At 41.3% G+C, this 131,567-nt stretch overlaps 1 protein-coding gene and 1 pseudogene across 2 annotated transcripts; both read right to left on the bottom strand.

Annotated features, from left to right (window-relative positions):
• Window positions 1–10,443: 10,443 nt before the first annotated feature.
• PDK3 (pyruvate dehydrogenase kinase 3) lies at window positions 10,444–96,670 on the bottom strand. Of its 2 annotated transcripts, XR_008497176.2 has the most exons (14): window positions 95,788–96,559; window positions 65,942–66,083; window positions 61,956–62,027; window positions 57,361–57,545; window positions 55,573–55,662; window positions 41,832–41,909; window positions 34,574–34,650; window positions 33,163–33,264; window positions 32,652–32,762; window positions 29,085–29,198; window positions 26,783–26,922; window positions 20,530–21,716; window positions 14,675–14,893; window positions 10,444–14,567 (listed from the first exon to the last, which is right to left on the bottom strand). XR_008497176.2 is itself a non-coding variant. In XM_054472668.1 (12 exons), the coding sequence occupies exons 1-12, from the start codon at window positions 95,891–95,893 to the stop codon at window positions 21,686–21,688; spliced, it is 1,248 nt and encodes a 415-aa protein (XP_054328643.1). In that variant the 5' UTR covers window positions 95,894–96,670; the 3' UTR covers window positions 10,444–21,685. The 2 variants fall into 2 exon arrangements, 1 of the variants encoding a protein (XP_054328643.1); XM_054472668.1 differs by having other exon boundaries at window positions 10,444–21,716; window positions 95,788–96,670.
• On the bottom strand, window positions 47,137–47,421 carry LOC129025393 (small nuclear ribonucleoprotein E-like; annotated as a pseudogene).
• Window positions 96,671–131,567: the final 34,897 nt, after the last annotated feature.

Genomic DNA, 131,567 nt, shown 5'->3' with positions numbered 1-131,567 from the left:
CATTATCTCTGGCCCTAGGTTTGCCAAGTAGGATGAAGACTCTAAGTGTTCCTGCTGAGTTGTCCAAAGTTCCTGCTCCTTAGTCACCTGTGTGAAATGAGCAGGGAGAGTTAAGGCATAGAACCAAACTCTTTGGGTTATTGTATGGGTATGCCAGTAAAGTCAGACACAGAGCTGGGGTCTGACAGAATAGAGGCCCAAACCAGCAAGTTGTAGGCAGAGCCCAGAATCTCTTGTGATAGAAATACCCCTTTTCAGAGGCCTTGGGAACCAGCCTTCTAGGTGACAAGGGGACAACCAATGAAGGAAGGCGGCATGTCTTTCCCCTTCGTGTTGGGGTTGAACTACCTCCCTATCCACCTGGAGATGAGTGCTGTCTGCTGGGAAGCAAAACTATGAGGCTGAGCTGGCTTGGAACCTCTTTGTTCTTGGCACTTTCCTTCTCCAGGACTCTAGGAAGCACTCATATGGGACAGAGGGCTGGCAGGAACATGGCATGTGAAGAAGAAAACTTCTTTTTGCAGTCAAGGGCCACCCAGAATATTGCTCTTCAGAGAGGGACAAGGGCCTCATTCTTCCATTTGGTCTCTGTCTTCCATCACACACTCAGGTCAAACCATGCAAGTCTGCCTACCATTTGAGTTAGTTGGCACTTGTAGCAGTGAAGGATGAGGCCAGCCAGGCAAGGGAAGGTGGTGGGAACAAGGGAAGAGAAAAGGAGGATAAAGAAAATCTGCTCTCATAAAACCATTTCAGGACCTCACTTTATAGGTGAGACTCTCTTGGGAAGGCTTTTGTGCCCCTACTCCACGGCCCAGGGCAGATAGATTCACTTTTACCTGAATCCTACACTCTGGAGCAAATAGTGTATCAGGCTGACTATACATTTGCAGGCCTTACACGCCATACTAACAGGTGCCACTTACGTGACTCATCTGATAATGTCACCATTGCTGCCAATTATGGGAAATAACCAATGCCTATTCCAGGGATGAGCCCAAACCACACATAAATGGGTTCTAAATCTCACCCTCCTAACCTGCAGTGAGCCCCTCCATTCCACCCTCTCGAGGCTGCAAATCTACTGAGAAGGAATGGGAAGGATTCTGCAACCCAACTTTTGATACTTTTTGGCTATCTCTCAGTCTCTCCTAGCCCCTACCCCCACACCACCTCCCTGCTCCCAGGCGGAGACCAGGTTGCACTTTGTTAGGGCCAGCTGGTCAACTGTAATGACCAAGAGTGAGTTAAGGCTGGAATGAGAAATATGCCCCAAGCTTGGAGGGGTAAGCAGGAATGACACAAAGCAAGGAAAGAGATTCTTTTTTCCCTAGTGAGGAAAGGAAGCTTCAGACTGAGGGCTAGAGGATAGCAACTTAGGACTGCAGAAGGGGGCAGCTTATGAAGATGGGAGAAAGTGGGACTGAAGTTGTAGGGGAGGGGGAGGGTAATGATTTTCCGCTTTTCTTTCTTTCTTTTCTTTCTTTCTTTTTCTTTCTTTCTTCTTTCTTTCTCTTTTTCTTTCTTTCCTCTTTCTTTCTTTTTCTTTCTTTCTACTTTCTTTCTCTTTTCTTTCTTTTCTTTTTCTTTCTTTCTCTTTCCTCTTTCTTTCGTCTTTCTTTTTTTTTTTTTTGAGACGGAGTTTTGCTCTTGTTGCTCAGGCTGGAGTGCAATGGTGCAATCTCGACTCACTGCAGCCTCCACCTCCCAGGTTCAACGGGTTCTTCTGCCTCAGCCTCCCAAGTAGCTGGGATTACAGGCGCCTGCCACGACGCCCAGCTAATTTTTGTATGTTTAGTAGAGACGGGGTTTCACCATGTTGGCCAGGCTGGTCTCAAATTCCTGACCTCAGGTGATTCACCCGCTTCGGCCTCCCAAAGTGCTGGGATTATGGGCATGAGCCACTGCGTCCAGCCGATTTTCCACTCCCTTTCAAGTGTTGACTCACCCCCTGACAGGTGAAGAGGGAAGGGTTCCTTTTACGCACAACCAAGGTTAGCAAATGCCCATGCAGGATGTGGGGTCCCTGCCTCTCTGGTTGCTTCGTTTCAGCACTTCTACATCAGCTGCTTATGGGGACGCTAAAATGAACTGGTCACCCCTCCACCAGCTAAGAAACAAGGGTGAGATTGCTGTGCCATAGGTCACACTGAATGACTTGCTTCTGGCAAGCATGCTCCTGTGTGTCAGGACCTTACCAAGGCAAAGAAACGCCAGGCTCAAGAGGGGCAGGACACGAGACATTGGCCTGGCTTCTAACCTGGTCTGAGTGGAAGACACACAGCTTAGGGATTTCAGTTTTGCTCTTAGGCTACTAGATACTGTTATTTCACCCCCTGAGGGAAGGACAGGAAGAGCACGGATTTATTTTCTCTCCGTCTTCAGTACTTATTTTAGCATCTAGTCATACCCCAGGGAGAGATGTGAGACGGTGTCATTGGCTCAGCTGAAGCAGATGAGCCCATCTCTAGCAGAGATGTGCCTGTTTCTTAGGCATCCGTTCAGCACTAGTCTTGGCCATCAGATTTTTAAAAAAGAAATAGCTCATGAGGCATTAGCAACTTCTCCTCTCTAGACTTCTTTCTAGTTTTCTTCTGTTGTGTCACTGCGATGTATCCAGGGACAAAGCCATAAGTAGAGCATACATACTTAAGACTATGCTGTACATATAAGACAAGACCTGTCTGGGTTAAAGCACGACCTTATGCCCAAGCATTTGCTCTGGTGCTGAATAACGCGAACTACTGGAATCAGCCTCCCCCAACTCCGCGCACCCCCTGCCCCCCTGCTCCTATCCCATTCTTGCTCTCAAATGGACCACACCATTCTCAACTCGTTTATAAATAAAGGGATGCAGAATTGCACTTTTGTGTGTCATTGTCATGTTTCTTAAAAGTGTGCTGCTGTGTGTTCCTATTTATGAACTCTAGCTCAATGGGGAAAAATACAGGCATTGTAGCAGCTGTCCTGGCCCACTGGCTGGCTCTGCCCAGCTGTGGCCCCAGCACTTCAGAAGGATGTGACTCTGCACCGTGCAGAGCAGGGCAAAGCCTTGGAGTTGCCAAAGGCCCCACATTTGTCTTGAAAGCTAGTTAGGAACAGCACCACGTGGAGGGAAGCTCACATGGTGAACCCAGTCAGGACCCTGCATTGTAGGCTCCACTACTAACTGACTTTGTGACCTTGGCCTAACCTTTTCACTTCTTTGGCCTCAAGGAAATTATTTCTAAGGTCTCCTTTGCCTGTAAAGGTCTCTGAATGTATGAGGCAGCCTGCATTGCCCCAAGCTTCTACCAGCTGTGATGCTGTCCCTGAACGACCATGAGAAAGTACTGAACTCTCACCGGAGAGGTGGTCTTCCAGTCCCCTGGGGCCTCCACAGCTGCATTGGTGACTGGTTTCATGCCTTCACCCTCCACACTTCTAGCATCAAGATAAAAGGCTCTAGAGTTCCATCCACTTTTCTTATCTTGTCACTTGACGGAATGCTTCCCAAGTGTACCTAAACTTTGGGAAGTGGCCATTTCAACCACTTTTCCATCTTTGGGGAAAAAAAGCTCCTTTGATCAGCTAGACACAGATAGATGGGGGTGGAAGCACTAAATCTGGATCCCAAATGTCAACAGCTAAGGCAGATGTCAATATTCTGAGAACTGTGCTGGTGCCCTCCACTCGCCAAATTAAGGAGATTCCATTAACTCCATCGGGAGAGGTTGAGCTTTTTGAAATGACCACAGTTCTGATATTAGCCTCGGGTCCAGAATAAATAAAGCCAGGCTGGTAGTCAGCAAGCGAATGAATTTAAAAATGGAATACCTATTATTCATACACCATACTATTTGGTTTCGCCACATAGATCAAACTGCATTCTTGACAGGTTGTATTTCAAGCAACAGTTACAAGTTTCTTCTTGACTTCCATGACGCCTCAGACATATTCTCAAAGGGAAAACAATCAGTTACAAGATGTAATAAAACCCATATTTAAGAACCTTGATATTTGCCCCCAAGAGAATTAGCCTTTGTCAATGAACATAATTCCTGGGGGAAAAGTTACACTATCAAAAATGTTCCCACACATATCACACACACAGTCCTCTTGTCTTGGAGTCTTCATTGGTAACTGGAGTTGAATGTTTAGGCGACTTCTCCAGGTATTCAGCAGAAACTATTAGATTAAAAGGACTCCCATAGAGATGCTTTTGAGACAGAGTGTGACAGTTCATAAGCATCAAAGTATACTTGGTGATCAACTTCTTTAAGAAACCATCAAGTAAAAACCAATCAACAGTAAAATCTGAAGATCTCATTAAGATCCCAAATATCTGTAGTTGATAGAAGCCTTATGTTAGTCTTCGACACTACTATAATTGTATTCTAGAAAAGGCACCATATTGACTAAATTTCAGCTGCAGTTGACCAAAATGTGAGAAACTTGGAGAAATGTTCAGAGCAGGGTTGACTTGTACTGTTCCTAGAAACAATTTTTTTTATTTTTTGACACAGTCTCGCTCTGTCACCCAGGCTGGAGTGCAGTGGTGGGATCTTGACTCACTGCAACCTCCGCCTCCCGGGTTCAAGTGATTCTCCTGCCTCAGCCTCCCGAGTAGCTAGGATTACAGGCACATGCCACCATGCCTGGCTAATTTTTTTTTTTTTTTTTTTTGTATCTTTAGTAGAGACGGGGTTTTATCATGTTGGCCAGGTCAGTCTCGAACTTTTGACCTCAAGTGATCTGCCTGTCTCGGCCTCCCAAAGTGCTGGGATTTACAGGTGTGAACCACCGCACCCGGCTTCACCTATAAACAATTTCTATTCTCCTTAACTTTATAATCTTTCTTGAGTGGAGGTGAAATAATTAAGCTACAAGCTTCCTGTACTCTATTCATAAAGAGTTCTGATGGAGGGATTAGCTACAAGTAAAATATTTGATCTGTAACCTTCGATTTAAAAAGAATTGATGATTCTCTACTTGAAAGAGTTGGAGTACTTTACCCTTTCCACAGGGACCTTTTCAATGGACTATACTTGCAAATATCCCTGTCACTCTAAATGTCCAAGTCCAAAGAAAACTTGTCATCATCTGCCATGTGCGTAGCAGGACATGACCCATTACATAGCTTGAGAAGATAACCAGTCTTTTTAATCTGTTTGGTAGTCATGTTCCACTGGGAATATGTTGACAAAATGCCATTTACCAGCCTGATCACAGATCCACCTTAACACCACTGAGTCACTGATTCTTTTTCTATTTGTTTCTATATCTGGTACCCAGGGATTAATGATAGATGAAAGAAGTGGAAGAGGTGTGTATTCGTTTCCTACTGCTGTAACAAATTACAACAAACACAGAGGCTTAAGACAACACAAATTTATTAAATTACAGTCCTGAAGGTCAGAAGTCCAAAATGAGTCTTACTGGGCTAAAATTAAGGTGTTGGCAGGTGGCAGCTGTTCCTGTCTGGAGGCTCTAGGGGAGAATCTATTTTCTTGCCCTTTCCAGCTTCTAGAGGTTACCTGCATTTCTTGGCTCATGGCCCCCTAACATCTTCAAAGCCAGCAGTAGCCAGTCCAGTCTTCCTCATGTCACATCACTCTGACACTGACTCTTCTTCTGCCTCCTCCTTAGAGCCCTTGTAATCACATTGGGCCTATCCAGATAACCCCAGGAGCATTTCCCTATTTTCAGGTCATCAGCAACTTTAATTCCTTCTTCGTATGTAATACAACGTATTCCTAGGTTCTGAGGATTAGGATATAGACGATTAGGATATAGACATTTTTGGGGAACCATTATTTTCTCTAACCCAAGGTGACTGAGGACAGTGGTCACAGATCCTTGAATCTTTTCCCAAGTCCTGACAGAGTTGAGGAGCAGTAACTCTCATACAGATAGAGATCATTTCTTCTTTTTACCATTCCTATTTAACAGCTACCAGTGATGACCTTGCTAAAATGTTTGAGTTTTGATGTCCACAAGAGAAGCATGGGCCGGGCATGGTGGCTTACGGCTGTAATCCCAGCACTTTGAGAGGCTGAGGTGGGCGGATCAGGTTAGGAGTTCGAGACCAGCCTGGCCAACATGGGGAAACCCCATCTCTACTAAAAATACAAAAATTAGTCAGGTGTGGTGGCACGCACCTGTAGTCCCAGCTACTCGGGAGGCTGAGGCAGGAGAATCGCTTGAACCTGGGAGGTGGAGGTTGCAGTGAGCCGAGATCGTGCCACTGTACTGCAGTCTGAGAGACAGAATGAGATTCTGTCTAAAACATATGCACACACACACACACACGAGAAGCATGGAATAGATATAATGGGTATATCTGACCCAAAGGAACATGCTCCCTGGTCCATGAGGAGAAGAAGTGTTGAAACCTCAACTCATAAACATGGAGCCATGGCCAATAGGGAAGGAAGTTAAAGGACCCCACCCCCCATTTCCTTGTACATATCCTCCGATCCATACTTGGCTATAACAAGAAGTGAAAATGGTAACTAACCAAAGTCTTTGACCATTGGACATGTTCCCACTGAAACAAACCCAGGGGTACAGATTCTGGCTATCAGGCACAATCTGTTTCCTGCCTATTCGCCCTCTGTTCTTTTGTTTTTGTTTTTGTTTTTGTTTTCTGGTTCTTTGTATGCTGATCACAGCCAGTTTAAGCTAGGAATCACTTTCAGCCACAACACACTTTCAAGCTACTCCATGCTCCTTTCTAGAGTAACTTATTTTCCTTTGAAAGTCATGGCCTTTGATCCACATTTTAACTTAAGGTCTGGCATACATTTCCATCCGAAGTACTCAACAAACATTTGAGTGGGCCACTAGGTGCTGCGGACACAAAGACTAGAGGGGACACAACCCCTGCCCCTTTGCCCCCAATTTCAGTTTACTAGTCTGCCTCTCAGTCTCCTGACTGGCCCTATCTTTGACTTTACTGAGCTCTTAAGGAAAACTCCATGTTTCTGGCCACTGAAACTTCTGATTCTACCAATAGAATCTTACAATTATTTTACTTACTAATTTTACTCATCTCTTTGGGGGTGATGTGCTCTAACTGTCCCTGAGTACAAAGATTACCAACTCTGAGAGTGAGGGAAAATAGGAAAACCAGATTTTTAAAAGATTTTCTATTCATTTGAAACTATTCTCTGAGTATGCTGAAAAGAGGAGACTGACAATGATATCCCTTAGCTAGGCCCATGAAATGGCAGTAAGGTTCTGTTTTGTGAGGGCCTTGCATGAAATAGTTTAAATGATCCTAATTGGACAGGGCTGCTTGATGGATAAGATGGTAATTCTCAGTCTCCCCTACATTCTTTGATTGCAGAGTGCCTGACGGGCCGCCCTCACCTGAATAATGGGGCATTTATTTGCCCTTATAAACTGTTACTTCATGACCAGTTGAAGCCCTAGGAGAAGAGCAGTTTTCATATAGGAAGCTTCATTCCAATTATTGTGCTAAGGTGACAATAATTATCTCTAACTTTAGAAATAATTACACTATTATATTAAGCTGTCACTAAGGAACTGTTGAAAGCTTCTGCATCCATCACTGTTGTTGAAATCATTAACATGTTTATTTTGTTTGAGAACTTGCAAATACTGTTTGGACAAGAATGCCAGAGAATGTAAGAGTAGCATTAGCCTAACTTAGAGTTTCTTGCAGAGAAGGAAACGGCAAGACTGCTTAGTTGGCCCAAATCCAAACTGACAAGCCTTTTCTCCTTTTTAAGTATTTCCCAATTGCCATTAGACAGATTATCAAGAAAGTCGCAAAGCTCGTAGGCCTGCTCTGTGCCAGGCAGACATGATTTGGTGCAGCCAGCATTCTAGCTTTTCCCAGTGACTCGTCTATAGTTCGAACTTTATCAGTGGTTTTCAACCCCGTTGCATGTTAGAATCTCCCAGGGAACTCATAAAAAAGACTCCCCAGCACCCCTCTAATGGATCTGAAGTGGAGCCAGATTGAGACCCTCTGGGCTATGGTAATACATCAGTTCAGAGAACAAAATAAGCCCGAAAGTAAATGGATTCAAAGAGGTAGATGGTCAATGGCTTGTGTAGCAAAGACGAGAACTGGTCTGCCATGTGGCCACACTGGGAAATGGTCTAAATATCATTTTATCTTTTTCAACCAAGGAGAGAGAGAGATGATTAGGTTGATGAAAGTGTCATCAGTGGGCAGAGGACAAAGGATTCATTGACAAAGGATTCATTTTAACACCAACGTTTAAAAATGACACAATTGCTGTAAAGCACTCAGCCTCGTGACTGGTGAAAACGGGTGCTCAATGCTAATTTTAAATAATTCAACAGATGAAATGGCCGTCCAATATGGTTGCCACTAGCCACATGTGGCTATTTAAATTCAGAAAATTAAATAAAATGTAAAATTCAGTTCCTCAGCTGCACTAGCCACATTTTAACTGTTGAGTTGGCTAGTGGTGGCCATATTGGACAGCACAAGATGTAGCACATTTCCAGCACTGCAGAGTCCTAGTGGTGGATGGTGGTGTACAGAAACCCTTCCCAGAGACAACCCCTTCTACACGATGCCTTATGATTTATTCATGTGATCAAAGTGTAAGTATGTTATTATGAAGCAAATATCTGAAAATATCAGCAGATAATCACTTGTAAGCAAGCATTATTAAGTCATTTGGAAAGGATTTTGAAATGAAGGACAAAGAAGTAAAAATGTACACTAAAGTGTGATGCTCTGTGGCAGCTACATGGAATTGTGCAATCTTGAGTTAAAAAGTCTCTTTGTGAGCCTAAACTGCACATACTTTATGGGTTTCAAACCAGGGCAGGAGTGGCTGCTACGAAAATACGATTCCCAAGTCATCAATGATGTCTTAACACAGCAGCTGACCTTTGGTAAAATACAGATGGATAATACTAAAATTCTGAGTAAAACCACTGTCAATTTCAAGAGTCACTGCTTTTGTATTCAATATACATAGATATATAAAAACAACATGAAAGTAGATTAGTAATTGCTTCCCATTTTAGGTTTTTAAAGAGTGCCACAAAACATCAAACCTGGAGTCTGGAATCCACGTAGTCCAATTCCCTAATTTTATTCATTCATTCATTCATTTTTGAGACAGGGTCTCACTCTGTCACCCAGGCTGGAGTGCAGTGATGTGATCATGGCTCACTGTAGCCTTGACCTCCCAGGCTCAAGCAATCCTCCCGCATCAGCTTCCTCAGTAGCTGGGCCTACAGGTGTGCATCACCACACCTGGCTAATTTTCGTATTTTTTTCTAGAAATGGGGGTTTCACTATGTTGCCCAGGCTGTTCTCAAACTCCTGGGCTCAAGTGATCTTCTCGCCTTGACCTCCCAAAATGTTGGGATTACAGGCATGAGCCACTCTGCCCAGAAACTCCCTAATTTTATAGATGAGGAAACTAAGGTACAGTTAACAGAGATAATTGGTAGCTGAACAAAGCCAAATGTGATTTCCTGATATGAACACTCCCCAAGGACCATTCAAACCCAAGGCATTTGCCTCAAATTTTTGAGAACTTTTGTTTTTTAGCGTTAAACATGAAAGATAGCAGTTATGTGGCTCTCCAATTAAAAAATGAAAAGGCACCTCTTCACCATGAAATGTTTAGTAAAAGAATTACACACTGCTAAAGAGCATGAGGACTACATCTGTTAATTATTCATGAAGCACTTAACTGTAGCCAAATATCTTTGGAGGCACTGGGTTCTGGTGTCGGTGCTGCCCAGCTCATTATAAAAGACCATGGAACCAATAGCGCTTTCATTAAAAAACTCAAGTTGTTTGTCTTCTGAAGATGCCATGTGGCAGCAGTTTGCAAAGTTAGTTTTTAAAACAATTCCTCTGGAGCATTTGTCAATATAGATTCCTGGGCCTCCCACTACCCCCTAGAGAATCAATCAGTAGAAGAGCTGAGGTAGGGCCCAGGAATCTGCATAAGCCAGCATTTCAGGTCGTTCTGGTGTGGGTGGGCCATGGCCAGGCCATCTCAGTTTGCCCAGGACAGTGCCAGTGTACACCTGCTTACACGGTTTACAGAAACAATTGTTAATAGTGCTCTTTTTCATTCTCAAAAGTGTCCTGACTTAGACAGTACAGTGTATGGCCCTCTTTCTTCTATCCATGGACCATATTTTGAAAAATACCAACTCTAACAGTTTACTATTATACAGCTACTATATTTCACCCATAGGATGCTCCCCAAAAAAGGTGAGCTCCATGCTCCCTGCTAGGGACTCCAAATAACCTATTTTCCTTCGCTCAATCATAAGACTTTAAGCAAGCATCCTTGTCTATTCCCAGCAATTTGCAAAGGTGCTTGGTGCCGTTAATGTACTGAATTTCAGAAACCAAGAGAGAGAAGTTTATAGGTGGGAGTGATGAGAAATAGACCAGGGCTCACAAAACACCACAGTGACGCACAGTGAATCACAACTACCATTTTATTGTTCTGATTATTGGGGTACAGAATTGTCCATGTGCTCCAGGACTAGTTGGGCTATGACAGACACCACAGATTGCTCTGCAACTTTTGGGGAACGTTATCTGAGTCACACACTTCTCTGGTCATGTTTTTCCATCCATCAAAATGAAACACTTTTCTCCATGGAATGTGGAGTGACAAATTATCTCAAACCAAAGTCATCCTTCATCACGACGGCGTGTACCAACCAGGCCACAGAACAGCACAGAACTGAGGGGACCAAGCTTCTTTCTATAAACAAAACTCCTTGGGAACACTGGACTTGTGTGTACATTTATCACTGTAAGTAGGCTGACAGAGGCACAAAGCGAACCAGGTCAGATTTTGACTTATGAGTACAAATATTGTAATGAATTTTTATTTCATGTATAATACTTTTACCCTATTAGCAGCTGTTCCCAGTTTAGACACCATTTTTATGAGTCAAGCAGTTATGATGAAAAATCAGCAAAGTAAGGAACTTTACATTTCATTGCAGCATCAGATATGTTCACAATGGTATATTTTATTCCACAGTGCTGTTTCTTATTTGGTTCAAGCATTTCTTAGGTAGTCACAAGTTGTTCTGGATCTGGGAAATATTTAAATTTCAAGCACTTGCATACTTTTGAGAGGATGTGAACTTAGAGCAGCAGATGGTGTGTATATAAACCATAAGCAGCAATTATGACCTCAAATGATTTTAACACCAAGGAACTCTGCAGAAATTAGGGTCAGCCAGAATGCCAAAGTGGTATGTTCCGTTCTTCTTAAAAATGGGTCCTGTTTTCCAGGACTGTCTCAAGCACAACTCCAGTTTCTAATCAGAGTGTAGCACTCAGTTCTACACGAGAACTGAGCATCACAATGAGAACAGAGCATCACAATAGTAACAATGAACATAATGGAAATGAGGGAGGCAATAGAATTCAATTCCTCCAACAGTGAATAAAGTCAATTTGAATTTTTTAAAACACTCCATACTTTGTATTTCCTAAGTAAACTTTGCCTTGACTGTCCACTCAAGAGTCAAGATACACTTGGTAATTTTTAAATAGATGCACAATTCATTGGTCAAAATCACACACCTTGCTTGAAAAGCATGATACCAAAGGACTTAATATGATGCTTTCCCCAGGAGTTACCCAGGCACCTAGGAGAAAAGGAGCAGATCTAGGATCTCATCAAGCCCCTTATATTTTTTTAACGCTGGTTACAAGGCTGAGAAGATTCTGCCTGGTCCCTCTTCAGTGGCAGGCAGTCTCAAGTTTTGTCAAATCCCTAAAGTGACAGACTTTAGCTGTAAATATTCTAAAACATGCTCATTAAACATTTGGGATATTAACCTCAACTTTTTTTCAATGAAGGCATAAGTCGGTTTTTCCTGTAAGTACATAGTGCTTTTAAAAATATGGACTGAGGTTTCCCATGGTTGTAACAGTTCAGATGACAAAAAGCAAATGGAATTTATAAGAAAGCGGTGCCACGATAGAAACAACAGTATAACATTTTCTACTCATCCTGTTTTCACAAACTCCTTTTGTGACACGACATTTAGCACGGCTCAATGGCGGACACCAATGACTTCCAATCGGATTTCACTTTTGTAACTGCCTTTTTCATGTCTAGCATATGTGAAAATCCAAAACAACCAGAATTGGATGTTAAGATTCTTTTTTTTTTTCTCTAAAAAAGAATCTCAAGGTATGAATATTTTAAAACATTAAGTGGTTCTGTTATTAATATGCATTCCATTCTAAGCTTGCCATTTTCAACCAATTTGGAAGGCAAAGATGAACTAAAGAGTAGTTAAAACCAGTGCTATGTGCCAGAGTTAGACGTTTCTTGACTTTGCTAACTGGAGGGCAAATATTACTCAGTACATACGTGATTGTTGACACTTGTGCTGTTTTGACCCATTTGCAAAAGTTATCCAGATTATTCAAATTAAGAAGCCACTTTTAGGTTCATTCAAGTTAGAACTATCTAATAGAATGTTCTTTTAAGTGAAAGCTTATTATCCCCAAAGGAGTCAGTTCCAATGGAAAATAGAGTCCTCACTGAAAAGCCAAAAAGCAAAATTATCAAACAAAATCAAATTGCAGGGTTTTTCTGTGAAAATCTCAGAGAAGCGTGATAAAAGGGATCTATGCTTATCTCCTAGACAAAGGAAATTTGGATGTCATTTACCATGAAAAGAGCAAGGTTCAGGCTTCTTGGATAATCTTATGTTCCTGAGATTACAATACTCTAGTTTTGAAGCTCTAGCTCTGAAATTTACATATGAACTAACAAATCTGAACACACTGTAATAGAGTTCCAGAGATTTCCATGGGATTCTTATCAAAGGCTATTCCCTGAGACAGGCGGGGGTAGTGAAAATGTAATTCTCTGAGTACAAAAAAAAAAATACATATAAAATCATTTTGATCTCTTTACTTTTCCCTTTAAAGAAATTACTAAAATAAAAAGATTTATCACTATAGTCTAAACTCTTATGTTTTACCTTTGTAAATGTCTTTCTTTTAAATGAACACTTATTGCAAGGCCAGGCGTGGGCACGATGCTTTCATATACATTCTCTCTCCTGATACTTCTCTTAAAATCATCATTTGTAAAGAAATAAAAATATGGTCTTACAATATACACAAAGTTAGTGAAACATTAAAATAATTAGCTAGAATACAATTGTAATTCTTTGCTTTTGGAAATTATAACATGAAAAAAGTTAAGCAAACTTAATGGAATCCTAAAATGAGTAGAACTTTTCAAGAATGCAATTGCAATCCTGTACTAGAAAATATAATGTGAAAAACAAATCCAAAATACCTCTCTATGTAAATTAAAGCTCAAGCCATGGTATTCAAAATTAAAATGATTTACATAATCTACTATACTTTGTGATGTTTTTTAGTAATTAACCTTCCTGAGGTTGATTTTGTTCTCCTTAGTGTTTGCTTAACTAAAGTGCTTAATAAAATTTCTACATAATATATTACCCTCTCCATAGATGAATATTATTTTGAACTACAATCTGACAAAAATCTAACTACATTTAATTATGCTTGATTAATCCAAATGTCACTGAGAGATTTATAGAACAGAGAAATACTTTTCAGGTTAAGTTCATACTCTTCACTGTAAGCTTCCTGGATCCGGTATTACCACAAATTTACTATCTCACGTCTCTAATATTGTTTTTAACATCCCATAAAAAATATTCCCAATAGTCCAAACTGGACCATGGGACTCCAGAGATCAACCTCTGCTTCTTTTCATTTTCAAGAGACAGGCAAACCTCTATCAAAGAGGAAGCCAACACTTCCAATGGGAGGCACCAACACTTAAGGGGAAAGGATGGAGAGAACTGAAGTCAATTCTCCACCTTTCGGTGTTTTATGCCAAAAAATGCACATACAGGATGCATTATGAACTTATTAAAACACTGTAAGGATATTAAGGCAAGATAACGGGGCTGCTTTCTTTTAATACAGGCACATAACTGTATCAGACATTTGCTTAGACACTTTCGGTAATGATGCCCTAAGGTGCTTTAGTTTATATGCAAATAAGTTTATTTAAAGGGTGACAAATTGGCCCTACCTCTGGGGATAATTAAACACATCCCATCTTCTTCTCTAGTCGTTAAATCTCCCACTGCTGGGTCACTCAGCTCTACCCCCAGGGATGACCAGACAGACAACATGTTCTAAGGCATGGAGGAACTGTCATGAGGAGCCACCTGTGTCACACACAAAGTAACAGTGTCCTGGCCGCCCTAACCCTATCACCCAGATCATGGGGAACTGATGTCCCTATCTTAGAGACAGAAAGGTAGAAACAGAGGTTTCTCAGGAATTCTGTGACCAAAATATTGTTGTCATTTTATTTTCCTTTTGGGGGATGAACACAGCTGATACCAACCTGTGGACTTGAGAGGGAGGCCTTCCCAGATTATCCTTTCCTCCACCTCTGAAACAAGTTTAGAAGTATTAAATAGGGTCTCTTCTGACAAGCAGCTGTTTTAGCTACAGCATCATCATCCAGATGCTTTAAACTTCTATTCAAATAATGAGTTCTGAAGTCCTAAAAAGACACATCCGGAAACTGCCATCATTATGGGGTTTTGTTACAAGGAAACAGCAGCCCACACTATTCAATGAAGTCTGATTGTAAAAGCTGCCTCCTCTCACCTGACCACAGTTCCCCGTTGGTCAGCAAGACAATGAACTGAAATGGGCTCCCGTCTGCTCTGTCTACCTGAAGCCACAGTGTGGGGACCTCGACAGGGTCCCCTGCAGAGTTGAGTGCAGAGCCAGGCACAGAAAACAAACTCTCCAAATTCAGATCAATCGACGTGAAGGTGAGAAAAACTCAGGAATCACTAACACTTCGTCTTCTAAGGAACGCACCTGTCCATGATGAAAACAACATTGAGAAGATCTGGTGCTATCTCCTGCATCTCCCTTTCTGGCTGGATTTTTCTCCATAGCACTCATCTCTCAATCGTACTATTCCATGTCCTTTTTGTGTTTCTAGTCTGTCTCCCCTAATAGAAAGTGGGTTCATGAGGCAGGGATTTCTGTCTGCTTTGACACCTGCCATGTGCCCAGCATTCAGCACAGTTTCTAGCACACTGAAGACACTGGACAGTATTGCAATGGAGGACTAAAGGTAGCTTTCCTTCACATGACTCCTCTCTCTGCCACCCTCCCTTCGTTAACCTCTCTTACATGTGGGTACCGGTCTTCAAGTCTCCATTTCACACCAGGACAGACATTAGGGAAAGGCACTGCCCAGGGTGGAGCTTGCTGCATACAGCAAGGCTGTCACTAGTGCTCCTTGATCGTTATGCCAGAGCTCTGAAGGTGACAAAAGCTTGCTGCTGGATGCCTGGTGGGATGTGCTGACCACTGAGGCAAGGAGGCTTCAATTCTACAAACAAGCCAAGTAAAACCCCACCCCCAGGATCTATCTACAAATGCACTTTCAAAACATTAACTCAGTGTGCTTTGGTGGTGGGCTCCAGGTCTCCAAACCATGTGAATATGTATGCATGAGAAACCAAAAGGAATCCTGATGAAGACTTAACACCTTTCTCTTTCTTGATGAACCAAATTTTAAAATGGGTTGATTGAAAAGACAGGTAAGAAAACCTGTGGCACAGTTAAGGTGTCAGAGATGTTAACCCCCCTCAGTGGCACAGCTCCACCAACAACCTGTTCATAAAGAAGAGCTTAGGCGTCTCTTGGTAACTCTGGTGATGTGCTAATTTGGAGTATTCTATCATATTTAATCAGCTAACTAATAATTGTCAATGGCTGATAACTTAAGTTCATTAAAATGTCATATGTCCTCTATTTTCAAACCAGAAGGTACTGATATCTCTAATCAATGAGACAGGAACTTGACTTAAAAGTTATCTTTCCACACAGAACAGTAAACAAAAATCCTGTATTGATTAAGTTGTTAATCGTCCTTTCTTGCTGGCAATATTGCTTCCTTCTGTTTGCTCAAATGTAGATTATGAAGGACATTAGCTTCAAAGTCAATGTTTAAGCATCTGGACTGCTGAAAAGATGGCAGAATAAATGCATGTTTATATAAGTGCTCCTGCCCTCTGACCCACACATCCAAAAGTTGAACAACAAGCTGTCTATAATGAAACTAGTAAAAGCCACAACTCCATACCACGGACTCCAGGGCAATGTCTGACAGATACAACCAAGTTGGGGATGAATCAAAGAAGAGTTCTTGCATTTGCCAGGCATTTCTCCCAGTCTCCAGCAGCCACAATTGCTGGGCAGTTAATGAGAAGATTCCCAAGACTCTACTGATCATTTGTTAACCTGGCAAAACAGGACTGGCAACAGTCGGGAGAAGCTGGGCACACTCTGCGCGTGCATGTTTCCAGAAAAACGAGGAGGGGAGGTTCAGATCTCAGATGAACCATGTGTGTTCATCCCCTCCGGTATCCAAAAGAGGAAGAGCAGCGAGAAGCAGGACCAGAGGAGAGAAACCAACTCTGGAGCTGATCTCACAAATGTGTGCTACATGGAATCCAGGAGGGCAGAAGTACAAACCCACCATGTTCCTGCTAGGATGACAAGTAGTGGGAATGGAGAAATGCAAAGAGGATCTGTCTCCCAGTGGGACCCGGCCACCCCCAGGGCAGAGGATTCAACAGTGTCTATGGAAGGCACTCACAGACAACATGTTCCAAAGAGGCTTCGTGTCACTCCTTATTCCCCCAAATCCAAACAGAATGAAAACCAAAAACACCCTCCACCACTACAACCCATTAAGAGCTAGCCTTAGGGTTCAAGTGCTAAGGTTATCCTTCAAACATGTCTCGCTCAAAAGAGGAGGAGTCAAGGAGGATTTACCCACACTCTTCTTGGACAGGTAAAACTGGTACCATGCAAAGATAAATAATAAGCAGAAGGGGTCATCATGATACTTGTGCATCAAGATAAAAGCAAAACAATACAAGAAAAGGAATGAAAGATGCAAAGGATAGATAAATACACTCTAGAAAAAGAATGAGCTCATAAACCACTAAAACTGTAGACAAAATTGTTCAGCCCTGGAAGAAATAAGAAATCAAAGAGGACAACACAATGAGCTAAGGAAAGAAAGAGATAAAAAATGAAACCAGGCTGGGCACGGTGGCTCACACCTATAATCCAAGAACTTTGGGAGGCCAAGACCGGCGGATCACTTGATGTCGGGAGTTTGAGACCAGCCCGGGCAACATGGTGAAACCCTGTCTCTACTAAAATACAAAAATTAGCCAGGCATGGTAGCATAAGCCTGTAGTCCCAGCTACCTAGGAGGCTAAGGCAGAAGAATTGCTTGAACCCGGGAGGCCGAGGTTGCAGTGAGCAGAGATCACACTACACACTCCAGCCTGGGTGACAGAGTGAGACACTGTCTCGAAAAAAATAAAATAAAATAAAATAAATAAAATAAAACTGTAACAGAAGTGGAAGCCACATTACAAGGAACAAGCCCTAGAATCAACAGTACAGAAAACTGAGTCAGTCAGTGAAATGGAGGATAAGACTTGAGAAAAAAATCATACAGCGTGAATGAAGAAAGATGAGATGAGTGCCATCTAAGGAAAGATAACTGTGAAGGACAGATGACAGAGAGCCAATATAAAAATGAAGTTTTCAAGAAGAGAACAAACTAAACTGATACAAAACGCAGTGAGGCTTGAAATGACCATATCTAATGCTCACTGCATTCCAGAAAAAGGCAACAGACAACAGTCAATCCTGAGATACACTCCAACAAAGTTACTAAATTTCAAGGATAAACAAAGAATTCAAGTATCCAGGGTAAACAATCAGGTCATCTACAAAAGGGGAAGAAAAATCCATCAGGACTCAGACCTGTCAGCACCACCAGATATGGACAACCATAAAGTAGCAATAACATCATGTCTCCAGAGAATTCAAGGAAAAAGGCTGTGATCCAAGAATCTGATAGCCAGCCAAGTTATTGTTCGTAAGTAACAGCAACAGGAATACATTTGTAAATATGCAAGAAAACCCAACCGAAGCTGTAATCCAGTCTGCAAAAAAGACAAAAACATCAACTCTCAAATGTGGAGTCTTTGTATGAAAGGGCTGGCAGTAAGCACTGAATTCATTCAGACACAGAATTAAGTCTAAATAACTCTAGTAATTACCTACAGCTATCCACTTTAAGTTGCCTGTCATTTTTGGTAAAAGCTGCCAAATCCATCTGATTATCTCCTCTAACTATGCCAAAATGGAAACACACAAAAGAAACCTCCTGAACGGAATTAACTTGCTCTACAGATAATTTGGGGTTTAGAGCTTACCCTTTGAGGAATAGTATACTGAAGAAATTCCTCAAAAGAGATAATACAAATCACCTGGTGTACTGTTCAGAGCACCCAATTGCTCGCTTTGGCCCTTCCATTGACTTACCATGCCACTTTGGCAAACTTCTTAACTGCTTTGGGATTCATACGAAAAACCGAGATATACCTGCATAGACCACCTCATGACATTGTAAGGATCAAATGGCATGCTGTATGCAAAAGGTCTTTGGAATCTATACACAAGGCTGTAAAACTATGTCACACTGTTTGGATGGAAAGAATTCTGTATTCAGGAGCCAAAATCAGATATTCAGAGACAAAAAAAGGACGAGATGGCTCCTGTGGATCTATCCCTCCACTTCCTATCATTTCTCTACATTTTAAAGTCATCTCTTAGCACTATAAAAAGGAAATTCAGCACTTTCACAGCTCCTGACTTGAACTTCCATATTTTTAATTTAGAGACAAGTATGGTTTACGAACTTAGAAAGATGTTGCCCCAAGGAAAATGTCTGACAGTTTTCTATCTTTGATTCACCTATTTATGAATATTATTCATTATTTTAATATTATTTATTAACATTGTTTATTAAGCACCTACTATGTGTCAGGCACTATTTTAAAAAGACACAGTCCCCACTTAAAATAAAATAGAGTAAATGAAAGAGCAATACAGAGGAATGGGAAAGAATTTAGCTGAAAAAGGGTCCATGTCTACTTGTGTTACAACCTATATGGGGAAATCTGACCATTTGCTTATAGGCAAACCCAGTAAACAGCCAGATTCTCTGCCTAAATTAAAAGAATCATGTACAGTTGACAAAAAGGATAAATGAATACTTGGGTAAAGAGGCTAGTAAGCCAGGAGAACACAGATGTTCCTGAAACTCTTCTTGCAGTTGCTTTAGGATTAAAGATAAATTCTTAATGAAGAAAACAAAGACAGGAGAAGCAAGGTTGTACTGGGGTCAGATGGATGTGAGTAAGCCAAAAAGCATGCTAGTAAAGAACTACCGATTAAGTCATGAAGGCACTGAAATCAATCTTTACTTTTGAAAAATACTTGTAAAGGGAAGAACGTGATTTTTCTACACCATATTTTCCATATTTGGCCCCTTACATGGTACTGCTTGTGAGGATGTGGTGATCAATGGGCCTTCCTCAAACAAGAGAAACGCTGTCAGAGCCAGGCAGTAGGCAGCACCCCCTAAACTGCTGCCTCCTCTCTCCTACACTGTATCACACTTGAAAGCATAAAGGAGTATCGTTGGAAATTGAGGCCTAGGAAGATATTATCTCACGTTTATAAGGAAGCTAGGGTCGGCTGGGCGCAGTGGTTCGCACCTGTAATCCCAGCACTATGGGAGGCTGAGGTGGGCAGGTCACTTGAGGTCAGGAGTTCGAGACCAGCCTGGCCAACATGGTGAAACCCTGTCTCTACAAAAAAATACAAAAACTAGCTGGGCGTGGTGGTGCATGCCTGTAATCCCAGCTATTTGGGAGGCTGAGGCACAAGAATTGCTTGAACTTGGGAGGCGGAGGTTGCAGTGAGCCGAGATGGTGCCACTGCACTCCAGCCTAGGGGACAGAGTGAAACTGTGTCTCAAAAAAAAAGGAAGCTAGGGTCTTTGCATGTAAAGGACCATTTTTTGTTTTTGTTTTTGTTTTTTTACATCTTTTACGCCACACAAAAATAATCATATGGAACAGCCCCATCCCCAAGACACTTACTTGGTCCTCAGACCTACGGGCTTCCTATGACCCACCTCTCACCAGTCTCTCGGAAGTACATCAGTATTTCTTTTACCTGATTGATTACATATGAGTTCTCTGATGAGATCTTTCTAAGGATGGAAGAGATGAGCTCTTTCTAAAGATGAATGGAACTACCCTGAGCTCAGGTAATATAACGAAATAAAAGAAAACAAGATCCAGTGGAACTAAGAGAAACAGGAATGCAATCAAGCCACATGCAGCTAGTCAAAGCACACCTCATCTCAGGGAGAAATCCCCCACGGTGGTGGGAGAGGGGCTAATTGCATTGGTACTATCATATGACTAAAGCAGGATGAATGGTTTACAAGTCAGAACTTCTACATCAGTGGACTCAACACTTACAAATTGGACTGAAACATTTATATGGACATTAAAACAGGGCAGAAGTCAAAGTAGATGATATATATGGAAAATTACCATGAAGAGAAGCACATCCTGTGGAGCTGTATATAGAATGCTGGTTTCAATCCGGATTCTTCAGTCACTTCTATTCCTAAGGGTAAATATAACATCATTCCTCTTTCCTTATCCCAAATCGTCTGCTAATTCCCACTTCCAACTTTTAGCAGAAAGGATTGTGAAAATCAGATTGAGCTGACAATTCTAAAACTAAGATGAATGAAAATGAAAATTATTAAGACCTGGAGCATTTTTCAAAAATAAACTAGAGAGGCCTTTTCCCTCCGATAGTCTATTTTACAACTAGTAAAGTGCATCATACAGAAACTTCCAATTCCTTAGAAGACTACAAAGGAATAAAATATGACACAGGTACAGTATTAGATGGATGAAGTTTGACAGAAGCATAAAAACTCCACTTCACACTCTGTACAAATTTGGTATTGACCAGGAGGCAGTTTTTCACTTAAGATCTTTGAAACCAAGCAGTTGGGTGAAAAATTCTAAGATAACATTTCGAATGCTTTAATCAACAGAAGTATACAAATGAATTTTAAAATAAAACCAAGGCATCAGTGAAGAAGATCTAACATGAAAGTCACCACATCTCACAATGAGAATCTGATCAGATGGAAGAAAGCAAAAGTCTAAATCATAGAGTGGCGGAGGGAGGCACGGGAGAGACGGAGGGCTCTGGGACTAAATCATCAGGGCATGGCCAGCTGATGTCTTCCACTTCCAGGGTCCCAGGGCCCTAGGTGGAGGTTTGGGACAAATATGGTATTTGGTCACAAGGAGCAACAGTACGATCTGCTGTATCTGGAATGGCAAAGGCGCACAGAATCCTGGAAGGACTGAAGACATCAGACGCTATGATAACAAGATGGAGAGTACAAGGGCACAAGAGCTGTAAGGAGGCTCCGTGCTCTTCGGTGACAGGCATCAATCACACCACAGCAAGATGTCATTAAAAAGTTACTACTTTAGTGGAAGATCTGGAGTAGCTACAGGAAAAACTCCTTGGGAAAGTCCAGGTGGTACAGAGAAAATACACATTCAAGCACTAGGAATAACTGTGATGCCACGCTCAGAGCAGGTGGGAGAAAGCAGTTCTCTCTGGTTGACTTGCAGAAGGCAATCTTTCTTCACAGAGAGGACCACAGCATTCAGTCCTCTAGAAAGTTCTATTAGTCTTGATCTTGTCTCTACAAAGAAAATAATGAGAATATCCATAGTGAGTTTGTGAGTACAATCTCCTCTGTTTTGACCAGGACTTAGAGTATTTCATTATAGTGATAATTCAAAAACCCTTGCCGTATCTCAGAATTATTTTCTACAACTACTACAGAAATAGAATGACCATTTAATTACTTATATATACTTTAAAACGGTTCTTTACTGTCAGTGAAAACTCTGGTTAGAAATATAGAGTGACTGCTAAAAAGTATGAGGTTTCTTTTTGGGGTGATGAAAATATGCTAAAGTTAGATAGTGGGAAGGGCTGCACAACTCTGTGAATATACTAAAAAACATGGAATTGTGTACTTTTATTTATCTATTTATTTATTTATTTATTATTGAGATGGAGTCTCGGTCTGTCGCCCAGGCTGGAGTGCAGTGGCGTGATCTTGGCTCACTGTTGCCTGTGCCTCCTGGGTTTGTCTCGTGCCTCAGCCTCCCAAGTAGCTGGGATTACAGGCACCCGCCACCAGCCCGGCTAATTTTTGTATTTTTAATAGAGACGGGGTTTTGCCATGTTGTCCAGGCTGGTCTTGAACTTCTGACCTCAAGTGATCCACCCGCCATGGCCTCCCAAAGTGCTGGGATGACAAGCATGAGCTACTGTGCCCGGTCGGAATTATATATTTGTAAAGGGTGAATTTTATGTTGTGTGAATTAATCTCAATAAAACTCTTACTTAGAAACTGTTTTGAAAATAAATTTTCTTAGAACCTCTCATGTATAAATACCTAGTGAATTTACCATACCTACTAAAGTCTTTCCCCAAATCTCTACCGATTATTTGTATAGTTTAACAATTTTAATTGTCAGGCTAAGCATTTTAAAATTTTAAGAACTGCTTTCTGCTTAAATTTGTTCACCTAATAATATATTAGAAGTTAAGACTAATACTTAATTAGCATACAACCTTCAGTTTAAAATTTAAACCTTAGTTTAAACCTTAGTTTAAAAATTGCCTTTAAAATAATATTCAATTAAAGCCACCTTTTTACAACCAAACCTTTTTCTAAAGATGGCTTCTGCACTACTCAAATTACTCCACATATCAGAGCAATAGTTTGAGCAGTTTGAATCAACTGGTCACAATGATGCTCAACATTCTATTTGACTTACATACAGACTGAAAATGGAATAAACAGAAATTGATATGATCCAGGTATTTCAAGCTGATTTAGCTTAAACTTGGCCAGGAATGGTGAGAGTAAGTATGTTTGTTTCCACAAACCAAACTTCTCTAAACTTCATCATTTGAGATGAGTGGCCAGTCCAGCAATATTGCGTAGCAGTCCACCATGACACTTCCATAGAAAAAAATAAACATCCATATGGATATCATTTATAGCACTTGTCAGAGAAGGCCAATGCTACTAAATGGTACAATACTGCAAAGCTATATAAACTGTATTTGTGTACAAATATCTTTCTGTTGCATTGTGTTAAAGATGTTAAAAATCAAGGTTTTCAGGGTAATAAGAAATATATACAATTAAAATATATTGGGGAGAAACATTACAATGTTAAAATAGAATAAAATATCAATATGAACTTATGATTTAAAATATATTTTAAATATAGCTATATTTTATAGCTCTGTCTGTCCAGGAAAAGGGCCTAAAAAAGGTATAACAAGCATTCCCAATTATCAGATTAGCGTCTCTAATACTGATTAAAAAGAAACAGGGCTGGGTGCAGTGGCTTATGCCTGTAATCCCAGCACTTTGGGAGGCCGAGGCAGGCAGATCACCTGAGGTCAGGAGTTCGAGACCGGCCTGGTCAACATGGCAAAACCCCATCTCTACTAAAAATACAAAAAAAAAAAAAAAATAGCCAGGCGTGGTGGATCATGCCTGTAGTCCCAGCTACTTGGGAGGCTGAGACACGAGAATCGCTTGAACCCAGAAGGTGGAGCTGCAGTGGGCTGAGATTCCACCACTGCACTCCAACTTGGGTGACAGAGTGAGACTCTGTCTCAAAAAAAAAAAAAAGAAAAGAAAAGAAACAAGACCCCTTGAGGGAAACAGTTGATTCTAGGACACGGGCACAGAAGGTATAAGATGAATCTAGGATATCATCTTGGGCAAGAAAAGCTTTCAAAGATTAATGAGTTTTGGCAATAGAACACAAAGGATCCAGCTGGAAATAGCTCTCATTGGCCAAAGGTATGTCAATTCAAGCATCAAAAAGGAAAATGACTGTTACATGCAATAACATGGATGAATCTCACATAAAGCCAGACACAAAAAGGGTATAGACTATGTGTTCCTTTTAAGTTCAAGAAGAGAACCTATGGTGATAGAGTTAGAAAAGCAATTACATGGTGGAGGAGGGAGGGAGAAGTGTTTGACTAGAAAGGAGTCTTTAGGGGTAGAGGAAATATAGATGTAAAAAAAAAGCTGTAAACTTAAGATGTGTGCACTTTACTATTACTATATGTTATGCTTCAATAAAATAAGTGCCAATTAAAATATATCAAAGTAACAAAATCTATAATAATACTAAAAAAGACAAAGCCATAAACTCATTTGTTACCATTTAAGGTGGCTTTTAACATATTTCTTACCTGGAAAATTGGTAACTTGAAGGGAATTTAATTGTCCCTTTAAATTTAAAAGGAAAGAGTTAAACACTTACCAGAGGAACTGTACTTCAAAATACCTAAATGGCCTCATTTGATGAGGAAGAGCTTTACTTTATAGGAGAATAATTGACAAAGGAATGATTTTTTTTAAAAGAAAAACATCCTTTTATAAACCCAAATAAAATTACTGTGTTAATTTTAACACAGGCCAAAATGATCAATTGGGGTAAAAACCATTAGGTGAACAGCTGACGGGTAAGTACACATTTGCATAGTGCCAAAATAACACCACACAGATTATTTTCTAGTGAAAAGGGGAAAAATAACTATAACTCAGAGGGATCAGACAGCCATCACCTAAACTATGCTCAATCATAACATCACTAATGGTGGGTCAATGAGATGTCATGGGTCTCATATAGTGTAATTCTGCAACAGTGCTTATGGATATTCTAGCAAAAAATGCTCCATTAGCTCTTTCCTTTCCTTTCCTTCCCTTCCCTCCTCTCCCCTCCCTTCCTTTCCCTTCCCTTCCCCTTCCCTTTCCTTTCCTTCCTTCCTTTCTTCCTTTCCTTCTTTTCCTTCCTTTCCTTCCTCTTTTCTTTCTTTCTTTTTTCTCTTTTTGACCAGCCTGGACAACATGACAAAACCCTGTCTCTACTAAAAATATAAAAATTAGCCAGGCATGGTGGCCCATGCCTGTAATCCCAGCTACTCAGGTGGCTGAGGAATGAGAATCACTTGAAGCCAGGAGGCGGAGGTTGCAGTGAATGATCACTGACATGGAAAGATGGGATGGTTAAATGAAACAAAAGCAGGTTGTAAAATAGTATGAATAGTGTAATCTCATTTGCAAAAAAAATACATATATACACAAATGGCAAAATATCTGGAAGAATATACACGAAGCTATAGCAGTGGCAATCTCTGGGTTTTGGGAACACAGAGGTTTCTCCTTTCTTTTTTGGCTTACTTATGTTTTCTTTCTTCTTCTTCTTCTTCTTTTTTTTTTTTTTTTTGAGATGGAGTCTAGCTCTATCTCCCAGGCTGGAGTGCAGTGGTACTATCTTGGCTCACTGCAACCTCTGTCTCCTGGGTTCAAGCAATTCTCCTGCTTCAGCCTCCCAAGTAGCTGGAATTACAGGCGTGTGCCACCACACCCAGCTAATTTTTGTATTTTTAGTAGAGACAGAGTTTCACCGTATTGGCCAGGCTGGTCTCCAACTCCTGACTTCAAGTGATCCACCCACCTCGGCCTCTCAAAGTGCTGGGGTTACTGGCGTGAGCCACTGCGCCCAGCCAATGTTTTCTTATTTTTTACAATGCACATATACTGCTTTTTTGTTAATACAGGATTATTTTAAGTTAAATGAAGCAGAACCCCACTGTTGCTAGTAGAGTTGAAGCTTAAGGGTACATAGTCAGAAGAAAACTACAGATTATTTTCCTTATTACCATAAAACAGTAAAACTTGTTCTGTGATTGATAACTTTTCCTTTATAATGTTTACATTTTTTATTGTAATAAGCTATACATAACATATAACTTACCACCTTTTTCTTGAGACACGGTCTTTTTCTGTCCCCCAGGCTGGTGTGCAGTGGTGCGAAACATAGCTCACTACAGCCTGGAAGTCCTGGGCTCAAGTGATCCTCCCGCCTCAGCTTCCTGAGTAGCTAGGACTACAGACACTCACCACCACACATGGCTAATTTTACCTTTTAAAATTTTTTGCTGAGACGAGGGTCTCACTATGTTTCCTAGGCTGGTCTCGAACTCCTGGCTTCAAGAGATCATCCAGCCTCAGCCTCCCAAAGTGTTGGGATTACAGGCGTGAGCCACCACACCCAGCCCAGAACTTACCATCTTAACCATTGCTACATGTACAGTTCAGTGGCATTGAGTACATTCACACTGTTGTGCAAGCATCACCACCATCCATCTCCAGAAGTTTTTCATCTTTCCACCTGAAACTTTGTACCCATAAAACAATGACTCCCCATTCCATCTTCGTCACTAGCCCCTGGCAACCTCCCTTCCACTTTGTGTCTCTGCATTTGACTACTCTAGGTACTTCACGTAAGTGGAATCATAGTATTTGCCCTTTTATGTCTGGCTTATTTCACTCAGCATAATGACTTCAAGATTCACCCATGTTGTAGCACATATCAGAATGTCCTTCCTTTTTAAGGCCAAATAATATTCCATTGGATGGATGGATCACCTTTTATCTTGATTGATCATTTTAACTTATTTTTCAGTTTCAACCTACAACGTTTATGATGACAAACTGCAAACTTAATTGCTTTTTAAATAAAATTGATGGCAGGCCAAATCCCTGCTCGCTGTTGTGAATACCTCTACACTGCAAGAATTCCTGGAACAGTGAGTGGGACACCTTTATTCAGACAAATCAGATACTTTGTAATGGAAATCAAGGTGGTATATTACTGTTTTGCTTTGTATTTTGAAGCATCCCTGGGTTCACTGCTGGGATTGCTCCAATCGTCGGCTTCAGGCGTGGTCTTGTAATGGCGCCATGCAGACTTATTAAAAACTGGAAGTCTCTCAAATGACTCACTTGAAAGAGCCTATTGGAGAAACAAAAATATACACCAAAGGTCCACAGTGTCATTTTTCTCAAGTGAAATAGTAACCCAAATTTTATTATTTAAAACATCAGAAACCTTAATACATATTTTCAAAATGATATTAAAATTACACCTTAGTAGTTTACTTAGACTGGCCAGGAAAACATTAAAGCTTTTTTAAAGGAATGAAAACATTTGCTCATTCAAAATCAGAACTGAAATACACATGACCAGAACAAAACATATTTTAATTCAGCTCATACTGCTTTGAGATGCTCAACTGTTTTGACTATACCTGGTGACTGGTCTCACAAAGGGCCCAGGAAGAGATACAGTCTCATGCATCCCAGGTTTATAAACACACACCATCAAGTGATATTAAATATCACATTACTTAGATGCATGGGCATCTAAGATAAATACTCCCAGTAACTGGTTAAATTCTGGTATCACATACATAGGTTGAGTATCCCTTTGAAATGCCTGGGAACAGGCCGGGCACAGTGGCTCACACCTATAATCCCAGCACTTTGGGAGGCTGAGGCAGGTGGATCACCTGAGGTCAGGAGTTCGAGACCAGCCTGGCCAACATGGTGAAACCCTGTCTTACTAAAAATACAAAAAATTAGCCGGGTGTGGTGGCTTACACCTGTAATCCCAGCTACTCAGGAGGCTGAGGCAGGAGCATGGCTTGAACCCAGGAGGCGGAAGTTGCAGTGAGCCAAGATGGCAGTACTGCACTCCAGCCTGGGTGACAGAGCCAGACTCTATCTCAAAAAAAAAAAGAAAAAGAAAAAAGAAAAAAAAAGAAAAGAAAGAAAGAAATGCTTGGGACCAGAAGTAGTTCTGATTTTTTCCGATTTTGGAATATTTGCATTGTGCTTACCTGTTAAGCATCCCTAATCTGAAAATCTGAAATCTGGGGTGCTCCAATAAGCATTTCCTTTAAGCTTGACCTTTGAGCAAGCATCATGTTGGCGCTCAAAAAGTTCCAGATTTTCAAGCATTTTGGATTGCAGATTCTTGGGTTAGGGATGCTTGACCCACAGTAACATGCTACTTTAAACTGCCACTGTTTAAAAGAATGAGCCAGTTCTACATAAACGGATCTGGAAAGATCTCTAAGACAGATTGGAAAGTAAAAAAAATAAGAAGGTGCTGAAATTTCATTTATGTGGGAAAAATTCTATTTTTCCCATATTTATATATGTAGAATCAACTCTAGGAGGATCCGTAAGACACTGAGACCGGTGGTGATCTCCGCTGAACAGAAGTGGCGGTTTAGGGCCAGTGGGAGGAGAGACTTCATTTTTCCTTTTGTAGCTTTTAAATTTTTATTATGTGCCTATATTACCTATTCAAAAAAATGTTACAAATATTCTAGAGTTTAGAAATAAAAGTCCAATTACCACCAATGAATAAGAAAAACTGTGTTACAGAGAAGTTTGTTATTAAATGAATCTTTTACATAACCATATTATGATTACTGAATTCTTGTAACTTTGGGAAAGCCAGTGAGTTTTTAAAACAAAAGACCGAAATACTTCAGTTTATGAAAATCTGCCTTCTTTCAGATCAGACCTTTCAATAGGCATGTCGTTTTTTAAGTCACAATTTAAAATTACAGTTTTAAAAATCAGTATTTTAATTTTTTTTTTTTCTCTTTTGAGACGGGGTCTCATTCTGTCACCCAGGCTGGATTGCAGTGGCACCATCTTGGCTCACTGCAACCTCTGCTTCCTGGGTTCAAATGACTCTCCTGCCTCAGCCTCCTGAGCAGCTGGGACTACAGGTGTGCACCACCACACCAGCTAATTTTTTGTACTTTTAGTAGACATGGGGTTTCACCATGTTGGCCAGGCTGGTCTCGAACTCCTGACCTCAGGTGATCCACCTACCTCAGCCTCCCAAAGTGCTGAGATTACAGGCATGTGCCACCGCGCCCGGCCAAAATCAGTATTTTAATTTCTATACCTCCAGGTTTCATATTTTGCTTTATCTGAGCATAGAATCAAGGGTGAGGCATAACATGGTTTTCATGGGAAAGTGAAGTAAATCTGCGATGAATCTAAGAGATGATACGGTGCTGTTCTCAATCAGCGATTAGAACTTACAGCTTTAAAAAGCAAAGATGCCTCATACTAACAAATGAAATGCAGTACCTTCAAATAAATGACAGCATCAGTACCCACTCCTTCCATGGAATACAGTTTCAGATCTCCTTGAAAATATCTAGCATACAGACGGGAAATTGGCAAACCATAACCAAATCCAGCCTATTGAGAAAAGAAAATTAATACAGTGAGACAGGCACAAATGCTAAATGCTAACACATTTTATATGATGACCATTCAGAGAAGGTTAAAATAAATTCTTGATTCAGATTTAAATCAAATAAATTACTGACTCAACCTTTACAATGATGTATATCTTCTTCTATGGCAAACAACCTCTTTATTTTCACCCTGCAAAAACATGTCTTATATGTTTGGATAATAATAGAAATATTCTAATTTTTGACTAATGCTTTTTTAGCATTTTAAAGCAAAATTTTATCATTTTTTTAAAAGCACATTCCGAGGCCGGGCACAGTGGCTCACGCCTGTAATCCCAGCACTTTGGGAGGCTGAGGCAGGTGGATCACTTGAGGTCAGGAATTCATGACCAGCCTGGCCGACATGGCGAAACCCCATCTCTACTACAAAAATTAGCTGGGTGAGGTGGTGAGAGACTGTAGTCCCAGCTACTCAGGAGGCTGAGGCAGGAGAATCGCCTGAACCCAGGAGGTGGAGGTTGCAGTGAGCTGAGATGGCGCCACTGCACTCCAGCCTGGGCAACAGAGCGAGACTCCATCTCCACACACACACACACACACAAAGCACATTCCAAATCAAGTGGAATGTGACCTGATGACAAAACTAAACCACATCATTTCAAAGTCCCATGATCAGATTTCCTTGCTTTTGCAAGTGAAAATCAATAGCGCAGTGCTGAGTACAAATCTACCAGTAACAAGATGAGAACATGGAAAGGAAAACAATTTTCTGAGAGGCAACTACTAAGGTTCCAGGAATGTGAGAATATTTTGGTATATTGTAGTTCAGGTACTTTTAGAGATTAAAGAAATTTTCAGTACCCTCCTATATCTCTATGTCAAGGAATCCTGACTGTCAGTAACAGGTGTTCTATGGACAAGAACAGTAAGAATCGAAACTAAATGTCATACCATTTGTGGTGGTAGTGGGGCAGGGTGGGGAAGGAGATATAACACCAAGCTTCCTCACTTCTGGTTAAATCTATGAACAAGGTTAAGGAAGGAGGGCAGGGGACCATGTGCACAAAGTCACATGGGCCTTAGACTCAGATAGACCCAAGTTGAAATCCACTTTCTGTGCGACTCTGAGCAGTTTACTCAACCTCTTTGAGACCATTTTTTCATCTGAACATATGATAGAAAACTGACCTCAGAGCTGCTATAAGGATTAAATAATATAACAAGTATAAAATCTTGGCACAGTGCCTAACACAGTAAAACTAAATAAATCGAAGCTGGTACTACGGCTACTAGGAGCAGCAATTTTATGAAGTTACACAGATTTCTGCCATTTTCTAACATCTCTCCTTGATACCTTCCCTCAGGGTAGGGTCTAACTGAAAGGGCAGGGGGTAAAAGAACGTACCCCATTATTTAAGGGCTTTAGGACTTGCTGAATATGGCCAGTAGTGAAGATGAGATATTTATAATAGTGACTCAGGTAACCACAGCAAAGAAACTAGCTCACTCTAGGAAGAGATGTGAGCAAATCTGCCTTCTATGTTCAAGCAAGGCCCAGAGCCTGCCCTCATGTCCAACACAGAAGAGCCGAGAACTCCGAGGCCAATGCAGATGTGACTGTAAGCCCAAAGAATGCAGAGGAGGGGTCTGGACCTCGGATTTGCTGAGGTTCAGGAAAGGTTTCCCAGAGTGTCAAAGGATCGGCAGGAGCTCGCTGGGTGGATATTCTCAAACAGAAATGCACATGTAAAGGCACAGAGGTATAAAAGGTGTAAAAGTGTAAGTTGCTCAATGAGGAAATTATGTTTTCTAGTAGTACATATTCATGTGCCCACTTTAAAGCTGAGGACAGTTTCTTTTTCTTTCTTTTCTTTTTTTTTGAGGCAGAGTCTCGCTCTGTCGCCCAGGCTGGAGTGCAGTGGCGTGATATAGGCTCACTGCAATCTCCACCTCCCAGGTTCAAGCCACTCTCGTGCCTCAGCCTCCTGAATAGCTGGGATTACAAGCATGCGCCACTGCTCCCAACTATTTTCGTGTATTTTTAGTAGAGACAGGGTTTCACCATGTTGGCCAGGCTGGTCTCGAACTCCTGACCTTAAGTGATCCACCCGCCTTGGCCTCCCAAAGTGCTAGGATTACAGGCCAGTTTCCTAACTGGGAGAGCCACTAGCAGAAGCATTTCTTCAAAAGGAGAGGCCACGTAGTACACTGGAAAGAACACAGACATGGCCAGCACCAGCTCTGCAGTTAATTAGTTCAATGACTTTGGACAAGGTCATTTCCTCATTTCCTCAGCTATACAATGGGAGTGCGCATGTGTAATTGTTAAAGGTCTCTTATAAGTCCTCAGTTTCAATAAGAAAAAAAACCTATGACATAACAGCTATCCTCAAGATGCTATTTTAAGACCTGGAAGAGACAATCTATATTTCTTTTAAACAACTGGGGAAGGTACTAAGTTTGTTTGTGGTGCCTTTTTTCCTTTTGATGTGTATTTAAGTGCATGCCAGAGCCTAGTCAAGGCAACGCCTCTCAAATGTGATCTTTCATGAATTTTCTCGACTCCTATATAAATGATTTCCTGTTTCCAACATGCTGAGTTAACAAACTCTGTCTCAAATAAATGATGCAAAGTGTTTGATTTTATTCGTACAAATAAAATATAATCTTATGTGCTTATCAGTCAGGTAGGACTTTAAAATGAAACTTAATTTATACCCTGAACCATTTTGCAGACTGATAGATATGTTGCTGTGTTTAATGACAAAGGGTTCAATTGTTGTTTGTCAATTAGAAACACTCAGCAGGGGAAGCAAGTGTGGCCCTACCAGGATCTAAATGCTACCATGGTAACCAGTGGCTTTTCTCACTGCCTTAACAGGGCTGAAGGTTATTTCCAGACAGAAAGGGCTCTGAAAATGCATACACCACCTATATGTTTCATGCTAATGTTATTTAATATAAAAATTTAATGTTTTCATAATTTAACATTTTAATTATATAAACAAATTTGACAGTGGAGATTCTAAGGCACTAGGTGATTCGCGCCTCTGTGGTAGGCATGCCAGAGTGCGCAGGACCAAGTGGCAGCTATGCATTCAGTACTGTCCCTTTGCTCACCCACTGGCAACTTCCACCCCTTCCAAGGGTAGCACAAAGTGGAAAATGGTGCTCCAGTAGCAGTCTTACCACAATGAGATACTTTTTCTCTGTATATGGGAATGAGGCACTCAGCTAGGAGTGTTTCTTAGACACAAATCAGAGAGGAAATTGAAGTCCAAAGGATTCACAAAGAAAGTAGCCAAGGCAAAAAATTTTCCCTCCTCCAAACCATAATACAGGCAACCTTCTAAATCAACTACACTAATGTGACAACCTGGGGAGAGAGGCAGCTCCCTCTGAGCCCCTTCCCGTGTTTATGATCTTTCCTTCAGCAGCAGTTTCAGATGCTTACCAAAGGGGCAGCTCTGGTAGGCTCCAGGCTGGGTCTAGGAGCAGTCGAATACATGTAGTTAAAAAGACGATCTATTTTTCGAAGTGGGACACCACCACCTAGGTCACTGATCTGCAATGTTCAAAATGTTAACAATCAAAACAAAGAAGTTGATCTATACTTAGTAGGAGGCAATGGGTTCATTAAATAAAGTACATAGCAGATTACTCTACAATGTACAAGGACTTTGAATCCCCCAGTGACATATGGTTCCTTTGTGAACAGTGTAAAACAAAGGAGGCCGAATGGTACAGTGGTATCCAACAGGCTTGGTGTTGAGGTCTTGTTCAACTCCCTGAATAACAAGGTTCTAATGAAGTTTAAATAAGGTAACTTAAGCCAAGGATCTAGCATAGAACTTACAAATAGGACACTCAATAAATGTCAATTTTCTTCCCTCTGATTTTTCAATGTCTAGATACTATTAACTCACAACTGATAATTAAAGTATACATGCACATAAAACAGTTACCTTAATGGATAAGTCTTCTTTACCCAAAGTAACGAGGGTTTTAACAGCGGGGTAGCCCTCTTTTCTGTCTTCATAGAGTTCGACTGTCGCTCTCATTGAGTTCTAAAATAATAAGATCTTTTTGTTAATCATACTGCCGAATCACAAACCACAATTTTTAAAGAGAAAGAAGCGCAAGATGACTTATACCCAACAACCCTTTTTTGGGGCAAATATTAGTTGGATTTTTATGGCATTTTTCCCTCTAAAGAGCTTAGCTAAACGTGCTCAAAATCAAGGAAAAATTTCCTGACACTTTGTTTTTCACCTAGTTTTAGCCTCATCCAACATGCTAAATATTTATTTTTCTTTCCTTCTTCTTCTTCCTCTTTTTTTTTTTTTTTTTTTTTTTGCTTTACGGTATTTAAATTATTCAACTCAACCCAGAGGAATGTTTTTATCACATGTAATGAGGCTATGCAGAGGCTGATTTGTGCACTTTAAATCCTATTTATCAGTCTGCATTTATAGAGCACCTTTTCTCTAAAGAAGGCAGAAAAACTGAAAGGATGCATGCTTCCCACAAAAATTAATCATTTGGCTGAAAAAAGCAGAAGAAATATTGGTTAAAAAGAAATTCTGAAAAAGGCACAGCTGCTGAAGAGAAAGTTCACAATTGAATGCCCATTTCAACCTTAAAGCATTACATCAGTAACATTCTAATTTTTAGAAGCAAATCAGCATAACTGATTTTTCAGGTGTTCAATTTAGTGTTTCACGCATTGGAAGAAATGAAATTTTAGCTCAAATGCCTTGTGCCTGTAATACTGCTACTGTAAATGTCATTAGCTACTGATTAACAAAAGCAACAGCTTAAGTTGCAGAGTCTAAAGAATTTGGTGGCGGGGGAGGGGTGGTTCTTTTGGTCCAGCTCATCTACATCTTTCTCCTCTGCCTCTCTTGGATCTTCTGAATTGATTCAAATATTTTATAAAAGGGTTGCAGGATCTCTCAGGACTGGAACAACCACTAATGTACCAGTGTGGTTAATTTTCAGAAGCATAAATATGTATAAACATGTTTTTATTTTGATCTGGCTATCACCAACAAAGCCTTTGCCAGGTTTGGAAACTAAAAAGCATCTCTAATCTCATAACTAAAGAAAAAAACAGTATGGATTTTACATAAAATCACTAAAGTGCAATTAAGCTTCAAAATCAATATGTACTAATATTCACAAAAACTATACTGTACACAGCAATTTTTCATCTCACAGTGTACAAATTATAAAACCCACAGGATATCAGAAATAGAATTTTTAAAATGGTTATGCAAAACCTTTTTCTTATGCTAATCTAATGAATCCATTATGCCCTGAATCAAAGTAATTTAAAATGAAGACTTTTTCCCATGTTTTTAAAATTCCACTTACCTTGAACAACTCAAACAGCATATGAAACAGATGTGAGGGCACATAAACCACCTGAATAGGTTTGTCTGGCGCTTTGGCTGAAAACAGAGACAAAACCATCAATCAATAAGGACCCAAAGTAGGAGAAATTCAAGAATGATGTTTGCATTCTATTTTCCAAGTGTGTAAAACAGAGCTCTATAAAAGGCTAATTTGAGTTTCCACCTCTAAAGGCAGGGCTGAGCAAAAGCATATGCTTTGGAATCAAACAAACCTGGGGTGACACCCAGTTCCTTCTCTCACCAGCTATGTGACCTTGGATAAATCACTCAATCTCTTTGAAACTTTGTTGAGCAGAATTGGAATATTATCACCTATGCCATAACATCCTGAGTATTACGGAAGGCCAGTCAGCTATCACTTGGTGTTTTTCAAATTGGGGGCTACCTTCTGCCACTGACCCCAGGGGGAGTTCCACGGGGGAATGTGGAGCAACAGGAAAAAAAGGGGCTGGTGAACTGGACTAAATGGCAGTGTTCAATTTTGTTAAATTATGACAAACAAGGCATCTTATAGCATAGAATGTAAGGTTCACATAACTTTTTCTCAAGCAGCTAGCACATAAACCCCTAGAGACCTATGATCTTTTCCCCTTGCATGATGGATTCTCTGAAGACAATCTGAGAAACACCAAAACCCAGGTCAAGCACTAAGAACAGTGTGGGATACAGAGCAGATGCTCAAAAATATAGTCCTTCCTCCTCCTCATGACCCAAAATCACTTAAGAGATTGAAACTACATGAACTCTCTCAGGTAGAATGCTGTAATTTCCACCAGCTACTTCCTCTAATAAAGTAATTAACAATAATATAAATTAGAGTTCACATTTGCTTGATTCTTAGCAGTCTACACAGAGCTTTCACATATATTATTCAATTGACTCCTCCTGACAACACTTCCTGGCTCCCAGAGGGGTGGTGGTGTTTAGAGGTGTGGAAACAGGCTTTGGGAAGCCTGTGTGACTTGCCCATGGACCCAGAAGTGGCACCGAAACCGGACACCTGAACAAAGAGCTTTTGATTCTAAATCCCGAATTCTTCAAAGAGCAATTATTCTTATTTTTATTTATTTATTTTTTGAGACAGAGTCTCACTCTGTTGCCCAGGCTGGAGTGCAGTGGCGCCATCTCGGCTCACTGCAACCTCCGCCTCCCGGATTCAAGCGATTCTCCTGCCTCAGCCTCCTGAGTGTCTGGGATTACAGGTGTGCGCCGCCACTCCTGGCTAATTTTTGTATTTTTAGTAGAGACGGGGTTTTGCCATGTTGGACAGGCTGGTCTCGAACTCCTGATCTCAGGTGTTTGCCCGCCTTGGCCTCCCAAAGTGCTGGGATTGCAGGCATGAGCCACCGTGCCCGGCCCAAGTAGTTATTTTTAAAATCACTTAGTAATATATATAAACGGCTTAAAAATTTAACAAAAGAAGAAAAACAAAAGTCCTTCCCCCTTTCCTATCTCATCCTTCAGTCGAACCCAGAGGCAGCCACTCTTTACTACTTCTGCTGTAGTCTTTGGGTTGGTAATATTTACATTCTGTTCTGTAATCCGAATTAGGGATGCTGTACATTGCCTATAGGTTCTTTTAAGAAAGTAGAAAATCAATAGTGTTGGTGACATTGTAACTATGTAAATATTGATCACTGTAGAACAGCCACAACAGTGTACCTAGACATTTTCTTCCCTATTAATGCAATGACAATGATTCGTGTGTCCCTTGGAGGAGAATGTTCCCAGCCTTAACATGAAATGGAGTTTCTTTATACTCCTCCAACTGGTCAACATCATGCTACCCTTTTTGGGTTGCTTCATAGTTGGTCCAGGCCATTTCGCTAAGATCTTCCAGCTTACTTCCAGCTTCGATACCTACTTCCAGCTTCCATACCTACTTCCAGCTTCCATACCTACTGTATGGTATCCAGTCCATTCTTCAAGATTTTTCAAATTAGAATCAATTGCTTTGCAAACATGCTGCATAGCCATCATCCTAAAGTTGTTTTTGACTGAAGTTCTAGAATGTTTTCCCCTATTTCTTAGATGCGTGTTATACATAACATCAAGTCAGTCAGGTAACCTACCTCAGAAAAGTATGCATGGGAGACACATCTGTCAATCTTCACACCTCTGATCTATTTGATTAAAGGTTTGGCTAGATAGAGAATTCTAGGTTTGAAATTATTTTCTCTCAGAATTTCAAAAGGGGGGTTTCTGGCAGTAACAGTAGAGCTGATAAGTTTAATGCCAGTTAGGTTTGGTTCTTGCTGCTGGCTTTTGCTGAAGGTCTGATATATTTTGGTTGCAATATTCTTGTTTGAGAATGAAGAACCGGATTCATTGTATGAGGGAGTTGGCGTTCATATCCCCCTGGGGCTCTCCATTAAGTGGGAAGCCTGACTTAGAGTTCTCTGGACCTGGTCAAGACTTTTCAACTGGGCTTGAGGATGAGCAGGTAGTAAACAGGCCTCTGAGCAGAGAGGCCCCCAAATGCTTAAATGAACAGGGCTTTGCTATAGGGTAACAATGCTCACATGAAAAGCCCTAGTTCTTCCTAGGTTGTTCTCAAACAAAATAACTTAGTTGCCTGTTGGCAGGCTGAACCCGGCCAGAGTACAGCTGCCTCCCGTCATCCCTCCATGCTCTTTCTTAGACCAGCTTTCCGTTAACCCTACCCTCTGCCTTCCCTTCCCATTCCAGTCCATTGCACCACCTGGCCCTGCCCCCAGAGTCCCTCCAGGACAATCTTCGGCAAACCGGTTGCCATCTCTGCTGCAGCCTCCTCCCCTGTGGCTGCTTCTGCTCTGTCCCATCAATCAGTATACTTCTATCTAGTGACCCTCTTTCAAAAGTTGGGATTCATGGCTCTTATGGACGGAATGTTTGTGTGTGTCTCCCCCAAACTCCTATGTTGAAATGTAACCCTTGATGTGATGGTATTAGGAGATGGGGCCTATGAGAGGTGATTAGGTTATGAGGGCAGAGCCCTTATGGATGGGATTAATGCCCGTATAAAGAAACTCCGGAGAGCTCCCTCGCTCCTTCCCCCATGGAAGGAAACAGTGAAAAGCCAGCTGTGAATCAGAAGGTGGGTCCTCACTAGACACCAAATCTCTAGGAACCATGATCTTGGATGTCCCAGCCTCCAGAACCATGAGAAATGGTTGCTGAAGCCACTTGGTCTCTGGTATTTTTGTTATAGCAGCCTGAATGGACTAAGACACTGGTCCACTAATGAGCTCCCCTGCTTTCCTTTGCTGCTTTTCTTCGGATTCCTTTATTGTCATTTTACTTTTATTTCTTTTTTTCTTCTGTTTTTTTTCTGAGATGGAGTCTTGCTCTGTCGCCCAGGCTGGAGTGCAGTGGCGCAATTTCAGCTCACTGCAACCTCCGCCTCCCAGGTTCATGCAATTATCTTGCCTCAGCCTCCCGAGTAGCTGGGACTAAAGAAACATGCCATCATGACCAGCTAATTTTTGTATTTTTAGTAGAGACAGGGTTTCACCATGTTGGCCAGGCTGGTCTTGAACTCCTGACCTCAAGTGATCCGCCCACCTCGGCCTCCCAAAGTGCTGGGATTACAGGCCTGAGCCATTGCGCCTGGCTCCTTTATTGTCATTTTAATGGGGCTTGAGGAACAAGCTGGGTGCTCAGTTTATCTTGTACCAAATGGCATGATTAGTTATATAAACAGCCTTATGAATTTAACCTTTTCACCCCAAATCTCAAGAAAAGGCAAACACCTTTTATACAGTGGGTTTTTTTGTTTTTTTTTTTTTTTCAGTTTAAACAACATTCTCTAGGAGCCATCTAAAGGCTTGCTCAATTACTTGCACTTTTCTTTGGGAACATTATAGTTTAGATTTCTTTCCTTCCTTTTAAAACTATGTCAAATGCTTTTGTCCATGACTCTCTCCTAGTTCTGGGTCTCGAGGCTGGCTGTTAAGTAGTAGATGCTTAATAGATGTTTGCTGACTTATAAAATAAGTAGAATATGAATTTTCCATCTAAGGGTACATTTTTAAAAAATTAAAAAATGGCCTAGGTTTGTCATGCTCAAGACTCCAGAAATAATAAAGTCTCTACTTTGTACAATCATTGCTCCAAATGCCATTAGCTGAAACAGCATTTAAGAAATACCATTAGATATAAGGAATTTTATTTCCAGACAGTTCTCCTTCCAGAATAAAAAAGCATCCACTTAAGGTGTTCAGGATCAACCTCCAACCTGCATCTCCAACGTAGAACTTGTTAAGGCGAAAGCACTTTCCTTAATCATGCTCACAGAGAGCTCTAGCATTAAGAACTCATACATAAAAATAATCACTACACTACCCAAAGCAACATAAAGCTAGAGGCTACCTAGAAACACCAGTATTCATTTATCTTAGTGATAGGACAAGGGGCTTCAAAACATGATCGAAAGGGGGCTTCTGTAATTCGTGAGACAATGCCAAAAAGAGTCGGAAAGCTCCTCTCCTGGTGGGTGAGCTGCCCAGCATGACAGCCTCAGCGGGGACGGAATGTGCTGACATGGCTGGCACTTGGGAATCAGCAAGAACAGGCCTGCTGCTTTGGCCTTTAGAAGAGGGAGGCTGCCACTCACGCAAAAGAGCAGTTTGTTACTACCTGCAGATGTGAGGTCAGCTCCTGCCTAGTCCATAGGAAGAGAGAGAAAGAATATTAAGATGGTTCTCATCAGGAACACTCCAGACAAGCCCACTCGGTCCTGGTAGTATATTTATTCAATGGGGACATGACTCTTCTCAGAGAACCCAAGAGACCTTGAAAGCAGCTTTGACTCCATGCCTTCTAGTCAAATGGAGGGGCCATGTCCTTCAACAGCAGCCTGAACTCCTTTCATAGTTTTATCTCATTATAAGAGAAATACATTTTTAGTGTACTTCTGAGGGGGAATTTGGTTTATCTTTTTTTTTTTTTTTTTTGAGACAGAGTCTTGCTCTGTCACCCAGGCTGGAGTGCAGTCATGTGATCTCGGCTCACTGCAGCCTCTACCTCCTGGGCTCAAGTGATCCTCCCACTTCAGCCTCCTAAGCAGCTGAGATTACAGGCAAATGCCACTATGTCCAGCTAATTTTTCTATTTTGTGTAGAGACAGGGTTTTGCTATCTTGCCCAGGCTGGTCTCGAACTCCTGGGCTCAAGAGATTCTCCTGCCTCAGCCTCCCAAAGTGCTGGGATTACAGGTGTGAGCCACCATGCCTGGCCTGGTTTATCTTTAATTGTAAATGCTCACACCCTGCTCAGTCATTCCACATCTAGGAATTCAACCTGCAGAAATACTTTCATACGATCACAAATTTTTCCACCCTCCCCACCTCTCACACTCTTTCATAGCTCATTATATGGAATATAGGAAAACCGGAAATCCTAAATGTATACCCATAGGAAAACAGTTAAATAAATTATGGTAAGCTACACTATGGATAATCTCTAAATGAGATTAATACTTGCAAAGTTCTTCAAGGTAAAGTGAAAAACACGTTATAAATAGGGTTAAAGCTATACATGCTTTATGCAAAAACCAAAGCTCTATATGGGACTGAGAAAGTAGTGGGGGATTTCCCTTTTCAGTCACATTTCTGTATTTGTATTTTTGTGATGAGCATGTCTCTTCCATAATTTGCAAATAAAAAAATAAAAGGAATGTGCAAATAAATATGCAATCATATGATGTACATAAAAATCATCTGTAACCCCATTACCCAGAGAGCTGCTATTTGTATTTTGGTAGTATAAATCCTTCAAAATATTTTCCAATGAACTTCCACTATTATAAACTTATATAGCCTGTATTTTTTTAAAAATCTCAATTTTTCCCATACATTATTCGTTTAAAGCATTATTTCAAAGGGCTGCATAGTATTCTATCTAATGGGTGTACCACAATTCAGTTAAACAATGCTCTATTGTAGAAAATTTGGGTTGTTTTCTAACTTTATAAGACAACTACTGTGATCATCAATCTTGTACATAAATCTGTGCATCTCTATTTTCATAGATTTTTGTTTGTTTTTTTGAGATGGGGTTTCAAACTATTGCCCAGCGTGGAGTGCAGTGGCACTATCTCGGCTCACTGCAACCTCCACCTCCCGGATTCAAGTGATTCTCCTGCCTCAGCCTCCCAAGTAGCTGAGAATACAAGCAAGTGCCACCACGCCTGGCTAATTTTTGTATTTTTTGTAGAGATGCGGTTTCACCATGTCACTCGGGCTGGTCTTAAACTCCTGGACTCAAGAGATCCACCCACTTTGGCCTCCCAAAGTATTGGGATTACAGGTATGAACCACTGTGTCCAGCCTCTATTTTCTTATAATAAGTGTTCTGAAGTTTAATTTACTGGACCAAAGAATATGACCATTATTAACTTATTTACTGGGCCAAACAGAAAGAACATTGCTGGCATTTTTTAGAAAGGGAATACCACTTTTAGCTTATACAAGAAATGTATGTGCTGGTGAGAAAGTATTTTTATGGGCACAAATTCAAAGCATTAAAATGTTTTAATCACTGTCATTTTGAAAGACAAAAATGGCATTTCTGGCTGGGCACGGTGGCTCACAACTGTAATCCCAGCACTTTGGGAGGCTGAGGTGGGTGGATCACCTGAGGTCACGAGTTCGAGACCAGCCTGGCCAACATGGTGAAACCTCGTCTCTACTAAAAATACAAAAATTAGCTGGGCATGGTGGTGGGCACCTGTAATCCCAGCTACTCAGGAGGCTGAGGCAGAAGAATCACTTGAACCTGGAAGGCGGAGGCTGCAGTGAGCTGGGATCACACCACTGCACTCCAGCCCGGGCAACAGAGCAAGACTCCTTCTCAAAAAAAAAAAAAAAAAAAAAAAAAAAAAGGCATTTGTCTGTGTTTTTGTTTGCACTTCCTTGATTAGTGAAGTTAAACACTTTTCCATACGTTGATTGAGTGCTTGCATTTGTTACTTTGAGAAGGGCCTATTTATACCTTTCTACATACTCTACCTTGATTACTTCTGTTCCAAGAATTCTGGGGTCTAACACATTACACATTCCTGTACAAAAACTCCTTACAATAATATATCTGGTTGACCAAAAGCGTAGAAAGTTTTAAAAAGATATAAGAAAATGAAAAATCAGTATAATTTTTGGATCTCACTGAAATACGGCTTAGGTATAAACAGCTTCTTAGTCAGCTTTTTTGAATGTAAGGTTAAAATTAGTTTTCTTTTACCATTGAATTCTTCAACTTCCAGCTCTGGAGCTACCAGGTAATACTGTTCACACAGCATCTTGGCTGTTTCATATGCATCTGCAAGAAAAGGAAAAAGTTTAGCTGCTGCACTAATAACATAGGCACAAGCATGTATGTGTGTGTGTGTGTGTGCACATGTGCATGTATATATCTATAGGTATATAAGATAAACAAACTGTCTAAATGGATGGATGTAGAATTAATCAACTACAACCTTTTACAAAATACCCTTTTGTGGCTTTAATAGAATTACCATGACTAAAGCAAAATTTCTCTTTTCTATTTTTTCTAAGACAGTGTCTCACTCTATCGTCTAGGCTAGAGTACAATGATGTGATCATAGCTCATTGCAGCCTCGAACTCCTGGGCTCAAGCAGTCCTCCCGCCTCAGCCTCCCAAGTAGCTGGCCTTACAGGCATATGCTACCATGTTCAGCTAATCTCTCTTTTCTTAAAGGATTTTTTGTTTGTTTGTTCGTTTGTTTGTTTTTTGAGACAGAGTCTCACTCTATCACCCAGGCTGGAGTGCAGTGGTACCATCTCAGCTCACTGCAACCTCCGCCTCCCAGGTTTAAGCGATTCTCCTGCCTCAGCCTCCCGAGTAGCTGGGATTACAGGTGTGTGCCACCACGCCCGGCTAATTTTTGTATTTTTAGTAGAGATGAGATTTCATTATGTTGGCCAGGCTGGTCTCGAACTCCTGACCTCAGGTGATCCACCCTCTTTGGCCTCCCAAAAGTGCTGGGATTACAGGCATGAGCCACCGTGCCTGGCTTTCTTTTCTTAAAGTTTTAATGCCCATAACAATGTCAACATACTAGAATACTGGCAATTCAGCTAGCTCTATACCAAACACGTACTTGTTTAACTTTTAACTATTACCAAAATATATTTTTCATGAAAATTTAGGAACTCAAGACTATACTTTCTAAGCACCGTGCAACCTGACTAAATTGTAGCAAAAGAATATTTGTCATGATCTTAAAAATAATAATGCCAACAGTCTTGTGATTTGCCAGAGTTATTTGTAAGTGAAACCTCAGTAAGTATTTGCTGAATGAATGGATTTCCATGAGCCACACAATTTAAGTTACTGGAGATGCCACTATCACTTTAAAAGGTCCTTTAAGTTAGTTAAAGGTAACAGGCTGGGGCTGATATTTATCAAAGTCTGAGGAGCAACAGTCCGCTTTTTAAAGGATAAAAAAAAAGACATATGGTAAGAAGATAAGAGCCATTACAGAAACAGCTTGAAGACAGAATTCAGGAGATTCAAAGATGGGGAGCAGATTCAGAAAGCAAAGGTGCATTACAAGACATTGGACATTGCATGTATGCCTTTTCTCTCAAACTGTAAACAATCTGAAGTCAGCGTTTGTGTCTTAACACTTGTTTTATAACTTGCATAGAACTTCGTATAGTGCCTGTGTAGATGGTCAACAAACAGTCCTTGAGCCGGGTGCAGTGGCTCACGCCTGTAAACCCAGGACTTTGGGAGGCCGAGGTGGGCTGATCACTTGAGGCCAGGAGTTCAAGACCAGCCAGGCCAACATGGTGAAACTCCGTCTCTACTAAAAATACAAAAATTAGCCAGGCATGGTGGTGAGCATCTGTAATCCCAGCTAGTTGGGAGGCTGAGGCAGGAGAATTGCTTGAACCCAGGAGGTGGAGGTTGCAGTGAGCCAAGATCGTGCACTCCAGCCTGGGGGACAGAGTGAGACTCCGTCTCAAAAAACAAAAATAAAAACAAACACAAACAAACAAAAAAACAACTTTAGTTTGATAAATTTCAAACCTTTTGGTAATTTACTTTTAAAAAATCTTTATTGGAGATAATTCTTATGCCAAACAATTCACTCATTGAAAGTAAAGTGTACACACAGCCGGGCACAGTGGCTCACACCTGTAATCCCAGCACTTTGGGAGGCCGAGGCAGGGGGATCACTTGAGGTCAGGAGTTCGAGACCAGCCTGGCCAACATGGTGACACTCCTTCTCTACTAAAAATACAAAAATTAGCCAGGCATGGTGGCGGGTGCCTGTAGACCCAGCTACTTGGGAGGTTGAGGCAGGAGAATCACTTGGACCCAGGAGGCAGAGGTTGCAGTGAGCTGAGATCACACCACTGCACTCCAGCCTGGGCAACAGAGCGAGACTCCATCTCAAAAAAAAAAAAAAAAAAAAGTACATACAACTCAGTGGTTTTTAGTATATAGTCAGAGCTGTACATTAATCACTATAATCAAGTTTACATTTTCATCACTACAAAAAGAAGTTTCGAACCCATTAGCAGTTACTCCCCTCCACCCAGCCCTAGGCAACCATGGATCTACTTTATCTCTATAGATTTGCTATTCTGGACTTTTTACATAAACGGAATAATACGCGGTCTTCTGTGACTGGCTTCTTTCAACAGCATGTTTTCAAGCATCATCTACATCATAGCATGTATCAGGACCTCATTTCTTTTTATTGCTATATCACATTCCATTGTACAAGTATACCACATTTTCTTTATCCGTTCATCAGCTGGTAGACATCTGGGTTGTTTCCACTTTTTGGCTATTATGAATAGTGCTGCTATGAACCTTCAGGTCCAAATGTTTGTGTGAACATATGCCTTCATTTATCTTGGGTATACACCTAGGAGTAGAAAACTGCTGCTTCGTGGGCGCATTTGGAATGTTCTCAACAGGATTATCAGCTCTTTGGAGACAGGCTCTAATTTCCTTTATATTCCCCACATCAATACTGTGCAAAAGTAAATACTGTGCTTGTTTAATATTTAAGAGGTGAGAGAAAGAAGGAAGGAAAGGGGAAAAAGTAAGCCCTATAGAATGTTAATGTTAAAAATTGACATTATTAACCTAAAATAATACAAAGATAAGATTAGGGTATGTTCAGACTATAAATTTTAGTTCATTGACTTCATATTGCTACCAAATTAATTATCTATTATTTGACCTCAGAGTAAGAATTCTGATTCCTTTACTAAACTTTTAGAATTAAATCTCTATAAAGAACCAAAGATAGAGACATTAAAATAACTCAGACAAGGTGAAATAATGAGGGACAGTAAAAAGGAAACAGCAGTAAGAGGAGAAAAAAATGTTTAAGAGTTGATCAGTATGAAAATAGACACAAGTAGGATTGAATTTCAATCCTGAAAAAAAGTTAAAAATTTTGAATTGTACTAAATTTACAAGTGTTTTCCTAGGCTATATAAACCTTATCAAATATCTGTAAAGTACTTTTGTCAAAATAAGAGAAATCAAGACTCACTCCTCTTGCTTAGCCTATGCCGCCAAACAATGTTACATCTCCACCTAGTGACGTGAAAGCACAAAGCTGAACAGGAACTTCCAAGATCACAAACACTGAAACCTAAAAACGATCATTCATTATTGATACACAAAGCCAACACATCTCCACATAGCCACTCCTCCAGGTATGTAATAAAGATATTTAAACAGTGCTCTTCCATTCACTACAAAACAAAAATAATCTAAACCCACTAAATGTGCTAATTCCTCATGGAATTCGCTTGCCCAGTAGCATGATTATGACAGCGTTGTTAAGAAAATGTGCTACACAAATTTAACATGTGAAAGACCAAGCCCAGACAGAAGCAGCCAACTGGAAACACAAAGACCCAGTAGAGCTCCTAAAACCACATGTGAATAAGAATTTTTAAAGCATCACTACGACTTACAGTGTATCAATGCTATAATTAAGAATTGCATGATGATCCTTGAAGAACTCAAGTCATCACAATGTAGACTCACATACACCAGCTAGCCAAAAGTATTTTGAGGGCATTAATGGCATTATATATATACTATGCATCTTTGTAAATTCCTTGGACACAATGCATGTTGCAATGCCTTGGACACAATACACACTTAGTGAGCACTTGTTAAATGGAATGATCCTCTGGCCCATGATTAAGTTCTCAACATGCAGTAAGTTACACTGACGGGAGGTGTTCCTTTTGGTGAGACTGGGAACTAGAGGCCTAGACTCATTCCCCAATCTAGCTGTGTGTGGGATTCGTTACCAAATTTAAAAGAAAGAGTACAGATTATGAAAGGAACCCCTGGAAATTCCGAGGCAGTAGCTCTATGTTGAGGCCTGAGAGTCCACATTCTTAAAACTTAGCAGATAATTCGGAAGAGAAGCTAGACCACTTCCCTGGAAAATCAAGTCTGAGTCACACTAATTCTGCCACTCATCTCTCCCAGGATATGAACGATTATGAGGTTCTGGGGTAACAACACTTATATACCCAAACAGGACATTTCTGTTTAAGTAAAATAATTTAACATAAAAATGAAAAAGCTTTAAAAAATCGCCATCAAAACCAAAATTCAACTAATGGCTTGTAATTTACATTTAGAGTAAAATGCAAATTCTACTTATAATAAGCTTTCTAATCAAACTTTTCTATTTTTTAAATTAGAAATCAAAATTTCAAAAAAGATAACTGCCAAATTACTTTTATGTGCATACTGGAGCCAATATTTACCATCAATCTTTAGAAGAAAATATTAGAGAATTATTATTGCCACTGAATATAAGTGACATGCCTTATTTTAGGAATCTGTTTTCAAGGGTTTTAAGGTACTGATTATAAAGTAATTAACAAAACGGTAGGTGTGGCTCATACATACTTCCCCAGGTTAAAATATCTAAGCTGTAAAAACATTAGACTAAAATTTTAAAAGGCTGAGAACAGGGTGAAGGTTCACACAGCAATCAGCCCAACAGAACCAAACTAGCCATGAATCCGTTTTAAGAAATAGCACACAGGAAAACTGAATAGATAATGGAGGTTGTTTCATCAGATTTTCCTATTCAGAATTCATCACAGAACTCTGCTATCAAATATTAGCCTCTATCTTGAATACATGCAATCATTTCAGACAAAAAATATGAGAGGCTGGACTAGGATGAATTTGAGTGAGTGCTGAAAAAATTAAAAGGAAGGTGCCAAGGTCCCTAACTTTGAGTCTAATAGAATACAGAAAATCATAAAGCTGAAGTTTAAGATGCCACTGTCAGAAAAAGGTAAATGTAAATGACCAGAAAACATTAGGAAAGTGCTGATGGGCTGTTTTTAACTGTTTTTATTTTTATTTTTTAATAAAAACAATCCCACAGCACTTACTGTCACCTGGTAATAATATATACGAATAATGGAAACAATCTGAACAGATATTTTAGAACTATACTCCCAACAAAGGACACCTAAAAAAACAAGTTCTCAATAGTTTCTCACTTCCTTGATCATTTCTGGTTAGAGACATTTTGTGGCAGAATATGATCTCCTTTAGCACGATCTGGCCCAGGGGTTTTCTTGGCTTTGTTTCACAATGAATCTCTTCTGCATCATCTGATATGAGGTTCACAGACTCGTCAAAACCAATGACACGGCCCTCTATCAGCATATTCACTTGCTCATAGAGCCATACGTGAATCCGAGATCTATTTTGCAAGTATCTGAAGATGAAGGTAAGGTTGATGGGCTACATTCACCTTCTGCACTTTTTGGCCCTGGCCACAGTGCACCATGGTGGAACCCACAGAGACAACACTGACCCGCACCCCACCTTCTGGAATTGATATGCTGCCTTTTAGGAACCCTTTCAAGTCTCAAAACAATTCTAATAAGGCATGTCTATCATCGTCCTTCCTACCCCAAACCCATCCCGAGTGGGATCCAACGGGGATTTTTTAAAGGAGTAGTCCCCCACACCTCACGCTCCAAACCACAGCAGACTGGGCAAGTGGGAGTGGGAGCAGAACATCCAAAGTAAGGGCAACCAATCTCCAGATTGATCAGAATCCTAAAACTTGTGATCGTAGGGGGAAAAAAAAAAGATAAGCTGAGTTGATTAAATTCATCTTTTGGGAATTTAGAATCAAGATCGTGGGCAAAAAAAGATAAGCTGAGTTAATTAAATGCATCTTTTGAGAATTTAGGATCAAGACAGTTGGGGTGATCAGGCAGGGCAGAAGCCAAAAGGGTACATTGAGAATTATCATGATCTGTGAAGGACTAGAGTGCCCAACAAGCTGCCACTGAGTCGTCCAGTATACAGACAAAAACAGGTAAAGGAGCAGGCACAGAGAAAGGCGGAAAGGCCACGACATGGCAACTCCAGTTGCAAAGACACACAGAAAACAACCTTGTTTTCTGTTTCCTAATTCCAATTACTTTTTTTTTTTTTTCTGATGGAGTCTCACTCTGTCACCAAGGCTGCAGTGCAGTGGTGCAATCTCAACTCACTGCAGCCTCTGCCTCCCATGTTGAAGCGATTCTCCTGCCTCAGCCTCCCGAGTTGCTGGGATCACAGGCACGCGCCACCACACCTGGTTAATTTTTGTATTTTTAGCAGAGATGGGGTTTCACCATGTTGGCCACGCTGATAATTCCAATTTCTATACCTCCAACTGTAAAGTGCTTCCTGTCCTTGGATTATCATGGGACCTACCAGGTTCTTTTGATAAATCTTTCTTGAGCTAGCGTGAGTGGGTCTCTGTTACTTGTAACCTGAAGAGCCCAAAGTGAGAGCACAAGACATTATTTCTGAACCAGAATAATGCCACACGCTCTGAGGATACCACTTGTGTATTATATTAAGCAATAATAGCATGTAGGAACAACACAGGCAACTTAGCATCGCTGCAAGATTCGATTTTTATACCAAGTATTTAAGTTTATACTTTCAAAATGATCTTACAGCAGGATTTTCTATTTTATTTCCTAGCTTCTTACAAAGAAAGGAGGGAAAAGGGTCACAGTGGAAGGCACCTCCCAAAGGATAATAGGACCTGCTTTACAACACTAATTCTAGCATTCACTACCTGGAGTCTATAATTTGCAGATGTGTAAAGGTAGACATTAAGGTGCTAAATAAGCAGCAAGGAGGCATGCTTCAGTGTTCTGCACATTCAATTAATGCTACGTAAGATGCACCCCACTTTTATACGTTGATACAACTGTCTAGTCAAAAATAAAAATATTGTCTCTACTCTTCTACATAGGAGTTTTCTGTAATCTGTCTCAAGAGATCTAAGGATGGGAGTGGGCTTAACCCTTGTTTTGTTGTTGTTGTTGTTTGTCTGTTTTGTTTTTTTGGTTTTTTTTTGTTTTTTTTTTTTTTTTTGAGACGGAGTTTCACTCTTGTTGCCCAGGCTGGAGTGTAATGGCGCAATCTCGGCTCACTGCAACCTCCGTCTCCCGGGTTCAAGTGATTCTCCTGTCTCAGCCTCCTGAGTAGCTGGGATTACAGGTGCCTGCCACCATGCCCATCTAACTTTTGTATTTTTAGTAGAGATGGGGTTTCACCATGTTGGCCAGGCTGGTCTCGAACTCCTGACCTCAGGTGATCCATGCACCTTGGCCTCCCAAAGTGTTGGGATTACAGGTGTGCGCCACTGCACCTAGCCAACACTTATTAAACCTATAAAACACACATGTGTGCACACAAAGAGGCTCACACACACACATCCACACAGGGTCATTTGGGCTGGACATCTGACTATGCTTAAACCATGTAGGATCTTCACAGCTAAGAAAATCATTAGTAGGGCTGTCATTAAAACCCAGAGCCCTTACTCTCGCAACATCCAACTGCTTAAAACAAAAGGAAGGAAATAAAAGATTAGCTATAGAGATTCTGAGTTAGAAGATTAACTAAGAAATCTCAGAGGATAGTGGAAGAAGGTAAAAAGCCAGGGTGAAAATACCAACTACTCTAAAAAGAGGAAGGCAACAGTAAGACTTCACTAAGAGTCAAAAGAGGCTGACATCCGTTTCTTCCTTTCCTTGGCAACACTTGGCAGGGATTGGTAAGAAGAGCTGGTGAGGCCTGGGCCTCTTGAGACCTTCTGATGGTTGCTCTTGGGGCATTTGGGGATGGAGCCTCCAGTGCCTTTTAGCTAGAAGACAGAGAAGAAATTTCAGGCCTTTCAACCTTTGGCACTCTGTGCCTTCTTTATTCTCTCTCAGTCTTACTTGGAGGTAGAAAGAGCTTCTGCATAAGCACTTGATGCTCAAAAAATTAAGAGGAGGGTCCATAGGAAATGAAGCAGACAGTTCACTGGAGACATCTGCTTTGGTCTACAAGGAAAAGAGAGGCCTAAAGGTTTCCTTCTAGGTTGCCTAGCCCATTTGCCAGGGTAGAAAAAGTAACTGATGTAAGGCCAATCCCCCACTGCAGAATAAAGGTTATGCACACTTGGCTGGAAAGACCATTTGAATATACAGATAATGAGTATCACAGATTAGACACAGGAAGAACTCCAACAATACTGATGCAGACAGCAGGACAGAGGCTTCTACCATGGGGTATCGAATTCAGCCAGGAAGGGTGTGTGTGATGGGCATTAGTGCTGGAGATAGAGAAATACACAAATACTATGGATTTCACAGAGACAAAGATTAGACACAATATTTGAAGCTACACACCTATCTATAAATCTGACATGAGTTCAAATGTATAAAACAATGTTCTCACTAAATTATGGAAACAGGTAATTTTTATTCTCTTCTCTCTTTTCCCATATTTTCTAAACTTTCTTCGATGAGCACTTTTATTATTTTGGGAAAATGGCATTAGTCTTCTTAACTATCCCAACTGGGAAAAGGAGTTGGATGATTAACAAATATGTTGGGTAAAGTGGGAAATCATAAAATGTGATTACTATCGTAAACATTAACTTAAAATGCACATTTGAACATACAATTTATTTCTCTGTCAGTATATTCATATAAGGCCTTTCCTTTGAATGTGGATCAGTTTGGGGTTCCAGTTCGTCTTTCTTGGATGAACAATATCACTTACATCTATGAATTCCAATTCCTATTTCTTTAAAGTATAATAAACTTAAAGATACTTGTGAAGCAACCTGGGTATAAATTCCAGGTAAGATTTTTACTCCATGCTGCCCTGTGATCTAATCGTTTTCTTACTCACAGTAATTTCATAACATTTTTAAGAGTCCTTCCAAAGCATTCAACTTGGTTTTAACAGAAATAAGTCTCTTTTTTGTATGCATATTTCTTCAGTTTACATAACATTTAAATAAATTATATAGTCACAACAGTCAGTATAACTTACACCAAGGGCTTGGGTACAAATAAGTGGCCCTTAGTAAGCATGCACCTCACCAGGTAGAAGCAGAAGTACAAAAGCATTCCAGAAAATACACATAAGCCAAGAGTATTTAGTGTCCTGTGGGTATCGGTATGCATCATTTATGAAGGGAATGAAGGATGTCAGAAAGTTGATTATGTGGCTGCTGCTTTAGAGGGTTATACACTTTCAGAATCTGAAACCACCTCCACTGTTTTTTTCCTTAAGGGAGGATGCTGTTGAGAGATGAAAAACCATGGTTTGAGAGAGGTGTGGGGAATGGGGAGCATGCCAGTCCTTCCTGCTTACCCCATGAGTGTGGGGGTGGGATTTGTATGTGTGTACATGTCCATGCGTGTGTGTGTGCACGTGTGTGTGTATGTGTGTGTTGGGGGAAGAGGGATTTTGAGTCACAAAAGGGCACAAGAAGTGACTGTTATTGTATAGGGCTTCACCAGGAACTCCAAGCTTTAATTATGCTAAGTGAGTGGCAGGAACGATTAAATAAGAGGAAGCAGTAAACTTTGTTCACAGTGCAATAATGGGTATAATATAGTTAATAAGCACAGGAGAAAGACTGAAGATAAAGCTGTGAGTACAAGAAGAGGGAAGAAAAAGGAGGGGACTGTGGCTCAGGGTCAAAATTGTGTCTAAAAGAGACAAAGCAAAGAGGAAGCTATGAGGTAGACATTGGCATAAACTTCCAGGGTTTTTTCTTTCAATTATGTATTGAACTATTCTTCATATAACCTTCAGCTACTTTGTGGTACAAAACTTCTGACCCTAAGAGGAGTGATGCAAAAGCGTATAAGAATAATTCCAGACCTTTAGAAATTGATAGCCTAGTTAGACAGAGACAAATAGGCTGGGCACGGTGGCTCATGCCTGTAATCCCAGCACTTTGGGAGGCCAAGGCAGGCAGATCACCTGAGGACAGGAGTTCAAGACCAGCATGGCCAACATCTGGTCAAATGGCCTCATCTCTACAAAAATACAAAAATTAGCTGGGCATGATGGTGCGTGCCTGTAATCCCAGCTACTTGGGAGGCTGAGGCAGGAGAATTGCTTGAACCCAGGAGGCAGAGGTTGCAGTGAGCCGAGATCGCGCCATTGCACTCCAGCCTGGGCGACAGAGCGAGACTCCATCTCCAAAAAAAAAACGAAAGTACAAATAATGACAAGGCCAGGTAATATGTACTAAATATGAGAGAAGAGCAACACAGAGTAAATGCCATAAAACGATAGATTCTGTTCACATTAAGAGTCAAGTCACAGTCGATTCCTCCTCACACTCTGACACCTCTGACTCACTTTAGCACCACTTAATCGCTCTGTTCTATAGAAGTGGTAACAGTTTCATAAAACTCCCTGTTACTTATCTAGTTGTATTGGTTCTTGGTTAAAAGCTCCCTAAAAATTAGTGAAAGACTTTATTTGTGGAGAAACAATAAGATGATGAAAACAAGTGTTTTTAAAACTTCATTGATACGGTTTGGCTCTGCACCCTCACCCAAATCTCATGTTGAATAGTGATCCTGAGTGTTGGTGGTGGGGCCTTGTGGGAGGTGATTGGATCATGGGGGCAGATTTCCCCCTTGCTGTTCTCATGATAGTGAGTTCCCACGAGATCTGGTTGTTTAAAAGTCTGTAGCACGTTCCCCTTCGCTCTCTCTCTCCTGCCATCAAGTGAAGACGTGCTTACTTCCCCTTCACCCTTCTGCCATGATTGTTAAGTTTCCTGAAGCCTCCCCAGCCATGCCTCCTGTACAGCCTGCAGAACTGTGAGTCAATCAAACCTCTTTTCTTCATAAATTACCCAGTTTCAGGTAGTTCTTTATAGCAACATGAGAACAGACTAATACATTTACCGTGAAGAATTCCAAACACATACCCAAGTACAGAGCATAGTATAATGAACCCATGTGCCCATCAACAGCCTCAAGAATTTTCAACAAATGCCCAGTCCTTTTCACTCCCCTCCCTGTGTATAATTTTGAAGCAAATCTCACATCATTTCATATCATGTGTAAATATTTTTAAATACCTCTCTCAAAGCTAGCACTCCTTTATAAAAACACGACCAGATACCAATATCACACCTAAAAAGTTAACATATTTTTAATGTCAAATATCCAGTGTTCAAATTTCCAATTGTCTTATAAAAGCCTGAAATGACTTTTAAAAATATTTTATAATTTATGCCAGAAACAAAATAAAGGCACCAACCTATTATATAATCAATGGCATACATGGGAAGCCAAATGACATGTCTGACACCCAAGGACTGTCTGCTGCTAGTAAACCTGTCTACAGCCTTTACTGTGTACTAGCATTGCTTTAGGGGTTCTACAAATATGAACTCATTTAACTCTACAATACAGGTGAATTACCAAGAGCATCATTTTACAGAAGAAGAATCTGAGCCCCAAAGAGTTTACTTAACCAAGTCTAAGATCACCCAGCTAACATGAAGAGAAAAATAAAATGTGTTATATTCATACAATGGACTATTTTTCAGCCATAAAAAGGAATAAAGTACCGAAAGACGCTATGACATCAATGACCCTTGAAAATGTTATGCTGAGTGAAAGAAGCCAGTTACCAAAGACCACATATTGTATTGTTTTGTTTATATGAAATGTTTATAATAGGAAAATCTATACAGAGTCAGAAAGTAGATTAGTGGTTGTCTAGGGCTAGAGAGAAGGGTAGAAGGGAGTGACTGCTAATAGGTCCAGGGTTTCTTTGTGGGGTGATGAAAATGTTCTACAGGCCAGGCGTGGTAGCTCACGTCTGTAATCCCAGCACTTTGGGAGGCCAAGACAGGTGGATCACAAGGTCAGGAGTTTGAGACCATCCTGGCCAACACGGTGAAACCCCGTCTCTACTAAAAATACAAAAATTAGCCGGGCGTGGTGGCGTGCGCCTGTAGTCCCAGCTACTCAGGAGGCTGAGGCAGGAGAATCACTTGAACCCGAAGGACGGAGCTTGCAGTGAGCTGAGATCGCACCACTGCACTCCAGCCTGGGCGACAGAGCGAGACTCTGTCTCAAAGAAAAAAAAAAAAAGAAAGAAAAAAAGAAAATGTTCTACAATTGGATTGTGGTGATGGTTGCACAACTCTGTGAATACACTAAAAACCACTGAATTGAGCATTTTAAATGGGTGAAGTTTATCATATGAGATTGTATCTCAATAAAATTGTTTTTAAAAGTATATTCTCAAAAGATTTAAAATGCATCAAACCAAGGAATATTTATTAATCACCTACACAAGCACTACAGTTGGTTCTATGCAAGTTATAAAACAAATTTAAGACACAAACCCTGACCTCAAATTGGTTACAGTTCAAGAGAAAATGCACACATACCATATAACACAATGCACTTTTGCTTTCTAAATTGTGCCTTTTTCTCAAAGGGGTAATCAACTGTCTGAACCAAGTTTTCTGTTTCATAAAAGGCACTGAGCTAGGGCCTAATGAACATGTAAGCTATGATAAGACTGACCCTTTCCTCCTTGCCCCTGGAGGCCTTTGGAGGTTCTGATCAACCACAAAGTTATCTTGTGAGACAGCAACCAACAAGATTCCTAGAGCTGAGGCTGGGCTGATTCACCTTATAACTGAAATAACATGAGTAAATGTGTTGTGACTCAACAGAGGCCAGGGCAGCTTGACAATCCTAGGCTGAGGCCAGGGCAGCCTGACAATCCTAGGCTAAGCTAAAACCAACAGGTCTGGTTCTCCTCCCTGGGTTTAGGAATGCCCAGGGTAAACAAATTGCAGAGGTTTTCCTTTGCTGTGGCTGCTGAAGAGCAACGAAGATCCTTGATGAAGATCAGAGAGAATTGCGGCCATGAAACTTGTGAGGTGAGTGTTTAGAGAAGGGAGATAAGGGCCAACACAGGAGATATAGTCTGCAGAAAGGGACAATTTGGGGATCTGAGGTTGCACAAAGTAACCATAACACTGAAGAAAACTGAAGAGGTACCTGGTGGATCGCTCACAACCAGGAAGGTTTCTTGGAGATAGCATTGATCTTAAATGAATAAATAATGAGGAAACTGCTGTTCAAATTCAAAGTGCCTGGGTACCAGGGACTTACGGATATAGGGCTTGGTTCTTCCCAGAGGATACTGGAACAATGTCTAGCTTAGTGTTCAATGAACCCATGAAGCTTACATGCCACATAAATTCTAAAGCCAGATGTGAACAACAGAAATATGTTTAAATTTTATAGACATGTGAATTCAACCTAATTTTATGATAAGAATTTGGATCCTCTGAAATTTTCAGATAACAGTGGCAATCAGAATCTTACTTAAATGTTTACTCTTTGAGACAGAACTATAAATGAAACTCTAATCAATAAAGTAGAAACTCACATTTTGAGCATTACCAATTATGCATCTTTCCTGAACTGCCTAGAAAGAACATTTCATCTGGATCAAGTGGCTTGGGCCCAGAGTGACCTGATGAATCAGCAGACTGCACTGCAAAATAACCCTATAGCCAAGCTGCCTCCAATAAACCACAATCCAATTTGAACTACAATCGATACCATTACAACGGTCTCCTTACCTTTCACCACATCCGCCACGTTACAGGTGGGATCGATACTTCCTATGTGTTTAGGATGAACAGGATTAGTGTCACCCCCAAAAAGAAGTGCTAGACGAACACAAAAGGAGAAGGAGGGGATTAAAACACAGCAGGCTGGTGTGGTCACGCAGGGAAATATAGGGGCTTATGTTTAGAAAGGATCTCTTATTTGTAAAAATCATTTTAGCATCCACAGCAACTTAGAGCAATGGAATACACACAATTGATGGGTGAACAACTCTTATTGGTCAATGAAGGAGGAGGATGTGGTTTAAGGTCTGTCAGTTGCAGTCAGCAGGTTCTAAAGCAGTGACACGTGCCAGGTGCCCAACCCGTTCTTCCTCTCCCAATGTGACATGGATGAAGAAACTTACTTTCATCCTTAGTCAAGTATACCCACCTTCTTAGTACTACTCCAGACACTTACTCCAACTTTCATTAAATATTTAGAACATGTGGTCTATTCCATTTGGACAAGCCTGCAAAGTGTCTTCGCTGGCAGCATTTCAGATACCTCCCCCATGGAGATTATGTTTCAATGTTGTGTACACAAACAATACTTGTTCAAGTATTTTTAAAAATACACTCAGATAATCTCACAGTATACAAGATTTGCAAAATTTTGTTTCTGAATAAAAGCCAAAAGAAGCCCCAAAGAAAAAAGCAATCTGCATCCAAATATTTATAGGTGCTCTTATTTTTAAATCAAGCAAAAATTGCGACTAACAAAAGAAGGATGCCTAAATAAAATAGGGGAGATTTTAAACTATGAAAAATGATAAATATAGGCATTAGGCCAATTAATAAAGTTCGAACTGATGAAGGGGAAGAAAAACAGAGGTGTGTAGGCTTAACTAATGATCTAAAAACATGCACGTATATATGTGTACATGTGTATTTAGATCAGAAAGCAACTGGAGTTATCTAAGTAGTTTAGTTGAATAGTATTTAGGCTCTTTTATTCCTATAAATTGTCATACATTTCCATTTTGAAGATACACATTTAATATAAGGCCACATTTAATAGTTCTATAACATTCAGTTATCCAAATAAATCAAATTAGTAAAATAAAGACAGTTTGTCCACTTTGTGATGCAGCAAACAGGGTGAATTATGCTCTAGACACGTGGATGCTTTTCCTTAAGGATTATAAAATCAGCCAAAGAGACTGTGCTGAAGATGAGCCAAAAAGTTTTTTGTGTGGAGGGAATTTTAGTTCTTTTTTTCATATCTGCTTAGTACCCTCAAGAGCAGACTAAAACTCTCAATACGGGATTATGGACTGACAGTCTGGCTTAATCTGACTTCACTGATCACTGTGAAATAAAGAACTGATGGCTCCTATCACCAACATCCAATTCAATATTCCCAGTGCCAATGTTTTTAAAATTAAAAAGGAAAACACATAATATCCTGGATAAAGAAAATAATACAATCTGAGATACATAAAAGTATTCAGAGATGAAGGCCCAGCTGCCATTAAAGGCGGTCCCTCATCCCCATCAGGACTGTATCAGCAGAGACTTAAAAGGTAGGCAGTGGTCCTGTCTCTAATGTGAGCCTAATAAAAGCCTTTCAAACATTTCTTTTAACAAAGAATACAAATTAATAGCTTTTTAATGGCTAGGATTCACTTAGGAAAAACTAAACTAGAAATGAAATTTCTACAACCAAAAATGCAGGTCAGTAAATTAACAACAGGAAAACATTTGGGAGAAATCACTATGGTTACCTTTTCAAAACTGGATCAACAAACCCCAACTTACTGTGCTGATTAATAAGCATGCGGAAAGAGATGCGGTTGGTATAAAACCGATCCAGAAAATATTGGATGTTAGTGCTAATGAAAGGATCAAACCCAAACTTCTCCTTGTATTCAATCACTCCTTGTGCCATTGTAGGAACCACATCATTGTGTCTATTTCTGACTTTAATCAGAACTTGTAGAAAGCTGTGTGAGAGGGAAACAAAACGTGGTCAGTCTTAAATCTCGGGCTGATACACAGACTTCCCAGCTCTGTCCCCAGACTAGTTGTCTGCTGGTATTTTTATAAATAGAGACATTATTCTTACTACACAGAACAAGAAACCACCTACAAGAAACTAAAGTATGAGCCAAGTTTTTGCTTGAAACTTTATTTCTACAGAAACCCTTCTTTCAGAGGTGCAAAAAGTAAAAGGTTCTAGTACAGAAAAAAAATGCTCAAATACCCTTTTAGGAATCCACTGACTTTTTGGATAAGTGATTACATATAATACAGGTTCTATAAAAGTTGAATAAAGAATTGCAGAACATATCAGTACTTCTTCTGAGAACATGAGGACAATCCCCACAAAATCTCCAAGGACTGATTAAAGGAATCTCAAAGCAATAGCTTCCATGAATAAAGAAATAATGTCACACTGTTTTTTGGGTTTTGTTTGTTTGTTTTTTTGACGGAGTCTCACTCTGTCACCCAGGCTGGAGTGCAGTGGTGCGATCTCGGCTCACTGCAAACTCCACCTCTCGGGTTCAAGCAATTCTTCTGCCTCAGCCTCCCGAGTAGCTGAGACCACAGGTGTACGCCACCACACCTGGCTAATTTTTGTATTTTTAGTAGAGACGGGATTTCACCATATTGGCCAGGCTGGTCTTGAACTTCTGACCTCGTGATCCGCCCGCCTCAGCCTCCTAAAGTGTCTCATACAGTTTAAGAGTAAAATTTGGAAATAAATATCTCGCAGCAGTTAAAATACAGTGATGAAATGCAGACAGAACACAGGCAATTAAACTATTCAAGTATCTGGCATCTGATTGTAAATATGCATACGGGAAAATACATTAAGAATGGTATAAGATAAGTCAGTCAATGGAACTAAATAAAAAGTTTAGGACCAGGCCCATGAGTGAGTACGTATATATAAAAATCAAGCATATTAAGAAAGTGACATTGCAAATCAGTAGGTAAACAATCAAACTAATAATCAAGTTAACTGGAACAGCGGGCTAACAATTTAAGTCACATCCTAATTTCAAGACTTAAAACCAAATACTGGATTAAAAATGTAAAAGGGTGAAATCACAGAAATGATAACAGAAAAATCAGGTGAATAAGTACATAATCTTGGGATAAGGAGGGCTGTTCTAAGCTTAATACCAAAGGTAGAAACAAATAATGTGAAGAAATAAATGATATGACTATGTAGAATTTTAGCAATCCTATAGGGACACACATTAATAAATGAAGTGGAAAAAACCCGAAAAACTAGCACCCCATCAGAAAACTAGGCAAAGGATCTGCTATCAATGCAAAATTTACCAAAGAAGAAGCACAAATGCCAATAACGTCACCCTTACAAATAAGAAAAGCAAATTAAAACAATGTGATACTTATTCTCCATGTATCAGCATCAGCTAGAGTTTGGGGCTTAACTGAGGCACTTCTCAGGACAATTAGCAACATACAGCAAAAGTCCAAAGAAGATAATTCCACTTGGAGGAATTGATCCTAGGAAAAAAACCGGACAAGGTGAACAGCTGTTTGCTTGTTTATTTATTTATTTATGAGACAGAGTCTTGCTCTGTTGCCCAGGCTAGAGTGCAGTGGCACAATCTTGACTCACTGCAACCTCTGCCTCCCGGGTTCAGGCAATTCTCCTGCAGCCTCCCAAGTACCCAGGATTACAGGTGCCCACCACCGTGCCTGGCTAATTTTCATATTTTTAGTACAGACAGGGTTTCACCATGTTGCCCAGGCTGGTCTCGAACTCCTGGCCTCAGGTGATTCGCCCGCCTTGGCCCCCCAAAGTGCTGGGATTACAGGTGTGAGCCACCATGCCCGGCCAACAGATGTATTTAAAAGCTGTTCTTTAAAGCATTGTTTATAGTACCATGAAAACTACAAACCAGTCTAAAATCCAGTGATAGAAGATCAAATCGCATGAACTATCTGAAGATGGACTATTAACATGAATATTATGAAACTATTAATGGTGTAGATCTATAATGTTGACACTTGTTATGTTTGTAAAAATATTTTACACATATAAATATATGCATGCCTAGGGAAAAGCATGGAAGAAAGGAAAATAGTAATAGTGGTTGTCACCTGGTAGTAGAAATTTGGGGCGACTATCTTTTTACTTATCTCAATAGTCTTATTTTTCTGAAATATTTGATGAAATATTTGATGAAATATTTCTGTAACAAATACATACGTACAATGACAATAAAGATGTAAAACTCTGAAATTAGGCCATCATCACTCACAAAAAATTTTATAATAGACAATTTGTCCTTTATGTAATACTCGTTGCAATGTATTTGTAAGTTAAATATTACTAAAGTGAAACGATTCATTATAGGAGAGAAGTTCCTCAACTTATCTGAAGTGGGGAGACTTACCTCAACGGCTCAATGCTCAGAATTCTCCTCCAATCTTCTGGGCTCTTCTAAACTCTATCATAAATGATCAACAAGCTTGTCCTCTAAGCTACTTTTGCTTTACTAAAATGATTTCCCTGCTGGTGATCCCATACAACCTCGGTAAACAGAAAAGGCTGCTACCATGACACTCGCTCACCTTTCACTCCTTCCTTCACCAAGAACATCAGCCTTCTCAAATGCCCACTATCGTAACTAACCACATGAACCTAGGCAAGCTACAAAACTCACGGAGTGAGAGCTCAGCTATTATTGCGATGGTCAAGCACACACTGGATTCAGCACTGACAGTTTGCAAAGCAGGCTCGTGGCCATAAATCACATCGGATAACCTGTTCCAGAAACTGAGACGGGACTTCGGGAAAAACACAGCAGAAATTTAACATCGTGTATAGTCGTCTCTCAGTATCCGCAGGGGACTGGTTCCAGGATCCCTGCAGATACCCAAATCCTCAGATGCTCAAGTCCCTTATCTAAAATAGTGCATACAGCCTACTCACACCCTCTCAGATACTTTAAATAATCTCTAGACTAGTTATAATACCTGATACAATGTAAATGCTATGTAAACAGTTGATAGACTGTATTTTAAAAATTTGTATTATTTCTTATTGTTGCATTGTTATTTTTTATTGCTTTTTTTTTTTCCTGAATATCTTTTCGATCTGTGGCTGGTTGAATCCAAGGATGTGGAACCTGCCAGTACAAAGGACCAACTATACTTCTACAAATCTGTTCTAAAATTTGGAGCTACAGTGGTCAGCCCTAGGTTGTAGGATTTCTGCCAAACAGTTACCAGCTAATGACTTTTGAGAAAACAAAGCTCCTGGATTGAATTCATTTAATAATCGCTTAAATGACAGCAGTGGCTTATATCAAGGAAAACGCTACATCTGGGGCTCTAACCCAATGCTTCCCTGCCTTCCACACTTCACAGATCCATCAGACAAAACACCCAACAAAGTATAAAATAGGTGAGGGCTTTTGTTTTTCCTTTGAACTTTAGTTTACAACTAGACTAGAACTAGCTACTCATGGCTCAAACGTAAACGTAACTTATAGGTCCAGCTTTGCTATGAACGGTCACAATCTTGGGCAAGTCACTTCACATCTCTGACCTCAGTTTCCTTATCTGTGGATTGAGAGGACTGGGTTAAATACCTCCTAAGGTTGCTTGTATAACATGGTGTTTCCCTAGTTCTTCTTATGGAACATCTATTAAGTCAGGTGTTCAGTCTCACAACTATGTGGACTAGTTTATACTTAGAAATTTCTCAGCACAACAGGCCTACCATATGCATCCACTTACATATACACGAAACAGGAAGAAATTAATGTGAAAGGGATATTTAATTTCTCTTGGAGGGGAAAACATACTCACAGCTACAGTCAGTGTTCCTGGGATAAATAAAAATGAAAAACAGAAATATCTCATCAGCGTGATAATCTGCCAGTCTGTGCATAAAGGGAGCAATAGAATTCAGGTTGCTATATAAAAAAACATACTCTTTTATGCCTCTCCAAAATAAAACCACTACAGTTTTTGAGCTCAAATGTAATATCCTATTGAAATTTTTTTTTAATTGTAAAGGATTGAGTAGATAAATTCATGTATATATAAAGGCCACTGCATTCTTAAAACTACCACTAGATGGAACATTTACTGCAGTATTTATAGTGAGTGCCCAGTTCATCTTGGGTAAAGGTATTAAGTAGTAGATCATAAAAGCAAAACTCAAAGTGTCATTATTACTTTTGTATTGTGTTACATTCTTAACTCGAATTAAAAAAAAAACTCAATGTTGAGTCATTACTCATTAAGAAAATGAACGCTTTTGTCCACATCGTACTCCTTGAGTCTTAATGACTTGAATTACATTTACCAAAATCTTTCTTACCTAGATATTTTTACTTTCAGGTAAGTGGTACCATACTTACTTATCCAAGACCTGTGGATCCTCAGGGCTCTTATTTTCATATTCTAAAAGTTCAAGAAAACTCTGCATATACCTAAAAGGAAAAAAAAAAAAAGAAAAAGAAGAGTTACTATGTTAGTTGCCTGCCCAGCATCCACCCCTCCTCTCCCTCTTCCTAAGAACACTCCAAAATTTCACTCAGGTCTCCATCCCATCCCCATCCCCCATGTGGCTCAAGTGCATCAGGGAAGCCAGTGCCTCCAAAGATCCTGGGTGGTCCCATTTTTCTCTGGGCAATTCTATTTCTCTTGTCACTAATCATTCATTAGCCCAATAGTTTAGGTCTAAGCCTATCACTGTGTGCATTCCCCTGAACACAGGGAATGGCTCAGGAATGGACATACTGTCTCAATTCAGGCCAGTAAAATGACAGAAAAGACTCGCTAGAGGACTTTGGCAGAGAAACCAACCTGCTCTGCTTTTGTGCAGTGCTGTGTGGATTGGAAGCCTGGAACTGCTGCAGCTATTCTGCCACCAGGGGGGAATCCAGTCTGAAAATGAAGCCAGCACCATCGAAAGCAGGGCCTCGATAGCTTCATGAATCTCTGAATCAAACCAACACCAAAAGCTCACCCTACGGCTGGACCTTCTAGTGACATGAGCCAGGTTCGGTTGCATTTTCTCTACTTACAAACAGACATATCCTAACTTATACACCAAGTCTACAGTTTGATTACCAAAAATGTACTTATACATTTTAAGAAACACATGTGTGACACTGAAGTGCCTGCCAAGAACTTAGAAACTAGAAGTGAAGAAGGGTCCTTCTGAGTTAAATTAATTTCATCGATACTTAATGGGGGAGAAAGAAGGCCAATTAAACCCTCAGAAACAGCTTCTGGATTAAGAATAGCTCCATATCTCAATCAGGACCAGTATAAGAAACAGTCCGTCCAACATTAAGATCTGGAGAACACAGAAAAATGAGATCCAGAGAGGCCCATTAGTGCAGCAGCTATATCCAGCCAGGATCTGTTGGATCTGGTGGGGATTCAGATATTCCAATTGGAGATATGTGATCTCTATTTGGGGTTTTAACATGTCCTGAAAGAATTATCCCTTTATTCTAATTATTTCTAACTATTAATTGCCACTAATCCTATTATCTACACCTTTGGATAGAGGATGAGGACACTCTAGTAACTAAAAATGACTGTTACACATATAAAGACTCCAATGAGAATGCCACTTGATTCATCAGCCTCATGTGAACTTTGGACAATGCATTTGATACTAATGAATGTTCATCGCTGGACATACTTTTTAAAAGTCTCTGGGGGCTGGGAGTGTTAGCTCACGCCTGTAATCCCAGCACTTTGGGAGGCTGAGGCGAGTGGATCAATTGAGGCCAGGAGTTCGAGACCAGCCTGGCCAACATGGGGAAACCCCATCTCTACTAAAAATACAAAAAATTAGCTGGGCGTGGTGGCACATGCCTGTAGTCCTAGCTACTTGGGAGGCTGAGGCAGGAGAATCGCTTGAACCCAGGAGGCAGAAGGTGCAGTGAGCTGAGGCTGTGCCACTGCATTCCAGCCTGGGCGACTGAGCAAGACTCCATCTCAAAAAAAATAAATAAAATAAATAAATAAAAGTCTTTGGGCACATAAGGCTATGGATTAGATATTGTTAAAATCATTGAGTCAAAACACCAAGAGGTCAAAGCCAGCCAGCCCCAGTGATGCCCTCCGCCCTGCCACACGCAAGCAAGCTAGGTAGGCATCCTGTCCTTTCCAAAGGAGACAGTTGGAGAAAGTCATAAATAGAAGGGAGCCAAAGATTATTCTGGGCCGGGTACGGTGGCTCACACCTGTAATCCCAGCACTTTGAGAGGCCAAGGCAGGCAGATCACAAGGTCAGGAGATCGAGACCAACCTGGCTAACACGGTGAAACCCCGTCTTTACTAAAAATACAAAAATTAGCAAGGCATGGTGGCGGGCGCCTATAGTCCCAGCTACTTGGGAGGCTGAGACAGGAGAATGGCGTGAACCCAGGAGGCAGAGCTCTCAGTGAGCCGAGATCCCGCCACTGCACTCCAGCCTCGGCAACAGAGAGAGACTCTGTCTCAAAAAAAAAAAAAAGATTATTTTGAGGTTCCCAGCCTGACAGTCAAGAGAGCAAGGAGGACACACTGTGACCAAGGGGATGGTGGTGGGGTTCACAGCCCATTATGCATAAGATTCGCTTTTAAAAGGAAAAAATGGCAGTGAAACACAATGCATGATCCTGAAGTGGATTCCTAAATCAGGAGGAGAAATTGCGGGAAAAAAAAAAAAAAAAAGGTGGGGGTAGTATCAGGACAATTAGTAGTAAAGTGAGAACAAGTTCTACATATTAGAAGACATTACTGTATCAATGTTAAATTTCCCAAATTTGATGATCACATTGTGGTTTTCTAAGACCTGTTCCAATGAAATACATGCTAAAGTATTTAGGGCAAAGGGGCATGATGTAGACATCGTGTATGTGTACCATATATAGGTGTGTGTACCATATATAGACATAGATATATGTATGTGTGCGTGCACGTGTGTGTGTGTATGCAGAGAGTGAGACAGAGAGAGAGAATATGAATGACAATGGTAGAATGTTGCCAAATGTTAACAATGTTAACAATTAGTGAATCTACGTGAAGGTATACTGGAATTCTTTCTACCAGTTTTGCAACCCTTCTGTTAAGTAGGAAAGTATTTCAAAATAGAATGTTTAAGAAACAAGAAGGAAGAAATGGCATGCATTTGTTTGGAATGGATATGGAAAAGGAACAGTTAAAAGACAAAAACCAAACAATAGAGTTGACATAGCAATTTGTTCAAGCCTATACTTTGCCGGAATAATATAATACATTTAAGTACATTTGGTCTTTGTCCCTGCTTCCTGGCACAGAGCTCCCCAAACCCTTGGAACTTCCTGAATGATAGGAGTGTCTTCTGCTATCCATAAAGAGCTGTCTTTGACCACATCTGAGTTTATGCTAATGTGGTGACTTAGGATGGGACCTCTAGATAGCCTCAGGACGGGGCTGGTCACCAGAAAGGCCAAGTGATTGGAGGACTGCAACTTTCAGCTCAACCCTCAACCTCTGGGGAGGGGAGAGGGCTGGAGATTGAGCTCTATCAAAACCCTTGAACGACCATCAGAGAGTCCCCAGGTTGGTGAACATATGGGGGTACTGGGAGGGTGGTGTGCCCAGAGTGGGCATGGAAGCTCCATGTGGCCCCCCATACCTTGCCCTATGCATCTCTCCCATGTGGCTGTTCCTGAATTGTACCCTTTCTAATAAACCTATAAACATAGGTAAAGTATCTTCCTGAGTTCTCTGAGCTATTCTAGCAAATTATCAAATCTGAGAAAAGGGGCATGGAAACTCAATGTCTAGCCACTCAGTCAGAAGCATGGGTGGCCCAGGACTTTGTGTCACAAATTCAACTTCTTCAGTTAAATGACATATGCTTTAAGCATCAGAGCTATAACTGATTTAAGTTTACATTATACTCTGTCAAAATTTTTCCTACTTTTCATGGAGCAAATGAAGCAAAGCAGGGAACTGATATTTTTCCAATCTGAGGTTCCCCTTTAAATGACTTAATTTGTTCTACAAGAAGTACTGACTTCAAGGAATGTCTTTACAAGGAAAACGAAAGGAGTAAGGTTAAGACTTGATAAAAGCAGCAAATATCCTGTCAGAAGAACTGCAATCCCACCACACACAAGAAAAACTCAAGAAAGTGTCTAGTATAATTTACAAGCATTTTCATTAAAACAATTTTAAAACGAACAGCTCAAAAAGAAAACAAAACAAAACAACTTTTAATTGCATGGAAAACCCAGCTATCCCAAATGACTCATTCCTAGACGGGCAGTATATGCACTTTTACACAGAATGGTCTCGCTGCCAAATGTTCACAGCATTGTGGGAAGATCCATTTTAAGCCACATTGTTTACTTACCAACTCTGAACCAATCCCACTGAAGGGCGGTTAAGTAAATTATCCGGCAGAAGATTAACTTCTCTCATTGTGTTAGCCAGCCGCACAGGAAGTTCCTTTCGTAGAAACATATATGAAGTTTTCTCACATGCATTATCTCTCCCTATTAAGACATGAAAAATGTTCCATGATTTTATAGTCAAACAGATGGAGAAATAAAGTGCTCCCATGGTAGCACGGTTACTACTGGTTGGAAAGAGAAAATTAAATAATCCTGCAGTCTCTAGTTGAATTTTTATCCTTTGAAATAGCAAGTTCAAGAAAATAAGTTAATTAGGAGAGAAAAAGAACATTCATTACAAGAGGCAACTTTGAAAGTAGTTTTTTTTTCTTAACACAAAAACATTCCTAGTGTTACCAGCGGCAATATAAAAGTGACCTGGGATATAATCTGAACTTGTTTTCAAATAAACACCATGGGAAAACTGCCAAGTACAAAGGTAACAGAACGTGTAAATCCACTCCCATTCATAGGGCTTTCCAGGAGGCAACGGATCCATTCATTTCACAAATATTCACCTACTGTGTGTGCCAACTGTTTCCTAAGATTTTCCTCCAGTGTGTTTCTTCAGGGACCATAGCTCTGCCCCTCTGGGAAGTAGCCACAGACCCCAGAGACCCTGTGATTCCAGAGGAGAGGCTCTGACTGAGACACAGGGTTGGCATGTGCCAAAGAAACTATCTCCTGGGTGTACTCAGAGGCAGAGTGATCTACCGTGCCACATCGGAGAGGGTAAGATGTGGGTTGACCATAAGGAAGGAGGTCAGTGCCTTCTGGAGGCTTCCCTGAGCTGGCTGTGCATAAAATTTACATAAACAAGACGCCATGAGAGGAGACATACCTGGCCACTTAAAAGAGGAAACCTGAGCTCTTTCTCCTGCTGTCATGTGGCAGGAAGAGTTCTAGCATCAGCCTGGCCTGCAACCCCTAGCCCTGCTGGAAACTCCATGGTGGCTGGGGGTGGAGGGCCTGATAGAAAAGGCATGAGATTTAGAGACAGAAATGTTCTCCAGCCCAAACTCCTCCATTTGCAGGTTGTGAAACCTTTGGTAAGCTTCTTCACTTCTGAGTCTCAGCTGCCTTAATCTGTAAAATGGGGATAAAATTAGTTTGTGTAAGGACTAAATGTGATACTGTGCATGGAGGCTGACATGGAGCAAGTGTTGGACAAACACTGGTCCTTCCGGTCTCCGTGGTATTGAGGGGTCCATCCCATCTCCCTCGCCCTGCCTAGGCCTCTTTGCTGCTCCATATTCCCTGCAGGCTGCACAGAAATGGGCAACATCATGGCCAGGCCCAGAGAGAGACGAGCAGAGCCATTTAACAATTTTCTCTTCCAAACTCTCCTTATTCTTCTGTACGTCATGAAGGCAGCAAGTCAGAGATTCAGAAGTAAATCCAATTTTCTAACACTTCCAGTCATATTCTGGTTTATTCATTTGCTCTCCCTACCAAATAAAACTTGAAAAAAAGAACCTACAATAGAAAGTAACCTACTCTAGGAAGAACCTTTCTTCCCCACTCATCCCCAACCCCCTTCTCCATTCTCAAAAAAGTTACAATAAAAGATGAAAGTCTGAAATAATCCATCCCTCATTTTCCTCATCCTAAGTGAGTATATTGAAGGCCTTTGGTAAATCTTTTAACTAACTGATGATTCACTTTTCTCCTTCATACTTTCACTGTGATAAGTACCTTAATCCCCAAATACCCACTTCAAGTAAGAGGAGAAGGGGTGTAATGCCCCCACAATGACCTTCCAACACCTATTCTATACACATTCATTTGGCCTTAGGCAATTAACATTTAAAATAACTCTGGTCTTTTTTTTTTTTTTTTTTTAGACGGAGTGTTGCTCTGTCTCCCAGGCTGGAGTGCAATGGCATGATCTCGACTCACTGCAACCTCCGCCTCCTGGGTTCAAGCGATTCTCCTGCCTCGGCCTCCCAAGTAGCTGGGACTACAGGCACCCACCACCACGCCTGGCTAATTTTTTGTATTTTTAGTAGAGACGGGGTTTCACTGTGTTAGCCAGGATGGTCTCCATCTCCTGACCTCGTGATCCACCCGCCTCGGCCTCCCAAAGTGCTGGGATTACAGGCATGAGCCACCGCGCCCAGCCGGCTCTGGTCATTTTGCTTCAAACAATATAGAGACAGTCCCCAACTTAAAACAGTTCAACTTATGATTTTTTGATTGTTTAATCTTCTGACTTTATGATGGGTTTATCTAATTATTAAGTGCTTTTTTGTTTTGAGACAGAATCTCACTCTGTCACCCAGGCTGGAGTGCAGTGGCATGATCTCCACTCACTGCAACCTCCACCCCCCAGGTTCAAGCGATTCTCGTGCCTCAGCCTCCCGAGTAGCTGGGATTACAGGCGCCCGTCACAATGCTTGGCTAATTTTTGTGTTTTCAGTAGAGGTAGGGTTTCATCATGTTGGCCAGGCTGGTCTCGAACTCCTGACCTCAAGTGATCCACCCACCTTGACCTCCCAAAGTGCTGGCATTACAGGCATGAGCCACTGTGCCTGGCCAAGTGCATTTTTGAGTTACAATATTTTTGACTTATGATGGATTCATCAGGATGTAACCCCACTGTAAGTCAAGGAGCATCTGTATATTATTCCTGAAAGGTTCTGGATGAATATAATTTTAATTTTAAATGCACTAGAATTGCTGATATTTATCATAGTGAATCTCATTATAAAATGAATTCCCTATTATCTAAGTTAAAATGTAAGTCTAGCTTTTCACATGCCAGGAAAAATACTTTGCATCCTGGCTAAACAGAAAGGAAATTATCTTTAAATCACAAAATAAACATTGATGTTCTCACTGTGGGATGACAAAGACTCTCTCCTTTGACCAAACTTGAAACAGGTTCTTCCGGGTTTGTTTCTTTTTGGAGACAGGGTCTCACTCTGTCACCCAGGCTGCAGTGCAGTGGCACAATCACGGTTTACTACAGCCTCAACCTCCTGGGCTCAAGTGATCCTGCCACCTCAGCCTCCCAGGTAGCTGGGACACCTGGCTAATTTTTGTATTTTTAGTAAAGAGGGGGTTTTGCCATATTGCCCAGGCTGGTCTCGAACTCCTGGGCTCAAGCAATCCTCCTGTCTCAGCCTCCCAAAGTGCTGGGATTACAGGCATGAGCCACCGTGCCCGGCTCTGAGTCCTCTTTCTGACTAGGCCTCAACTTTGGGTTCTATCTTGACCTGCTTAGTCCAGTCTCAGCAAAAATCCTGCTGAGTCATTTTAGTGAAAATCCCCTATGCTTGGTGTCTGATCCCCCTACCCTCGATATCTTATCACCCTGGCCTGACTTCAACAAGAATCCCCTCCAACCTGGATTTTTCCTCTTAGTAACTTTCCACCCATTGACCCACACCCTGCTCCTTGGCTATAAATTTCCACTTGTCCTTGTTGCATTAGGATGTCAACCTGATCTCTCCCCACTACTGCCAAACTCCCACTGTAGTGGTCCCTCTTGAATAAAGCCTTCCCTACCATCTTTAACAAGAATCAGATAATTGTTTTTTCTTTTCTTTTTCTTTTTTTTGAGACGGGGTCTCGCTCTGTCACTCAACCTCCACCTCCCGAGTTCAAGCAATTCTCCCTGCCTCAGCCTCCGGAGTAGTTGGGATTAGAGGCATCCGCCGCCATGCCCGGCTAATTTTTGTATTTTTAGTACAGACAGGGTTTCACCATGTTGGCCAGGCTGGTCTTGAACTCCTGACCTCAGGTGATCCGCCTGCCTTGGCCTCCCAAAGTGTTGGGACTACAGGCATGAGCCACCATGCCTAGCCAGTTTTTTTTTTTTCTTTAACAGGAAAAAGGAAGTTCTGGAATAGGGAAGAAGTAGAAGAATTCTGGTGTTAAACTGAAACTCGGAGTATCAATATGAACTAATAATTTTTTCACAATTATGAGTTTTTGAGGGTAATGAAAGTATACATGTTTAAATTTCCAAGTTGGCAGCCTGTTAGGAGCCACAGGATACGAGCATGTTGTGAGCAGTGAGAGCTGGCTGGCAGGTGTGAGGTGACCATAGTCAGGTTCTCATCTCTTCTCTAAAAGTTGCAGATCTAGATGGTTTCAGAATTTAAAGGTTTTCCAATTTTAGGAAGGTAAAAAGGAGTCTATACCATACATTGTACAATACAGAGTATTAGAGAGCCACAACATAGCTGCAGTGAAATACGTGAACATTTCCAGTAAGTAGGATAAAGACTATGGAATCAAGTCAGTTCAGGTCTGGTTTTGCCACAAAATGAGTTTTGGCAGCAAATATATGAAGAAGAAGTTCAATTTTCAGAGTTTTTTGAGTTCAGGATTCAGAGAAAAGCCTATGGTCCTGTGGGGTGGTGATGACAAAGGTCAGGTGCTGAAGTTCGATTGGGGTTTGAATCTTGAGTAGAGCATTCACAAGCTTCATGAGCAGGAGTAAGTTTCTTTACACTTCTAAACTTCATTGTAACCACCTATAAAATAAGAGCAGTATCTACTTCACAGAGATTTGGTGAGGGTTAACATGTGCTTAACATTTAAACCAGAGGCAGTGGCTCACGCCTGTAATCCTAGCTACTTGGGAGGCTGAGATGGGAAGATCACATGAGGCCAGGAGTTCGAGACCAGCCTGGGCAATGTAGCAAGACCCCCCCCCCATCTCTATAAATAAAAATTTAATAAACCACAATATTTAACAGTCACATATTCTTAAAACTTAGAAGAGGAGCTAATTAAATAGCAATCACTAATGATGCTGATGATGCTCAAACACAATAGTCTGAGGCCATGGGATACACAATCGAATCGTCAGTTACTGCTTGGTCAGCCCTGAGAACCCATTCCCTGGGCTCATCTGATGATTCTGCAATAGTTAAAACTCAACTACTAGGCATGGTCTAAGAGAACCAAATTTCAGGAAGCATTTTCTTCAAGCTTCCTTGGATTATCAGCCTGTTATAGAACTCATGTGGAAAGAAACTTTTATCTGTCTCTGTATCCCCCATAGCACATATTATAGTGCCTCACCTATGGTAGCTTCTCAATGATTTTTTCAAATAATAGATAATGCTTTCAGAAGTTTGTTTTTTTCTTTGTTTGTTGTTGATTTCTTTTTTTTTTTTTTTTTGAGACAGAGTCTCGCTGTGTTGCCCAGGCTGAAGTGCAGTGGTGTGATCTCAGCTCACTGCAACCTACGCTTCCTGGGTTCAAACGATTCTCCTGCCTCGGCCTCCTGAGTAGCTGGGATTACAGGTGCCCATCACCACACCCAGCTAATTTTTGTATTTTTAGTAGAGACGAGGTTTCACCATGTTCGACAGGCTGGTCTCCAACTCCTGACCTTAAGTGACCTGCCCGCCTCGGCCTCCCAAAGTGCTGGGATTACAGGCATGAGCCACCACACTCAGTCCAGAAGTTTGTATTTTTTAAAAAGAGTAGTTGAAAAATTTCAGGTTTTGTCTCTTACATTCTACATTAGATTTAGGGACAAATTCTTTGTACTCAGACACCTTAATTATATATCAGCTTAAATAGGAGGATAAGTCTTTTTTAGTTAATTAGCCTAAAAATAAGTATGAAATGCCTGATTTTTATAATCTTTCTGTGCTTTCTTCACATACATTGAAAGTATCTTTCCTATGTATTAACGCCAGATACTCGGTTTAAATGAAAAGGTTCTAACAACCATTTTTTTTTTAAATAATAAACTTACCAAGAAAAACATTTTGGTTTTAAATGAATGTCCTCGCCAGAGGGTTCTGTTTTGATAAGTCTTCTGGTATATTGTGTATTTTCCAGTTCTGCTTTCCAATTATTTGACTTCATTTTTTCCCTACTTACTTGGCTTCTCTACATTCCTTAATTTTGACTTTCTATTTTTATTCTGCATTTCTCAATATACTTCATCTTATTCAAATTTACCAATTAAGTTTTTCCCTGGTATCAGTTCAAAGATGACAAAGGGAGCAGGTGAGGGGGCTTGGAAAATTCTGACTTAGTGGATGCAAACAGGTCATTAGACTCAAATACACTCATGTGCATTTCTTCTGTTTTTCTCCTAAGTTTGATGATCCTTTCATTCTCTTCTGTTTCTGGTTTGTTTGTTTGTTTTTGAGACAGAGTCTCTCTCTGCTGCCCAGGCTGGAGTGCAGTGGCGCAATCTTGGCTCACCAAGTGGTGGCAACCTCCACCTCCTGAGTTCAAGCGATTCTCCTGCCTCAGCCTCCCGAGTAGCTGGGATTACAGGCATGCACCACCACACCCAGCTAATTTTTGTATTTTTAGTAGAGACGGGGTTTCACCATGTTGGCCAAGTTGGTCTCGAACTCCTGACCTCAGGTGATCCGCTTGCCTCAGCTTCCCAAAGTTCTAGGATTACAGGCGTGAGCCACTGCGCCTGGCCTCTGTTTGTTTTTTATACTTTGTCCTTTTATTGGGAAGCTGGAGACAATTACTATATTTGCAAAAGGTATGATTCGCTTTGTCTAGAAAGGTTCCATATAGCTTCACATTCACCAAGACCTAGGGTGAATAGACACAGAAATACAAATGACTTCCAATTTAATGCAGGGAGCCTTCCCTATGGTGGGACCAGGAGGTAGCCAAGAGCGTTTAGCTGGCCGCCTGAGAGCAGGAGCTCACAGACATATTTCTTTATACCTGGTTTCCATAGTGGCTGATAACCCTGGCTTGGCTTTAATCCTCTTTTCGACTAATTTACAGGCGGCAGAAAAAATAATTATTTCTTCAGTTAATCAAGTCACCTGATAATAAGTGTCTTTTTTTGAGATGGAGTTTTGCTCTTGTTGCCCAGGCTGGAGTGCAATGGCACAATCTTGGCTCACTGCCACCTCTGCGTCCTGGGTTCAAGTGATTGATAGTAAGTACCTTTTAATTAAAGCAGACGCTAAGGACATATTTTGTACTGTCTTCAATCAACAGAGACCATGCCTCCTAAAATGTAGAGTCTCCTCTGTCTGGATTACTTGAAGGCTTTCTTTGTCCATTGTTCAGCTTTAGTAGTTGGTGGGGGTTGGGGGGTGGTTTGGGAGTGGCAATAATGAGATAAAGAGCAATACATGGAAAAATTACTCGCAAGGCACCAAAAAACCCCAACAGAATGATCCAGCTCATTCTGATAATTTTTATTAATATCATCAACTAAATGCTTTTGATTAATATTACCAACTGAATGTCTGAGTTGGCAATGTATTTTTCCCATTAGCCATGTTTAAATTGGTAAAATATAACTGAGAACATATTATTTTAAGCTCTTTTTTAAAAAAATTTTCAACTTTTATTTCAGATACAGGGGGTACATGTGCAGGTTTGTTCCATGTGTATGTTGCACCTAGGCAGTGTGCACAGTACCCAATAGTTAGTTTTTCAACCCGCACCCACTTCCCCCCCGTCTAGTAGTTTGCAGTGTCTGTTGTCCCCATGTTTATGTCCATGTGTGCAGGTGAGCTCTTCAACTTCTTTTCTCTAGTTGTAGTTAAAAGATTTCAATCTGTTGAAAACACTGAATTTTAGAATAAGTCATTAATTTTTGGATTTACTAGGGTTAAACAATGATTAATTGAATAGTCCTTCAGAAGAAACAATCTGACATGTGAATGGAGACCTACCAAATGATTGTGAATGTCCTTCAAAGAATCACTTTTTTAAAACCTTAGTTTCTACTTTTAAAATGTTTGTTTTGTTTCATGAGCAGTTTCTCACTGCCTTAAGAGCTTAAGAGTTTTCCTTTGTTCAAGAAAATTTATTTCTGAATTTAAGAAGAGATCAAAATAGGTTGCAGATTTGGAATCTGCCAAACTTGGGGCTGCCTCCACTCTAGGCCAGACCACGTTTTGGTTATTAATAACAGTAAGCCAGTTATGCCTGTAATCCCAGCACTTTGGGAGGCTGAGGCAAGACGACTGCTTGAGTCCAGGAGTTCAAGACCAGCCCGGGCAACATAGGGAGACCCAGTATCCACAAAAAAATAAAAAATCAGCTGGGCATGGTGGTGCGTGACTTCTAGCTACTTGGGAGACTGAGGCAGGAGGATCGCTTGAGCCGGGAGGTCGAGGCTGCAGTGAGCTGTGATTGTGCCACTGCACTCCAGCCCAGGTGACAGAGTGAAACTCCATTTCAAAAAAACAAAAACAAAAAGAGTGAGTCAGAACTTCAGAGACAAAGAGCCAAATACTGGCGATTTCACGCACACTTTATTACCTATCAAATTCAGCGCCCCAAAACATCCAGATATTACATGACTTCTTTCAGTCCAAAGTCCATATTATGATACCCACAGATGCTGTGAGTCAGGAATTTAGACAGGACGCAGAAGGGATGGCTTACCTGGGCTTCAGCTGGGAAAACCCGAAGGCTGCAGGGTGACTAGATCTTGGGTCTGGAAGCATCTGAGGGCCCCTTCACTCCTAAGTCTGATGCTTGGGACAGATAACTTCACAACTAGGATTGCCCATCTGAGCAGCTTGGGGTGGCCTCTTCCTGGGCTCCCTCACATCATGGCAGCTTCAGGCTAGTTGGATCCTTCCACCACTTCAGTGAAAAGACAGCAGCCGCATGGCCTTTTATGACCCGGGATCAGAAGTCACACAGCTGGCCTAGTCTGCCACAATCAATTAGGCTAAGTAGCCAGGGCCTGCCCAGACTCCAGAAGGAAATTTCGACTCCTGCTCCTGACAGAGGGGTGCCAAGGTCACACTGTAGAAAAGTATCCTCATGGCCATCTTTGGAAAATGCGATCTTCCCTAGGATGTTAATGGGGGGTTGTAGATGATTTATTGCTAAATTATATTTTAAAGCACTCTTTTATGGCCAGTCACATTTTGTCTCTTTTGGGGGTTAATGTCCATCTTTCTGTCTTTGTTAGTCTCTTTCTCGCTGTAGGCTTCCCTCAGACGTGTGGTGATCTTTGGTTGTTCAGTCAGGTTTGGGAAGGAAGCAGGCTAAAGACTGGGAGCCCTGCGGGGCTCTTGGCAGAGAGAGCTCCCTGAATTCCTGATATTACATTGGGGCTTTTCAGTGGGTGCTAACACCACACCAGCTTCCCTGATTCTCCTGAAATAGTTCCATCAGTGTCTTTAAAGAAAACCCTCTTTTGTCCTTTACCTTGCCGATAGGGATAACTGCCTGCTGTTAATGTTCTAGAGGTCAGAACAGAGGGTGGCCCTTCTGTCTGCAGAGTTTTAGTTCATTCTCCTGTTTGCACCCAGCCAGCCTTCCTGTCACTCCTGCCCGCTACTGGTCTACTGCATTGCTGAGGTGGGAGTCCCCTGTCCCCCACCCCGGGCTCTGCTGCACTATGCTCAGCACCCTCCTCTGCTACAGTGCCTTCTGAGAGTGTTCTAGACCTCAGAGCTGTCCAATATAGGAACTGGCAGCCATTACAAGAAATTTATTTTTATTTTTTTGTTTTACTTTTTTGAGATGGAGTCTTGCTCTGTCGCCCAGGCTGGAGTGCAGAGGCATGATCCCAGCTCACTGCAACCTCTGCCTCCCAGGTTCAAGAGATTCTCTTACTTCAGCCTCCCAAGTAGCTGGGATTACAGATGTGTGCCACCACGCCCGGCTAATTTTTGTATTTTTAATAGACACAGGGTTTCACCATGTTGGCCAGGCTGGTCTCGAACTCCTGACCTCAGGTGATCCACCAGCCTGAGCCTCTCAAAGTGCTGGGATTACAGGCGTGAGCCACAGCGCCTGGCCCCATTAAGGGAAATTTAGATGTTCCATTTTATTTTTATATCAATGATAAATTCCCCAAGGGTAATAACTGTATCATGGTTATTAGGAGAATACCCTTAAGCTGAGGACATACATACTTAAGTATCTAGGGGTAAAGAGGCATGATGTCTGCAATTTATTCCCAAATGGTTCAGCAAAAAAGCATAAAGCATGTGTATGAGAGAGAGAGAGAGAGGAATAGGGATGGATGGAAAGGGAAAAATAAAGCAAATACAGCAAAGTAACTAATAAAAATCTTCCTATAACATTCTCAGTAAACTATCGCAAGAACAAAAAACCAAACACCGCATATTCTCACTCAGAGGTGGGAATTGAACAATGAGAACACATGGACACAGGAAGGGGAACATCACACTGTGGGGACTGTTATGGGGTGGGGGGAGGGGGGAGGGATAGCTTTAGGAGATATACCTAATGCTAAATAATGAGTTAATGGGTGCAGCACACCAGCATGGCACATGTATACATATGTAACTAACCTGCACATTGTGCACATGTACCCTAAAACTTAAAGTATAATAATAATAAAATAAAATAAAAATAAAAATAAATAAAAAAAATCTTCCTATAACTAGAACTATTCTATTCTTTAAAAAAATACAAAAATCTCATACAAAATATGCTACTATATGCAGAGCTTCCTAATGGGGTCTGACAGCCGTGGTACCCTTCATGTAATGATTTTTGTTCTTCTGATAGGAAAAGGGGGTACCAAGGTGATTGGGATAGAGTTCTTAATTAAGGTAGTAGTCCCTTGATCCTCTCTCTTTAGAAATCCTGTTTGTTTGCTCTTTTGAAACATATATCTACACAGACTAGTGAGAAAACTGCTGCTCTGTATAACAAAGCCAAAGCAAGCTGTGAATGGATTTCTCTGTGGGCCCAGAAGTTGTGCCCTGTGCTTGGGCAATGCCCTCTGCCACTGCCTCAGTCACTGAGTTCTATGAGTTCTGTGTCCTGTATCATGATTCCTCAAAAGATTGAAGAGTCCATTAGCAAAATACCTGGTACATTGTAGGTATTCAATAAATATTTCCTGGCTGGGCATGGTGGCTCACACCTGTAATCCCAGTGGGAAGCCAAGGTGGGAGGATCACTTGAGCTCAGATGTTTGAGACCAGCCTGGGCAACATGGCGAAACCCCATCTCTACTAAAAATTAGCCAGGTATGGTGGCATGTGCCTGTAGTCCCAGCTACTTGGGAGGCCGAGGCATGAGAATCGCTTGAACCTGGGAGGTGGAGGTTGCAGTGAGCCGAGATCGTGCGACTGCACTCCAGCCTGGGCGACAGAGTGAGACTTTGTCTCAACAACAACAAAAAATTTCGTGGCTGGGCGAGGTGGCTCACACCTGTAATCCCAGTGGGAGGCCGGGGCGGGAGAATCACTTGAGCTCAGGAGTTCGAGACCAGCCTGGGCCATATGGTGAAACCCCGTCTCTACAAAAAATATACAAATTAGCCGGATGTGGCGGTGTGCACCTATAGTCCCAGGTACTCGGAGGCTGAGATGCAAGGATCGCTTGAGCCCGGGAGGTCGAGGCTGCAGGGAGCCAAGATTGCACCACTGCACTCCAGCCTAGGTGACAGAGTGACAGCCTGTGTCACATACACACACACAAAAAAAACCTCAGATTGCAACTGAAAATTAAAACACCCAGTAAGTTTAGTTACAAACTTAACATAGCAAATAAAATTCTTGGGTTCAAGATAACATTTGCAGGTAATGGTAAATCCCTCTTACAGGCCAACTTCATTCTATATATTTGGTTAAGGGTATTCAATCCTTAAAATCATGAGAAGAGCCAAAAGGGAGGTAGGAAGACAATACAGTGGCAGTAACAGTCAATATGGTGTGTCAGGCCAGAGAGTGGAAAAGAAGAGACATGATGTGTTCAGAACAGATGTCACAAATAAAGCTGTGACCAGCTAGAGCATGTGAGTAACAAGCACTATGCAGCCAAAGCCGCCATGCATCCATATCAACCTAATTCCAGAAGGGAGTTTAGAATCTAGTCCTAAGGGTAAATTGGTGAGTTACAGGATGCCCTGTTGTCATGGAAGCAGGAATAGCTAATGGTCACACTGTACTCATATTTGAGGTTAACTGAGGCAAATCGTTTAGTTAGCCATCACAGTGATGAAAGGGAATCCAAAGCAAGTTACTCTCAAAGCACAAAAGAGCTGAAAGTGCTATGTTTCTTGGAAAATGATCAGTTTTGTACAGCTGAGACCTTCAGCCAATAAACTTGAAGATAATTAACATTCAAGGTTAAGGGCTCCCTACCCAGCTTTTATTCTTAGCAGAAAGCTGACTTCATCCAGGAAATGCTGTGTCACTAACTTCTCATAGTAAATTCATAACCAACATCTACCAAGCACCTACCATGTGTTATGCACTATATCATACGTTGTCAATCTCATCAATGCAACCATCCTATGATTAGCCACTAGCATTTCTATTTTGTAGATAAGGACACTGCAGTGTAGTGGGATTAAGTGATTTGCTCAGGCTCACACTGCTGGTAGGCATCAGAAATTAAGACTGGAGTACAAGTCTGTATATACTGCTTCTCATATTCCCAGAGATGATAATGCAGACTAACAAGCAGTGGTTTTCAGAAGTAGAATTATTTCATTTTAAGTAAGTGGAGTAGGTATCAATCTGATAGTTCTGAAATAATAAAACTAGATAAGCATTAGATTATACCATTTCCTGATTGTGTAACAGAATAAATTTAGACAAAATCTCAGCATTGCTAATAGAGACTATATTTGCTATAAAGAATTGCACTGGGGACAATGGTATACTATGTTAAACTGAAAAGAGCATAGGTTTAAAAGCTCAATCTTGCTTGTAATCCCAGCACTTTGAGAGGCCAAGGCGGGCAGATTACTTGAGGTCAGGAGTTCGAGACCAGCTTGGACAACATGGTGAAACCCCATCTCTACTAAAAATACAAAAAATTAGCCAGGCGTGGTGATGGGTGCCTGTTATCCCAGATACTTGGGAGGCTAAGGCAGGAGAATCACTTGAACCTAGAGGTGGAGGTTGCAGTGAGCCAAGATCACACCATGCACTCCAGCCTGGACAACAGAGGAACACTCTGTCTCCAAAAAACAAACAAACAAACAAACCTCACTCTACCTGAATTTTAACCATGGCTTTGCCCCTAACTTTGCTTAGGTAAGAGACTTAAACTATCTAAGCTTTAGACTCTTCATCCAAGAAATGGAAACACTTAATGTGGACACTGTGAGAATTACAGCTAACTACTATTGTGTTTAGCAGAGAATGGCACACAAATGTAAGTTCCCTTGGCCTCATAGAAAGAATAATTTCTGGTTCCCTTTGGAAAAGGTGACCAAGATGTTATACCAAAAACTAGCTGATGATTGGGATAGTCTCTTCCTTACTTGGGGCTTCTACTTTCTCATGTGTAAAATTGGGAAGATTACAGATGATCTCTATATTAGTTTGTTCTCATGTGGCTAGAAAGAACTACCTGAGACTGAGTAATTTATGAAGGAAAGAGGTTTAATTGACTCACAGTCCACATGGCTGGGGAGGCCTGAGGAATCTTACAATCATGGCAGAGGCAAAGGGGAAGCAAGCACATCTTCACATGGTGGCAGGAGAGAGAGAGAGCGAAGGGAGAAGTGCTACACACTTTTAAACAACCAGATCTCATGAGAACTCACTCGCTATCATGAGAACAGCAAGGGGGAAATCTGCCCCCATGATCCAATCACCTCCCACCAGGCCCCACCACCAACGCTGAAGATCATAACTCAACACGAGATTTGGGTGGGGACACAGAGTCAAACCACATCAGTCTCTAAGCTCAAGTTCCCACTGAATTAGTCTAAGAGGATACGATTTTTGTTTGTCTTTCTATACAGTTATTTATCATACACTAACCTTGCCTACTAATGTAAATTCTAAGAAAACTCCGGAAAGCAGTGCTAGGAGTAAACAGCCAAGGAAAAAAGGTGGAAGTCAAGAAAAAGGGGCCGGGCGCGGTGGCTCACGCCTGTAATCCCAGCACTTTAGGAGGCCGAGGCGGGCAGATCACGAGGTCAGGAGATCGAGACCACGGTGAAACCCCGTCTCTACTAAAAATACAAAAAATTAGCCGGGTACAGTGGCGGGCGCCTGTAGTCCCAGCTACTCGGGAGACTGAGGCAGGAGAATGGCGTGAACCCGGGAGGCGGAGCTTGCAGTGAACCGAGATCACGCCACTGCACTCCAGCCTGGGCGACAGAGCAAGACTCCGTCAAAAAAAAAGAGAGAAAGAAAAAGGGTATGCACATTTACATTTTGTTCTTCTCTTTGTGATCTCCATCCAGAAAGCCTCCAACAACATTTTGGATAAAGGACAATTGGGTTAACACCTTACCTGTTCCCAGAAACCACCCTTATTTCAAAAACCTTTAAGGGTGAGGTAGGGACAGCAGAAAAGATACCACAAAATCATATGATTCATCCTTCTGGCTAGCATACGTAAATTTATGTATTTGTCCCAGCTTCTCATTTATCTATGAGCTCCTCAAAGGCAATGAATATGCCTTGGCAATTTCCCAATGCTTCTTAGTTTCCATTTCATTCCAAATCCAGAACTTTCAACTAATGCTGATGGACTCCAGAATGACTTCGGTGTTAACCTTTGGCATCTCACTCACAGACTCTATCCCCTAAAGTGGTTCATAGCTCTTGGGCAAAAATTTCACCAGCTCTAACGCTGTGGTTTTAACTCTGGAAGAATATTATTACACAATCGCCTGGGTAACCCAAAAGCACCAGCACCTAGACTCCTACCCACAGCGATTGATTTAATTGGTTTATGTAGGGAGCAGGTGTCACTCATTTTAGGAGCTCCCCAGACAATTCTCATGAGCAGCCAGGACTCAGAACCATGGACTAGCATCTAATCATAGAAAATTCAATGAAGGTAAACAAATCAAAGAACTCCTCAAGCCCAGACAATGGCTATTAAGCATCCCCAATTTTTTATTTACTCATGTACTGTTGTCTTTATTTTCACCTTTGAGTTTTATTTCGGCCTCTTAGGAAACTGACCACAAACATCTTTGTACTCTGTAAGAGACTTTTCAGTGTCAGCTCTTTTTTTCCCTTTCACTTTTAGATGATCTTAAATAGGGAAGATAAAAACTAAACAAACTCGAGAAGGAAACGGCTGTGCTTCAGGATGTGGTAATGCTTGGGAGGCGGTGACAATGCACTCGATGGTCCTTTCCTCCAGTTTGTTTTGCTCACACACTGCGCCCAATCCCTCACCTACTTTCTCTGCTATAAAGAGGTGGTAAGACGATCAGGCGGGCAGACATGTGGCTCTACTACCTATTATACGTATGAGTCATTTTCTTACCTGCTCAGAACTTCAGTTTCCTAATTGGTAAAATGGGCATGGCTGTTGTGAGAATTAGATGATATCCTATTTTAGTTGGTAAGTACTCAGTAAGTGCTAGTCGAATCTATTGAATCTTTTTCAGGTGCCATATAAAGTCCTTTTTTTTTTTTTTTTTTTTTTTGAGACGGAGTCTCACTCCATCGCCCAAGCTGGAGTGCAGTGGCGTGACCTCGGTTCACTGCAACCTCTGCCTCCCGGGTTCGAACGATTCTCCTGCCTCAGCCTCCTAAGTTGCTGGGATTACAGGCACGTGCCACCATGCCTGGCTAATTTTTTTTTGTATTTTATTAGAGATGGGGTTTCACCATGTTTGCCAGACTGCTCTCAAACTGCTGATCTCAGGTGATCTGCCTGCCTCGGCCTCCCAAAGTGTTGGGATTATAGGTGTGAGTCACCATGCCCAGCCAAGAGTCCATTTTAATTTCCTTCTCCAATGGCTTCACTGAAGTCAAGCTCAGGTCAAAGAAACAGGAATAGGAGTATGTAGGCCAGAGATAACACGGTAGAGAATATGTAAGGAGCTCTAACAAAAGAAGCAGTACCCTGGCCATGAAGGGCAATTTCTAGAGAACAGGAGACTCCCTGAGACAAACAGCTTCCTCCCAGAAGAGTCTATTACAAATAAAGTGCTCACATGAGCACATCACATGACCAGTGCAGGAACAGTAATACAGCAATAACCACTTTGCTTTCTATTTAACAGCAGAATCAGGAGGAGAAATTAACCAAAGTTATACAAAATCCACAGGCTGGTATTAAGAAATATCTGCTAGCAAGCTTAAGGAAACATTATACCCTACTAGGACAGATCCAAGAAAAGGTTCAGATAGAAGCCTGAGCGTTCTCTGGTCTATGAAAATGTAACAATTGTGGGAAAATATATGTAAGTTACAAATTTCAAAAGGCCCTACTCTTTTCTGGCCAGCAACACATGGCGAAATATTTAACTTCATGGTGTGGGAAAATGTTAGAGAGATGATAATTTCTTCCCAACAGTGAGACTATTATATACTGACCTCCATGCCCTGGTAAGAGAGAAAGCAACACTGGTACAACTCAAATAGTTAAGTAGAATCATAGATCAAGTCCAAGAATGAAAATAAAATCACAACTGTTTAGGTGACCCTTAGGGAAATAACATACCACTGAGTTAGAACCCTAAGTATTCAATTAGAGGGAATATAAATGCTGATCTGTGCAAATGTAATAGTTTACTATAATTTTTCTGCCATTCATTATGGCAAAAGGTTTAATCTCAGAGTTAACATGAGACAATGCTATTGTGAATAATGCCGCGATAAACATACGTGTGCATGTGTCTTTATAGCAGCATGATTTATAGTCCTTTGGGTATATACCCAGTAATGGGATGGCTGGGTCAAATGGTATTTCTAGTTCTAGATCCCTGAGGAATCGCCACACTGACTTCCACAAGGGTTGAACTAGAGTTAGTGGGTGCAGTGCACCAGCATGGCACATGTATACATATGTAACTAACCTGCACATTGCGCACATGTACCCTAAAACCTAAAGCATAATAATAATAAATAAATAAATAAATAAATAAATAAATAAAATAAAACTTTAGGCTTGAACTTAAAAAAAAAAAAAAAGATAAGACAATGACCAGGAACGGGGTTCTCCTTGAGGGATATGAAGGACATCCACCATGGGTCACAATCAAACCCAGCTCTCCCATGAAGGCAAGTATAGCGTAAACTAGCCTCCCTGCCATAAAAGCGAAATAGGCTAACCGAAGATACTTCAATGCTAGTTTTTCCTTTGTTTGTTTGTTTGTGACAGAGTCTCATTCTATCACCCAGGCTGGAGTGCAGTGGCACGATCTCGGCTCACTGCAACCTCCACCTCCGAGGTTCAAACAATTCTCCTGCCTCAGCTTCCCGAGTAGCCGGGACTACAGATATGAGCCACCACTCCCAGCTGATTTTTTGTTTTGTATTGTATTTTTTTTAGTAGATATGGGGTTTCACCATGTTGGCCAGGCTGGTCTCGAACTCCTGACTTCAAGTGATTCACCCACCTTGGCCTCCCAAACTGCTGAGATTACAGGCGTGAGCCACCATGCCCAGCCTCAATGCCAGTTTCAATGCCAAGTACATGGCAAAGATGTAAACCCTAGAACACCATGTAACCCACCCACAGTTCCCTTAGCACACTTTTGATGATATGCTATTCAAGGTGCACAATGACTAATTTATCAAGAAGAATTAGTACACAAGAAAAGCAAATATTATTTAAAATGTAAAGTAATAAATAAGGAACTGCCCTCACCAAATTTCAACATAAATTACAAAGTTAAAATGTGATATTTAGTTAAAATCAGAAAAGTTGCCATGTTGACTAGAATCCACAAATACAAACTACTCTGAGAACTTAGCATATGATCAAAGAGAAACAGCCAAGATAAAAGAGAAACAGCCAAATTTCAAGAGAAAAACTTGAGGTCTTAATAATTGTTGGGCAACTTGACAGTAGAACAAGGTAAAAATGAGTTAGCTACAAAGGCTCATCAGAAAATGGCAACAGATTCCAGAGAGATTTAATAACTACTTACAAACTCTGCCATAGGTGACAAATCTGACCATGATAAAAGCACTGTAAATGATATAGGTAACACTGAGCATATGAAACTCAGACTGTGAACTAGATAAAAAGGAAACCAACATACAGTGTTAACACATGTAAATACATGGGCAAAAGCAGGAAGGGCTATCACAAAAAACAGATGAATTACCTATATTACAGGTAATACAGCAATTCTTTCCAAATGTCTTCAATTTTATACTTTGATAATTACTTTGCCAAAGGAAACGATATTTACACAGCACAAGAGCTTACTATGCCAAATATACACAGGAATTTATGCAAATGATAAAAACTCCAGATTCTGGTTACAAAATGGCCAATGGCACTTTACACAGAACAAAAAGCAGACAAAAAACCCAAGCAGAGGAAAAAGCACTTTTCATTCCTATGCTACCTATGATGCGATTAAAATCATAAAACCTCATTTTGGCAGGGCTACGGAGAAACTGATACAGATAAACTTTGCTGACAGCCCTGGATAAATTAAAGCTATAAAATGTCAATGGCTTTCATATGGTAATTCCACTCTGAGGCAGACATCCTATAGGTAAACCACCCGATTACCTGGAAAAGCCTTCACTATCCCAAAAGTCACACTCCAGATAGTCAGTTTATTGTTACTAGCACACAGGAGAAACAGGGAAATGGAATTTACCACTTAAATGGAAATTAAGACCAATCACTGCTCAGTTCTTTAAAGAGGGAACTGATTTGTCTTAGAACAGGGATCAACAAACTTTCTGTACAGGACCAGATAGTAAACATTTTTGGCTTTGTGGGCCACATAGTCTCTGTCAATACCCAATTCTGCTGTTGCGGATGGACAAAAGCCACAAACAATATGTGATGAATGAGCATGGCTGTGTTCCAGTAAAACTTTATTTACAAAAACAGGAGTTGTCAAAACCCGCAGTGTGCAACACAAAGAATGAGCCTTAATGTAAACTATGGACTTTAGGTGATAATGATGGGTCAATGTTGGTTCATCAATTATAACAAATGTCCCACACTGGTGCAGGATACTGATGGCGGCAGAGACTGTGTTTGGGGGTGGGGAGGGGTTCTGTGGGCACTCTGTACTTCTGCTCAATTTTGCTGTAAACCTAAAACTGCCTCTCAGTATCTGTGGGGGATTGGTTTCTGGACACCCTTGGATATCAAAATCCATGGATACTCAAGTCTCTTACATAAAATGGCCTAGAGTATTTGCATATGACCTATGCACATCCTTCCATATACTTTAAATTATCTCTAGACTAGTTACAAGGCCTACACATCATTTCATTTACATGGATTCAACATAGTATTCAAGGTGAGGCAAATTCAAATTTTGCTTTTTGGAACTTTGTGGAATTTTTTTTCTGAATATTTTCTATGTGAGGTTGATTGAATCCATGGATGTGGAACCCACAGATATGGAGGATGGATTGTACTCTTTTTAAAAAACAGTCTATTAATTAGAAAAAAAAACAGATGGCCAGCCCTCAGGCTATAGGTTGACATTCTTAGACCAGGGTATTCCTAAAATAAAAGGATTTGCCCAACTCTAAAATCAGATTACCATGGAAGTAAAATAATGGAATGCCTATACATATAAAGGAAAAGAAAAAGCAGTGATATTTTCAGATTCCATCCAGTAACAAAACCAAGGTTTCCCAAACCTTGCCAACAGTCTGATCAATTTTCCAAAAGCTTAATGGGAGGAAACCACCCAACCATCAATAGATCAGTAACTGCAGCTGTCTTCACTTTCAAAAGCACACAAAACACAAGTGCTACAAAGACAGTGAGGCCAGAGCTATGACTTTGGTGCCTGAGAGCTGCCCCAGAGCCAGATAAACCACGCCATGTTAAAATGCAGCCTTATCAGATCTTAAAGGCCCAAAAAGCCCTCCCTTCCTCCCTTCTTTCCTTCCTTTCCTCCTTCCGTCTCCTACCTTTCCTCCCTTCTTTCCTTCCCTTTCTACTTCCCTCCCTCCTTCTTTTTTTGAGACACGGTCTTGCTCTATTGTCCAGGCTGGAGTGCAGTGACGCGATCACAGCTCACTGCAGCCTCAACCTCCCAGGCTCAAGCGATCCTCCCATCTCAGCTTCCCATGTAGCCGGGACTACAGGGGTGCACCACTATGCCTGGCTAATTTTTTAATTTTCTGTAGAGACAGGGGTCTCACTGTGTTGCCCGAGCTGGCCTCAAACTCCTGGACTCAAGCGATCCTCCTGCCTCAGCGTCTCAAAATGCTGGGATTACAGGCATTAGCCACAGTGCCTGGACCAATTCTTTCTTTAAATTTAAAAACTGGTCAAGATGCAATAAGCCAAGTTAGATATCCTTACCCTCAACTAAATTTTTCTCTTCCCCTTTAATTCTGAATAGTTCATCCCTTTCTCCAAACAGGTTGGTCTAATTCTTGGTGACACCTTGTAGCAGAAAAACTACTGCTAACAGAAAAAAAAAAAAAAATCTGTCATTTACATATGTAAAGGTACAAAATAAACACACTCGGAAGCAGAACGATATTGTTTTTCCCTTTTCCTAACATAATTTTTTTTAAATCTTTTCATTTTCTCCAAGAACGCAATCACTGTTGTCCCCAGTGGTGATCAGGCTTCGAGGAGCAAAATGACTTAAAAAGCTAAGACTTTGCGAAAGGGAGTCATTTGGAACCAAAGTATCTCCAAAGTATCTTAAAATACGTTCTAAAGGAAAAGAAGATGGCTGGGCCCTTAAACTTTAAGAATAGTAAGAATGCGGAAACTGGCCGCTACCTTCTAAGAGCTAAAGGCTCTGAGGTTCACAGAGCCAGTGTGATTATGACAGAAATCAAAATATTTAGTTTTGTGAAAAGACGGCAGGGCTATCAGACAATCTGCTTTCTGGTGGTTTTGAGAGATGCTATATTTACATGTGGGGACACTATGGAAGTTTAAACTTGGCTGGGCACAGTGGCTCACGTCTGTAATCCCAACACTTTGGGAGGCAGAGGCAGGTGGATCACCTGAAGTCAAGAGTTCAAGACCAGCCTGGCCAAAACGGTGAAACCCCGTCTCTGCTAAAAATACAAAAATTAGCCGGGCATAGTGGCGCATGCCTGTAGTCCCAGGTACTCAGGAGGCTGAGGCACAAGAACTGCTTAAACCTGGGAGGCGGAGGTTGCAGTGAGCCAAGATGGTGCCACTGCACTCCAGCCTGGGCGACAGAGCGAGACTCTGTCTCAAAATAAATAAATAAATAAAATAAATAAATAAACTTATATAACTGACTAAATGAAAGTGACATAATGTTTAATAACCTCGATATGGAGTTAGGCATGCCATCAGTAATTGCCATTTATGGAGCACCGCTCTGTGCAGAGCAAGCTGAGCTGAGGAAGCTGTAAGAGGTTACAAAAAAGAGGTGAGCGCCTGCCCTTTGGAAAGAGACAATTGAGGATAAAATCTAAGAAAAGGAGGCAGGAGCAAAATCTCTTTAATGCAAGTGCGGCTGTGCAAAAGTAACTGGAAAATCAAACAAATGGGAGGTCAGTCTGCAGGGAGGGGACAAAAGTGGTTAATACGGGAACCAGAAGCCGACAGGGCGAGACTGAAAGATGAAAAGCAAGTCCAAAAGAAAATGTGAATCATTTCCTACCAACTCATTCAACATTCAGAAGGTTCTATCTTTATGCCATAATAGTCCAAGTTCTCCTTTTCTTATATAATTAAAAGAACTTTTAATTTATCACAACTGCTTAAGGGAAAGAGAACCCAAATTTGTGCAAATATAACAAGGAACCACCATAACATTAACTTCCAATCAAAAACAATACATTGATCCAAAAATCCAGAGAGGTTTATAGAAAAAAATATGGAACAAGACATGTGAAAGTTATATTTAAGGAAATAAATTCAGGCCAGGCACGGTGACTCATGACTGTAATCCCAGCACTTTGGGAGGCAGAGGCGGGTGGATCACCTAAGGTCAGGAGTTTGAGACCAGCCTGGGTAATAGGGCAAAACCCCGTCTCTACTAAAAATACAAAAATAAGCCAGGCGTGGTGGCAGACGCCTGTAATCCCAGCTACTCGGAAGGCTGAGGCAGGAGAATCACCTGAACCCGGGAGGCAGAGGTTGCAGTGAGCCAAGACCAAGCCGCTGCACTCTGACCTAGATGACAGAGTGAGACCCTGTCTCAAATAAGTAAATAAATAAATAAATAAATTCAACAAATGTGTGGTTTTTTTTTTTTTTTTTTTTTGAGACAGAGTCTCACTCTAGCCAGGCTGGAGTGCAGTGGCGCAATCTCAGCTCACTGCAACCTCCACCTCCAAGGTTCAAGTAATTCTCCTGCCTCGGCCTCCCAAGTACCTGGGACTATAGGCGCTCGCCACCATGCCTGGCTAATTTTTGTATTTTTAGTAGAGACGGGGTTTCATCATGTTGGCCAGGATGGTCTCGATCTCTTGACCTCGTGATCCACCCGCCTCGGCCTCCCAAAGTGCTGGGATTACAGGCGTGAGCTACCACGCCCAGCCAATAAATGTTTATTCTGAACATTAAAATGTGATGTTTTCATTGTTCCCAATAAGGAATTAACATATATTATCTGAAGCCACACTGTCCAATATAAATATGTGAGCCAGGCCGGGGGCTGTGGCTCACACCTGTAATCCTAGCACTTTGGGAGGCTGAGGTGGGCGGATCACCGGAGGTCGAGAGTTCAAGACCAGTCTGACCAACAGGGAGAAACCCCATCTCTACTAAAAATACAAAATTAGCTGGGCATGTAGGTGCATGCCTGTAATCCCAGCTACTCGGGAGGCTGAGGCAGGAGAATCATTTGAACCTGGGAGGTGGAGGTTGCGGTGAGCCCAGATCGTGCCATTGCACTCCAGCGTGGGCAACATGAGCAAAAACTCCGTCTCACAAAAAAAAAAAAAAAAAAGAAAGAAATATGTAAGCCATATATATAATTTAAAATTTCCTAGTAGCCATATTAACATAAAAAAGAAATAAAGTTTTTGATAATATTCGATTTAACCCAACATATCTAAAATATGTACTGATATTTTACTATTTTTATATTAAGTCTTTGAAATCCAGTGCATATTTCATACTGAAAGCACATCTCAACTCAGAGGCTAAATTTCTATCAGAAATAATTGACCTATAAAGAGATTTCATAAAATTTACAGGTGATAAAGTAGATTCACATATCCAAGTTATTCTACACAGATGTAAAAATTAACAAGTATCTGTTTTAAATTTAAATTAAGTCAATTCAGTTTCTCAGCCACACTAGCCACATTTTAAATGCTCAAAGGTCTCGTGGCTGACAGGTGGTGACCCATATGGGACAAAGGTCTATAGAAATAAAGTAATAACTATAAAGATAACCACTAGAACCAAAAATTCAAGCCTAGTTATTTATTAAAATAAATACGGCAAAACAAAGCAAATATATAACATAGGAAAACTGAGGTATTAAAAACAGAAAGCAATAGAAAATTACAAATGCTCATCATTACAGACGACAGATCTATCATATCAGTAAGTATAAATAGGTTAAACTTACCACATGAAAAACATTGATTCACAAAGCAAAACCCAACTTTACACTACATTTAGAGACATATTTAGAGCAAAGTAATTCAGAAAAACTGAAAATAAAAGGATGGCAATGCTATCCCAAGAAATGTAAACAAGAAAATAGAGAACTAGATCTCAATGTCAAATAAGGACAAATCTAGGCCAAAAAGCCTTCAACTAGTAAAAGGGCAGCACTCTAATGCTAACGGGCATATCTCACAATGAGGACGTGAGTTAATAAGCATCAAACATAACACTGATAGTCATAAAGCAAAAACTATAGGAGCTATATGGAGAAAGAGAATCATTATTAGGAGACTTTAACTTCTCTTGTGTTTGATCCATGACAAATCAGGTGGATAAAAAAAGTAAAGTTACACAAAACCTAAATAACATAATATTGCAGAGCTGATATATCACACTCTGCAACCTGAGAAGAGAGTATAACCTTCTTTTTGCTGCACAAGGAACATTCACAGAAAACAACCATATAATGAGCTTCAAAGTTAACATCAATAAACTAGAGAATAATTCAGACAACATTCTGTAATCACAGTGCAACAAAACTAGACATAAATAAAATTAAAATGCAGAATGCATCTTCACTGGAAATTTTTAAACTCCTCCAAACAACTCTTCATTCATAGGAAAATAAAAACCTGAAGACGCAGAAGAGCTAAGAGAAAAAAGACCAAATACACACACATCAGCTGCTAAAGCAGTGCTCAGAGGAATAACTAACCTTAAACACTGAAATAAACAAGACAAAGAAGAAAGCATTTAATTTTTTTTTATTATACTTTAAGTTCTGGGGTACATGTGCAGAACGTGCAGGTTTGTTACATAGGTATACACGTGCCATGGTGGTTTGCTGCACCCATCAACTTGTCATCTACATTAGGTATTTCTCCTAATGCTATCCCTCCCCTAGTCCCCCCCACCTCCCGACAGGCCCTGGTGTGTGATGTTCCCCTCCCTGTGTCCATGTGTTCTCATTGTTCAACTCCCACTTATGAGTGAGAACAGAAAGCACCTAACTTTTAAAAGAACAAAATAAACCTGAGATCAGAGGGAATTATTAAAGTCAAATCAGACAATAAACTAGATAACAAAAGTCATAAAACTAATAAATCCAACCAAATAAATCATCAACTAACCTACTCAAGAATAAGGGGGGGACAAATGTCACAGGGAAAATTAAGACTGTTCAGTGACAACTATCTCAGCTCTCCAAACTGACTTAAAAACCTCAATGAGTAGGATAATTTTCTTTTTTCTTTTTCCTTTTTTTTCTTTCTTTTTTTTTTTTTTGAGATGCATTTTCACTCTTGTCACCCAGGCTGGAGTGCAAGGGCATGATCTTGGCTCACTGCAACCTCCGCCTCCTGGGTTCAAGCAATTCTCCTGCCTCAGCCTTCCCAGTAGCTGGGATCACAGGCACCCACCACTATGCCCGGCTAATTTTTGTATTTTTAGTAGAGACAAGGTTTCACCATGTTGGCCAGGCTGGTCTCAAACTCCCGACCTCATGTGATCCACCTGCCTTGGCCTCCCAAAGTGCTGGGATTACAGGCATGAGCCACCGCGCCTGGCCAAGTAGGATAATTTTCAAGAAAAATATATCAAAATGGACTCTAGAAGAGACAGAAAATCTACAGAGATCAATAACACAGAATAGAGAAAGCTGTCAGAGAGCAAAATTCCCCAAAACATACAGGCTTAAACACTTTCATATAAAGTTCTACCAAATCTTTAAAAAACAGAAAATTCAAAAGATAAATTAGTCTTAGCATAGGAAAAGAAAAAAATTTATCTTTTTGAAAACAAAAATTTATCTTTTTGAAACAAGCATGACTTTGATAAGAAAATCTAACAGACCACACATACAACATCTACAGACAAAGAGCAAATGGATATCAATAAAACAAACCCAGGAGTTCATCATTCTATTCTCTCTACTTCTGTAAATGTTTAAGGTCTAGAGATCTAATGCACAACATCAAGAATATATAATAGATAATAAAATTGTACTCTATATGGGATACATGCTAAATGAGATTTTAGCTGACCTTGCCACAAAAATAAAAAAGGGTAACTATGTGAGATGATAGATATGTTAATTTGTTTCACTGTAGTAACCTTTTAACTATATGTATCCCATAACATCATGTTGTATACCTTAATTATACACAATAAAATTTATATATGTATTTACCTATACATGTCCATCCCCCAGGCTGGAGTGCAGTGGCAGAAACACAGCTCACTGCAGCTTCAATCTGGGCTCAAGCCATCCTCCTGTCTCAGCCTCCTGAGTAGCTAAGACCCCAGGTATGCGACACCTGGCTAATCTTATTTTTTTTTTTATTTTTTATTTTTTTTAGAGACAGGATCTCACTATGTTGCCCAGGGCTGGCCTCAAACTCCTGGTCTCAAGCCATCCTCTGTCTTGGCCTCTCAAAGCACTGGAATTACAGGCACCCGCCTAAGTTTTTTTTTTTTTAATTTCCATAATAAAAAACTAAAATAAAGACATCTTTACTCAAGGAGAAAAAAATTCTATCTAGATATACCTTTTTTTTTTAACCTATCAAAAGTTTGACAATAATGTGGTAAAGGCATAGGAAAATAGGTACTCTCAGAAACTTCTAGCGAGGGGGAAAACAGACAACCTTTATGGAAAGCAATTTGACAATGTTTGTCAAAATTACAAATGCACATACCTGCTGATGTAGCAATCTCACGTTTAGGAATCTGTCCTACAGATACACGCGGACATGCATGAAATGACAATGCATATAATAATTCACTGGAGGGCAGGTTGCCATAGGAAAGTCTAGAAATAACCTATTAATTGTAGCCATCAATAGGGAAAGTTGCTAATAAATTCTGGTACATTCATATAACCAAATTCTCAGAAGCCATAAAAAAGAAAAACAAAGTTCTGCAGGTACAGATATACAAAGGTCTGTCTCTAAGGTATTAAGCTCAAAAAACAAGGTACAGACAAAGCTATAAACTGCCATTTATGCAAAAAAGGGGAGGCCTGTGGGCACAAGTGGGAAGCAGGCTTTTCTGTGTCCTTTTGCACCCTCTGAATTTGGAACCATGTGACTGTAATCTTATGCCCAAAAGAAAAATCTCATTTTAAAAAATGCCACCCTTTGGAATGTACTATTGCCATAATAAATTAAAAATCCATTTAGAACACTTGTTATTCTTGCTATATTTGCTAACTGTGTGGCAGGCTATATTTCAAGTCAAGATGGAGTTCAAGAAACTTTCATTATTTTAAAAAGCATAGAGAAAAATACTGCACATAGATGAAAGGGGGCCAGCAGATCAGACAGAAGATCATTTGATTAATGGTGCTTAACCCTGAATATGCTTTAGAATGACAGGGGGATCTCCTAAAAATACCAGTGCTCCGCTCTCCACCCCCAGCACCCCCAGACCATTTACAACAAAAATTCAGAGTATGAGGCCCTGGCCTGAAAACCACTCAAGTAAACACTTCCAAACAGTGATTCAACAGAAGTCCAGGGGACATTTTGCTCCCCCAGGGGACATTTGGCAATGACTGGAGACATGTTTGGTTGTCACGACTCGGAGTGGGAGGTGCTCATGGCATCTAGTGGGTAGAGGCCAGGGATGTAGCTCAACTTCCCACAGTGCACAAGACAGCTCCAACCAAAATTACCTGGCCTGAAATGACAAGAGTACTGAGGCTCAGAAATCCCTGCTTTAAAATAAAAGCACTGCTTCTGAAGTAACAACCAGTTTTAGCCTCCACTTTTGAACATAGCAAATAATCTCCTTATTTACTGATGTGCAGTACATCCACATAAGAAAGCCTATTTACCAAGTTTGTAACAAATTATGTATATCCTGTGTATCTCCTTTCTCTGGTCCCTGTCTAGTTACTCTAGTCAAAATGTACGTCCCATTTGTAAAGTACCCGTGGAGAAAGTCATAAAGTTCATAAACTAGCAGCCTGTGGGCCAACTTGATCCATCTATCTATTTTGTTTATGCCAAAGTTCTCTTGAAATATACTGAATTGGTGCCAATCAGCTGCCCCTTTGGAGCTAGCTATATACCAGGAATTTATCACGGTCCTCAACTCGTTGGCTTCATTCACTTATCCAATGCCCGCTACCTGGTGCTTTAAGTGTCTGAGTTGGCCCTCTCCTGCAGTTTTCTCTAATCATACAGGGGCATGAAGCCTCTTCACTCCTCCTCTCTCCTCACCTTAAAAATATCCCACACCCATTCTGAATTCTCCAACTCCCACATCAATTGCCAAAATAGAACTGCTATCAAGAGACAGAACTAAGAGAAAAGTAGAAGTAGAGATGGCCTTTTTGCAACAACTCCCTTCTTTTAGTTGTCCTGTCATTAAAGATAGGCTGATTAGCACCTGATTCATCTCTGGGTGTTACAAACTAGCCTTGTCACTTCTAGCAAATTCCACTACAACTATATCTAGCACTTCTGTGTGCTTCCTTATAAGGAAAACCTTAAATTATTATGCTTCTCTCATGACCTTAGTGAATCCCTCCACTCCTCCCAAAATAGGTCAGTAGACTTTTATAGGAAATATCTATCAAAAGATTTGGTAGTTTTCTTTTAGAAAGTTCATGCCTTTTCCTTTGAAATCACAATCGTATAGTGGTGAGCTGTGCTTTTAAAGATCGCCTGATACAATCTACTCATTTTATTAATGAGGAAAATGAACCCCAAGTGAGGTTTGGTCACTTAGTCAAGGCCATATTCTGAGCTAGTGGCAGAGCCAGAATTAGAACATTTGTTTCCAGATACTGGCCTCACAGGTTTTCCATGATAACACTATCCTCCACTGTGGTTTTCCTACTCACATAACATCCTTACCAAAATACCTATTGACACGGGTAGACACTAGCTGCTATAGAAATCAACTAACCAAAATTTTGGCTGGCTATTGGAGCTATCACTTAAACTTTGAGGGTGGAAAGAACTGGGAGTTTCTGGATTCCTTCTCTTCCTTTTATTGTGAATTATCCTGTTTCAGTTTACACTAATGAAAGGCTGATACCTTCAGAATCTTCCCTAAACCATAAAGATGGAAAACTTGCCTATATTTATAGCAACAGCAACATTTTCTAAACTCTAAAGTCAGAAACTGCCTCAAACCTCTACAATTCTCGAGATAGTAAGTAAAACTACCAATAGCTTTTGGGAGTGAAGTTTTAAGATGCAGAGATCAACGTGTCATTGAACTTTGACTTTCATCATCATTCTCTGGCAAACTGGCTTCTAAAATTTTAATTTGGTCTCAACTTTAACCTATTCCTCTCTTCCTATCCTAGCTTTTTTTAAAAAAAAAAAAAAGTATGGACATCACTTTTTGCATATCAGGTCTTCCTCAAATGTTCTACCTACTCTGCACTTTAGTTTTTATGCCCAACTGACACTATCACTGACACCCCTGACATTTACATAAAATTCATTAAATGAACAGACACCCTACGATTTCCCCTGGAGAGCTTAGAACATCTTTGCTGCTGGATTTGATTTTCCTTCAGGGATGCTGAGTTCCATTCTGATACCTCAATGCATGCGTTTTACTTTTAGGTGTTTCACAACCAGCTCCTTCGTTTTCTGGGGAAACATGATCCAGTTAACAGAAGGTGGTGGAATCTATTCCCATCTCAGCTAGGCCTGAGGCAGGCTGGGAACCCGAATCTTCTTTGGTCCCACCTCAATCCGTGAAAGCCGCCCACCAGCCCACCGGACAGGGAGAATGTGGGTGGGACACCAATGGAGAAGAGAAACGAAAGGTGCTGGCACTAAAGCCAGAGTTGTATTAGACCCTGCTCTGATGCTAGGAACCCAGGCGTCCGCTCTTCCCAAGCATCTAAGGCGTCTGCAGGCCAGGCCTCTAACTGCTTTAACATAACCTGATGAAGACAACAGTTCGAGTCCTGCCACTCCAGCCACACAGCAACACCTTAGAGCAGAAAAGGAACAAAATGCCGTTGCATAATTTATTCAACCTCAAGGTATTTCTAAACAGTTCTTATCCAACCAAAAAAAAAATTCTAAAAATAAAAACATTAAAAAGCCACCCACATCTCGTTCTGAAGTTTTAAGGGCTGTGAGGTTTGTGTCAAGCAGATTTGAAGCTAACGATGGCAGGTTTGGGGAGTCTCGCCTGCGATGAGGGTCTTGCAATGAGACGCCGTTTCTGTGTCTCCGGGTAAGTCCCAGGCTGGGTGCGAGGGGGCCAGGCCCTGCCCCTCCGCGCCCCGAAATCCGAGCCCCAGGAGAGCCCCCCGGACATCCCCTAGCCCCGCCTGCGGTTCCCACGGACTTTATCCCGAAGCTGCGAAGATCCGGGGTGGCAGCCCGAATGGCGGCGGCCCCGGGCCCATGGGGACCCTTGGCCCCGTACTCACCGAAGTCCAGGAACTGTTTGATGGAGAGCGGCGACGGCGAAAAGCGCGAGTAGCGCTCGATCTGCTTGGGCACCGGCTGCTTCAGCAGCCACCGGAACAGCCGCATCCTCGCCGGGGCGGCGCACAGACCCGCCTAGACGCCCGGGTGGCCGCAAGGGCTGGCGCAGCCAAGCCGCACGGATAGGGCACGTTTGCTAAGCGCGCACCCCGACCTCGATCTCGGCCTCGGCGCCGCCGGTGCAGCCGCCGCAGCAGCAGCAGCAGCTCCAGGACCGCCGCCGGCCGCCCGCGGCTTCCCTAGGCTCCGCCTCGCTGGGCGGAGTCGGTTGCTGCACGTACGCGGCGCGCGAGGGGCGGCGAGGAGCGCGAGGGGCACGCGGCCGCGCGCGCCCTCCACTGATTGGCCGCCGCTGCCTCTGTGACGTTTGTGTTTTGTCCGGGCGCGGCGCCAGAGACCCCCTCCCTGGCTCGTGGGACTCAGCCCAGCCCAGCAAGTGCAGCCGCTCTCAGCTCCTCCTCTGGCTGGGTTCTCAACTGCCGAAAGGTAGCCGAGGTGCTCGCGGACCGGGAAGAGGCCGGGAGCCCGGAATCCGAGCCTCTGCGCTGCTCAAGACCCTTCTCAACCGCAGGCGCCTTTTCCGGGAGGAGGACTTGCAGTTCGCTGCATCTTGACATTTAGATTTTACAGCCTAACTAGACTGACTGTGTTTCGTGGCCCAACCCCACCCCCACCTCCCTGCCTCACTCCCGAGAGAACAGCTTTGGAACACCTTTGGACTGGATTGTTAGGTCGCTGATTCTCTTTTTCGTGGTTCCTTGCCCCTCCTTCCCGCACAAGATTAAGTCACTGATTGCATTTCATGTCCCCCCACCACCGTTGGACGGGATCCATTGTGAGGTCAAGGGTCACTAACACTCCCTACCTCCCCAATGCCAGTGGACAGGATAATTGCAAGGTCACTGACTCTGTTTCATACCCCCCCACCCCACTACTACCATTGGAAAGGATCAAATGTAAGGTCACTGGCACTTTCTTTCATACCCCTTCTCTACACCACCACCATAGGACAGCTCCCTTCACGCTTCACCACCACTTTTGGACAGGAGTCTATGCTTACACAGTGTTGGGTATTCTTTATCTCAAGTGAACTTGAGAGCCTGGCATGGTGACATGCACCTATAGTCCTAACGACCCTGCAGGCGGAGGTGGGAGGATCACGTGAGCCCAGAAGTTCAAGGTCTGCCTAGGCAACATACCCAGACCCCCCTCTCAAAACAAACAAACAAAAAAAAGTGAACTTGAACTCAGGGCTGAGTATATGAAATTGTTATTTCCTATTTTGAGTGAATAAAGTACAACTTGCTTTAGCCATTTCCACCAAACCTTGGCTTTTTTTTTTTTTTTTGGCAGTATGTAAACATAAACATATGTAACTAAAAGGACAGGAAGAATGTTCTTTAAGGAAAGGTACAAATGTGACTGGAAGCCACTCCTTGGGTCTCTGATTGGACTAGTTTTCTCACTGAATGAGATTACTGGTGGGTAGTTATTTAGCTTTTGTGCTTCAGTGGACGTTTATGCAGCCAATTCTTTGCTTAATAAAATAGTTGCATCTCTACTCTGAATGTAAAGAAAAGTAACATACACAGTAAAAGACATCGGCCAGGTGCCGTGGCTCACGCCTGTAATCCCAGCACTTTGGGAGGCCGAGGCGGGCGGATCACGAGGTCAGGAAATCGAGACCATCCTGGCTAACATGGTGAAACCCCAGCTCTATTAAAAGTACGAAAAATTAGCCGGGCGTGGTGGCGGGCCCCTGTAGCCCCAGCTACTCGGGAGGCTGGGGCAGGAGAATGGCATGAACCTGGGAGGCAGAGCTTGCAGTGAGCCGAGATCGTGCCACTGCACTCCAGCCTGGGCAACAGAGCAAGACTCCGTCTCAAAAAAAAAAAAAAAAAAAGACATCCAGTGGTCTTCTAGACTTTTGGATTTTCAAGAACATCTTGGTCATCTTGGTAGAGGTATGTAGACTACCATGTCTTTTCCATTCAAATTAAATCAAAGCATTAAAAAAGACATACTAACAACTTCTTTAACCAGGAGCTTTACCAGAAGAGCTAAGTAATCCAGTTGGTGTGCATGGGCAGACAAAGAGAAGACCAGTGGCCTGTGGTTCCTAAAGTGACTCTCAGGTGCCACCTGGAAGTGGAGCGATAATTGGTGGCAGTTGTCAGTGAGCAGGAAGAAGCTGGATATTTGTGGAGAGGGAGATTTTCTCAGCCTAAGCAACAAAGCACTGATCTTTCTGAGCTTGCAAATCGCTTGTTTCACTTCTTCCTTTTCCACTGCACAAAATGCTACTTAAAATCCATTCTGTTGATTTGATTATTTAAACTTTCATGTGCCTAATTTTATTTCTGCTTTTCCAAAAGGTGACAAAGTCCTAGAAGTTGGGAACAATATGAAAGAGCCCGATATAATGTAAAATGTGCTTAGACAAGGCTAAGGTCACCTAGCCTGTCTGAGTCACGCTTATTTTTATATCAGATTAAGATACCTGATTTATCTCCCTGGCATTTGTGACAGTCAAATGAAATAAACCATATGTAATATAAATGCAAGGTACTGTACCTCTTGTGTACAGCAATGCATATATTTTTACCTAATACTTTTGTGATAACTTGTAGAGGCCAGAAGTGACTGACACCAGTGTGTTGATAAATAGATCTTGATGAACTCTTTTCAACTCCTTGTACACACCAAGGTCTAGTGCAGACCCCACTCCCAGTGGCTTTCAAAAGTGAAATCCCTGGACCTGCGGCAGCAGCATCACCTGAGAACTTGTTAGAAATGCAAACTCTTGGGGCGTCTAATCCTAGCACTTTGGGAGGTAGAGGCGGGCAGGTTGCTTGAGCTCAGGAGTTGGAGACCAGCCTGGGCAACATGGCAAAACTCCGTCTCTACTAAAAATACAAAAATATTAGCAGGGCAAGGTGGTGCGCTCCTATAGTCCCAGTTACTTGGGGGGGCTAAGATGGCTGGATAGCTTGAACTCAGGAAGTGGAGGCTGCAGTGAACCAAGATTGCACCACTGCACACCAGCCTGGGCGACAAAGTGAGACCCAGTCTCAAAAAAAAAAAAAAAAAAAAGAGGCCGGGCGCGGTGGCTCACACGTGTAATCCCAGCACTTTGGGAGTCTGAGGTGGGCGGATCACGAGGTCAGCAGATCGAGACCAGCCTGGCTAACATGGTGAAACCCCGTCTCTACTAAAAATACAAAAATTAGCTGGGCGTAGTGGCACACACCTGTAATTCCAGCTACTCGGGAGGCTGAGGCAGGAGAATCACTTGAACCCAGGAGGCGGGGGTTGCAGTGAGCTGAGATTGCGCCATTGCACTCCAGCCTGGGCCACAGAGCAAGACTCTGTCTCAAAAAAAAAAAAAAAGATTAGGCCAGATGTGGTAGCTCTCGCCTGTAATCCCAGCACTTTGGGAGACTGAGGCGGGTGGATCACCTGAGGTCGGGAGTTGGAGACCAGCCTGACCAAAATGGAGAAACCCCATCTCTACTAAAAATACAAAATTAGCAGGGCATAGTGACACATGCCTGTAATCCCAGCTACTCAGCAGGCTGAGGCAGGAGAATCGCTTGAACCTGGGAGGTGGAGGTTGCAGTGAGCCGAGATTGCACCATTGCACTCCAGGCTGGGCAACAAGAGCGAAACTCCATCTTAAAAAAAGAAAAATAAAAGAAATGCAAACTCTTGGGCCCCACTGCAGCCCTACTGAAGCAGATCTGCGTTTTAGCAAGCAATGAGGATCTTAAAGATATGGCCACAAATTCTTTGATATTCATCAAGAGATGGAGCTTAATTCCTTTCCACTTGAATGTGGGTTAGACTTAGCTCATGCTTCTAACAAAGAAGAGTCTGGCCAGAAGTGATGAGATCTCACTTCAGAGACTGGGGTCCTACAAAATGCCTGACCAGTACTCCTCAAAACTATCAAGGGCATTCAAAACAAGGAAAGCCTGAGAAACTGTCACTTAGCCAAGAAGAGCCTAAGGAGATATGACAACTAAATATAATGTACTATCCTGGTTGGGATTCTGGAACAGAAAAAAAGTATATTAGTAATGATAAATGTTTGAAGTGATGGATATGCTAATCATCCTGATTTGACCACTCTACATTGTATGTATCAAAATGTCACTATATACCCCATAAATATGTACAATTATTATGTGTCAATTAAAAAATTTTTAAAGGATATTAGGATAGGGAGAGATTTGTTAAAGGATACAAAATTATAGCTATACAGGAGGAATAAGTTCTAGTGTTCTATAGCACTGTAGGGTGACTATAGTTAAAAACAATGTATTATATAGTTTCAAATAGTTAGAAGGAGAATATTGAAGTTCCCAACACAAGGAAATGGTAAATGTTTGAGATGATGAATATGCTAATTACCCTGATCTGATCACTGTGTAACCTCATGAATATGTACAATTATTATTTATCATTTAAAAATATAACTAGAAAAAAAAAATAGGCTGGGTGCAGTGGCTCATGCCTGTAATCCCAACACTTTGGGACACTGAGGCAGGCGGATCACCTGAGGTCAGGAGTTCAAGACCAGCCTGGCCAACATGGTGAAACCTCGTCTGTACTAAAAATAAAAAAATTAGCCAGGCGTGATGGTGGGTGCCTGTAATCCCAGGTACTTGGGAGGCTGAGGCAGAAGAATCGCTTGAACCCTGGAGGCGGAGGTTGCAGTGAGCCGAGATCACGCTATTGCACTCCAGCCTGGGTGACAGAGTGAGACCCCGTCTCAAAACAAAAAAAAAAAAGGAATTTAAAAAATAAAGTCAATATAGGCAATCATTCTAGCTAAAAGGAATAAAATATTCTAAAACAAATGGACAAAGGGATATTAGGTAAAACTAAGAAATTCTGAATAAAGTACAGACTTTGGCCCAAATTTGTTTAATAATAATGTATCAATATTGGTTCATGAATTATAGCAAATGTACTATGCTAATGCTCCCTGCCTCCCTACCTCTCTCCCTCCCCCCACCTCTCCCTCTCTCTCTCCTGTGATACTCCCCCTGTGGAGCCTTGAGATGACAAAGCTCTAGCCAACACCTTGATTGACACCTCATTGTAACCTTGAGAGAGACCCTGAGTCAGAACCACTCAACTAAGTAGCTCCTGGACTCCTCACCCCCAGAAATCCTCAGTTTGTTGTAATAAGTGTTTGTGGTTTCCAGCTGCTAAGTTTCTGGAAAATTCGTTATGCAGCAACAGTTAACTAATATGCAAGCCCTCCAGGTAATTCTTTTTTTTTTTTTTTTCCGAGACAGACTCACTCTGTCGCCCAGGCTGGAGTGCAGTGGCATGATCTCAGCTCATTGCAACCTCTGCCTCCCAGGTTCAAGCAATTCTCGTGCCTCAGCCTCCTGAGTAGCTGGAATTACAGGTGCGCACCACCACGCCTAGCTAATTTTTTGTATTTTTAGTAGAGACAGGGTTTCGCCATGTCGCCCAGGCTGGTCTCGAACTCCTGAGCGCAGGCAATCTGCCCACCTCCGCTTCCCAAAATGCTAGGATTACAGGCAAGAGGCACCGCGCCCGGCCACCTGCGGGTAATTCTGATGCACCTCAGTGTGAAAATCACTGTCCTCCCCTAACCCACTCTAACCTAACTCCCGATTCCTTCCAGCTAATGCCTCAGATCTCAGTGTAATCATCACTTAAACATAAAGGGAGGCCTTCCCTGACCATAAAGTCAATTCCTTCTCCTTGCCATATGTTTTCTCGATTCTCTCTATTTCCCACTGTAACTCTCCAAACGCTTTGTTATAGTTTGATCAATGCCTGTCTTCTACACTAGACTTAAGCCTTGGCAGGGCTGGGACCAAGTCTGGTGTACTCACTGCTGCATCGCCAGTGTCCAGCAAAACTAACAGTCACTGTTCAGGTTCATAACAAACATGTATTAAACACACAAAAATCAACAAAAATAACAACTGAACCTATCCCAAATCGCATTCCTTCTCAACAGCTGCTATAGAACACTAGAACTAGGCAAAGGTAGTTTTCTGAGTAATTTAAATAATAATGGACACTTTATTAAATCATAACATGATACAGCCAAAATCCAAAGTAGAGTGGAATAGATGAGAAAAAAAGATCTATCTCCCTAACTAGTGGATCTTGTTACAAAATACCTCTGTCACCATTTGACAGGGGTATAATATCCCGCTCTCCTTGTATTTTCTTCCTCCTTCTCTCTTCTCAGTTAATGTTTTTTTGAGCACCTATTGTGTGCTATGTGAAAGCACTTATGTTGTCTCTTCACAGTGAATATGATGGATGAATATTATCCTCATTTTACAGGTGAGTGAGCTAAGACACAGAAAGGTTAAAATAATTTAAGTTTATACAACTCGTAAATGGCAGTCTGGGTTTGAATCCAGGTCTCCTGGCTCTCAATTCGATGTTCTTTCATAATACCAGCCTGCCTTTTTAAAACAAAATAGACTTTATTTTTAAAGAATTTTTAGGTTCACAGCAAAATTCAATGGAAAACACAGGGAATTCCCACATATCCCCCTGAGACACACATCTTCTTCCACCATCAACATCCCCTACCAGACTGGTACATTTATTACAATCAAGGGACCCATATTAACACATCATTATCATCCAAAGTCCATAGTTTACATTAGGATTCACTCTTACTGTTGTACATTTTGTGGGTTTGGACAAATGTATAATGACAAGTATCCACCACTATAGTATCACACAGAATAGTTTCGCTGTCCTAAAACTCCTCTGTGCTCTACCTATTCAACCCTCCCTTTCTTCTGACCCCTGGAAACCACTGATCTTTTCACTGTCTCTAATTTTCCCTTTTCCAGAATGTCATATAGTTGGAATCCTACAGGGTGTGGCTTTTTCAGACTGGCTTCTTTCACATCGCCATATGCATTTAAAGTTTCTCAGTGTCTTTTCATGGCTTGATAGTTCATTTCTTTTTAGGGCTAAATAATATTTCACCATGTTGGATTTATCACAGTTTATTATTAATTCGCCTACTGAAGGATGTCTTGGTTGATTCCAAGATTTGCCAGGCACTTTTCGATTTTAAGAGTGGGAAGTGAGATGGTGAAAATAAGTGAACTAGTGGATCAAGGGTTACTTAATAAAGCTTTACTAAATGTACATCTTTAATCAAATATGTGTATGATTTGAAGGAGTACCTCTTTTCTCCCATGTCTAGAGTCTAGATTTTTTAATTTTTTATTTCTTATTTTTAATTCTTATGGATGCATAATAGCTGTATGTACTTATGGGGTAGGCTTTTTTCAGCAAACTCTTTTGGATGGCCCAAACCCTTTTGAAGCCCTGTTTATCCTGGTCCTTTTGTTTCTAATTCAGGGGTTTCAGCCTTTATATTCCTCCAAAAGAGTTCAGAAAAGAATTTTTTGTTTGTTTGTTTGTTTGTTTGTTTGTTTGTTTGAGACGGAGTCTCACTCTGTCGCCCAGGCTGGAGTGCAGTGGTGCGATCTCGGTTCACCGCAACCTCCACCTCCCAGGTTCAAGTGATTCTCCTGCCTCAGCCTCCCAAATAGCTGGGATTACAGGCGCATGCCACTGTGCCTGGCTAATTTTTTCTTTTTTTTTTTTTTGTATTTTTAGTAGAGATGGGGTTTCACCATGTTGGCCAGGCTGGTCTTGAACTCCTGATCTCAGGTGATCCATCCGCCTCGGCCTCCTAAAGTGCTGGGATTACAGGCATGAGCCACCACGCCTGGCCAGAAAAGATTTTAAGTACAGGGATGATGTGACAGGATAATTTATTGAGAAATTAAATCTATGTTTTGATTTTGCTGCTCTTGGAGGTGCAGAAGAAAGGAGTCGCTTATCTTCCCCAGCCTAAAAGACAGTGGAGTCTTTGGCTCTGGGCTTTGGGCTGCTATGCCTTGACGACATCATTAGCTGCTTATGTGCAATGGGGTGCTTTGGTTTCCAGGACTGAAAACAGAAGTTGGAAGATTTAGGAGACGTTTTGGTTACCTCTATAAAATCCATTCCTTCTTCTATTGGTAACTACTCCCACTTTTGTTCACTCCCCCAGGCAGTTCATTTGTGCCTTGGGAAGAAAATAGCCCACCTCAGTTGTAGTCATGATATATATGGGTCAATCTACAAACTAATGAGCTTAATTCTGATTGCTGGCCATGGCTCCTGGTTCAAGGATAGATACTTGACCCAATTTAGGCCAATGATATAGGAGGAGACATTTCCTGGGAGCTTCTAGGAAAGAAACTTGCTGCTATTCTGAGGAAGCTTCTAGAAGCACCTCTCTCAACCTCTCACTTTTCTCCTTCTCTCTTCCTACCTCATTCCCATCTCTGGGTGCACTCAAGGAAGCATGTAGTACCTGGAGAGCAGTAGACAACCATTTTGTGGCCAGAGTGAAGCTGACTTTGCAGAAAGCAGAGCAGAAATGGGAAGAAACTGGGTCCTCAATGACATTGTCAGGGTACTAAATCAATCCAACCTGAAGCCTTCTCTGAACTTCCAGTTACATGGGCCAGTACTTTTTTATAGTTTAGGCCACCTTAAGCAGATTGATATTACTAGAGTCAAAACTATCACAGGGGTGGGAGCAGTGGCTCACGCCTATAATCCCAACACTTTGGGAGGCCAAGGCAAGTGGATCGCTTGAGCCCAGGAGTTCGAGACCAGCCGGGGCAACATGGCAAACCCCATCTCTACTAAAAATACAAAAATTAGCTGGGCATGGTGGCACCCACCTACTACTGAGGAGGCCGAGTGGGAAGGATCATCTGAGCCAGAGAGGTTGAGGCTGCAGTGAGCCGTGATCTCGCCACTGTACTCCAGCCTAAGAGACAGAGCAAGACCCCATCTCAAAATAAAAACTAAAAACGTATCCTAACTTTCATGCCAAGCATACTTCAGGTATCCTGTACATACACATGGGGACAAGCCCCCCAGTAATGGCTGCTGTTGGGCATCTTGCCAGCTCTGCACGTGGGAATGCAAACCCAGATTTAATTTGATTTTTTAAAATAAAGAAAGATAATGTTTCTTGTGCCCAAGGGTTATGAACAAAATCAGATCCTATAATACCCAGAAGGGAAACAATAACAGAGGATGGTTAAATAAATCATGGCACACATACAATGAACCATTATACTGTCTTTAAAGGTTCTTTGTATGAAGTCTATATGAGAACATGGAAAATACAAACATTATAATAAGAGGGAAAAAGCAAGATACTAAATTATGTATTAAATCTGAGCTTCAGGCAGGGCTCAGTGGCTCATGCCTGTAATCCCAGCACTTTGGAAGGCGGAGGCGGGTGGATCATTTGAGCCCAGGAGTTCGTGACCAGCCTAGGCAACATGACAAAACCCCATCCCTACAAAAAACAAAAACAAAAAAATCAACCAGGCCTGGCGACTTACACCTATAGTCCCAGCTACTTGGGAAGCTGAGGTAGGAGGATGGATTGAGCTCAGGAGATCGAGGCTGCAGTGAGACAAGATCACACCACTGCACCCCAGTCTGGGTGACAGAGTGAGACCCTGTCTCTAAATAAATAAATAAATAAATAAATAAATAAATAAATAAACTGAGCTTAGCTATGAAGAGATCACCTAAACTTTTTTTATCGAAAGGTATAGAAGGAAATACAGCAAAATGCCAACAAAACAACCACCACTAATGAATGCCTTGAGTGATATCATGGTTTGATTTGACATTGAGAAAATCCTTAGAATCCCTGTGTGGCAATGTGTTCTAAAAATCTGAACCAAGGATAGGTAACATGAATGACTTTTTTCAGTTCTCCTTCACCCCAAAAGATGAAGGTTAGTTATACAGAGACTTGTCAGAATCCACTGCTCTTCTGTTTTTATCCAAAACATGACCTTATCTGTTTCTATTGATATTTACTTAGTCCCATAATTAACAGAGCATGAACCATTATTTGCAGCGGACTCTGACGTCTGAGGTGCCACCTATTATCTAGAAAATTTGGCATTTCTTACATCAGCATTTAGTAAAGCCTTCTTTCATCCAAGCCGTTTGCCAAAGTACAGCCCTTACCTCCACCCCCAACCATCACAACCACCACCAGCTTCCAAATTGCTATGATTTCCATCAGGGAGGGTTGTGTAGCTACCAGGAGGGCCTCTTCCCTAGGCCACCAGGGTCTTATTGTCAGCCCCAGCTGTTTTCACCTTGGTCCCTCCACTTGATCTCATTTTTCTGGAGGTATTAAAGTTTTCAGAAAAAGAAAAACAGGCCAGGTGCGGTGGCTCACACCTGTAATCCCAGCACTTTGGGAGGTTGAGGCGAGAGGATCACTTGAAGCTAGGCCAGCCTGGCCAACATGGTGAAACCTCATTTCTACTAAAAATACAAAAACTAGCCAGGCGCAGTGTTGCGTGCCTGTAATCCCAGGTAGTCAGGAGGCTGATGCAGGAGAATCGCTTGAACCCAAGAGGTGAAGGTTGCAGTGAGCCGAGATCATGCCACAGCACTCCAGCCTGGGCAACAGAGCAAGACTCCAACTCAAAAAAAAAAAAAAAAAGAAAGAAAGAAAGAGAAAAACAGCCGTTCTTCACAAGGAATTTAGGGATTCCTATTCAAGAATAATTTGTACCTTGTATCATCTGATGCATAAAATGACTATAGTATTAGTGATATTAAAGGAACAGAACTGGGGCCAAATGCTTCCCACAATTTGAAGTGTGCCATAGAATAGAATAGGCCAGATTTCAAATCTATAGAGATTCATCCTCATGAGAAGTGCTAGAACTGCACTGCCCAATAGAGTACCACTAGCTACATGGCGTTGAAATGTGGCTAGTCCAAATTGAGACATGTCATATGTATAAAATTCACACCAGACTTCAGACTTGGTATGAAAAAGGATGTAAACTATCTCATCAATAATTTTTTAGAGATGAGGGTCTTGCTATGTTACCCAGGCCTGCCTCAAATTCCTGGACTCAAGCTATTCTCCAGCGTCAGCCTCCCAAGTAGCTGGGATTACAGGCATGAGCCATTGTGTCTGGCTACATTACTGATTTTTATAATGATTACATGTTGAAATGATAACTGATATGGTTTGGCTGTGTCCCCACCCAAATCTTATCTTAAATTGTAGCTCCCAGCCGGGCGCAGTGGCTCACGCCTATAATCCCAGCACTTTGGGAGGCCAAGGTGGGTGAATCACGAGGTCAGGAATTCGAGACCAGCCTGACCAACATGAAACCCTGTCTCTACTAAAAATACAAAAATAATTAGCCGGGCGTAGTGGTGCGTGCCTGTAATCCCAGCTACTCAGGAGGCTGAGGCAGGAGAATCGCTTGAACCTAAGAGGCAGAGATTGCAGTGAGCGGAGATCAGGACACCGCACTCCAGCCTGGGTGACAGAGTGAGACTCCGTCGCAAAAAAAAAAAAAAAAAAAAAAAAAAAAAATGTAGCTCCCTTAATTCCCACATGTTGTGGGAAGGACCCCATGGAAGACGGAGGCGGTTTCTCCCATACTGTTCTTGTGGTAATAAATAAGTCTCATGAGATCTGATGATTTTATAAGGGGTTTCCCCTTTCACTTGACTGTCATTTTTCTTTGTCTGCTGCCATGTAAGATGTGCCTTTCACCTTCTGCCATGATTGTGAGGCTGCCCCAGCCATGTGGAACTGTGAGTCCATTAAACTTCTTTTTCTTTATAAATTACCCAGTCTCGGGTCTTTATCAGCAGTGTGAGAATGGACTAATATGATAACCTTTTGGATATATCGATGAAATAGAACATATTGTTAAAATTAATTTTATCTATTTCTTTTTACCCTTTTAAAAGTGTGCCTTCTAGAAAATGTAAAATTACCTCAGTGGCTCACATTTGTGGCTCATATTAGATTTCTAGTGGACAGTGCTGTGCTAGGTATATTGCAGACTGTCCTTTATACTTCTATTTATTTGGTACTTCCTTAGTCCTTGAGGCCAAGTTAACAAACACATGACTGGTGATGAGTGATGTAGCCTTTTTATATAACCATAACTTAAGAGTTTTTGAGTGGGTGCTGTTGAAGATCTAGACTTTTCCCATTCAAGAAAGAAAGATTCCTGTATTTGTCTATAGTTTTAGATGTAGCAGGAAGAAAACTTTGCTAGCTAGTCCTGTAATTTTTTTTTTTTTTTTTGAGACAGGGTCTCACTGTGTCGCCCAGGCTGGAGTGCAGTGGTGCAACCGTGGCTCACTGCAGCCTCAAACTCCCGAGCTCAAGCCATCTACCCACCTCAGCCTCCCGAGTAGCTGAGACTACAGATGTGTGCCATCAGGTCTGGCTAATTTTTGTATTTTTTGTAGACATGGGATTTCACCATGTTGCCCAGGCTGGTCTCAAACTCCTGTGCTCAAGCAACCCGCCTGCCTCGGCCTCCCAAAATGCTGGGATTACAGGCATCAGCTACCATGCCCAGCCTAGTCCTATAATTTCTTTTTCTCAAAGAGTATCTTGATGGATTTGGATATATAAGTTTGGGATTGGAGGTGTGGAAAGAAGAATTTGGAGCCTGGCATGATCCTGGAAGGGAGAGGGGAGAAGTAAAGACTGGAGGAAAAAGAGTGGGGAGGGTGCTCTAAGAAGAGCCCAGGAGCTATGTGAAACAAAGAGCCAGGTAGCAGAGGTGTCTAAGAGAACACACTGTTGATTTGAGGGTAGGATGGGGGAAAGGCAGATGAATGAATGAGGGCAGGATGGGACACTTTCACCTCGGTCCCTCAGGGCATGAGGGACCCCAGCTAACATCTGGATGACATATAATACTGAATTATTGGTGAAAGCACCTAGGTGAGTATCTATGTTAAAGGCTTTAAACTGGCTCTTCCATTAATATTTATAAAGTTCCGTGTGTCAAGCTGACAGTATCACCATTATGATCTGAGATCTAAGATTAGTTTGGTTTTTTCCCCCAAAGCAGACCATGTGCAAGTTGTTTATTTGAGAGATGATGCCAGAAAGTACCTCCAGGGGAGTAGGGGAGCCAGCCAGTCAAGGCTTGCATGTAATCATGCAAGTTATGATTGGTAGCTTGAGCTTCATTCCACTGGGATCTCATCGAGACAGCATAGACACATATCTCAGACTTATTTCACCCGAGAGGCAAGGGACCTGGGATATTCATACACCAATTCCCATTGGTCAGTGGCTGAAGGTGGCTCCTGGGGAGGGAAAGCGATTCCCTAGCACCTCTGGCCTGCTGAGGATACTGCCCTGAATTTGGTCATTCTCTGGCTTTTACGAAAAATAATTTTATCATACACATATGTATGCTTATATTATTTCATTTCAGTGGTTTAAAATTTCCTAAGAAGAATACTGTGCTATAAGAAGACTTCTGGAACCAGCTTTTGCCCTAAGTATTAGATTGCAAAGATTCATTTTCTGTTACATTTGTAGCCATCGAAGATTCATTTTCTGTTACATTTGTAGCCATCGAGGCATTTAGGTTGTTTGTAGTTTCTTTTTCCATTGGGTTGCTTCTTCCCCTCCCCTCCCCCTTTCCCTTCCTCCCTCCCTCCCTCCCTCCCTTCCTTCCTTTCTTCCTTTCTTCCTTCCTTCCTTCTTCTTTCCTTTCTTCCTTCCTTCCTTTCTTGTCTATATATCTATCTATTTTTTGCTACTATAAACAGTAAACAGTGCTGCTGTGAACATTATTTTGGGACAAGTTTGTAGACCTAGAAGTGGAATGGTCAGATCAAAAGGTATAAGACTGTCTAACTCTATTAAGAGAATGCAAACTGATTAAACCAACTCCTACTTCCACGGGTAAATAAGAGCTTTTGTTAATCCATATCCTCTTCCTCCAAACTTGTTATTGTCAGACAGCTTCATCAAATGCGCTAACTCTTGGACTGGGTGTTGGGATCATGGCTGCACATATTTATGTATGCATGTATTCATTTAAAAATAGGGCCAAGCATGTACCTATGTATCCTGAGCCCAAGATTATTATTAATTCAATTTTATGGAACTATGGACCCCTTTCCCAAATAGTACAGTCAGAGTATACTGATCATGTTCTATAAATGCATGCTATCCACTTCCATAAACACCAAAGCCCAATTAGGGTCTCAAAGATCCAGGCTCATTCTATAGACAATTCTGAGCTGGGCAGTGTCTGCTCTTGTTTTAGCACTTCTTTCTCCAGAGACCACTTACCTTCACGCTGCCTCCACCTGACCAGTATCATCCTACTGTACCTGAAGAGTTCTCTTTTCTTCTGTTTCCCTTCCCATAACTCTTCAGTGTCCCATTCCCTCAATACTTTGGTCTTTTCTAGCAGTGACTTGAAGTGCAATCTTTCACCACCATAGCAAAGAAATTGGGTGGATCATTTTGGTTGGGTGGGCCTTTGGGCATTCCTCCTGCTACTAGGCAGCGCATCACCTGTCTTCTGTCAGTCCTAGATACTGGTAAACCCTACTTGGTCATCTCACAAGATTAGGCAGTTCTGCTATTTACTAACTGTGTGATCTTAGGTGAGTTATCTAACCTCTCTGAGCTTTGGTTTTCTCATCCGAAAAGTGGGATATTAGAATAATGAAGCCTCCTTTATAGGTTTGTTGTAAGGACTGAAAACATTACCCTCCTGGCGTCCACCAGCTTTCAATTATGGGGGCTGCTGCTGTTTCCATACATTTGAGCATGACAGCATAGTGTAGGCAGACACCTGACCTTGAAGTTCCGGGCCTAGATCTGCCACTAACTAGCTCTACGGGTTTGGGAAAATTGCTTTATCTTTCAACACCCTGTCCCTCAGATGTAAAGTGAGAGGGCTTGACTTCAGCTGATCTCTAAGAAGGAGACCATGAGTCTATGAGAAGAGCTCTGACTACAATACTAAGTTATTTATTGATGCCAATGTAGTCACCCGAAGCTATTGTTCCTCAAGTACTAATTTATTCAATAGATCCTGAGGGAAGGGTTAGGACAAGTACTTTCACAGGAAAATAAGAGGAAATCATTTATTTTACTATAGGGAATAATTTCTAAAGCTTAAAGACAAAGGAAATAATGAAGAGAGGGGGAAAAGAACTACCTCCAAATTTACGCATAAAAGCTATGTTTGTGTTCAAAGCATTATTCAAAACCAAGTTCAGAACTCTGATATTCCTCTCTAATTACATCAGTTATTTTTTCACCAGCTTACAAAGCAAGTTTACTGCATGAGTCAGAGCTGTATTCTGTTTTTCCTTGTATAATTCCTTGTATAACCCTTTCTTTCTTGTATTCCTTTCCCTCAAAATGGCTTCGTTCTTTCACTGCATTTTTTTTTTCTTCTCAGCATTCCTGTTGTTGCCCTGGTTTCAGTGAGAAAGTCACTTTGGTCTTGGATAAGTTTTATTTGGCAGTATAACCCAAGAAATATCTCATTCCTATGCTATGTTGTCTCATAGGGTGGAGAAGGTTGGACTCTCATATATGCCTCATAGTCACAGTCAAGGAACTCCATCTGAATTGGGTATAAGCTGAATTTCAGTAGTCAATAAAAAGGTAAAGATACATTTTCTCTTCCCCTTATTTAAACCTTCAATCTGGGGCAACTGTTGCCTTTTCCAATAGCCTTTCTGGCTTCTCCTAGGTAGAAGACTCACCTGTAACCTTCCCTTATACTTATTCATGCCTCACCTGCCTAACTAAGATCCTATTGTCCTTTGTCTTCTCACAGGACTGGCCATGTTCCCAGTGAAGAACCGCTGCATACTCATTGGATGAGAAGCAGTTGCAATGAGATTTTGATTAACTCAGACTCCCTGAAGACATAAAATCTCTCCAATACTAGGAGAGTGAAAGGAAGAAAGTGAAGGAGAAAGTGAGTTCATGGTTCAAGTTGCAGAATAACCGAGAGAGATGGCAGCAAGCAAGGACTCAAGAGCTAAGAAGAACAACTGATAGAATGATTCTGGCCAAAGCATCCACGGAGGTGTGGTGCTATGATCTGAATGCTTGTGCCCCTCAAAATTCATATGCAAAAACCCTAATCCCGAAGGTGAAGGTGTTAGGAGGAGGGGCCTTTGGGAGGTGATTAGGTCATCGTGAATGGGGTCGGTGCCCTTAAAAAGGCCCCAGAGAGTTAGCTTGCCCCTTCCACCATGTGAGGATTCAGTGAGAAGGCACCATCTTTGAGAAAGCAGGCCCTCACCAGATACTGAATCTGCCGGTGCCTTGACCTTGGAATTCCCAGCCTCTAGAACTGCAAGACATGAACTTCTGTTGTTTATAAGTTACCCAGTAGGTGAGTGGCAGCCTAAACAGACTAATACATGTGGTTAAAACCCAGGAGTCTGGAGTCCTTTCCACCACCTACATTTGTCTTTCTGGGAGGGCAAAGTACATGTGTGTGCTATTGGTGGGGGAAGGGGAACTTTTCTAGCGGTGATTCGAAGTGCAATCATATTTCGGCCCCATCCCCAACAGCATTGGATTTCTCACCACCATGCAGCTTTTCCTGCCAGAAACACTCCGAGGAGGTGACAGTTCCTGGTTCTGCTCCCTACTCCCCCAACATACCAAATTCATGCTAAGGTCATTAATGATCTTCATGACCAAGGGATACTTTTTAGTCCTGTTTTTCTTGATCTTGTGGTCACTCCCTCCTTGTTGGAAAACTCTCTTTCTTTGAATTCAGTGACTCCATGCCCTCCTTGTTTTCCTCCTGCTCTCTGGACACTGTTGGGTCTCTCTTCGTGACTTCTGCTTGTCTGCTTTATCTTAGAGTTTCTTAGAGCTCTGTCCTCACCCTTTTCTTACTTGCCCCTCTCTTCTAGGCAATTTCCATTATCCCTGTGGCTTCACTTACCATCTCAATCCTGACTCCCAAATTTAAATCTCCTGCCCCTACATATCCAAATGCCTACTAGCCATTTCCTCTTGAGTGTCTTAGTGATCTCCTCAAGCTATACACGTCCAAAATGGTACTCTTCTTTTCTTGTCAAAATCCTTATCTTCCAGCATTGCTCCCTTCCTTAGAAAATGGTGGCTTCATTGACCAGGTTGCTTATAAGAACCTGGGAATCACTGTTAACACCTCCCTCTCTATCACCTCTTACATCCCCTCAGGCAACAAGTCTTTGCATTCTGTGTCCTCTATATCTCTTGAATCCTCTGCTTTCTTCCATCCCAACTACCACTACCCTGGCCAGGGCTATGGTTACTTTTCATCAGGCTATGGCAATGTTCTTATAACTGGCCTCCCTACATTTTCTCCTGCCTCCCACCCTATTCTTTCATCCACTGCAGCTTACGTGATCTTTAAAAATGTACATATAGTCAGGCCACTCTCCTTCGATGGCCTATCCCTGCCTGGTCTAGACCCTAGCATCTCTCCATCTCCTCTTATACAACTCTAGCTCTTATTTTGTCTGTTTCGGCAATACTGGATGTATTTTAATTCTTTAAAATTCAGTGTTTTGCCTGCCTACAGCTTTGGCTATGCTCTTCCTTCCGTCTAAAATGCTCTTTCCACTCCCGTTGACCTGAAATAGCTAACCCCTACCCATCCTTAGAGTCTGCCTTAAACACCACGCCCTCAGGAAAACCTTTCCTGATCCTCCCAATGGACTCAGTCTCCTTTCAATCACTCCCATCACACCAGGCAGGCGGCACTCCTCCATAACACACTGCACACTTGAAGTTGATTAATAGCAAGTTTTGGTTTGCTGCCACTGTTCCTCTCACAGCTGTAAGTTCCATATTGGCAGAGCCCATGCCAGTTTGTCCAGTACTGAGGTCTCAGTTCCTAGCATAGTGTCCAGCTGATCGCTGGCTCTCTGAACAGTGCCCCCAGTCATTACTCCCAATGCTGTCACCAAGCCAGGCTTGTTGAATTGAAAACATCCTGTGGAGTCTCCCTATATTAGTTTTCAATTGCTGCTGTATCAAATTACCACAAACTTAGTGGCTTAAAGCAACACAAATTTATTATCCTACAGTTCTAAAGGTCAGAAGTCCTAAAATCAAGGAGTAGGCGGGCTGAATTCCTTCTGGAAGCTCTAGGTGAGAACTGACTTCTTTGCCTTTCTGGCTTTTTGAGGTTGCCTGTGTTCCTTGGCTCCTGGCCCTGTATCCCTCCAACCTCTGTTTCCATTGTCTCATCTCCTTTTCTGACTCTCCTTATCTCACTCTTACCCTCCTGTCTCCCTCTTATAAGAATCTTCGTGATTACATTGGACCCATCCAGATAATCCAGGTTAATCTCCGTATCTCAAGATCTTCAATTTAATCATATTTGCAATATCCCTTTTGTCATGTTAAGGTAATAGAGTCACAGCTTCCAGGGATAGGAGGTAGACAGGAGGTAGACATCTTTGGGGGGTAGGGTGCTATGGTGTGAATGTGTCCCCCAAAACCCATATGTTGGAAACTTAATCCACAATGCTACAGCATTGGGAGGTGTGGGCTTTTGGGAGGTATTTAGATTATGAGGGCTCCGTCCTCATGAATGGATTAATGTCATTATAAAAGGGGCTTTCCAGGGTGGGTTTGCTCTCTTCTGCTCTTCTGCCATGTGAGGACATAGGCTTAGTCTTTTTTTTTTTTTTTTTGTCCTTGTACTTTTCACTATGTGTGGACACAGCAAGAAGGTCCTCACAAGACACCAGATTCTGGCACCTTGATCTTCAACTTCTTAGCTCCAGAACTGTGAAAAATCAATTTCTGTCCTTTATAAATTACCCAGTCTCAGATATTTTGCCATAGCAGCAGAAAACAGACAAAGATGGAGGAGAAGGAGACATTATTCAGCCTCCTGTGCCCCAGCCTCCCATGCCCCAGAAGATATTTTGCAAAGTTTGTGGGAACAAGTTCTGAACTTACCTACAAAATATCACACACCAGACACACTCATATACATAACAGTACTAACCACTATTATAACTTGCTCCTAGATTCTCTTGTAAATTTGTTTTCATTAGTCTTCCCTCAAGTGTGTACATATACTCCATAGTGTTCACATATACATAGCCCTCAATATGCTTGGAATATTCTTCCAGATTCCTGTCCCATTGATGAGGAAGGCAGAGCCACAGGAAGGGAGTGAGGTTCAGCCAAGCAGCTGAAGTGACCTCCTTGTCTACTCTCCCAACTCCAAGTCCGCTATCCAAACTGTCACTTTCTCAAGAAACTGGCTGAGAGGATAGTCACAAGTTGTCTCAGGTGGAAGAATTTTAGCAAGAAGCTGTGGTTGAACATTTTTAGATGCGTTTATAATTTATAGGACAATGTTCAGAAAATGCACACCACCTTATTTGGCAAAAAGGGTTTCATGATACAAATAATTTGCGTTTTAAATACCTGATTTAGTTGGCATCAATACTCTTAAGACTGTGGTACCCTGATCCTCAAAATGCTACTTATAGACCACTGTGCATCCACCTCAGAGTTGGGGTGGGTAGAAACACCAAGCCCTAGGAATGGCCTCATCTTGCGTTACAGCTGTGATCTCATGCTTTTCTGATAGTTACAGAAATCAAACAGAAAATGCTACTTCTGGCAGCACTGAATGTACTAACTGGGAACGAATCTTGTTCCCAACAGGCATGATCTAGATATTTGTGGAAGCAAAGACAAACGTGTTTTTCTCTCATGGCATCTACTTTCCTTGCAGTAACCAACTCTCAATTATTTAACCCTTGCTCCCATCTAGGGATTATTGCTTTGTGAGCATTCTATTTTTTTCCTAAGTCCTGATTATTTGACCCGTGAAAGATTTCCAAGGGGGCAAGAAGGAATTGAAAACATTTTTCTCCTTCCTTAGCCTCCTGAGTAGCTGGGACTACAGGTGTGCACTACCAGATCTGGCTAATTTTTGTATTTTTAGTAGAGACGGGGTTTCACCATGTTGGCCAGGCTGGTCTTGAACTCCTGACCTCAGGTGATCCGCCACCTCAGCCTCCCAAAGTGCTGAGATTACAGGCATGAGCCACCATGCCCGGCCCGTTTTTCTACATTCTTCATGCTTTTATTTATTAAAAGGAAAACATCACTTCTAAGGAAAGCTCTGGGTAGGTTGCTCTGAGTCCTCTAACCCTAAGAGATGGACATCTCTATAGTGTAATCTAGTCATGATGTTTCAGAGCGTGGAGGGAACTCAGTGATCAGCTGGTCTATCTTTTTGTTTTGTAGATGAGGAAGCAGCAGCCTAGACAGTTAAGTGAATCACCCAGGGACATAGAGGTCAGGGCTGTTGACAGTTTCATAAGGCCATAAAAAAATATCAACCACGAGTCTACATATCTGGCTGATAACAGTTATAGATACAGCTTCCATATGATAAATTTAGTCTTCAGTGTTTTAAGATTTCGTGATAAGTCAACCTGAGCTAGGCCAAAGTTTACTTGAAATCCTCTTTGAAAGAAAAGCTTGCTAAGCAATTAAAGGTGTAAAAAGATCATAGGATATCTAGTTTACCTGTTTCTAGGAGCAAACTGTTCAAAGGACATTTGCCTTTAACTATATGCAACTATGCTTCTGATTTTAAAATAAACCATTAAACTAGGCCTTGCAAAACATCAATTTGGAACCATCTTGTTAATTATTTACTCCTCATTATATACTTGCAATTAAAATTGTTTTAAGTCACGAGCATCAGACTTTTCATTGATCTGGTCTAAGTATGCCTTCTACTGACTCAGAATGAACTGCAGGGCATCAAAAGGGAATCAGAAATTGTGAGGCAAGCCTGACTCTGCCAGGGCAACTGCCCTCATTCACCTTGAGTGAATCTTGGACATTTTTGCTTTGATGAATGGGAAGGGCGGAGGGTTTAGTAATTTGTTTTCCCCACCAGTACTGATGTGGTTCTTTTAATGGCAACCCCTATTTATACACATCAAGGATTTCTTCAGATGAAAACTGACAACAAGGTAAGTCATTCCAAGGCCTTTCGGAAGTCCTTTGTCCTTCCTTCCTACACCCCACACACCATTATCCTAGGCAGCTTCTGCCACCCAGCTCTCTAGGGAACAGTTAATCTGACAGGATTTGGTTTAAACTCTGGGCCCCTACCAAGACATTCGAGGAAAAGTCTGCTAACTTTTTTGTCAATTGCAAAATACAACTGATTCCTCATGGAAAGCTCTTTCCCTCCTTTAAGGCAGGGACTGTTACTCAAGGCTGTGTACTTTTCAAAGAATCTTGCTTTGAGGTGGTTCTCCGTATTGAAAGGACACTTTTGATATTGCCTATGATTTCATCCTCCTCTTCCTTCCCTTGTATCTAGGGTTACCAGATGAAATGCAGGACATCCAGTGAAATTTGAATTTCAGACAAACAACAAAATTTTTACTACAAGTATGCCTCATGTACTACATGGAACATACTTATACTAAAAAAATTATTTGCTGATTGTGTAAAATTCAAATTTCACTAGGTATCCTGGATTGATTGATAGTTTTGCTTTTTGTTTTTTGCTAGATCTGGCAACCCCATATGATTCCCTTCTTTTAACTTTGTTTTGTTCTTGATATGGTTTGACCGTGTCCCCACCCAAATCTCATCTTGAATTGTAGCTCCCACAATTCCCACGTGTTGTGGGAGGGATCCAGTGGGAGGTAATTGAATCTTGGGGGCAGGTCTTTCCCATGCTGTTCTCATGATAGTGAATAAGTCTCCCGAGATCTGATGGTTTTATAAGGGGGAGTTTCCCTGCACAAGTTATCTCTCTTGCCTGCCGCCATGTGAGACATGCCTTTCACCTTCTGCCATGATTGTGAGGCCTCCCCAGCCATGTGGAACTGTGAGTCCATTAAACATATTTTTCTTTATAAATTTCCCAGTCTCTGGCATGTTTTTATTAGCAGTGTGAAAACATACTAACACCGTTCTTTCTCCTAAAATTTTATTTTAATAGGCTCTCTTCTCAATTTCGTTCTCCTCTTTAAGGACAGTTTTTTCTTCACCTTCTGCTTGTATTTGAGGATATAATTGTTTTGCGATTTGGGATTGTGATGAGCAGCACCAGACTTCTGTAGAGAGGGGCTTGGAGCCACAGCTCAGGTGAGATTTGAGGAGGGCCTGTCTGAGACCATGTCTTTTGAAGTTCTTCCCTCAGCAAATGCTGCATGTTAAGCACTGCCTTCTCTAACTGGTACTTCCAAAACGCCACTGGAAAACATTAACACGATAAGTTACTAATGCTGCGTTAGGCCGTTCTGGTGTTGCTATAAATAAATACCTGAGACTGGATATTTTATAAAGAAAAGAGGGCTCACGGTTCTGCAGGCTGTACAAGCATGGTGCTAGCATCTGCTTGGCTTCTGGGGAGGCCTCAGGGAGCTTTTACTCACGGAGGAAGGCAAAGAGGAGCAGGCAAGTCCCACGGTGAGAGTTAGAGCAAGAGGGAGAGTTGGGGGAGGTGTCATACACTTTTAAATGATCAGATCTCTCAAGAACTTACTATTGTGATTACCACACCAAGCCGTAAGGGAACTGCCCCCATGATCCAATCACCTCCCACCAGGCCCCACCTCCAACACTAGGGATTATATTTCAACATGAGATTTGGAGGGGACAACATCCAAACTATATCAAATACCTTACTAGAAGTGATTTAAAAATTTTATCTCCATCTACTTTAAGTAAATGCTTTTAAAAGTATAACATGCATACAGAAATGTGTCCAATTAAAATATGCACAGCTGGATGAATTTTCCCAAAGTAGACATCCTGGGTAGCCAGCACCCAGATCGAGAAATACAACACTAGAGGCCAGGCGTGGTAGCTCACGCCTGTAATCTCAGCACTTTGGGAGACCGAGGTGGACGGATCATTTGAGGTCAGGAGTTCAAGATCAGCCTGGGCAACATGGCGAAACCCCGTCTCTACTAAAACTACAAAAATTAGCTGGGCATGGTGGTGCACACCTGTAATCTCAGCTACTCAGGAGGCTGAGGCAGGAGAACTGCTTGAACCCCGGGAGGCAGAGGTTGCCGTGAGCCAAGATCCCGCCACTGCACTCCAGCCTGGGCGACAGAGCGAGACTCCATCTCAAGAAAAAAAAAAGAAAGAAATACAACATTAGAAAGGAAATCTTGTCACATGCTACTACATGGAGGAAACTTGTTTAGGCTAAGTGAAAGAGGCCAGGCACAAACGGATGAATAGTATGTGATTCCACTTACGTGAGGTACCTAGAGTAGTCAAATTCACAGAGACAGAAATTAGAAGGGTGGTTGCCAGGAGTTGGAGGAGGGGGTAAAGGGGAGTTGTTGTCTAATGGGTGTAAAGTTTCAGTTTTTGAAGATAAAACATTCTGGAGATCTGCTTCACAACATTGTGAATATACTTAACACTACTGAATTGTCCACTTAGAAATGGTTAGGATGGTAAATTTTATATCATGTGTTTTTATACCACAGAAAAACAAGAAACACAATATTGCCAGCACCCCAGAAGCCCTCATGCCCTTTCCAGCAACTCCCTCTTGTCCAAGATAACCGCTATCCTGGTCTCTAAAATACCCCATCTATTAGGTTGGTGCAAAAGTATTTGAAAGTAATTTGGTTGGTGCAATTAGTTTTGTGCCAACCAAATACTTTCAAAAGATTCGAGAGTTACAGAGGGAGAAAAAAGTTTATCGGACCCCTTTCCTTCTGACAGGAAGACGCCTTCAGATCAGAAAAGAATTTGATAGCGCCTATCACAATGCCTGGCATACAGAAGTAGCTTTAAAATATTTGCTAATTCTGTGTTGAGTGAAGGCCCTATGCTTGTGATTATGGGGAGTCCTGGGGGTAGAACAGGGCACCCAAGAAGGAAGATGGAAGTGCTGAAAACAAATACAAGGTACTTTGCAATCCAGCTAAAGGTCAGCCCTGCATATTTATTACAGGTTTATTTACTGGCGATGCATTTTTTTCTCTTTCACTGCGTTGACAACATGATCTCTAGGTTCATATTTTAATCCAGCTCAAAGTATATATTTATTTTTTGCTATTGTGCACATAACACTAACTGCTTATTTTCTTACCAGGGTGTTTATTGCCAGTGTGTATGGCATAAGACTAAATCGATGTGTTTGTTAATGCTGTCTTCCAGATTCCTCAGGGGAAAATTCTAAACTCAAGGAAATTTAGGTTCACTTAATTTAAAAACTGCCTTAAAGATTCAATGCACTGGACTTTCTGATTATGTGATTTTCCAAGAGGGCACCAAATGTTCTGAAGAACAAATGACGAAGCTGTACGCATCATGACCATGAAAACAGATAAAATTGTTACTTTAGACCACAAATGGTAGGGACTAGGGCAGAGTTGAACAATCTTTTTACAGTCTTGAAGCCAAGGGAATATGGTAACACTGCTCTGATGTCAGATGGTGGGCAGAGATGTTGGGTGCCTTGGAAACAGAAAAGGTAATGTCATACTATACTTAAGGATTAGTTATTTGAAACAGTGGTCTCACACCTAATGATCCTTTTTTTTTTTTTTTTTTTTGAGACAAGTCGCCCAGGCTGCAGTGTAGTGGCGTGATTGCGGCTCACTGCAATCTCTGCCTCCCGGGTTCAAGCAATTCTCCTGTCTCAGTCTCCTGAGTAGCTGGGATTACAGGCACACACCACCATGCCCGGCTAATTTTTTTGTACTTTTAGTAGAGATGGGGTTTCGTCACCTCGGCCAGGCTGGTCTCAAATTCCTGACCTCAGATGATCCATCCGCCTGGGCCTCCCAAAGTGTTGGGATTACAGACATGAGCCGCCGCGCCCAGCCCTAATGATCCATTTTAAAGCCCATATATAGTAGCCCCCCTGTACTAACCTGAGATGAAATTCATAAGTGATACCACGTACTCTTACACGTAATTATAAAAGACCAACATAACGTCCTAGTAGAAAGGAGAAGTGAAAGCAAAGTAATTTATAATAAAATAACATGCACCTTAAAATGTAAACCCTCAGGCATGGCAACACTAGAAGACATCAAAAAGTAGTCAGATGCTCACACTAATCTGTGAGTGACAGGTCGTGATGCAGACTGACACAAGTGTGCTTTAGTGGCAACTCAAATCACAAAAGCGCTTCTGCCCATGTTGCTGTGACTTCCCAACATGGTGAAACCATGGAACACTGGAAAGTTCTAGTCAAAACTAAATGCAAGCATCCTTCAACTGGTATAGTACTCGACTTGTTGGAAAATTAGGTGCTTATTTTCACCTACATGAAGGTTCAGCAGGAAATGTGAAGGTCATTTGGAACATGGGGCTATTTCCAATTCTAGAATCACTCTCCCCCACCCTTTAAATGTCAATAGGCTCCCCCAATCATTGTGACAACCAAAAAAAAAAATGCCACCATCAATTTGTAACATGTCCTCCACCCCATACAATACTGCATCCCATTTAGAATCTCTGATTTAGAGTTTAAAAAAAAATCATTTGCAAATTTTTTTTTTTTTTTTTGGAGACAGGATCTCACTGTGTCACCCAGGCTGGAGTGCAGTGGTGAGATCACGGCTCGCTGCAGCCTCAACCTCCAGGGTTCAGGTGATCCTCCCACATCAGCCTCCCAGGTAGCTGGGACTGCAGGCATGCCACGCCCGGTTAATTTTTTGTATGTTTTATAGAGACGGGCTTTCACCACGTTGCCCAGGTTGGTCTCGAACCCCTGGGCTCAAGAGATCCTCCCACCTCAGCCTCCCAAAGTGCTGGGATTATAGGTGTGAACCACTGCACCCAGCCTTGAATCATGTTTTAAAATCTCAAAACACATAAGTTATAAAACGATCCATATCCTCAGAAATTCCCCTATTTTTGATTCACATTCCTTTGGATTTAAAAAAAAAAAAAATCCACCTTTGATTCTACAGTCCCACCAAAAAGAAGTTTCTCAATATCTGAGTCAGTAAGCACATGGGGTCAATAACTAAAATTACATAGTACTTTTTTTCCTGGAAATACTTACTTAGTATTTTAGTTATTAAAATAATAGGCCGCCAAAGGAAAAAAAAGAAGAGTAAAGCCCTGCAGGTTGTTTCATCAAGAAAAGCAATTTAAGGAGAAGAAAAGTCGTACAGAACTAAGATAGCAATAAACACTGTAATTATTGTTTTTGCTTAATTTTCCAGGTATTGTTTAGCTGTGTTTTTCAAAAATGTTCCATAATTGTTCTTAAAAATTCTTGATTAGCAACATAAATGCAAATCAACTACCCTACCTACGCTCTCAATTCCAGTCTATAGAGCACTGTTCTCAGATGGGGGTTTCATTTATCTTGGGGCCAGAGGTGTCCTGAAGCCGGCTGGTACTGGCCCAAAAGAGCTGATTGCACACATACCTTCCCAACTTTGCATTTGGCAAAGTCAAGTTGGTAGCCTGAAATCAGCAGTAATGAGAGGTATTCATACCCCAGAAATTGACAAACGGTACAAATCAACTCCACCTCCTACTCAGCCCCCTTCCAGAAAGCCTAGTGTTAAATATTTACCAGGTACCACTGCATAGGCTGGCTTGTAGGAAAGAATAATTTGTTTTAGAAGCATAAAAGAAGACATTGTTACAAACTCTTTTGGAAAAGATGAGTCCAAATTGGACACTCCAGTGTTTGATCACATTCTAGTAAGATTAGCAAATTATGGCTCATAAATAAACAAGGAGCCAAAACTAAATAGAAGCATTAACTCACCAGTATTCAGATATTTATTTAGCACCAATTATGCACAAAAGAGTCTCCTTAGATCCTTTCTGGAACAAGGGAAGATATAAAGGAAGTAATGTGCAATGGACCAATGTATATGCTGCCAGTTTAAAAGAGAAAATTAAACATTGACACGAATATTTTTCACCTTTATCAAAGGGGACACTAACAATTAATAAGCATTATGCCAGATGTTAAACAAATATTATCTTGTTTGATCCCTCACAACCAACCTGTAAAGTAATTATTAGGTTCAACCATATGAAATTGCTGATATTTGACCACTTTTGACTCTACACATGGCAATTTCATAAGGTTCCACCTGATATTATTTTCTCCACTTTCTAGACAAGTAGACCAAGACCCCAATATACAAATTTGCCAAATGTCAGACAGCTGCTAGGCTATAGAGTCAGGATTCCTTGTAGACCTTACTGGCTCCAGAGCCCCTGTGTTTCCCACCACACATACTTGCCAAATAAAAGAATTGTTAAACACATATGATGTGCTGCACACACTGGAAGAAATCTTAGAATTAAACTGTTTTGAAGTAACTCACAGTAAAAGAAATTAAATTAAAGGCATGTATTTTGCCACACAACTAAACAATTGGCTTCCCGGGCTTCTTAATCATAAATGATTAGAAGTAATCATAATTGTTGATACATTTTGAAAGCTAAAAAGTATTTTAATAGAGATGACAAGCATTGTTTAATTTGTTCTTAAGAAATGAAACTAACCTTTATTTGTACTTAAGAAATTCAATTAATGTTTAATTTATGCCCAAGAAGTTAAATTAATGTTTCATTTGTACTTAAATGACTTCTTAGAAATGCTATTCTGGCCAGGTACGGTGGCTCACACCTGTAATCCCAGCACTTTGGGAGGCCGAGGTCGGCGGATCACCCGAGCTCAAATGTTCGAGACCAGCCTGGACAACATGGCGAAACCCTGTCTCCACTAAAACTACAAAAATTAGCCGGGCGTGGTGGTGCATTCCTGTAATCCCAGCTACTCTGGAGGCTGAGGCAGGAGAATCGCCTGCACCTGGGAGGCAGAGGTTGCAGCGAGCCAAGATCACACCACTGCACTCCAGCCTGAGTGACAGCCTGGGTGAGTGTCTCCAAAAAAAAAAAAAGAAAAGAAAAGAAAAAGAAAAAGAAATGCTATGCTAGTACAAACTATCAAAAGTCTTATATTCACAGTCTGTCATTCTCAATCCATAAGAATGATCAATGCTTCAGAAAAGAATTACAGTACAATCATAAATGTTCAATATGGTACAGGAGTGTCTCAATTTTTTTATTGAAACCCACAGTAAAATCAAGACATAATACATATATACATGTATATGTATATAATTTAAACAAAAATCATGAAAATTTTTCTCTTGCTATGTGCAATACACTGATATTTTCTACTCAATTCCATTCTATTTCTTTTAAAAAGGCAAGCCAATGCTGGGCGTGGTGGCTCACCCCTGGAATCCCAGGGCTTTGGGAAGCAGAGGTGGGAGGATTGCTTGAGGCCAAGAGTTCAGAACCAGGCTGGGCAACATAGAGAGACCCCGTCTCTACAAAAAAAAAAAAAAAAATAGCCAGGTGTGGTGGCACATGCCTGCGGTCTTGGCTACTCAGGAGGATAATGTAGGATAAGGATGAGGTAGGAGGATCCCTTGAGCCCAGGAGGAGTTCAAGGCTGCAGTGAGCTATGATCACACCACTGCACTCCAGCCTGGGCAACAGAGAGACCCTTTCTTTTTTTTTGTTTGTTTAAAAAAAAAAAAAAAATGCCGGGCGCCGTGGCTCATGACTGTAATCTCAGCACTTTGGGAGGCTGAAGTGAGCGGATCACTTGAGGTCAGGAGTTCGAGACCACCCTGGCCAACATGGTGAAACTCCGTCTCTACCAAAAATATAAAAATTAGCCAGGCCACACACCTGTAATCCCAGCTACTCGGGAGGGTGAGGCAGGAAAATGGTTTGAACCCAGGAGGCAAAGATTGCAGTGAGCCAAGATCGTGCCACTGCACTCCAGCCTGGGCAACAGAGCGAGACTCTGTCAAAAAAAAAAAAAAAAGCAGAACACAATTTAGTAAATCACTTTCACAACTCACTAATGTTTTGTGGCCCCCAGTCTGAAAAACACTGTCTTAGAGACCTTTATTTTTAGAGCCCTCATCTACACGCTTGCGTTTTATTCCTTTCCCTCTAGGTTACTTTGTTCTTTTTATCTAGAACTTTGGCCCCTGACTTACCAGCTTCCTTCAACAGATATTTACAAATCACTTGCTATGTGTCCAGCACTATGCTAGGTGCCAGAGGTGCAATGGATTTATATTCACATTCTGGGATCCTAACATTCATCCAACCGTCATGCAAACAAATTCAAAATTTCAACTATGCTTAGTGCTACAAAGGAGAGGTACCAACAGGGGAATTTGACCTAGTTAGGGAAGACTTCCTGAGGAAATGACACCTAAGTTGAGATGTCAAGGTATTTTTTTTCTACTCTATTCTATTGTATTCTATTTCATTAAGAAAATGCTGGCCACTCCCCATTACCCCCAATCCCTAATCTACTTTCAACAACCACTGATCTGATTTCTGACTCTATAGATTTGCATATTCTGGACATTTCATAGAAATAGAATCATATATAATATGTAGTCTTTCGTGACTCTCAATTCACTTAGCATGATGTTTTCAAGAGACATTCATGTTCTAGCAGTGTATGGATATACCGTATTTTGCTTATTCATTCACCAGTTGATGGACATTTGGGTTGTTTCTTCTTTTGACTATTAAGTAATGTTTCTATGAACATCTGTGTCCAACTTTTTGTGTTAACATATGCTTTCATTTTTCTTGAGTGTATTGCTACAAGTGAATTCCTGGGTCATATAGTACCTCTGTTTATCATCTTGAGGAACTGCCAAACTATTTTCCAAAGCAGCTATGTCATTTTACATTCCCCTCACCGGGGAAGGAGGGTTCCAATTTCCCCACATCCTCACCAACAATTGTTTATCTGTCTTTTGATTATAGCCATTCTAGTGGGTGTGAAGTTGTATCTCACTGTGGCTTTTATTTGCGTTTGCTTGATGGCTAGCATGCTGAGCATCTTTTCATGTGTGTATTGTCCCTTTGTTCATCTCCTGTTAAGAAATGTCTATGCAGATTCTTTGCCCATTTTTAATTGGGTTGTTTATCTTTTTATTATTGAGTTGTAAGGGTTGTTTATATATTCTGGATACACATCCCTTATCAGATAAATAATTTGCAAATATTTTCTCTCATTCTGTGAGTTGTCTTTTTTGCTTTGTTGATGTTGTCCTTTGAAGCACAAAAGGTTTTAATTTGATGAAGTCCTAACACCCTATCTTCCACCACCTGTCCCTGATTTCTTTTTTTTTTTTTTTTTTTTTTTTTGAGACAGAATCTCACTCTATTGCCCAGGCTGAAGTGCAGTGGCGCTATCTCGGCTCATTGCATCCTCTGTCTCCCAGGTTCAAGCGATTCTACTGCCTCAGCCTCCCGAGTACCTGGGATTACAGGCACCCACCACCACACCTGGCTAATTTTTGTATTTTTAGTAGAGACGGGGTTTCACCATGTTGGCCAGCTGATCCTGAACTCCTGACCTCAGGTGATCCACCCTCCTCGGCCTCCCAAAGTGTTGGGATTATAGGCGTGAGCCACCACGCCCGGCCTCTGATTTCCTCTTTACCTCAATTTCACCTTAGCCATGGACCTTGACATCACCCAAAGCTGTTGGAACTCTGCTGTTTTAAACCCCAGTATTCTACTTTCAGGGTCCGACCCTTTGTCCTTATAGCTTTCCCTCTACCTTGTTTCTATGACATCTGCTCTAAGGCCCAATCCCACAGTCCTCAGTTTTCTGCGTGTTTGTCACACCCACCTCTTCCCAATCTTCTCACCTTCTACTCTTTTTTTTCTTTTTTCTTTTACTTTAAGTTCCGGGATATATGTGCAGAACGTGCAGGTTTGTTACATAGGTATACATGTGCCATGGTGGTTTGCTGCACCCATCAACCCGTCATCTAGGTTTTAAGCCCCACATGCACTAGGTATTTCTCCTAATGCTCTCCCTCCCTTTGCCCCCAACCCCCTGACAGGCCCCAGTGTGTGAAGCTCCCCTCCCTGTGTCCATGTTGGAACAGGAATTAAAATAAATTAAAGAACGTGTAAGCAGAAACTCAGTTATATGTTAAAAAAACCCAACTCCCCCTGAGAAAGAGAAAGAGCTGGAGTCCTTTAAAAATTAACTGCCTGTTTTTCTGTAGCTAGTGAGCCTTATCTCTCCTCCTTTCCCAGGCATTGTGAAGACCCTGTTTCTCTAGCTGTGCAGCTGCAAGGTCACTGGACAGATAAACTCAAGTCGCAAAACATGTTTTTCCTTGAAAAGTAAGAAATGATGTAATGAATGTCTCAATTAATTGAATAACTGTCTTTGTTTCTCACTTCTGTAATATGCTTCCCCCTGCACAGATCTCCCCCTGCCCCACGAAATGCTTAAAAGGTAACTAAACTCTTTGTTCAGGGCTCAGTCCTTTGGATGTTAATCCGACTGGGCTGGTGCACCTAAATAATAAATATCCTCCTGAACCCCATTGGTCTCTCTGATTCCTTAACAATCCTGCAACAACGTGTTCTCATTGTTTAACTGCCACTTATGAGTGAGAATATGCAGTGTTTGGTTTTCTGTTCCTGTGTTAGTTTGCTGAGAATGATGCCTTCCAGCTTCACCCATGTCCCTGCAAAGGACACAATCTCATTCTTTTTTATGGCTGCATAGTATTCTACGGTGTATATGTGCCACATTTTCTTTATCTAGTCTATCATTGGTGGGCATTTGGGTTTGGTCCAAGTCTTTGCTATTGTGAATAGTGCTGCAATACCTTCTACTCTTTTCTTATTCAGCCTAGAACTTAAAGTACAACACTACACTCTCCACCCCAATATGTTCCACTTATTTGCCCCATTGTCTTTTTGTTACACTTGTTCTGCTTTGGTACACTTGATATATCCAGCCATATATCAATCCAACTATTTGGCTTCTCTATTCCTACAACTACTAAGCAGTTGAAAAAGTCAGGGAAGCTTATACATTATAAATTGGTGCCACTCCTGATTGATGTGCTTTAACGTCAGCTGAGCTCTCAAACCTGCCCTGCAATCCTTTCATTAGGCCCACTTTACCTTCTTCTCCCATTCCCTGAGGTCAGCTCTACTACTGGCCCTTTCACTCATGTCATTCTCACCATGGTCTTTCTTGAACGAGCCAAGATTACTCAAGTCTCCTTAGTGCTTGCTGTTCCTCTGCCATAAACATTCTTGCACTAGGTCCTTAAATGGCTGGAAACTTTTTGTCATTCAGGTCTTAGTTCAAATGTCACCTCTCCAGAGAGGCCTTCCCTAGCCACCCTGTCTACTGTGGTCACCTTCTTCCCATTGCTGTCACATTATCCTGATTTATTTTCTTATTTCTTTTATCTGTGCCATCTGTCTGGAAAATTCTTACTCCTATGCTTCTAAAACCCTTCCTTAGCTAGAGTCAGAGACTTGCTCCTCTGTGCTTTCATAATACCCTGTGTAGAGCTCTCTTACTGGGTTGTTGTTGTTTGTGGATTACAGATCTGTGTTCTCTTTCCAAATTGCAAGCTCCTTACAGATAGGTGCTGCGTCTTATTCATCTTTGGCCCTAGCAAGGTGCCTGGCACAGAGCAAGCACCCAGTATTCCAATATGTGTGGAAGACAGTAATAGAAACCCATTAGATATGGAGTGTGAGATCTATCCATCATGAATGAGGATTAACAATTGTTGGGAAATAACAACGGGGAAACATCCTATAACGCAAACTAAATTCTGCTGAGTATGACTTATAATAGCACCCAATAGGGGAAAGTGTCTGAACATAGTAAACTTAATATGTAAACTATGGCACATCTACTCATTGGCATTTCATACTTCTATTAAGATGATAACATCCTACAAGAGATAATAACATAGAACGTTTTTATGTCATGATGACAATGAAAACACAAAACCTGTACACATCATGAAGATTGGAAGAAAATTAACTAAAATGTAATGCTAAGTTTTTTATGCAATAGAAATATAGGTGCTTTTCTGCTCTTTCTTTTGCTTTTCTGAATTTTTCTACTTTTCTCTATGTATACATTGCTTTTATACTGAAATAAGCCCCAACATTTTGCTTCTAAGAAATGGATATAGTCCTATTCCTTCTTTGCTTCATACAATTTCAAATATTAATTTATTGTTCAATACCCTGGAAAAACTGAAGACTGCAGAGTCAGAGTGATTTATCCAGCATTCCTCAACAAATTAATGACAGAAAAAGAAATATTATGGTAGTTCTGATGTTTGGGAACAAAAATGATTTCCTGTAGGCTGTATACCATCAATATTGTATTTCAGATGGTTTTGTATTAGGTCCTTGGCAATAGGCTAAGTGGCAAATGAGAAATAGCATTTTAAGAGTATTCAAAGGAAGGGAAATAAGTATATCAAAGAGCTATCTGCACCCCCAGGTTCACTGCGGCACTGTTCACAATAGTCAAGGTGTGGAAACAACCTAAATGCTCAGCAGTGAACGAATGCATAAAGAAAATTTGGCATATGTACATAATAGAATATTATTCAGCCGTAAAAAAAAAAAAGAATGAAATCCTGTCATTGTAGCAATGGATGAGCCTGGAAGAAATTAGGTTAAATGAAATGTCAGAAACAGAAAGACAAATACTGCATGTTCTCACTCATATATTGAAGCTCAAAAAGCTGAGCCTGGTACCTGCCTGTAATCCCAGCTACTCAGGAGACTGAGGCAGGAAGACCATCTGAGCCCAGGAGTTTGAGGCTGCAGTACACTATGATCACGCTTGTGAATAAACACTGCGCTCCCTCCCAGGCAACACAGTGAGACCCCATCTCTAACATGAAAAACAATTTTAAAAATGTTTAAGTTGAACTCATAGAAATAGAGAGCAGAACTATGGTTATTAGAGGCTAGGAAGAGAAGGGAGTAGGGCTATGAAGAGGTTGGTTCACAGATACAAAATTACACTTAGATTTTATTATTATCATTTTATTTTTAGAGATGTGGTCTCACTATGTTCCTCAGGCTGGTCTTGAACTTCTGGCCTCAAGCGATCCTCCTGCCCCAGCCTCCTGAATAGTTGGGGTTACAGACACAAGCCACAGCACTCAACTCAAATTTAAGACTTAACAATGAAATATCAAGGTGGATATAGTTCATTTGAAGGAAAAAAAAAAAGAATTCATAAATGTGGGCTTGCTTTATAAAAGGGGTCACAAGAGAATTAGTTTGAGTTCTAAATTCCCCTAAAATATTTAAAATATGACCCTACTCATATAACGTAACAGATAATACAATGCTGAGACCCAGTTATCATTCAGATAACAGGACAAATATCTAATACAATAAATTCCAATCTACCAAAGAATTGGAAAAGTTACTTAGAATCACGAGGATTTTTTAAAACTTAGATATGCCTTATATCAAACTCATTGTTTGGATGGAGGAGCTACCCCAACTTTGTGTCGACTTTTAGAGTGAACAGTTTAGAGGAAAATTATACCTGTCATATAAGGGCAAAGGCAAATTTTAATAGAATGGATGAAGGTTGGAGGATGTTTTAGTTTGAATTCTGTGTTAGGCTGTTCTTGCATTGCTATAAAGAAATACCTGCTATAAAGAAAAGAGGTTTAATTGGCTCACAGTTCTGCAGGCCATATAGGAAGCATGGTGCTGGTATATGCTTGGCTTCTGGTGCAGCCTCAGGAAGCTCACAATCATGGCAGAAGGCAAAGGGGTAGCAGGCATGTCACATGGTGAGAAAGGGGGCAAGGTCGGGGGGAAGGTGGGGGGAGGTGTCACCCACTTTTAAATGACCAGATCTGGTGAGAACTCATTCACTCTGGTGAAGACAGCACCAAGCCATGAGGGATCTACAACCATGACCCAAACACCTCCCACCAGGCCCCACCTCCAACATTGGGGATTACATTTCAACACAAGATTTGGGTGGGGACACACATCTAAACTCTATCACGTTCTCCCAAAGATAGGTGCTGACATAAGGATTCCAGTGCAAGATCATCTACGTAAGTCCTTGACTTAAGATGGTTCAACTCTGGATTTCTCAGCTTTACGATGGTGCAAAACCATTCTGTTTTTCACTTTTGGTACAGTATTCAATAAATTACATGGATTATTCAACACTGTTATAAAATAGGCTTCATGATGATTCTGCCCAACTGTGGGCTAATGTAAGTGTTCTGAGCATGTTTAAGGTAGACTAGGCTAAGTTATGATGCTTGGGAGGTTAGGTGTATTCAGTGTGCTTTTGACTTACAGTATTTTCAACTTGCAATAGGTTTATCAGGATGTAACCCCTCCATAAGTCAAGGAGTACCCGTAGTTTACTTGGAAGGAGATTTCAGGAAACACCAGTACAGCAGTGGGGAAGTGAAACAAAGAAGGGAAGGAAGAAGCCATTAACGGTGTGTCATCAAGTGAATTACCATTGTGGGCAACTGGAACTTAATCCTGCTGATACTCTGGGTGACAAGGTAGAACCCCACCTGAAAAGCAAGAGCACTGTTTGAGAGTTGCTCTGGTGTTCAGAGACAGTCTTAGGGCAAAGAGTAGTAGTTGCTGACTGTTAGAAGTTGGACCCATGGCTGGGCACGGTGGCTCACGCCTGTAATCCCAGCACTTTGGGAGGCCAAGGCAGGTGGATCACCTGAGGTCAGGAGTTTGAGACCAGCCTGGCCAACATGGTGAAACCCCAGCTCTACTGAAAACACAAAAATTAGCTGGGCATGGTGGCAGGCGCCTGTAATCCCAGCTACTTGGGAGGCTGAGGCAGGAGAATTGCTTGAACCTGGGAGGTGGAGGTTGCGGTGAGCCAAGATCGCACCACTGCACTCCAGACTGGGTGACAGAGTGAGACTCCATCTCAAAAAAAAA

This window comes from Pongo pygmaeus, chromosome X (assembly GCF_028885625.2).
Source record: "Pongo pygmaeus isolate AG05252 chromosome X, NHGRI_mPonPyg2-v2.0_pri, whole genome shotgun sequence".
NCBI classification, from domain to species: domain Eukaryota; kingdom Metazoa; phylum Chordata; class Mammalia; order Primates; family Hominidae; genus Pongo; species Pongo pygmaeus.
The sequence above is the reverse complement of the archived record's forward strand: the minus strand, read 5'-3'. Positions and strand labels throughout refer to the sequence as shown.

What these genes read in the sequence shown, in the direction of transcription:
- PDK3 (XM_054472668.1), bottom strand. Translation starts at nt 95,893, where the DNA reads ATGCGGCTGTTCCGGTGGCTGCTGAAGCAGCCGGTGCCCAAGCAGATC. An exon ending in CGTGGCGGATGTGGTGAAAG is followed by an intron (nt 41,910 to 55,572) that starts GTAAGGAGACCG and finishes CTTTTCTTGCAG; the next exon opens with ATGCATATGAAACAGCCAAG. An exon ending in ATGCTGTCATTTATTTGAAG is followed by an intron (nt 26,923 to 29,084) that starts GTACTGCATTTC and finishes TTTCTCCAATAG; the next exon opens with GCTCTTTCAAGTGAGTCATT.